The 144,179-nt window shown below is 37.0% G+C and overlaps 3 protein-coding genes and 1 pseudogene across 8 annotated transcripts; 3 read left to right on the top strand and 1 right to left on the bottom strand.

Moving 5' to 3' along the window:
- The first annotated feature begins 8,502 nt into the window (after nt 1–8,502).
- On the top strand, nt 8,503–9,089 carry LOC120587419 (60S ribosomal protein L19-like; annotated as a pseudogene).
- A 38,845-nt stretch (nt 9,090–47,934) lies between these two features.
- Nucleotides 47,935–65,747, bottom strand: FASTKD2 (FAST kinase domains 2). 3 transcript variants are annotated; one of them, XM_039844554.1, is made up of 12 exons: nt 65,573–65,747; nt 64,068–64,899; nt 57,110–57,213; nt 56,089–56,197; nt 55,680–55,803; nt 55,259–55,398; nt 53,946–54,118; nt 52,918–53,081; nt 51,745–51,957; nt 51,234–51,321; nt 49,458–49,572; nt 47,935–48,446 (listed from the first exon to the last, which is right to left on the bottom strand). In XM_039844554.1, exons 2-12 carry the CDS (start codon nt 64,785–64,787, stop codon nt 48,327–48,329), a joined length of 2,070 nt encoding a protein of 689 aa, XP_039700488.1. In that variant the 5' UTR covers nt 64,788–64,899; nt 65,573–65,747; the 3' UTR covers nt 47,935–48,326. The 3 variants fall into 3 exon arrangements, with proteins under 3 accessions (XP_039700488.1, XP_039700490.1, XP_039700489.1); XM_039844556.1 differs by having other exon boundaries at nt 64,068–64,854; nt 65,573–65,705; XM_039844555.1 differs by having other exon boundaries at nt 64,068–64,885; nt 65,573–65,694.
- A 33-nt stretch (nt 65,748–65,780) lies between these two features.
- Nucleotides 65,781–90,872, top strand: MDH1B (malate dehydrogenase 1B). Of its 4 annotated transcripts, none has more exons than XM_039844559.1 (13): nt 65,781–65,968; nt 69,741–69,853; nt 71,068–71,202; nt 71,403–71,545; nt 73,537–74,033; nt 77,575–77,716; nt 79,070–79,233; nt 80,668–80,807; nt 81,102–81,153; nt 86,136–86,216; nt 88,402–88,467; nt 89,756–89,821; nt 90,568–90,872. In XM_039844559.1, exons 1-13 carry the CDS (start codon nt 65,797–65,799, stop codon nt 90,594–90,596), a joined length of 1,800 nt encoding a protein of 599 aa, XP_039700493.1. In that variant the 5' UTR covers nt 65,781–65,796; the 3' UTR covers nt 90,597–90,872. The 4 variants fall into 4 exon arrangements, with proteins under 4 accessions (XP_039700493.1, XP_039700491.1, XP_039700494.1 ...); XM_039844557.1 differs by having other exon boundaries at nt 88,390–88,467; XM_039844560.1 differs by lacking the exon at nt 89,756–89,821 and having other exon boundaries at nt 88,390–88,467.
- Nucleotides 90,873–95,192: 4,320 nt separating this feature from the next.
- Nucleotides 95,193–142,257, top strand: DYTN (dystrotelin). Its single transcript, XM_039844149.1, has 12 exons — nt 95,193–95,211; nt 100,768–100,842; nt 104,019–104,220; nt 105,106–105,191; nt 106,000–106,100; nt 110,237–110,308; nt 110,582–110,745; nt 115,830–115,941; nt 117,425–117,573; nt 134,930–135,089; nt 136,552–137,062; nt 142,157–142,257. Exons 1-12 carry the CDS (start codon nt 95,193–95,195, stop codon nt 142,255–142,257), a joined length of 1,752 nt encoding a protein of 583 aa, XP_039700083.1.
- Nucleotides 142,258–144,179: the final 1,922 nt, after the last annotated feature.

The following is a 144,179-nucleotide window of genomic DNA, read 5'->3' as shown; positions in this document are numbered from 1 at the left end:
TTTATTATTTAGTGGTGTTGTGTAAACGTTTGAGGTAGGAATCTGTGGGCTACAAGGCTAGATTAGCCCTTCTACTGAGAGTGAAGACAGAAATCAACCTGGCCTGCAACATCAACAGCCAGCACATGGCACCAACCTTTTTGGCCCTTCCATAAACCAACAGCACACAGGTCCTGCACTGTGGACCCTGACTCACAGGCAATGCAGTTATCTGAGTCCTCTCTCCTTCAGAGGTAACAATGGCGACGTGAATTACCTGAAAAGCTTGTATTCAATGGGTAGATTCAGAATTTCAAGGAGGAGGCACAATCATGGGTTGGCCTTGGAGGCACAGGCATGGGTTTGCAAGCTGCCTGTTGGTTCCTTGACAATGAACTTCTCTGAACCTCTGTTTCTTCCCTTGTAAAACGTTGAGAGGATTTTCTGAAATTACGTGCTCTACTTAAAAAACAGACACTGGTAATATATAGGATGCTCGAAATACAGACATGAAAGCTGCCATGGTCGTTTTGTGTTCAGATTTCTCACAGGTGTACCAGGTCACAGTCCTGCAGCCTAGTCCTCATTTTTCCTGTGTCTTGTGTGATACTAGCTTAACTGTTTCATTGTCTTCATTTTTTAAATTATTGTGGTAAAATATATATCTCATTAAATCGACCATTTTAACCACTTTTGAGTGCACAATTTGGAGGCATTAAGTGCACTCACATTGCTATACAACCATCACCACCATCCCTATCTAGAACTTTTTCATCTTCCCAAACTCAAATTCTGTGCCCATTAAACATTAACTTTCCACCACCACCTCTTCTTGCCCCCCGCCCTCCCCTGCTGCCCCCAGCTCCTGGCAGCCACCATCGTACCTTCTGTCTCCATGAATGTGACCCCTCTAAGTACCACACATAAGTGGAGGTACACAACATTAGTCCTTTCGCGTCTGGCTTATTTCACTTAGTATAATGTCTTCGAGGTTCATTCACATTGTGTCACGTCTCAGAATTTCACTCTTTCTTAAGGCCGAATAATACTTGTTTGCATGTATATATCACATTATGTTTATTTATTCATCTGCTGATGGACATTTGGGTTATTCCCACCTTTTGCCTATTGGAAATAATGTTGTTATAAACATCAGTATGTAAATACCTATTCGACCCTTCCTCATTTTTAAAAACAGTGTCTTAAAAATATTAATTATGTATTTTTAAAATACCTTCTCATCCCTCTGAGTAACAATATAAGAACTGATGAAGTAATTTCTTTTTAAACTATGACCATGGTGGGAGTATGAAAAAAGTTATTTTATTTTGGTCCTATCAGAAGGCAATCACTCTTATAACCAGCATACGTTTTGACAATATAGGTTGACTATATTTAAAAATAAATGTAAAAAAAATGGGGAAATATGCTATTGTTGAAATTTTAAAAAGTATTACATTTTTCCTATAAGTAAACAAGGCATTTAAAAATAAAGATTGGCTAACAATGATTCATGGGCTAAAATCCAGGCCACTGCCTGGTTTTTTATGGCCTGCAAACTAAGAATGGGTTTCATTATTGAAAAATTATAAGAAGAATACTACTTCATAACATATGAAAATTATATAAAATTCACATATTCATGTTTACAAAGTTTTATTGGGACACAGCCACATCCATTCATTTATGTATTGTCTATGGCTGCTTTTAAGCTGCAATGGCAGAGTTGCGTAGCTGCAATAGAGACTATGTGGCTCTCAGATCCTAAATATTTATGACCTCGTCCTTTATAGAAAACAACTTGCCAACCTCTGTTGTAAATCATTATTCTAGTCTTACTTCCTCATTTACAGTTAGAAAACCAAGCCCCAGGTCATGTCACACCAAAGACTTCAAACATGGAGTGGCTAAAATCTAGTTTTTAACTCCACATCCTGAGTTCCTAAACCACGTCCCAATGTATCCCTGTGTTTCAGCATACTGGCTTACCTTACAGATGTAGATCATGGGCTAAAACCATCAGAGCATCGCGTTAATAATGCAAGAAAGTGTGCTTCTGTTCTTCATTTTCTCTGCTGAATGCTAGGAGCAAAGAGATGAATGTTTAGTTGTTAACTTTGTGAGAGTTGCTTCAGTTCATATTTTTGTATGTTGACCTCTGCCTTTAATTTGTAAGCACTTTTCATATGATGAAATACTTCTCAATTGCTTTCAGAATGAAACTTAAATGACTTAATATGTCATAATGCTCTTCTTGACCTTGCTTCAACCTGCCTCCCCAGTCTTATTTCCCCATCCCGCCATGCTTTGTCCTCCATGCTCACAGCAATTCCATAAACTCTCAGTACCCACTGAGAATATATCTCCCTTCTGAGTCTTCGTTCATGCTGTCTCTTTACCAGGGACACATTAATCTCATCCATCATCCAGGAAGTTCTTTTTCATCCTCCAAGATCTAGTCCAAATGCCTCTTCTTATCAGTGGCCTCTCCAATTCTTGCCACAGACCAAAGTAATAACTCTTTTTTTCACTGTAGATTGTGGTCGAAACCATTTGAGGAATGTTGCATTTAAACATCTGAATTTATTATGAGAATATACAAGAAGTTATTTCTATAGTTCTGCAGACAATATGACATCAAAAGAGAAAGTCCATAGACATTTCTCAACATTTAATTCACAAAGACATGAATCAATGCTGTTTGCTCATCAAAATTCACAGAAGCTTGCACTATCTCCATGTGTTCTTATAGCTGTGGTTGTTATGATATATAGATGTTATAACTATAATTTCTGAATCATGGTGCTTTACACTAATATGTACGAATAATTATGTTTTGAAGATGAAATTTTTTCTAGTGTTTATTCTGAAAGGTCCTTCTGAAAACTAGAATAATGAACCTCATTTGATTGGTTCTCACCCAACAAATAAAGTCTTGGCTGACTTGAATTCTATGTTTGAATTTTCTTCACTCTTGTTGGACTGATAAGACCTCAGTGTCCACACTTATCAACTCAGTTCAGAAAACGCTTTCTGAAGATGAGATGGCATAAAAGTGAGACTACAGGGAATTTGTGTGAATTATGGATTTAGATCTTGATGTTTCATAATAAATTAGGTTACTCGAGTGACTTGAAAAATAACGTAAGTAGCATGTTCAATAAGACATTTGGGTCATTTCTAGCACCATTCATTGCCGCCCTGTTATTTTCCTTTTTCTTCCCTAGTGTGCATTAACAGCAGTGACAATACGAGCTCCACTGGGCTAAACTTTTTCTATTTTAGCGCTCCTGAAAATTTCTCTACAGATAATTGTAGAGGTGAAAAAGAAACCGACCTTCTGTTGGAAAACCTGGGTGCAAGCCTTTACTCCTATCGCTGCCTGTTACTTATCAGTAAATAATAATATAGATTCCTACCTCCCAGTTTCTTTTTCGAGAATTAAATTATATAACTTTTTTTTTCAAAGTTGGGCACACCAACTAAGAGTATGATACTTATTCAGAGGGTAATTCATCCCAAACACATCCTGCCAAATGTTCACCAGGTGCCAGCGAAGTGCCTTACTGCGTTGTGTCTGGTGAAGAGAATGAGACCGTATGTACTCTCGAGGGGCCCACATCCGGCTCTCAGAGAGGCAATGAAGAAATAAATACATAAGTACAAACTGTGCTGGGTGTCACAAAGGAATGGACAAACTGCCCTGAGACAGAGAAAACATCTCTGAGGAGGTGATATGTAAGGTTTAGTACCCACAGGCTAAGGAAGAATCAGCCATGGGAAGGGGGAAGAATCCAAGTGGATGATTAAAAAGTAGTCAAAGGCATATTCTAGTGAGACTAGAAGACACTGACAGATGAGGTGTTTAATCCCCTCATCTATGCCACACAGAGAGGAAGGGTTTACACAACACACTGGCCCTTTCTAGGTGGGCCCTGGGGGGATGGGGAGCGCTGGAAGTCCTGAAACTTCACAGAGCATGCCACTATGCATGGCATTATTAGGAATTGTGTGTGAAGAAGGTTCTTATGCCTTTTCTGTAGTATAAATACTGCTCTTCCTGAGGCAACCCCAAGTTATGCCTCTGTTTGAGACTGCAGCACAAGACTTTGTATATTCAGTCATTCAACAAACATTTATTGTGGATCACACAATCTGTGTGCCTGACACTGTGCTGGGCATTGGAGAATCATAAATATGGAGTTCCTGTCTTCTGAGAGCTCAGAGCCAAGCCCAGAATAGACAGAAGAGTCCAGAGAAACATATCACAGCATGAAGGAGGAAGTGAGCACAAGATATGATAGAGGCCCAGAGCAGGGGATTCACTCATGCTAGAGGAAAAGCAGTTGGAGGGAGGCTTCCCAGAGCAGCTGTGTTTGGTAATAATAGTCTAAGGCATGAGATGGTGCAGCCATTTGAGATATTGTAAGTTGTTCCGTACAGTTGTATCAGAACTTTTGCATTTCCAGAGACAGAGGAGAAGAAAAATAGACCTGTAGAGATGGGTCTCATGTGTACTCCTAAGGATTTGGGGATCGTGTTCTAAAGGTTATGAACTGCTAATAAATGGTTCTAAATAGAGAAGTGATGCATCTCTGGCATCTATGAGAAAATGTTATTGTATTTTACACTTAATTTTTAGAATTTTTATACACATATATAAGTATACAAATTATAAATGTACAGCACACTCAATTCATAGAAATTATATTTTAGGAGGGGATTTTGTTATTTTACAGTAATTAACAGTCGTTTTGACTGCTATCTCAGATTTTGGTACCTGTAGGTGTTTACTTCTTTCTCTGAAGGTAAATCTAAATCTAACCCTAATTTTAGAGGTCCTGTCAGTTTCTTTTATTATGATATTATTACATTTGAGGGATGTAAAGGAAAATCAGTAAACAAGACATCCTCGAGAGCAGTGTGGTTGTCAGGCTTTGTTCTGGCTAAGGGCTTGGGTAATGGGAGTGGGAGGGAGAGATATTACCCTGTGTAATGGGAGCAGAGGCCAGTAGGGAAGGTATTTTCAAGACATACATAGAAATGACACCATCAAGGCAGAGACTCCAGGAAGAGCCGTAAAAGCAGATTTGCTCAAGCTGCCTGAAATGGATTACTCTTGAGGACGCAGCACTCCTGTAGAAACCAGGTCCTTTTTGCTTCCATCCATTTCACTTCCCAGAGGCAAAAGTTAATTGACTCTCCACCATTGGAGATCAGCATCTTTTTGCCTTGGCTTCTGCCTCTTCTGCCACAGCCAAGCAACCCCTTCTGCTCTGGGCATTTTCTCTCAGCCTTTTATGCTTACCAATCAGTTCTGCTCATTTCTAACTGCCTCATAACTCTGCTCTCATGACGTTTCTCTGTGTAAGCCCCTAGTCCTGCTACCATCTGCTGCTGCTGCTGCTGCTACTACTACTACAAAAAATGGAGTCTATTTGGAGTGATTTGCTCACTATCATTGACCTTGCTGGGCAAAGCCCTGTGCTGGGCCACTTCGCAAACTGTTGGCCATCCTGTATCCTGGTGTGTCTCCTGGTCCAGGACAGGTGAGGCAGAATATGAAATTCTTCCACGTGAGAAATTACTTGGGCTCTTCCCTAAGCAGAGACTGTGAGCTTGAGATTTCCCTCCAAACTAGGAATTGAGGCAGACACTATATTGACCTGGTTGCTACAATGGCAACAGCCCACCTTAAAGTAGTTCTATGGCAGCTGTTAAAAAAAAAAAAAAAAAAAACATTAGGAGGACAGTATTGAGTCGATGTTTGCTTCAGAGGAGGGGTAGAATGAGTCCTATTACTGCATTTTTGCTTCCTTACAAGGCTCTCTTATATTGATTTAAAACCATGTGAATCAGATCAGGTTTCTCTCTTGCCTAAAGCCTTCCCAAACTTTCCCACAGCATTCAGAATACAACCTACCTTCCTCCCCACGGCAATCAGGCACTGCCTAGTCGAATCCCTGCCTCCTCTTCAGCCTCAACCTGGAATTCTTTTCCGCTCACTTACCAAGCTTCAGCCATGCCAGCCTTTCTTCTGTTATTCAAAAGTTATACTCTTTCTTCAGCTCAGAGTATTTGCACGTGCTATTCCCTCTACCGGAAACTCTCTTCCTTCAGGTCTCATGGGATTAGACGACTTTTTATTCTTTAGGTCCCAGCTTAAATGTCATCTCCCTAAAGAGATCTTCCCTGGCCAACTGAATCAGAAACTCAGGGGATAGGCATAGCACTCACTGATCTTTGAGAACCACTGTCTAAGAGAGCATTGGAAAGAATTATGGTACAAGCCAGAGAGATTCTGAGTTTCAAAGGACTTTTGCACCACTACAAATTTATTCAGATAAATAAATATCCCACGTATATACTTATGCATTGTTTATGTGATAAACGCTATAAAGAAAATAAGATGCCATGAATCTCAAGGTGGGCAACAATCTTTTCCTCTATTTATTAAACAGGGCAGTGGCGGTGGCAGAATGTAATCGAGATAAGATAGAGAAGGTGTCCTGTGTTCCTGAACCTGCCTTGAATTGAGATGTGAATCAGGGATGTCTGAGGATCTGGGGGATGGGGGAAGGGAAGACCAGAAAAAGGACTTGGAGTGGAAAAGACCTTGATGTGTTTAAGAAACAGAAAGGAGACCAGTGTGTCTGACGCAGAGAGCCAGAGGTGGGGGAGAAAGATGAATGTGGAGAACGAGGCACAAGCCAGTCTATACATGGCAATGGTGAACAGTTTGGGCAGTGCCCAGGGTATTTTAAGGAGTCAGGGGAAATGAAGGAATTCTCAGTTTTAAAAGACCACTCTGGATGCTTTGTGGAGAATGGATCATGAGGGTACAGGTGTAACTAATATTAATAACATACTTATGAGGCTTGCAGTGTACTTGGCACTGCTTTAAACCCTTTATAAGCAATTACTTTGGTGAGTAATCTTATTATGTGCATGAGGTAAATACTATCACTCACTCCACTTTTTGAACGGAGACACAGAGAGGTCAATAACTTTTCTGAGATCGGACAGTTGGTAAATGACAGTGCTAGAACTCAAACCCAGACAGCATGAATTGAAAGTCTGGGCTCAAAACCACCATGTCAAAATAGGCATATTATTCCTGCCTTCTCTCCTGACAAAGGATGGCTTTGAGCTTAAAATAGTATGCTCTAGTAAAGTGTTTTGAATATTAAAAAGGTACTAGGTGCATTTAACAATGCCATTATATTGTATAAATATAACTCATTAAACAACGTATAATGAATTGGCTCCTAATCTTCTGTATATTGCGGTTAAAAGCAGCACTAATATTTGCAGCAAGAAAAACAATTAGCACATTCATTAAGCAGAGTCCTGCTTACACTTTACTCATTAACTTTAATCATCTATGAAATGCTTGAACTAAACTAACCTGTCAGCCCAGAGTCATTAGTGCTTGTCTACAAAAGATGATGCTTTAATTTTTAGGTTATGTTTTAATTTTACAGACGAGGAAAGAACCCAGCTTAGTCACTATTTTCCCTTAATAGTACTTGTGATCAAGATAGTGAATATTATGTAAACTAAAAAATCATTATCTTTTACAATAGCATCATCCACTGGATCCTAATTTATAGTTGCATTTATTCCCCTTCACTTTCTCAACTATGATAGCTCCTCTTTGGCTTTTAAGTAACAATACACATTTTTAAAACAGAATATGTTGATACCTTTAAATGGTATAATTCTTTTGTCTAAGTCAACACAGAGAACTCCATGTGTGACACTGGAAAATTTAGAAAAGTCGTTCTCAATTGTTTGAGGTATGATGGACACCTTGAGAACCTGAATATACTCTGGGCCTCCTCCCAAGAAAAATGTACATATACATAGTTTCTAGAGGTTCACAAAACTCCTATAGTGTACCCTTGAGTCACCAGGGTAAGAATCCCAGGGAAAGAACTTGTGCTTTAATCTAAGTAGACTACTTAGAAGCAACTAAAGTTTATCCTTAGTTGATATTAAAAGTGCCCCCCCTCCTTTTTTTTTTCTTTCCAAGAAGAGCACCGACTAATAAGTGTATAAGAGAGACTAGAAGCAGAAAACTCAATACTGGGAAAATTTTAATATGGAGTTGATATTAGTTAGTTTTAGGATATCATGGTTTCTTTTTTTAGATGATGTAGTAGCATTCGTTATTCAGAAGATTGTGTTTATTTGGGTGGGGGGGATGTTTGCTAAAGTAAGGATAAAGCTCATGATAACTGGAATTTACATTGAAAAGATTCAACAAGATAGACAAATGAGAGAAAGATATAGATAGATGATAGATAGATAAATGATGGATAGACAGATAGAAAATAATGAAGATAGATAGATAGATAGATAGATAGATAGATAGATAGATAGATAGATAAATTTTGGACTGAATTGTGTCCTTCCCTAAAATTCATTTGTTGAAACCCTAATCACCAATGTGGCTGTATTTAGAGATGGCTTTTAAAAAAGTAATTAAAGGCATTTACCTCTATGGTGGCAGTGGTAAGCATGCTCAGACTTTGGAAAAGGCTTGCCTCCAGTGTTTCTTTTTGCTCGATGGCAAAAAGAAAGTCCGACTGGATCCCAATGAGACCAATGAAATCGTCAAGGCCAACTCTCGGCAGCAGTTTCAGAAGCTGATCAAAGATGGGCTGATCATCTGGAGGCCTGTGACTGTCCACTCCCGAGCTCGATGCCAGAAAGGCACCTTGGCCCACAGGAAGGGCAGGTCCGTGGGCATATGTAAGAGAAAGGGCACTGCCAGTGCTTGGATGCCTGAGAAGGTAACCTGAATGAGGAGGGTGAGAATCCTTCACTGACTGCTCAGAAGATACAGTGAATCTAAGATTGGCTGCCACATGTATCACAGCCTGTTCATGAAAGTGAAGTGTCATGTGTTCAAAAACAAGCGGATTCTCATGGAACACATCCACAAGTTGAAGGCAGACAAGACTCACAGGAAATTTCTGGCTAACCAGGTTGAGGCTCTCAGGTCTAAGACCAAGGAAGCACACAAGTGCCATGAAGAGCAGCTCCAGGACAAGGAGAAGGAAGCCATCCAGACTCTGTCCAAGGAAGAAGAGATTAAAAAATAAAGCACGACCTCCCTTACCTGTACATAGTGGCCTTGGCGATTATAGATCAATCATTCAATAAAATAGCCTTCGTCTGCCTAAAAAAAAAAGCAATTAAGGTTAAATAATGTCATAATAACGGGGCCCTAATCAAATAGGACTGGTGGCCTTATAAGAAGAGAAAGAGACAAGAGGGGCATGCGTGCATGGAGAAAAGACCATGTGAGGACACAACGAGATGGCAGTAGTCTGCAAGCCAAGAAAAGAGGCCTCAGGAGAAACCAAATCTGATAACACTTTGATCTTGGACTTCCAGGCTCCAGAACTGTGTGAAAGTAAATTTCTGTTGTTTAAGTCACCCACTGACTGTATGATATTTTGTTATAGCAGTCCTAGCAGACTAAGATAGATTGTCAGATTGATAAGTGATAGATTAGATGATAGATAGATAGATAGATAGATAGATAGATAGATAGATAGATGATACATACATACATAAGTACATACATACATACATACATACATAGACAGATGATAAATAGAGTAGATAGATTAAATATGGAAAATATTAACAATTATAGAAGCTAGGTGAGTATATGGTTTCTATGTTACTGTTCTTTCAAAATTTATGACAGTTTGAAATTTCATAATAAAAATTTTAGGGGAAACATCCTTGCTTTTGAGCATTTAGGGTATTGGAAAAGAAAGCATTAATGTCTAGAGGGGAAAGTTTAGAGGAGAAAGCAGGGTTTACATAGATATTCTAAAATAAAAGCTAATATTAGAAGATAGAAAAGAAATATCAGAATTGTAATAGAAATAAGATTAGGGAAGAGAGTAATAAAAAAGAAATGTCTCAAGTTAGGCTCACAAATTGTCCCAAACCATCTTAATTTCAAGTAAACTGAAATTTCTTGCAGATTTTATTGAATCCTTTCTGGGTATACCTATAACTATCAACCTTGATCATTAGAGTATTAATTTCCTGCAGAGTCTATTAAAAAATATTGATTTGATTTATGGTTTACCAGAATTTGAGAATATTACCAGTAAATATGACAGGTAGAATTGATGTGAAACAAGGCCTTCCCACTACAAACAGAATTATTGGGTAAAGGAATTTTAATGCTTTGCTAGAACATTTAAGAAAAACTGGATAAATGAAGAAATGTACTACATTTCTGGGTGGGAAAACTATTGTCAAGATATAAATTCTCTCCAAATCTATATGTAGATTCAATGTACTTCCAATCAAAATCTCATCCAGATTTTTTACAAATTTTAAAAACTCGATTCTAAAATTTATCGAGGACTAAGTTTGTCAATAATAGAAAGAAAAAAACTCCAGAAACTCATAAAGAAGAAGGTTGGATGACTTGTCCTAGCAGATACTAAGCTCTGGTTATAAAAATAGCAGGATATTGATGTGAGATAAACAAATTTTAAAAAATACAGAACAGAGAGTCCAGAAACTGACTCACACATATATGGAAAATTGATATATCGTAAAAGGGACTTTACACATTAGTGAAGAAAGAATGGGTTTTTGAGTAACTGGTGCTTGGACAACAGCTATGTATATTGAAAATATGAATTTAGTTCTGTCACAATATAACAAAAAAAACTATTTAAGTTAAAGTTTCAAATAAAACTTTTCTTTATAGAGTTAGGAAAGAATTTATTTCAATATGACCAAATAAACAAACCATAAAGGAAAATATTAATATTTTTGACTACACAAAAGTGAAAAACTTTTGAACATTAAAGGGCATTATTTAACACATGAAAATAATTCACTCATTGGTAGAAAATATTTGTAATTCATACAGTAAACAGAATATTAGCTTGCAGAATCTTTAGAATTCCCCTAAGTAAAAAAGACAAACAAACTAATGGGCAAATGCATGAACAAGCATTTTGCTGAAGAGGAAATACAAAGAGTCAATAAACATTGTCTCCTTATTATAAATAAAGGAAATACGGATTGAAATCACAAAAAGAGATGTCATTTACACTCACCAGATTAACAGAAATTGTAAGTCATATGTTGGCAAGAATATGGAGTATCAGCAACACTTACACACAGTTGACAGAAATGTACATTGGCTCATCCATATTTTTAATAAAGTAAACAAGCACATATACCCTGCAGTCAGGCAGTTAAATTTCAGGTATATACCATAAAGAAAAGCTTTCATGTGTGCACCAAAAGACACATGCAAAAACGTATGTAACAATGTTGTTCATAACACCAGGAAACTGGAAATAACATAAAGGATTATCGTGACACTGAATGAATATCTGTCTCTATATATGTAGGTAGATAAATAGGTAGGTAGATCATTGATGAGAGAGAGAAAGAGATTGATTGAAGGTAGATAGACCCCTTAATATCTTAGTTCGTATTTCCTGTTAAGCATATTAATATATGTAACTACTGTATAACACCGTTATTAGCATCATAAAATTTAACAAGAATACAGTATTTTATTTAATCTTTAATTCATACTTTTATCTAATCTTCCATCTATAGTTAACTTTTCCTATTTTTTCAATAATATATCTTTTTCTTCTACTACAATATCCAATCCAGGATCATGCATTACATTTAGTTATCATATTGCTTTGATCTCTTTTAATCTTTAAAAATTTCTGAAATTTTTCTTTTTGACTTCCATGACATTGGCATTTAAAAAAATACTGATCAGTTATTTAACAGAATATTTTCAGATTTTTTAAAATTAAATCTGATTTTGAATCATAGTTGCAATGATTTTTCTTTATCTGGGTTATAGAATTCATCCACGTCTCCTAGTCATTTTTTAAAATGTAGATCTTCGATTAATTTGGAGTTTATTCTGGTGTGTAGTGTGAGCAGTGAATCTAATTTTATCTTTTTCCAAGTGGCCATCCAGTTGTCTCAACACCATTTGGTTAAAAATAATAATAATAATAATAATAACAACAACAACAACAACAACAACAACAACAACAACAATAATCTTTGCCCCAATAATTTGAAATACCACCTTTGTCATATACTAGATTTCTTCATGTAGGTGGTTTATTTATGAACTTCCTATTCTGTTTTATTGTTCCGTCTGTCATTCATGCACCAGTATCATACTTTTTTAATCATAGAGGCTTTAGAGTGTGCTTTGATGTCTGGGAGAGTTGTTTTCTCTCATACTTCTCCCTTTTCAGTGTTTTTTCTAACTATTCTTGTGTGTTTATTTTTCCCTATTAAGTTTAGAATTGACTTGTCCAGTTGCAAAAAGGAGCTTGTTGGTATTGATGTTTTATTAGGATTGCATTAAATTTATAAATTAACTTAGGGAGAAGTAACATCTTGATTATGTTGCGATGTCCTAAGCAAAATGAATGATGTCTTTCCAACTGCTCTCAAGTCTACTTTTGTTTTTTGAACACTTTTGATCTATGAAAATGGCATTTTAATACAGTTAAACCTAATAAATGTAGTAGATTTATCATGCCTTTGGATAAGAGACTCAGTATAATGAAGATGCCATTTCTTCCTGACTTAAAGCATATATTTAATAAAATTCTAATTGTAGTCTCAGCAGCAATTTCATTACCCTTGATAATAATTTCCATACTCATTTGGAAAGGTAAAAAGTCAAAGCAGATAAGAAAGAGAAGGGGGATGGAGACTTGTCCTATTAAAAACCAAGACATCCCATAAGGCTAAAATAATTAAGGCAGTGTGGTATTGGTGCTTGGATGGACAAATGGACCCGAGGAACAAAATAGAGAGCCCAAAATCAGAACCATGGTGTATTAATCAGGATAAGCTACAGTAGCAAATTAGCCCTAAAATCTCAGAGGCTTAGCACTTAGTTTACTTCTTGCTCATATAGAGACTGCTGTCAGTATGACGACCATGAAGTAATTTAACAACCCAGGCAGCTCTATCTTGTGGCTTTGCCATCTTAGCAAACATTCTTCAGGGAAGTGGAAAATGGGATAAGGATTTTTCACTCTCATCCCAGGATTGACATGCGTGGCTTCTGCTCACAGGTCATTGTCCACTACTAGTTAAGTAGCCCTGCTGAGCTGGAGAAGAGCTGGGAGGTAGAGCCTTGGTGTGTCCAGGAAGAACTGGATAACCGATATTGGTGAGCATTGTCATGTCTACCTTACACAGGAACTTGACATATGAAAGATTTGACATCACGGATGCGCAAGAAAAAAATGGAATATGCAAAAAATGGCAATGAATAAATTGGTTTTTATATAGGAAAAAAATATTAAATCAGATCTCTATCTCACACTGTGCCCAAGCATTCCAAATGAATTAAAGATTTAAATATGAAAAACAAAGCTCTAGTGTTTTTAATAGAAATTAGAAGTTACTGTCTTTACTAAATGTAATAAAAAAGGATTTTTTTACAAGACAAAAAGTACCAAATATAAAGGAAAGGATTGATAAATTTGACTAGGAGCAAAATAACACAAACGATGTTTAAAAATAAACCACAGACTTGAAAAAGATATTTGCACTATACAACAACAGATTATATTAAGAAATTTAACTCCCTTAAATAAATAAGAAAAATAAAATAAAAAAAAACACAAAAAATATGAATTAAAAAAATAAAAAAACCACAAAAAATAAAAAAACAAAAAATATGAATTATATGAATGGGCAGTTCTACTTCTGGGTATAAAAATATTTATTATTGAGGAAGGAGGGGAATGGGCTTGGAAAAGTCCTTCCCAACTCTATCTGGAGTGTTTTGTTTTTCCTATCACTTCCCCAAAAAGAATCTGAAGCAAGCATGGCAAATATAAAATTTAATAAATATTAAAGTATTTATTAATTCTCGGTGGTTGGTAACTTTGTTATATTGCTTTCTATTTTTCTGTATGTTAGATACATTTCTTAACATTAAGGGAAAATTTAAAAAAGCATAAAACACTTAAAAGACCTAATTCATTTAAATGTATTTTATTTGATCAAATCAGAGATCCCTAATTAGTCAGGATAAATGCACAGACACTGTATCCGTAGGTATTCACAAACGCTATATTCATCTATCAGAGACCCAACTAAATTGGGAGTAGGAAGCCTGAGTTCATCTCCCTCTTAGTCCAGGCCTTAGTTTTCCCACTGGTTTGCTTTTAAGGATACTGCAAGTGTTACAGTGTCTGTAAGAACAGATCCCACCTAGGCATGGAAATCTTCAGAGCTGCATTTATGTTTGCATGTCACAGGGATACAATTTAGTTCACAGAAGCAATAATTTAAATAAGAGCACCCAATGGCAATCTCACAAATAGCCCTATTTTATGGTAACTATTATGCATGTGTCACATTACTGCTGATAAGATGCTTTGAATTTCTGAGGGAAAAAAAGTGATTATAAAATATTATTTGATGTAGTTTTCTTTCTATTTTTAGACATCAGTGGCATTTTAATAGCTGCCATAATTTTGGCTATACTGTAAAGTCATCCATATATCATTTATGAGGCTCCTAGACATCTGTTTCTTACATTAGGTAATTAGTTTAGACCAAGTTATGGTGAATGACATATAGTCAGTTGACCATCTGCCTCTATAATATGCTTACTTTCAGGACATGGCTCTTGTTCTGTGTCATGCTATCAGTATTCACTGCAGAGGTATGTAACCCAAAGTTCCATTTCTCCTCTCTGATCATTTGTATCTTAACTTTTTCCAATAAGATTTACAGACCAGACCCACAACTAACACAAGGGAGATTTAGTTTTAGATTTAGTGGATGCAATCAAATCCCTTAAAGATAGACTGGTCAAGGGGTTATAAATGGATGTTTTTATATGTGATGTGGTTTTCCTAAATCAACAAATCTTCTTATATGTTATACATCATCATAACAATGACAACTGAGAGCACGGCTCTAAAACAACTCTGAAGTGTCAAGGTCTGGCATTTCTTTGGGGGAAGAACAAGAGCTCTCAGGATAGTGCCCTGACAACAGCTTCAAAATCATCTTGAATTTCCTATTACGTTCATAGCTGCCTCACATGTGCTGGTATGACAGCCTTTCTGGCTCCTTGTCCTATAAGCCTTGTTAAAGTGCATTTTCATGTTATTCACAAGGGGTTAATTTATTGAAAAAGACCAAAACGGAAAGGGGGAAGGGGGACATGAGGGAGGGAGGGAGGAGGAAAGAGCCTTTTTATTTTCCAGAAGATTTGAGCTAGACTGCTGTGAATGTGCACGTGTGTGTGTGTGTGTGTGTGTGTGTGTGTGTGTGTGTGCGCGCGCGCGTGTTTTAATCTGAGACTTGGTTTCCATCATAACATTAAAAAGTCACTTCATAATGGCATTATTCCTATTTTCAATTGCCATATTGCTGTTCCTACCTTACCAAGAATTATGAGTGAATAATTCATCCTAATTTCCACTTGTCTGTTTTCTAATTTTTTTTCACAATGAGCACATATTAATTCTATAAGTAGAAGAAAGAGCCACTTTAATTAAAAATGTTTTAAGGTTTGCCAAAATATTGTGATTTCATCAAGTAATTTTATTTATTCCTTATCTGGTTCTACCACTCACAGATGTGAAATGTGATAGTAACTGGGAATTACTTTATATCTATTGCTTTGCAGCAAATTTGAGGTAACCATATCATAATAGCTACAAATTCATTATTTTGTCCCTGTTGTTAATAGGATATTAAAACACTCAACTGGCCAATGTTAATAAGTAGCAAAGCACATGTAAACAGCATTTGCTCTACTCATATTTTAATAGATTTCCTTTGCTGTAAAGTCTCTTGACACCATAATATGATATATATGCAAATCGCACTGAAATAGTTAAATAACAATATGATGTAAGTAGATCGATAATTAGATCCCCACAAATCTAATATACTATGAGACTCAGCTAAAATAAAGACTGGTACAGTAAAATGTGATTTTATCTACTAGATTAGACCAGCCTGAATAGAAAAATATACAGATTTTAAATGTCAGTAACCATAAAATCACACGCATTCTTAAGTGTGTCACTTTTTTTTCTTCAAGTCCTTATTCAAATTTTACCTTTCCCCTGAGGTTTTTTCTGTTGTTTCTAGAATGTTCTCTCCTTTCCTGGAGTTTTCCATAATTTGCGTATTTTATTATAACACTCACCACTGCCTCACACTCTGTTATCCCCTTACTGAGGCACACAATTATGCACATTTTAACATTTTGGAAATTGAAATGTATTCCGTAATTTATATGTACATTTATTTAATGTGGTGCTGTTTTCCTTTCTTCTTTCCCTTTTGCACCTCCCCCCACCCCAGTCAGTTCTCTCTAAATCAGTGGAAAGATTTTCAATTGATCAAGCCTGGGAATAACCTTGCAATCCAACTATCTGGAGGACAGGTAACACATCTGTTTACTCTTGTATTCTCTAAGAATATAGACTATAGTGCTTATAGGGTAGAGACCTGGGGGGAACTGAAATGAAAAACCTCCATCTTTTTTAGCCTGAGAGAAGAGAAGTATTTTAAAGAGCTGATTGCCATCAGGAGAAATTTTGGGATTTATATAATTGGAGTGTCATCCAACGATTTCTCCTTCATCTCTCTAAATTTACATTAGTGTTCTAAATTTCAATCTCATGTGATATTGTATTTGTCTATATAGCAGCAAACAAATCAGACTTCACATACTTTATGTAAGTGACTTAAAGTTCAAAGCCCTAACTTGCTTTTTGTTCTTTAATGGACACTATATTGGGCCATCCAATGGCCTCTGCCCTCTCAAGACTGAAAGATGCATTTCCCCAGCTGCTGGGAGTGTTGGTGGCTGACAGCCACAACTGCGTCCTGTTGCAGAGACTATTCTTCATTAAAGAGGACTGCCTAATCTAACCTCACATCCAGTGACTCATCAGAGATATAAAATCCCAGTCCCTTGCCCCAATTTGAGATGACAGTGCAGAATCACCCTAACTCCAGAGCAAACTATGGGGTCGACTGGGGTCTTGGTCATGAATGCGACACAGCCCAATTCCTTCCTGTGCCCACTCCTGATTCCTTCTCCTTCTCTCAAGAGTCTATCTGGAGATTACTACCTCCCAGGGAACCTGACCTGTGCCAGTATGTTAGGAATGGTTAGGAAAACGATATAAATTTAAGAGTTAGTAGTAAAAGCCCTTATTATTGATGATAGGTGGAGCATGGATAGATCCTAGAACATGGGAAAACTTTCATGATAGTGAAATGAAATGTTTAGCAGATCTGATGTAAGAGGTATATGAGAAATACAAAGGAAATAGTAATAATAAAGGTAATCATCACCAATTAAAGATTAAGTGTGAAATCCTATGCCTGCCTTGCAGCATATCAAGTGACTCTCATCTCTTGTCACTGGAGGGCAGACAAAGTCAAGAACCAAGCCCAAGACTCATAAGAACAAGAGAAGCATTAATCACAATAATTGAAATCCCTGGCAGGTGTGATATGCCAAGTTCAAGGCCCCAGTTAGGAAGAAATGGGACCCTGAGACATGAGATGGGTTATCTGGGTTGACTTGCTGGACAAGCTTGAGTCTGCAGATTTCTCTGAACCCAATCCTCCCTGTTAAAGGCTAATGTCCAGCCTTGATGGAAGACAAGGCAGAGCAACTCTGCCCTTGAAGAACAACATGAACTCTACTCAGGATCTGCCCTGACCTCCCCTTCTGGCCACTCAAATAACTAGATTTAAGTAACAACAAAATTTGGCCTGGGACATGCTAGGCATACTAAGGAAAGAAAGGGATCATAGATCAAAGGAGCTATAGGATCTAGACAACATGTACTAGCAGGAGCTAGGAGAGTACATATAGGACTGAAGTTTAAGAATTAAGGGGGGTGGTGGAACGTAAAGGCAGATAAAGAATAATTTATGAAAGTAATGTAGAACTTAACGGTTGGCAAGGACTCAGACAGTGATGACATGTTACTAGGAGAATTCTTAGGAACTGAGAGAAAGCAATGGCCCACACTAAGTAATATAGAAATATTGCGCCATATGGTTGAAGGAAAGATCAAAAGCGTCAGAAAAGTAGGCAATAATGAGTATACCAGATAAAGTTGTAAAACCCACCAGATGACTTTGACCCACAAAAGACCCAGAAAGCATACCACTTAACCAAAACAATAAAGGATGCACTGGGGCAAGAGGAGGCAGCAGCATTGCTGGGAACCTAAGTGGTGGCCAATTTCTGTAGATCAAGTCTGACAGTAGGAAATGTTATTACAGAATTGAGCCCCCTTGTAGCAATGGGGATCATTGGATCTCAAAATAATAAAGTGGGGGGCAGCAGTGGCACTCAGTCATCTAAAGCAAAGTGGGTGCAGTTATTGCCATGAGCAGCAAGGACAGAGTAGCAGCCAAGGGGCTGACCCTTAGAAAGTTATAGAGCTGCTTAAAAAAATAAAGGACCCCTGAGATGACAGACGGAAGTAGGAGCTATAGTTTATCTATTCAACTTCCCCTTATATGTGCCCTCTGGGGAAAGAAGACCACCAGAATCTCAAATGAGCTACTCCCAGAACATACATGAAGCAAGTAGATATGAATGGCTTAAGAGGTGGACTATAGTAGCTGCTGTGTTGGGCCATCCAGATCCTTCTTTTCAGCACTGAAATACTCATTCCCTCAGCTGCTATGAGGGTTGGCAACTAACAGCTCATAACTGAGTCCCTCATTAAAGACTGTCCTCTCCTGAGAGAGCCACCTTACCCAACATCACCTACCTTCTGGGAGTAGCATTCAATGACTGGTCGATGAGGAAATATAAAGGCTATCTCTTACTCTAATTTAGATAAACATACAAAGTTATTTAAATTCAAAGCTCTTTGCAATCATCCAGGGCCTTTGTTTGTGACTGTTTCACAGACCAACTTTTCTCTCTGCTGTATCCTTCCTCCTTCACTTACTGCAGGTGCTGATTCCAACACTCCCCAATAAATTCTCTCTATCCCAAAGTCTGTTTCATGGGGAAACTTATATGCAACACTCCCCTCTCACCACATCTGACATCAGCAGTTTCTAAGTATATGTCTTTGGACTTGCTAGAGCAGAAACACCTAGGGAAAGTGTGGTGTGTGTGTGTGTGTGTGTGTGTGTGTGTGTGTGTGTGTGTGTGTGTATTTCATTTTCCATCCCATTCTACAAAACCACAATCTTCACGAATGGGCCCCAGGAATGTAGGAACTGCTACTATATCAAAAAAAAAAAAAAAAAAAGCTCAAATCAGCCTATGATGTATAATTTTCTCTATCTTCTTGTTCCAGTTTATTACAGAACGGAGAAGCAAAAATGGTCAAAAGTTTGATACCAGTTAAGTAAAACATAGAAAGTTAATGTACAAAGTTCTCAGGAATGACTAGTATATATATTTTTTTACTATTAGACACTGTAACTATTGCAGCCCATCTCATTTCTTCCTTTACTCAAAAAACTCAGAACAGAGTTTGTAGCCAACCTCTGGCTTTCCAGAGAACTGTACTGTTTGTGCTTCCAAACATTAACTTCATCCCTGGCTGTCTCTCATTTTTGCAACCCAATTTCCCCTTCACCCCAATTTCCTCATCTATTTCTTGTTGTATTTTCTCTTTCACACACTATTCTAGGCACATCAAATCTATTTTGTGTGTGTGTGTGACTGTGGAGAAGTGGAGAATCAATTAAGAAGGAGAAAGAGGATAGAAAAAGGAAAGAGAAAAAGAAAAAGGATCATTTTAGTGCTAGTATAGGTGCTAGTGGATATGTAGGACTTGAATAACTCAGGCTATAGATTATCCTAAGCTGCTTTTATCAAACCTTGTTTTAGAATGAAAACTCACCACTGAGCATTTTCTCTTAACATTGGACAGTTACACTTGCAATATGTATATACTAAGGTGAAAAGTGAGAAGAATGGGAGGATGAATTTGGCCATGGTTGGTCTGGGTCCCATTACCCTAACCGAAAGTTCAAGTTTCAGTGTTTGTCCTCGGGCGTTGTCAAGTTCCCCTACCTGGCACCGGTCCTTCTGACCCAGAGCACTGACAGCACCTGCACACAAAGCAGAAGTTGCAGGGGGCAGGGAGGAGGGGTATGCTTAGAAATCATTCTTACCTTGTCCATAGAGCACTGTTTATAATAATTGTAGATCTCTAAATTCCCATCTGATTCTGTTCTTTTTCTACCTAGTAGCCCCTGTCTGTTTTATATTAAGATTCTGTATCATGGGAGGGAAAGTGAAAAGCTTTCTCTGGAATAAATCTGGAATGAAAACCTTATAATGGGTTGGTTTTTTTTTTTTGGCTAGAGAAATGTCCTAAGTGAAAGTGCCAAAAAGTCTGACATTATGTCCCTGATTATAAGCTTATTCTCTCCTGTATTTGGTAATTACTTGGAAGAATAAAGCTACAGTTTCCAAATGTATCAGAATTTTAGAAATATGGCTTGCACATATTTGAACTTTATTTTTTCTTCTCTAGAAGGTCAATGATCATGATTAATAGCAATTCCACTTGTAGGACTTCTGGACCACTTGACCCCCTAAGGAAAAATAAGAAAATAAAAATCAAACTAAAATGCATTTATCTTCATTTCAAGAATATGTGTTATTCACCTCTATTTATTTAATGGTGCTTTCTATCAGTTTTTGACTGGGGTTGCCTAATATTCTTCTGCCTCTTAGAGGGCTTACGATGGCCCTGCAGCATTCCAGAGCTTGCCCTGGACTAAGCTTGTCATCCAGCCTGGCTTCCCACTCTCAGGCTCCTTCATGTCCTTTAGAGATATCTGCCTTATAGGAAGAAGCAAGGACAGGCCCCTAGGTCCATATCGAAGTGTGGGGTAAACATCAAGAGTTCTTGCCTAAACCCACAACAGTGCTTGACTTTATATAACTGTTACCATAGTCTGGTGTTGAACTCCATAAAAGCTGAACCCAGAGGGGTATTAGGGAATGAAATAAGCTCCTCCTTAAGTACAAGTGACTTTGAGAAAATCGACCAGTATTTACCTGGTTTATCTAGAGAAAGAAGTATAGCCCCCACATTTGTACGGCATTTTATTATTTATCATGAACTTCTATAATATTCATAGAGTCTAATGATAAAACCATTAAAGAGGCAGAACTAGTGTTATCACCTTCCTTATACAACCACCTTACCTTATTTCACTCTCAGACACTTGGACTTTTGGTCCCTAATCTACAGGTTTATATTCAGGATATACAAAAGAATTAGCTTGTTCATTGGTCAGCTTAGTAGAGCTGCAAAAATATCACCATCACATCCTTTTGGACAGGATAACCAGTTCTAGGCTTCAGGTCATCTTAAAAATAAGGGTTTGCCATTATAGAGTTGCTTAGCATCCATCTAGTCCTAATACTCATTTTGATCTATAAAAAATCTTAACCAGAGTACAGACTTAGAGCAGTGAGAAGCACATGAACACAACACACATAAGACATAGAGAATTCTCCCATAAACACAGAAGAGAGATATAAACTGGGCAGGTTATAACCTGAAAAAGAAAATAAAAAAATAAGCACCAAGGCAAAGAGAGACAGCATGTAGTCTAGGCTGTTAGTGATGCTACACAGATCATCTGGTTTGGATGATCTGTCCATAAAATTTGTAATAGGATGAATTAAATCAGGTATATTAGGATATGTAGGGAAGGCATGACTGAATCCAACTGGGGGATGGCTAAAGAAGATTATGCATTTCAAGACTGAACAGACATCAATACAGGAGAAGATCTTTTACTGATAATATGATCTGGCTTCTGTGACAATGGTGGAAAATTTCATTTTTCCACTTACCTTCCTGGCCTCTCTTTTTAGCCTCCTTTGCTGGCTCTCCCTCCTCTAATACAATCTCTAAGTACAGTTAGTTGTACCCCAGGGCTCAATCTCCTCTCTGTCCCCCAATTCAACCAACCCAAGTCTTCTTCCTCCTTCAGTATCCCAATCTCAGTAAATGGCACCACCTTTTGGGTTGCTTAAACCCAAAATCTACACATCATTCATGATTCCTTTTCCCTCAAACTTGACAACCACTTCACTCTGCAAATCTTGCCAGTCTCTGCCCATCAAGTTGGCCTGAGGCCTTCTACTTTTCTGCATCTCCATGGCTATCATAATCCAAATTACCATCATCTTTTTTGTGAAATACTATAACAGTAGTTGCAGTTCTTCCGGTTTCCAGATATAGTATCCCGTGTAGGTACTTGACCATAGCTTGACCATAGGTCAATCAGATTCCTTCTCCCAGAAATTTAAATATTAACCAGGAGGACATATAGAAGTCACCCTCCATTATATCCTTATTTTAGGAAGCTAGTTAGAGATGAGCCACAGGAATGTTAACACCATGAAGAGCCAATCCAAGAGTTCCTGGTCTAGAGATTCTAGAGCTTTCTTGGGTATTTTTCCTCCAAGGCCTCATCGTTTAGCTTTTCCTTTAATTTGGTGAGCCACTCAGTGTATTTCTCTAGGGCAGGGCACAGTAAAGTTTCCCTTGAGGGTCCCTGAAGAATCTACAAATGAGCTCCAGTTGGATGCCTGCCATGACAAATGACATAAAATCTTGATTAGAACAGCATCGGTCCTGATGTTAGTGGACAAGGACTTTATTTTATACACTATTGTATTCTTAATGCCTAGTACAGTGCCTCGCTAATACTATAATAAACAAAACATTTGTTAAGTGAATGAATGAATGAACGAACGTTATTCAGGCAAAAGAGGAGAGAAGAAAGATCCAGACAGTAAAAGTATTATGTGGAGATGAGAGTGAACATGGCACGTGAAAGAAACTAAAAAGAGGTCAGTGCGTACGTGGCCTACGGAGTCAGAGAGGAAATGGCTGAAGATAAGGTAGGAGTGATCAGATCGCAAATGATTACAAGTCTGGTAAAAGCGAGAACTTCATGGAGAAGGGAAAGGGGACATCTTTTTAAGAATTTAAGAAGGGGAGAAAAGGATAAAATTTGCCTTCAGAAAAGACACTCTGGCCACAACATGTTTTGGTTGGAGAGGTGGTAGACTAGAAATATGAGACAGATTTGGACTCTGTTGAAGTAATAGGCAAGAGATCTTGATAAGAGAGAAGGGCTGTGGAGACACAAAGTTGGAGAAGATAGAGTCCCTCCCCAAGGACCCTAGAGTCTATTGGAGAGAAAGATAGATAACCATACTATAAAGTGGATATGATTGTTAGTCCTGTGGTAGAAAGGTGAAGAGCATCCCAAATGGCCCCAAATGGTTCTTCTGGGCTCTCAAATAGCAAATCATCATGTTTCCTAAATGTCCAAAAACTAAGCCCTCTCAGTTCACCAGCCTATTAAGTAACATCATGATAACTCTATAGAAAAATACCACTTTAATATTGTAAAAGAAAAAAAAAAAACAAAATTCTCTGAGGTTCATTTGACTTAATAGAAACAGCATTTCTACTTTGAAATACAAACGTACTCAATATATTTTCTTTAAGTGTTAAATAAACAAAGTACCCCCATTCAATTTCAAGTGTTGTATTTTACTTCTTGGTAGCAAATCTTAATTGCCATGTACCAGGTACAGGGATGTGGAAAAACGTAAGAAAATTCTCGACATATTCTCAGGCTTCCCTTGATAAACATGATAGACAATATAATTACCACCATATTGAGTTTCCCACATTGAGATTGAAGTGTATTCATGTATGAATAAGTAAAATGTATGAAATAATAAAATTGTATCAGTTTAAACACGACTATTGAAATATCTGGTTTCCAATGGTTATCTCTCTTTCTCTCCAATAGACTCTGAACTCCTCGGGAAGGGACTCTATCTTCTCCAACTTTGTATCTCCAGAGCCCAGAGCACACTTCTCTCTCAGCAATAAGCAGTCACTATCTGGGTATCATCAATAAGATACAGGGACCCCTCCTCAAACAGCCCATAAAATGAAACTCATTGCAGAGAAGGAGAACAGTCAGTAAAGCAGGTCAAAAGGACTGTGTGGCAGAAATTAGCATATGCCCTCCACTATCACTATTTTACCCATCTACTCATTACTACGAGAAAACTCTGAGTTTCAGCTAGGCATTCAGCCATTCAAGTAGAGACTTTATTTTCCAGATTCTTTGAAAGTTATATGTGGTTATGTGATGATATTCTGGCCAATGGGATGAGCAACTTCTGGGAAGTTGCTTAAAGAGAATCTGGTTGCTCTCAATTCCCTCTTTCCCTTTTCCGTTGTGCTGGAAAGAGGATGTGATGCTTATGACCTGGCTTTGACAATGCAGCTGAGGACAACAGTCCAAAGGAAGGAAAACTTATAAATGAGAAGAAACCCGAAACCACAGATAGCTGATAGAGCAGAACCATCTACCTACCCTAGACTTCTCCTCATCTTCACCTCTGGATTATTATGTGAAAGAAAAGTAAACTGCTAGCTTATTTAAGCCATTGCACATTTGGGTCACTTTGTTACAGCAGCTTAGTCTGACCCTTACTAATACAGACTGGTTCTAGACAACTATCTCCAAAAAGAAGAGATTTCCTGTTAGTGTCGACTCACAGCCAGTGGAAGATAACCACATATCCTATTGGAATCCGGTGACCACTATGACTTCTAGAGCACCTGAGACAAGAATGGTAATTGACTGTGACATACTTATCTATAGCATACTGGTCTTGAGAGTTGGTTACCTTCAATGCTAAGAAACAGTTAATTTTCTTTTCATCAAGGTGTTTAAGGATGAAAAAGAACCAGGCAGTCAAGGTAAAGGTGTACTTCACTCCTTCCTGCCACTTTCCAGCAGCTCACAAATATAGACAGCAATCTAGCAGTGAAGGATTTTATAAGCAAAAATTACACAAAACAATCAGAAAAAAAATGGTCCTTTGTGTACACTGAATGGTCAGCAATATGCTATTATTTGTTTTAAGAGCTATTAGCACTGTGCTCCCACACATGCCATAGTTTATTTTTCCCAGTGGCATCCTCTACATTCTTTTCTATTACTCACTGAATGTTATTCTAAATACATATTGAAATATACTTTTTTTTCTGAAATAAATCTTCTATTGCTAAACTGGTACACCAAGACATTTTCATTCATCTTAAGAGGTAGAGTTCATTGCTGATTATAAACTCGATAAACAAATATCTCTTTATTGCCTCATTGATAATTACACAATATCTCTACTCTATTTTCTACTGAGTTGATGGAAACTATTTCAACAGAGTAGACATTTATCATTGCAAGAGAAACTCCCATTTAGACATTAACTACCTTAGCTTTATTAGAAACTCATTTTCCACAGATGTCCAGGCATGATTTGCTCCTTTTTTTTATCAGGAAATAAATAATATCAGGTAATAGCTTCCTGTGGCAGAGGTTACATCTTTATTATACCCAGAGAAATGGATATCAACCAGTCAGAGAATAGCCAGATGGCTTATTCTTCTTATCAATAAAATTTAATTTTCACTAAGCCAATTCTGATCAAGCTTATTTTTAAATAGGAAGCAGACATTTAAGATTCTTATAAGAAGCAGCAAATATGCCATCCATGAGAGTTTCACATTTTCACTAACACAGATCCCAAACCAGAAACTTAAGCATCTTCCTTGGCACTAAGCCAAACATTTATCAAGGCCTTTTGGTTCTAAGCCATATTATTTCATGAATTTGTCTACTCTCCATATGTCTAGTACCATACCCTTAATTTTGGCCCTATCATCTCGTACCTGGTTCACTGAAACAACCAGGTCACGTGCACCTAATCGTTCCTCCTCCTTGCCATCACAATGGCCTTTCAAAGATGGAAGCTCATTGCTTTTAGGGTAGAATGAAATGCCTCAATGTGGTTTTAAATGTCTGCCTGATCTGTCCCCCGCCCTGACCTGGTTTCCTGCCTCATTTGCTACCTCCCTGTACTCCCTAACCCTTACCTCTGACACTATGTTCCATTTATATACTAACTACTTGTAATTCCCTCAGGGAGACCAAGCTGCAAAATATCTCTCGGTCTGTAAAAACCCAACCTTCATTCCAAACAAGAAAAAGGGAAACATAAGGGGGAAAGGGGAACTCGTCTTAATTCCTTACCTGTTGTCTTCAGCTTATGTCACATTGGCCAGCCCTGTATGCAAGAAGCATTGTGAAATGAAGTCTTTCAGTTGAGCACATTGGTGCCTCAAAGAACATCTTATTTAGAAAGAAGGGAAAAGTGAATAGTGGGTAGGCAACTAGCAGTTTACCCCACATTCAGAGTAGTTTTATAATCCATTCTTTAAGGAAATAATTACTCTACTTTATAAATTCAAATTTCATGTAATCCAAAAATCAATTAATTGTTTAGCAAGAAAAGTCATAGCAGGGACTTTTAAAATAACACGCTTCAAATATGAAGGAGGTATTAAAAAATTCAAGTCAATATAATGTCTCAGGAACACATCTCTTGTGTACAGAGAAGAATACCTTTACGTAGAGATCTCACTTATTCACTCATATATTATCCATATGAACTATTAATAAGTAACATTAAATATATTACCTTATTTGCACCTCACTTAATAAAGCAATATTATTATTTCCACTTTGTATATTAAAACACTGAGGCATGTAATAGTTAAGTGACTTATGCAAAATCACATTGCTGGTGACAGCACCAGCATTTGCACCCAGATCTGTCTGATGCTCTCACTACTCTGTGATACAACTTCTCTACAAGCCTTTCCTCTTCACTTGGACTAATGATTCTGCCACTCCAAGAATAGAATTTCCACCATGTTGAGTTTGCTACATTAAGGTTGGAGTGTACTTCAACTGAAATGTATGAAATATTCACATTGTATAAGTTTAAACATGACGCCCAATAACTGAGCCCATGCCGACTTATCCTTAATGAAAAAATACTGGGCATTTTATGTGTTTAAGTGCATGATGAGTAATTTAATTAGCTTACTCAGGGTCTTAAAAGCTAGAAGGATCTGTATAGATCATCTAGAATCACTTTATTCATTTTTGAGGTGAGAAAACCAAACTGGCTAAGTGAATTGGCATGAGCCACACAACCAGTGAGTTATCTTGCCCAGGAGTGATGGTGGGCCTCTAGGCCTTCATTATTTCTAGGTTCTCTTCTGCAGCATCTCTCAGCTTTCTTTTTCCCAAATCTTACAGCCTATGGTCCACGTCCTCTGCCATACCCTGATACACTTTATTGTATAGAACTCTTTTCTTAGGTAGATATAAATCAGAGGTTTTCAAAGTCCAGCTTAAATTCTATGGCATCCTTAGGGAACTCCATAATTTTCCTAATGAGAATTATTCCTTCTGATTCATATTCATTCTGTATACTGGTATCCCATTCTAGATTATAAACCCTTTATTTATTTTTATAGGCTCCAAGCATCTATTTTATTGTTTGTCTATACTAGGTGTTCAACATGTATTTATTGAATGAATGAATAATCTAATAGTATCTTAGCATTTTTTTAATTGAGTGTTTTCATCAAAAGTGTGTCTCTCTAGATTTGAAAATAAACAAAACTGTGCATATCCCTCTGTGTTAGTACTTTTCACATTGGACTGGGTTTTTTGTTACTGTCATTTTGTTTTGTTTCTCTTTTTGTCTATTTACCCATTAAGAGTGTCCTCTACTATAATGCAAGCCCTGAGCAAATAGGTTTATTTGCATTTACTTCTTTCCCTTCCCCAAAGCCCAGCATCATCTCTGATGCAGAGCCAGTACTCAGGCACCCAATGAATGGGAGATAAGTAAATGAATCTCTTCCTCCATTTCACAGACACTTTTGCTTTTTTAATCTAAGTCTTTCAGAAGCATGAACCCGCCAGAAGCAAATAACTCAAACAGTTATTGTATTCTCCCAAAGAAATCATTATAGAATATGTAAGAACATCAAGTGAGCAGATATGCAACATGTCTTAGGAAAAATGGAAGTGTGGTTGTTAAGGAGAAAAGATAGGAGGACGAGAGTCTTTAAAGCTATTTTCCCACAATAATTCTGATTCCCAACCAATCACAGTACTTCAATAGCATACAAAAATAAGCAATTCTTGCTCATGCCTCTAGGATGGTTGATTAGGCAGCTCTGCTGATCTTGGCTTGACTTGGCTGAATGGTTCTTCTGGTCTCAGTTGGACAATCTCACATTATAAGGAGCTTTCATATAGAATGTTCTTGGCTAGAATGACTGGGCTAATTTATTTCTGTCCCAAGTGTCTCTAATCACTCAACAGATTAGTGTAGACATTCTTATGATGATGAAAAGGGTAAGAATGAGAACAAGCCTGATTGCATAAGTGTTTTCAAGCCTTTGCTTATGTCACACTTACCAACAACTCACTGGCCACAGCATGTTTCATGGCTGAGACAAGACTCAAAATGGAAGAGCATTATAAAGTTATGTAGCAAAGAGGGAGAGGTAGGAATGATTGTTATGGTCACCCTGGTTAAGAAACTTGCCTATACTGAGAGCAAATGACAGTGTTAGGACTAGAGGATGGGTCAGTCTGACACCAGAGGCAACAATTTCACCACACTACAATCCTCATTGTCTTTACAAGTTCAAGCATAACAATGCCTGACACAAGTCCACTCCTCTAGTATCTGCCAATTTAAGTCCAAAAAACTGAGAATGTAGAGATTCTCCAGTGTAACAAGACCAGAAAATGTGACTTTAGCAAATTAGCCATATTTCAAAAAGACTGGAGAAAATGGAATTGCCCAAGAACTGGAAAGGGGGAAGGATAGATGATTTCCAAAGTAAAGTCTCCGAAATTAATTCTTTGGGTAGAAATTAAAGCATTATTTTATGTACTTAAATACCAACTTACTTACTGAACTGCTATTGCATTTATTGCATATGCACACTGAAGAGACCAAGATGCTGTCTCTCCTCTCAGGTAAAAGAGAGGACAATGTTACACTTAGAATATCTATTCTCTTTCCTATTTATCTCACTACCAGTAAATAGCAACATTTATCTCCTTTAATGTAACAGCAAGGATAGTTTGTGTTTCCAGAGAGGATCAATTTTGGTAAAATGTAAATTAAGAAAATCATAAATTTTTTCTTTCAAAGTCCCTTCCCCCAGTGGAAGGGATTCTATACGTTAATGGCACGGAAATGTAAAGGACCTAAGGAGGAAAATTGTAGGGGACATATAAATAAGTACATTTTTGGTATTTACTCACAAGTACATTTCTTGAGAAAAGAGACAATCGCCCCCATTCTTTAGATCATACTGACTGTTCTTTGCTAATGCATAAGACTAAGAATTCAGTCACTCTTTCCTATGTAAATCAAATTGGAAAAAAATTAACTCAAAGGGGCCCTTATTTGCTCTCATAAAAGAATTGCCAGTGAATTCTTTTGAGAAAATATATTGACTAAGTCGAAGGAGGAGGAAATACCTAGTCCATGAAAATGAGAGTAGTAGAAGTCAGTCCAAATTATAAGAAAAGAGACCAAAAAAGAGTCAGAGAAGCAAAAAAGCAGTTCGATTAAACATATATAAATGTTAACAGAAAGAAGACATCAAAATAAGGCCTTCTTATAGAATCATTAGAAAAAAGTGGTGGTGACATTAAGAAATTGCTCCCCCAAGCTACAGTCTACTGAGTGAAGCTGAGCACCTCTAACTCATAGGGGATAAATCCATTTTAGACAGTGAGAACAGATGTTTTCAGTTGCTTGATTGCTCTGGAGAGAATTGTGGGAGCAATAACGCAACCCCCTCTCCCAGGAGATGAAGAGAGAGAAAAGAAAGAGAAAAAGGAATTTCACTGACTCATACATGGAAAGAGGAATTGGGTGGCTGCTCAGCCATCTGCCTGACATTGCCAAACCCACGCCTAAACCATCCCAAGCACACGAGATATCCTGAGATGTAGCTCCCATGACCCGCTTGGTCACGGTGTTCTGGGTGGAAGATTGTTAGAATTATTATTATTTTTTTACTAATCAACATTCTTGTGCATAAGATTATTCTCTTTCATTCTGCTCACAGTGCATATATGGAGCAGGTGAGCCCCTCACAACCTTGCTTTCTTATAAGGGTGACAGTCACTGGCTTTACTTTAGAGTGTGGAGATACCATCTCCTGGAAGAACATTACCAAGAACTTCCCCTATCATCTCCAGACACACTGATCCGGATCCTTGAAGCCTTGTCTTTGGAGAGGCAGTTCCTAGCCCTTAGGAATTAGTGCATTTTGAAAAGACAGTTTTTAAAAATCAATGCTATTGAAATAAAGTTTCTCATGATTAAAAACATAAAAGCAAGACCCTTGGGAAATGAAACTCATTCCCAGTGGCGGTTCTCCAGATATAAGTTCCAGCTATAAGGACCCACCCAAAACCATTAGTGATTGTCAGAAACAGATAGGCAACAGAGAACTCCAGGCAGTCCAACATTTGATTCGTATGCTCTGGATTTCAACTGTTTGCTCTGTTCTATCAACTCCTATTGGGGCCCTCTTTCAGATGGGTTAAGTACTACTATTCCTAACACTGCAAATGTAATAATGATAGAAAATTATGTAGTTATCATTTATTTGTGCTTTGTGTATGGTAGGTAGAATAATGACCCTACCTCCAAAGATATCCTAATCCTCAGAAACCACAAATAGGTTATGTTAACATGGCAAGGAAGAATAAGGTTGCAGGTAGAATTAAGCTTGCTAATCAACTGACCTTAAAATAGGGAGATTCTCCTGGATTATCTGAGTGGGTACAATGTAATCACGAAGATCCTTAAAAGCAGAAGGAGGAGGCAGAAATGGCAGCCTCAGCATGATGGGATATGAAAAAGACTCAACCAGCCATTGCAGGCTTTGAAGATGGAGGGAACGGGACCAGGAGTCAGAGAATCCAGGCAGCCACTGGAAGCTAGAAAAGGCAATAAAACAAAATAAAATAAATAAGAAAAACAGTTTCTCTTCTAGAGACCCCGGAAAGGAAGACAGCACTGATGACACTTTGATTTTAACCTAAGACCCATTTTGGACTTCTAACCTCCGGCGCTGTGAAATAATAAATATGTGTTGTTTTAAGCACTTAGTTTGTGGTGATTTGTTACAGCAAAAATAGGCAACTAATATACTGTGTCAAACTTTGGGCAAAATTCTTCATGTTGCGTTATCTCTAATTCTTACAAACACTGCAAGAAAGGCATGATCATCCCATTTATACTGACGAAGAAACTGAGGCTCCATATGTTAAGTGACTTGCCTAAGGCCTCAAATCGAGGAGGTGAACTGCAATCCAGATGTTTGACTCCAAAGCCCATATCTCTTCTCTATTCAAGACAAATCCAAGTGAAATCAAACCCTAAACAACTTCAGCTCCATGTCCAGCTATGCACCGCTCCAACTCAGCTATTAGATCAGTTCCACAGCACACGCACACGCACGTTCACACACACACACACCTGCGTGGGCTGTATCATTGCACACACACACACACACACATACACACACACAGAGGCAATTACCATTTAAAAATAACTCCCTATCCAAATGGCCAAATTAAAGTATTATTTTGGTCTAATTGGTCCTCATTTATTCACTACATAGAATTCTTCTGACGAAAAGGATAGAGGGGGCAAGGGGGTAACTTGTGAATGCAGCCTGAAAGCTTGGCTGAAAGCACTTGGAATCAATAAGCAAGCCAACTCTTTGGTCTGGGAAATTTACTACAGTGGGGTTTGAAATGCTTTTTTTGTTTTCACTTTCATAATTAATTACTGTGGATAATGCTTTTTGTTATTTTTATAATTAATTACCAAGCATTGTGAGGAGCCAGTAACTCTTCATACATTGATTAAACATACGGAGATAAGAAATCAGAACCATAACTAGAGTGTACGTTCATGGATTACTAAAATACATAAGAATTACACACTAATTCAACTACAATAAAAAAAAAATTACACTTGAAGAGCTTATTATATACTATTCCTTCCCCTTTTGAGAAACATTTGAGCAGAAGCCTAGCATGGTTACCATGGCAACTATAATGCAAAATTGTCAGTAACTTTATGAATTGCAAATTCCTCTAAGGGTGTTGGGGATTTTTTTTCTGCTTCCATTTTTAACCATCTCATATGCATTATTCCAGCAATATGTTCAACAAGCTTTTTGGGAACTCATGCATCATTTTGAAACAAGCTATGTTTTAAACCCTCAAATTCCATTATTTTAACAAGAGCAAGCTAAGCAGGGAACACCAATTTACTGAATTTTAAATCGTTCATTTTTTTTTAACTGAGTTCTTAACACATTTACCACCTGTACCTTTTCTGAAGAGCCAGTTAGTCAAATAAATCAAATCACTATCTTCTTCATCATTTTCTGAATCTCTCTGAGAATGGAGAAAGGGGATAGCCCTGGTTTAAAAACAAAACAAAACAAAAACCCTCAATCCCACAATGTTTTTTTTCTCCAAGTAACTTTAGCTGCATTTGCATCAAGCCTTTAGTCAAATAAAGGACCAGTTTTCAGTGTTTTCCTTTCTCAAATTCATCTGCTCTCATAGATGCTTCTCTCATGCTCTTATTAGAGCATGACAGTGGGCCAGAAAGGTTCTTGAGTAACCAGTTTTCCCAACATGGATTGTATGCCTTGGGAGGCTAGAAACTTGCAAAGGTAGCCAAAACTATTATGCTACAATGTGTCTTTTCATCGCAAATACTTGTAATGAGAGGAGGGGTTACCTATATAATCATAACTGGTTCAGGTGTTAGCATGGCCATTTCCTAGCCAGGTGACCTTGGATAAGTCACTTATGCTCTATGAGCTTCAACTTTCTCATCTATAAGTCAAGGGTTTTCACTTTTGCCCAGTCCAGTTCACAACACTATTGCAAGGATCACATGAGACAATGTATTGGAAAGCTACTATGTCCCGTTAAACTATGACTATCAATTCTTCTGAATTTTTATTTCAGATAACCAATAGTAAGAATCTCCAAAATACAAATATTCTTTATTTTCAGATTTTGGTATCAAGAAGATAAGTACTGATTCATGGTTTTGATGTCTGAGAGTTTAGGAGATAAATTGAAATACAGGTAACAACAAAAATTTCAGAATTAAATCCAATTTTATAAAGGAAGACCCAAATCATTGATTCTGTTTAGTTTCCAATTGGGAGATCTATTTATTTGCAAAATTATAAATAGGAAATTACTGCATTCAAATCACATCTTTAAGACAAGTGTCCACTCATACGCTTCATGAGCTCTGGGAGCAACAGAATTTGGTGAAAACTAGAGAGTTTCCTTGTTTGTTCCTTTCTATGCTGTTTCATAGCAACTTCCCGAGGTCAGAGGAATGTTAGATGTTTTCCTGTCCTTAGACAGTAGCCTTCAAGAAGGATGTAAGCATGGCATGAATGCCAATAGACATAAATTGTCATCTACAAGATAATCAGAGAAATATAGTGGAGAAGCGTCAAAAGACTCAGACCTTGCTTGGCAAGGCAAGCTTCCTACTCCTACCTCTCTCAAAGTCTTTCTGTTCATTCATTCATTTCTTTGTTTATTCACTCAACAAACATTTACCGAGAGCCAACTCTACTCTGCTCTGGGAAATAAAGGGAAGAATTGGACGTTTTCACTTATGAAGAGCTCTCTAATTTACTGGGGGGAGATTATACACCCCTCTTTTCTAGCCATAACTGCATCTAAGGGCTATGAAACACAGAATTAGCAAAGACTGATCACAGATGAAGCAGCAACGAGTGAGCAGAGACATCTCAGAGAATGTAATGTTCGAGCTGCATTGATTAGGAGTTTTCCAGGTGGAGAAGAGGTGGCAGGGATTCTACAGAATAGAAAGCATGTGGAAGGACTCAGAAAAATGAAATTGAAATGTCAGTGATGGCCTCTGAATGGCCAGAGAACAGCATGCCAAGGGTAGGGACTAATGACCAAGGAATTTCAAAAAGTGAACTCAGGGTTTAACTTATCAGCATGCAGTAAGTGCATAAGCAATGAAGTGACCTGACTATTTTCAATAAGGAAGAGGATCTGGGTTTTAGGCCAGCCACTTAGGAGCAGCAGAGTTGACAAAACAAGTACAAGTAGTCGTCAAGGTCACTGACATGTCCAACAAGAAAACGTGCTTTCAACAAAGCAGACCTAATACCCAATGGCCTCAAGGGCATGAGAAGCCTAGGAGAGTTGCAGGAAGGAAGTCAGGATCCACTTGACTCCACTACTTCCTGAAGAGTGAGGAAAAGTTTGGAAGATTGTCAGCATTACCTCAGAAGGTGAGCACACAGATTACACAGTATTTCTACCTTCCCAAGCTTGGCAATAACACAGAAATGTGGTCGCTCCCCAACACTCCGAGTAACTTACACCAGATGCTGATGCCCTTCGACTCTTCCACAGCTACAGTTCCCAAAATTATTTCTTTCCAGAGGTCAGGCATATGGAGCTCATTAAATTCCATACGCCAACAACTTAACTGTGTAAAACTTTATGTTTGCAATGCAATTTAATGTTGAATTTGATTTATGAAGCACTGCATATTTTTAGTCCTGGGATAACAGCTTGCTCTTCTATGAGCTTAAAATGTGGTCTGGGACAACAACAAGGACCTTCGACCAGAAGCCGGAATTAGAAACGTGGGCTTATGCTAATCATGTGTAAAGAAGAGAGAGCCTCAAGTCTTAAAGAAGTTCTGTCTGACCACTTTGTTATACAGATGAGGAAATCAAGACCCAGAGGAGTTAAATGAAGTAGAGGCTGGAACCTTGGTCTCTTGATTCCTTTCTTCTTCTCTTTCCCCTGCCTCCATACAGTTTAAAATATAAGAAAAGGAAAAGAAAGAAAAAAGAGTAAGGGGCCTTTCTTATTCATGACAAAATTCATTCAAAAGTGAAAAAAAAAAAAAGACCCATGTATTATGTATTGTCACCCTTATATGAGAGAAAACTTGATGACATTTGTTTGAAAATTACTTGCTTTCTATTTAATTAGTAGAAAGTTATGTAATTTCTCACATATGGCTCCGGAATAAAATCTGAAAGATTAAATAACTTGCTCAAAGTCATGTGGTTAGTAAGTCTAAGTCTGATTTTTTATCTGTAAAATGGGCATAATAATATATATCTTAAAGTTGGAGACACATATTTAATTAACTGTTGAGAAAAGTAGTTAAAAGACAGAGGTTATTATTATATTTTATATGTTATATGTTTGGGTTTGGGCTTAAAATAGTTTCCCTGGGAGACTCACCACATATTTATTCCCATGATATGCTGTCATTGTTCAAAATATTTGGTACATTTTTCTTTTGAAACTGCCTTCAGAGCTAATTTTTACATCTTAGATGAAAATTATCCCTTTATGCCTACAGTTTGGTCAAAAATGATGTAACTCAGTTTACCAACTTCACCAAAGTGAGAAGCACTTTTAACCATTTGTGAAAACCAAAAACGAAAGATAAAGTTTGGCATAACTGAGGATATTCAAGACAAATTTGTTTCCTCGAGTGGAGAGGACACGTTTTCTACTTGCTGGACCAGGCCCAGAAACCTTGGGAAAGTCAAAAGCCAGAGAACCAAATCCTGTCCCAGAGCTGAGAGGATGGGAAACGGGGGTGTTGATGACTCAAGGTCAGCCCTTAGGAAGCTAGAATTTTCTGAAACTTTTGAGAGAGAAGTACTGCCTCTCAGAAACAATACATGTGGCTTTTCAGAAGCAGGAAAGATCATTGCAGTTTCAGTAATGATTAATTATTTTTCTGTGTGAGGGATACAAGGGAAAGAAGGCTTATGAGAGCCCTAGACACTCGTGACCTTGAATGAAAAGCAACCTGTGGAAAATGTGAGCACCTGGGCCACTCCTACCCCATCTTTATTCAGGGTTAACTTATCCTCTCCCCCTTCCCTTTGCCCTAAAGACAAATAGACAGACAGACAGACTGACTGACTGATTGACAGACACGCGTGCGCGTGTCCATACATGCACATGCACACGCACACACACACACATACACACAAAATTACAGAATAGACTTCCTGCCTCTGAAATTTTCAGTCTAGGGTTAGCATATTGCCTGCAATTTGCACCTCAAACATTTTCATTCTTCATGTTGTTATCATTACAACCCTATCATTACACTGCTGGTTAATCATGAATAAAACAATAAACAAAGAAAATGCAGATGAATACATCTTATTTGAGCCCCTCACCATGTAACATTACATGCTATTATAAGCAGTATTAGAGGATGTTTTATTGTAAGAGGTAATTTTTTCTAATTGTAATGTTTACTCCTTAAGATTCCAACCTCATCTTGACGGCCTAACAAAGTCACCTAGAGGGAGGTTGCAGCTCTTGCCTGCAATTTATGGAAAAAGTGTCCTTTCTCCTTGGTGATGACCCTAAACTAAAAATGAGAAACCAAGCAGGAGAGGGAGGGGGCTGCTTCTTTTAACCAGAAGTGAAAAAAAAAAACCACACATAGGATATGGATTCTGGAGTGAGCCTCACTGCTGGATGAAGGAGCAAGGAAAGAAAATCCAGGGATTCCTCTGAAATCTATGTCGTGCATTTGGAAGGCTTTTAATGAGGTAAAACCAGCCTACTGTACGGGTTCAGTAGTTGGGCTGGAAGCAGCTTGATTTTCCTCCACCCCTGCCCACCACACCTCACCCAGTGAAGACCTCTCAGGCATATCCTGGAGCATCTTCGGCCACATTCGAATAGTAGAATTGCCTCATTTCAGGTATTAAAAAGTCCATCTACTGATCTAGTCTCAAAATATTAATCTTCCACCCAGTTTAAGTTTTCCTTCTTTAGGCTCGGTAATGAGCAGTGGTCTTTTCTTTTGCTTTTGTTCTTCTTGTTCTTCCTGTCACTCTGCCTGCCCCACTTCCTGTGCTGCCTCTGGTCCTGCAGGGTCAAGATGGAGAGGAGGAACAAGGGGTAAAGGGACAAGGTCTATTAAATAGTGACCTTGTATTCTGTGAAGATGCCTTTTGTGTATTAGATACACAAACTCTGGCTCTTTCTCACATGAGGGACTTTTGGAGGTTCTCAAGAGATACTTGACTACCTGCCACCCCCCTTTCCACTGGCTGCAGCTCTCTGACACAACAGTGTCCCTGCCCTGGCCTCTGCAATGCACTCTGGGGCTGACTGAGAAGACCCCACACATCCTCTTTTTGCGGATTTGCTGCACCCTGGTAGGAAGTCCTCTGGGGGGTCCCTTTCAGGATGGCTCAAGCCTGTCACCTTCCTCAGCATCCATGTAACCCATGGGAAACATTCACCTATGACCTCCCCTGCCCCAGCAAAACCTGGAAGCCTATAAAGCCCTCTCACTCTGCCCTCTGCTTTTGCTCTGGCACCAGAAGCAGCTCCCTGCAGCCTCCTGCCTTTAGACTTTTCCCAGCAAGAGTTAGGATCCTCTCTCCAGGCCTCTCATTTTCAAAGGACTCGCATGAAGCTCTCAAAAGACTCCTGAATTGAGGTTCCTGAGTGTCGCTCCATGAATTGTGGCTCTACCTCACTGAGTGAACAATGATTCTAAGCCACCAGACACCTCCACCCTTCTCTACACACTGGGCCTCCTGTACGGCAGGTGGCTCTAGCTAGGATTACAGACCATGTTTCTCTTGAGACTATATTAGCCTTTGTCTTAACAACAAATGTTAAACATAACAACCTTCTCTGTCATCATTTTAGGCAATTTATGGAGATAAATTTATGATTTCATATCTATAGCACACGAAGTGTGGATTTTTAAAATTAATTCTCACATATAAAAGTGTATGTTCATAAACACTATTTCCATGATGTTCAAGTCAAAAAGGGTCCGTACCTATACATAATAAAATTCACCTCTGATGAATTAAAATTAATCCTGAAAAACTTGTATACCACATGTAATATATGATACCTAATGCATTCATAAATTCTTATGAAACGGATGAATAAGTGGATGGATGGACAGGTAGATGGATAAAATTTGTTTTTAAAGCACCAAGTCTAGGAAGGCAGCCTGGAATTATAGATGGATTTGGTTTCTTGTTTTTCGGTATAATAGTTATAATCTTGGGAAATGTCATTTAACCTCTTAGTGTCTCAGTTGCTTCATCTGTAAATAGATACAATAATTACAAAGACCTGCTGTGAGCATATGAAGTCATCTTGGGAGAGTTAATGATACACAGAGGAGCAAGGAGTTAATGGGACAGAGGCAGAGGTTCTGCAGCTCTGCCGCTGCCTTGAACAATTTTCATGTTTCTGTGATTCATTTTTACCACCTGCAAATGGACAATGAAAGGCTTCTCTCCAGCTTTCCTTAGAAGGCAGTGCATATAGGACATATAGGAGGCCCTTTGATTTCAGGGCCCAGCAAATATAACTAACTGTGCAACCAGGGACCAGTCATGAAAGTATCTGTGTTACAGTTCTGTCAACTGTTTAAAATGATTATGATGCTACCTCATCGGGTGGTTGTGCGAATCAAATGTCAAAATAGGACAGTGCCTAGTACATAGAGAACAGCACTCAGACTATGTGCATTTATTAGAGTCAACAGTGTCCTGTGAGTTTCCAGAGAAAAATATCATGGGGTTACCTCTCCCTTTATTGCCTAGTTTCGGTCATTTCTGAATAAGCTTAGTTGCTATGGTTACCTTCCAACGACACCACGTTCGAAAATGTGTTGAGAGATGGGGATTGATGGCAGAAGGCTTTAGTGGAGGACACAAAGCAACTTTAGCAACTGAGACATTTTAATACATATGAACTCCTTCCCTTGGAAACCAAAGTCACATTTTGCCAAAATGGAAATGAACTCAGGACGTGGAGTTTCAGAAGTTCCGCATTTGGCCAACCTCCTTCTCTCATCATGAGGACCTCAAGGACAGGTATATCTGGCCCTGAACCAACTCCTGAGCATCTCAGTTTCCTCCCCCAGGATCTGGCAGTCTGAAGGATGTTGGTTGCCAGACAGAATTCATCAGATTCACTTCCCAGATGCTATCGCTTCTGATGCCGAAAGAAAAATAGGTTGCCCAGAAACTGAGGTTGGAAAGGACAAGAGTAGCTGAGAAATGCACAATGACAAGCAAAACAATAAAGAACGATTCTTGTTAAAATTCATTAGCATACATGTTTGAATACTCCAGGTGTCCTTATATCCCTCGGATCCCATACTTAGTTCTTGGAGGGCTAGTACTAACATCTCAGGCTAAACTGTCCCCCACAGCAGTGTTATAAATGGTATTCGATCTGTCAAAATCAGTCACGGCTCCAACAGCGAATGAATAAAAGTTGGCCTGACCCCGCTTCCTGTTTCCAGCTACAGCAAACATAAGACCCAACGGGGCTTCATGGGCAGGAGTATTGTACACTCAGTCCTACTCAAAAGACTCTTTCTTCCTGGTCACTTTTTCCCAGACATCCCAAGGAGCTGTCCTGCTCTTATTTGAAATTCAAACCAGAAGGAAGTCACCTCTAAAAATATCAAGGGTCCCACTTGCATTTTCACAATGATGCAGCGCCACCTAGGGGACATTTGCATTCGTTTCTTGCTATTTCCACTATAAAATTCCTTTTAAAATTTCCACTATAAAATTCCTTTTAAAATGTTGAGTACCCCCCACACCCCACTACATGACAAGGCGTATATATTTATTTCTAATATACACAATAGTCCTTAAAATTGGGTATTAGCATCCCCATTTTATAGCTGAAGAAACCAAGGCTCTGAGACATTAGGAGACATCCCCAACATCCCAGACCAAGGCTGTCTTACACTTTCTCCACTATAAAATGCTCTCTCTTTATCCTATCATGAGTTGTGCCTACTTGCAGTGAGGCTGCTCATTTTAATGACTCTAAATCATAACAGTCAAATAAATATCGTCTTTTAAAGAGTCACTTTGAAGTCTGTACTGTCATACCAAGGACTAATCCTCCTAAAATTTCTGAGTGTCTGTTGTGGGAACTGCCTGCAGATCTGTGAGCTGCACAACACAATCTCTTTACCTTAGATGCATGTCACATGTTTAATAAAAACATGGTGGAGATATCATGATGTAAAGCAGTGTAATTTTTTCAGGCTCCTCCTTTGTAGATATCTGGGATGGAGCCCAGGACTTTGTGTTTTCATCAAGTACACAAGTGATTTTAATCAGTAGGAATGTTTTAGAAATATTGGTGGGATGATACATGCATGAGCTTTGGGGTCAGGGGACTATTTTTTTTCCTAATTGTGTACCTCTAGGAAAGTCATTTAATGCTTCTGAGTATCAGTTTCCTTATCTACAAAATGAAGACTAATATTTATTAACAGCCACCAAACAGAGTTGTGGTAAGGGATGATGAGATTATGCATATGAAATCCTGGTACCGTGCCTGGCATATAGTAGGCATTTAATAAATGGTCATTACTATTGTTACTTAATCATCCACACAGTTTGTCAGATTTGCCCTAGGTGACTTTTTGCTGTTTCCAAAAATTAAATCCACAGTGAAAAGATTTGAGATAAATTAAGTACTATAGTAACATGTACCTAATTTTAAAATAAGCAACTAAAAATTCTTAGGAGATGAGATGATAGATGATAGATGATAGATAGATGATGATAGATAGACAGACAGACAGACAGACAGACAGATAGATAGATAGATAGATAGATAGGGATAAATGATAGATATGACAGATAGAGATATATAATCTTTAGGAAAAAATGTTCTAGAGATGAGAAACCAATATTTAAAACAGTTTGACACTCACGGGAATAACAGTTTCTGGAGAGAAAAGCACAACACATTGATACAAAGGTGAAGCAGCCTAAGTGTCTGTGGACGAATGAATGAATGAAAAAAAATTTGGTATATACATACAATAGGATATTATTCAGGAAATTATGACACAAGACACAGGTTCAACATGGATGAACCTAGAGGACATTATGCCAAGCAAAATAAGCCATCACGCAAAAGGACAAATACTGTATGACTCCACTTATACGAGGTACCTAGAGTAATCAAATTCATAGAGACAGAAAGTAAATAGTGGTTGCCTGGGGTCGGAGGGAGAGGGGGTGGGGAGTTATTGTTCCATGGGTACGGTTTCAGTTTTACAAGATGAATAGCGTTCTGTAAATGAATGGTAGTGGTAGCTGTGCAACAGTGTGAATGTACTTAATGCCACTGAACTGTACACTTGAAAATAGCTAAGAGAGATGGTAAATTTTATGTGTAATTTGCCACAATTAAAAAAATTTTAAATAAAAAACTCACACTGATATAAAAACCACAGTTAAATGTGGGTTTGAGAAATGTCTTGCTTGGTTCATATTTCTTGGACAAAGAAAGAGTGCCATGTGAGATACTGTGGCTTAGAAATGCATGTCATATATATATCCTTTTCAAAAATGAGCAAGTAAACACAAGCACTTCTACATCCACATTCTCGAAAATGTGACCAGCACTGGCTTGGTTGCCTCTGTTTTTCTTTAAAGCAAGATCACCCAAGATTACCCAAGATCACTCAAGAAATAATTATTGGGCAAAATAGGCTGAGATTGGGAAACCTGTTCTGATTTAATTCCTCTGGCCTGGGGGAGTGCTTTTAGAAAAATGGTTATGGAGAATGGAGCACCCTTGGGAAAACACTGAGGGAGTGATGCCACTCTCAAAACTGTGAGCTGTGCAGAGTTCTGCACTGGGGCAGCTGGGTAGAGAGTGGGCACATCAAAGGCACAGACTGTGGATTGGACTGTGTGGGACCCCCGTATCAACTGCAGCCTGCAGCAGGAGCAACAGCTATGCATGCAACTTTATTTGAACCTCAAGCTGGTGAGGAGGACATTGCTCCTCTTTGGATTGCCCCTCAATTCTCTTTAACTGATTTTCTTCAAGACTAGTATTTAATAAGATTGATGAAATATTTTCTGATGAGTGTAAGCAACATTGAAGCACCTCAAAGATTCCGAAACATGATAGCATTGACATTTGTCAAATTTAACTTAAAAGTTATGACAAGATGGAAGTCTTTATATTAAATATATAAATATAAAATATAAATTTAAACATTAAAAATATGTATTTATATATTTTATAAATTCCATGTCTTTCTCCATTCATTGCATGTTTTAAACCAAAGAATAGATTTCCTGAGATATTGCACAAAAGTTTGATGCTCTTCTTTCCCTCTTCAGGATGACATGGGTCCTCATAAAAAGGAGGTTGGGTGAAATGGAACTGGCAAAGTTGCAGAGTTGAAAAATGGGCATGTAAGGATGTAAGCAAGCATGACATGAGTGCAAGGAGAACAAGTCAAAATAAAGGTTGGTGGGCTGGTTTCATTCTTCACCTGCCGGGGAAGCTTTATTGCTGCCTGGAGAAACATTCCAAGGGTGATGCACTTGTAAAACCAGCTGGCGGTGTACATGGATATTCCTCATGTAACATGATGTATGTCTCTAATCTCGCATGTAATTCTTTAGAGAAAAATTCAGAAGGTTTTAAAGAAAGGCATTCTATTTTTGGCTCTACAACATACATATAACCTTTAATAATCAGTATTCGGATAACAGAAACCACTCTAGTTTAAACATGGTGTGCTTGGATGTTAATTCCTGGACATTCACAGACGCCTCCAAACACCAAGGCAGAACTGGCTGTCCAAAAGAGCAGCTATCACAGTGAGATACCATTTCATACCTGTTAGAATGGCTGTTATCAACAGGAAAGTAATAACAAGTGTTGGAGAGGATGTGGAGAAAAAGGAAGACTCATACACTGCTGGTGGGACTGCAATTGGTACAGCCACTATGGAAAACAGTATGGAGGTTCCTCAAAAAGCTAAGAATTGATCTACCATATGATCCAGCAATCCCTCCACTGGGTATTTACCTCAAAGGTTTGAAAACATATATCCAAAAAGATATATGCACACCGATGTTCATGGCTGCATTATTCATGGTGGCCAGGATGTGGAAGCAACCAAAGTGTCCTACAATAGATGATTGGATAAAGAAGCTGTGGTACATATATACAATGGAATATTACTCAGCCATAAGAAGAGATGAAATATTGCCACTTGTGACGACATGGATGGATCTTGAGATAATCATGCTAAAAGAAATAAGCCAGACAGAAAAAGTTGAAAACCACATGATATCACTTATGTGTGGGATATAAACCTAAAAGCAACAAATGAACAGGACAAATAAACAGAAACTCATGGACATGGACAGTAGACTAGTGGTTAGCAGAGGAGAGGGTGGAGGGGGAAAGTAGATGGGGTAAAAGGGGTCGAATATGTGACGACAGAAAGAAATCTAACTGGGCAGTCAACGTACAATGAAATATATAAAATTGTACGCCTGAAACTTACTGGATTTGGTTAACCAATGTCACCATAATAAATAAAATTTAAAAAAAATAAATTAGGTGTAGAAAAGTTATTAAGTGGGCAGACTGAATTTAATTTCCTCCAAGTTAAAACATGAAATGGAAAAAAAAAAAAAAGAGCAGTTCTCTCTGTTTATAACCTAGAAGCTGGGCAATCATGAAGAAGCTGCCTAATTGCAGATTCCAGAGCCACATTACCTTAGCTATAATCACCACCAGCAAAACTCATGCCCCATATTCTGTCGTACCACACCCTGGGACCTCTGTTATTGCTATTCCAGAAAAATCAAATGATCTATGACTGTTGGCAGAAATAGCAGAAATATGGTCTCCATTTCATCTGGCCTTCTTAATCTCAAGCACACACATTGGCTTGAAGGAAGCTAGGTCACATCTGGAATTCAAGGTGTAAGGGGGGTTGGGAAATGTATAGACCAGTTTTCTGGGCCCACCAGTGAGCCACAGCACAACCACATGCCATGAGCAGGTTACAAGTGTGTCAAAGAAATCGATCTCCTCAGCCTTCTGGGTAGCTACAAAACCCTGGACAGCCAAAGCCTTCTTGGCCAGTAACCTCCTCACCTAGAGTCCCCTAGAAAGTAACCCAGAGTGGGGTCTGATGGTTTACCCTTCAGCTCCTACTGATCAAGAATATGGGAGGTATCTGGTCTTTGCTGCTCTGCTGTGATGCATCGTGTGAAGCCAGGAATGTGTCTATAGTCACCTGGACAGCTACTTAAGAAGCCTGCTGCTGAGTGAGCCACTGACTTTTGTGAACAAAGGACACTCTAGCTGCTGGATAATTTCATCGTAAGGTGCAGTCACTGGGGTTAAGGGAACACTAGCTCCTCAGAAGTGCAGCTCCAGGTAGTTGCCCCAAATCTCTGTCTTACGTTTCCTTACGTTTATTTGCTTAGAGTGGTCCAAACAAGTTTCAGGGTGACTGCTCTAATATATACATACACTCCATAAATTAGAACTTCATCATTTTTGGGAAATACTTGATATGAAAAAAATTCAATTGCATTTGAGATCTATGGTATTATAATAAAAATATCAATATCACATCTGTCAATGACAAAACAAGGAGATGTTAGGCTCTAAATATAATTTTCAATTTTTGAAGTTTTAAAAAGTTTAATTGTTTCATTGGCTACTTACATATACAAATTTCTTGTCATGGTGACTATTAAGAATTTAAAGAAGTCATCATTAAAATGTCTTGATTGAAAAATGCATATAGCCATTTCAAGCATAGCACTTGATATTTAATAGTTATGTCTACAAAGCAAGATCAAGCATTTCATTAAAGAATTTGATAGGCAGTGAACACACAATGCAATATATATGCACTTTACTGTTGAATTGTACACCTGAAACTTACTGGATTTCATTAACCAATGTCATCATAATAAAAATAAATTTAAAAAATAAAAATAAAGACTGTTCTGTTCATTACAGAAAAAAAAACCACAACAAACTCAGGCCTCCCAGAAACCCACAGCTGAGGACAGATCTCTCCGTACTCAGGTCTATGAATTTTACTCCCGAGTGGATGCCGCATAGCATCACAAATGCATTGACTGCATCGTCATGACAATATAAGCACACTGAGAGCCGAGGTTTGACCGGTTTTGTTCTTTGTCTTATGCCCAGCTCTTAATATGGCGTCTAAACATTATTGCTGCTCAATAAATAAGCTCAAAAAATTGGAAAAAAAATGTATTTGGAAATTTTACACAAAATTAATATTTAAAGTCTTCCCTGATTTTAGTTTTTATTATAGCATGTAAAGGAAATATAACATTTTGTTCTACTAAGCTCCAAATAAACACTTAAAAATACTCTCTAGCTTTAGTGCTACGAAAACACTGTCATTTTCTATAGGCACCATGGCATATAAAAAGCAGGACTTGGAATGGAGTAGAATGAGCCAATGTGCAATATATTCCACAGAATCACATATAAAGCTTTCACAGTAAACCTAAGAAAATTATTTACTTGCTACATTAACATTAACCAGAGGATAATGCTCTTGATCACTTTCTCTTTTAAAATTTAGTTATCAGAATTTACCACAGGCACCACCTTATTGTTCAATCTCATAAAAAACCTAGAAGAAATAATTTTCAGGTCATATATGGTCTGTCTCCCTTTGTATGTTGCCAGATCCTGTTCATCCTCTGCACAGCTGGCTTTGAAAACCCAACCCAAGGCCCCCTTTCTCCTCTGACCTCCTCTTGCATTCTTTGGGACTTGTCATATGTCAAGCTACCTTCTGACACAATAATGGCATCTTGTAAGCAACTTGAGAGGATCTCTGTCTTTTTTATAACTCTTGCAGTTCCGAATGTATATTAAGCTCTTAGTGGTTATCCCTAATTGCTAAAACGCTGTTTGGAGGATCAAACATTAGAAATTAGTTAGGATCAACTAATGTTTTTTTGTTTGTTTGTTTGTTGCCAATTTTAAGTGTGATATATGTTCATTCTTGAAAATATGAAAAATTAAGTGTAAATTAAAATCACTCAGAATTCTATTATTCAGAAATACCACTCTACATTTTTATCCACCTTTAAACTGCACTTTTTACAAACAAAATTTGAATCCTGGTATTTGCTTTTCCATTTGATATAATTGTAGAGTTTTCCCCATGTCATTAAGTAAATTATGGCACATCCAGATCACATTAAAACTATGTCTTAGAACAGAGCTTCTCAAATTTTAACGAGCATACAAATCACCTGGGATATTGTTAAAATACAGGTTCTGGTTCAGTAGGTCTGAGATAGGTACCAAGATTCTGCATTTCTAATGTCCGCTCATAGGATGCTTATACTATGAGTCTGAGCAGCAAGGGCTTAGAAGGTACATATATTCCATTAATGATGAACATTTATATAGTTTCCAGTGTTTGGCTTTTACGCGGTGAAATATCATCAATGGAGTGATAAGACCCTTTACACATAATGTAGGAATAATGCAAATATTTACCAAGTTATAGTTTACAGGCACAAAGATGATTAAAAATCTAGTTACTGGTCAATGTCAATAAATATCAATATTTTCGAGGCTTTGGATGCATGCAGCCAAGAATATTCCATAGTGAGAAGCAGATCAGTGGTTTCCAGGGAACAAAGGGAAAGGCAAAGAGAGAGGAAACTTTTAGTAATGGTAGATTTGTTCATTATCTTGATTGTGGTGACATTTTCATGGATTTTTTATATATATGTATACATACTTATACATATATAATCTGTTAAAACTTAGCAAACTGTATACTTTAAATATATGCAGTTTGTCGATTATACTTCAATAAAGCCATTTTTTAAAATATGAGGGGGTAGGTGGGTGGACAGAGCCACAAAGTACATTCCAGAAGGGTCGTATTTACATTCCACCAGCAACATATGTGAGTGCCTGCCTCATTACACCTTTGTCAGCACTGTAATTCTTAAAGAAAAAACTACTAATTTGAAAGACAAAAACATCTCATGTTTGAACGTGCATGTCTTTACTAGCAGACTGAAATTTTTCATGTTGATCAGCTCCTTGCTTACTTATTTTTTTGTAATGTTTCTTATCAAATTATAGGATCTCTTTACTTAGATATTTGTCATAAATATATCACCAATTTTTTCCCTTTATGTTTACCTGTGTATATCTGATGTAATTATAATGTAAATTAACATTTTAAAGAAAAAAAAATAATCTTAACACTGCTCTAAACATATATAAACAAAAAAAGCTCAAAGTCAGAAGACAGAATTAGATATTTAAAAAAAAAAACAATAAAAAAATGAAGTCTTTTACAACCAATCACCTAATTTATTTCACAAGGTGGCTGACATTAGCACAAGACTACAGAAGCAAGCCATATATATAAATGTAAACTTACATCTTTCATAGTCACTCTTTCAGCTGGTTAATACAGTAAAATAAATTAGTGTCATCTCTTTTAAAATTGAAGTAGTAGTACTAAGAAATAGTTTGTGATTTGAGAGCAGTCAGAATCTGGATTTGTAACTCTCACTTTTTGTTAATTATTCTCTCATTGTATAACAAATGGGCCTATGAAATCAAACTAGGGTTGTGTTTTTTGGTTTTTTTTTTTTGAGATTCGATTAAATAAATACCAGAAAAGGAGAATATTTGCATATTCTCCTGGAGTGAGATCTTTATTTATATTAATAATCCTGAGAAGTCATATGTTATTAAACTGTTTCCTTCATTCTGAACCTTGAGTCTCACAAGAATTTCTTAGATCACAAGACAATGAAGAATGCTAATACTAGCAATACTAGTAAAACAGGAATGCCTTTTTATCTGCCATGACAATTGGTACAAATTCAGGAAAACTGCTTCCCCAAAAGGTAGTTACAAGTATTCACAAATTTGTCCAATCCTTTGAATATGAGTCATAATTAGCCACTAGAAGAAACAGATACACACTTAAGATTTGGAGATGAATCTTAGTTTAATAACAGAATATTTTCAACTCTTGCTCTGAAGTTTATAAGGAATAAATCATTTGGCCACACATATAAAACTGGGTGATGTCCAATCTGGAACCAGCATCCAAATTTCTTGAGACACAAGCTAAAGAGCAATAGAGGATGAAATGATGTGGGAACCAAGTGATGTGCCTGAGACTCCAGGAAAATCCAATTCTTTGAGCTTTAACTTCCTCATACATAAATGAGGGAGGTGGATTAAATTACTGCTAAACTTCCTTTTAGCACTAACCTTTTCAAAAAGTCAGCTGAACTCTATTGACAACTGAATTGTAGTCTTTATTAAATTATTTTTACAAATTTATGTCTCCTAATATGAAAAAGTTGCTTTTTACTTTAACATGTGCTTTGAAAATTAACATCAGAAGCAGGAGGGTCTTCACTTGAATAGATTTCAGACTTCAAATATGCGACTGCATCCTTCATCTCTAGCTTTTCCATCTTCCAATTATTGACCTTACCAAAGAAAAAGGAAAATGACCAGGTTGCAAGAACACGTGACACATAAAATAAAAGCTAGTTTTGAGATCCAAGCATATTAAAGTAACATCAAGCTGACTACTTTTTAAAGGCAAATGTTATCTTATAATTACTCATATGTTAAAGGCTTAGTAAGATTATGTGCTAGGGTTGAAGAAAGCTCTTAACACTGAAAATTGTAAAAACTTTAAAGGTCCTCTAAAGGGTACAAAAATTCTTTCCTTTCTTGGGATAATCTTCCCAAGAACATATATAATAGCCAATATGAAAAAAAGAAGTCTTAACCAGTAAGTCTTAAACATTAAGAGAAATGGGCCATCTTCACCTCAGTATCCATGTATAATCCATTTTTGGATACTAACATACCATAATGAAGATGCAAATGTTTACATTTCACATTATGCTCAGGACCAAATAAGTGGCATTTAGATAGATCCCAACATTAACATAAATAAAAATTTATTCATAAAGTTTTTGCTCCACACAGAGACATCTGGAGAGGCTGTTCAAGAAAAGCTGTGATGCTCAGAATCAAAATGAAGCATAAGAGAGAAGAGGAAGAACCATCCTCTTACAAAACCATCTAGCTCTTTCTGGTGACAAACATCCTATGACAGCCTCTCACTGCCCATGAAAACAAAGCTTTAATTAACATCTTTTCTTCACTTGTTCATGATAACCTGGAAATTGAATATGGTTTCATGTGTCTTAAATACGAAAATATATTACTTATATTTTTTCTCTTAACAAAAAGGATTAAAGCTGACCAAATGTAGCATTTATAAAACCCTAGGAAATGATAGTAATCAGCTGAGCAGAAGTCAATCATGTACTGGAAATGTCCTTTTTTAAAGAAAATAACTAAAACACTTATTCCAATATTGCTGACAAGTCCTCTAGGGTCCTAGTAACCAACTTTAACTATAACATTCTTGGCAGAATGGACATCAGTAACTGAAGAGTATTTCATTTGCACATTTTTCTTACCAAGATCACATGAAAACCCATTACTTTCAAATGCCGCATTTTCATAGCAAGGAATCCTCTGGGGTGATTTGAATCCAAACAGTAATTAGATCTAGGAACACACAGTATGGCTATTCTGAAAGCAAAAATACACAATATCAGACTAGTTAATGAGATAACTATTTACTATCTTGCTGTCTTCCTGCTCTTTGGAGAGTGCAAAGTTTAGCTCTCCACTAACCTCAGTCCTCACCACTCCCTACTGTACCACTCATTCTCCTCCTGCTTCTTGGCCTCTGTAGTTATTCTGATATGTGAAGGCTGCTTCAGTAACCAAAAGCTTATAATAATGCTTTACACAGTCATCTCTAAACCATCTTTAAGGATGGCTACATTCTCAATGAAGAAAAATATTAGATATGAAAGGTTTTAAGGTTTTCCTATGCAATTCTAATCTTTGATCTAAATGTAATTATTTATGCTACTAGTAGTATTGATGTAGCTAGCACTAAACGGTTAATGCTCTTCTTGTACATAATGTCTCCGAGCATTTAAATCCCAGAATTGGGAGACCAAATGCAAAGAAGAAAATACTAAAAGAAAGGCAAAACTGTTCAAAAGATAAAATCTATATGTGTAACAAATATGTGAAATCTGTAATTTGTTTTTTTTCATTGTTCTTGGCCTTTGGAAAGATTAAGTTCAGTGGGGGGAAAAAAAGACATTTGCATCCTTATTGTCTTTGTTATACACTGGCTGTTACTTGAGATAACGTTAGAGGAATTTTATATTTTTAAAGGAATGCTCAAATTCCTTACTTCTCAGTAATTTAGGTTGAGAACCACTATGTTATATTATTATGCCAGAATAGTGGAGTAACTGAAAAAGAAAAATGATCTTCAATGAGGTCAAAGAGAAAGCCTTTTTTGAGGGGAGCTGGGCAACATGTATAGGGAAGACAGCAGTTGAAAAAGATGGCCAAGGAACAAGCTGGATGGATTAAGAAAGGGGAAAAAGTTATAGTTCTACGTGACTAGAGAGGAATGGGCAGGTAAGAGTTTGAATCCCAAAAGATTTTTTTCAGTACCACTCTCCAACGTTATTTATGAGCATGTCCTATAAAGCAACAGGGAAGATAAGTTCCTGGGGGTCAGGATCCATGTCTGACTCATCCTTGTGTGCCCCACAGGCAGAGAAGAGCCTTTCCGGAAAGGCTGACTGGACACGGAGTGTGTGCAACACAGTCTCATGCATCTACTTAAAAGGCAGGACATCCTCTAGGGTGTAGCAGCACATATCTCCCAGAGACACCCTATTTGTAGTGTGTGGGCCAAGGAAACGACTTATGATTAACTTCAATACTGTTTGATCAAGATACAATGCAGTTTATCTGAAAAGCTAAAGTTTCCCTACCTTTACAGTGGTCTTGGTGGTAGAGCAAAGTATGTATTGGGTATTTGATTTCGGTAGAAGCCTTAATTCGTTATGGTCACTGTTACATTATCTTGTCATTGGACTGATAGTTTCAATTATGGTTTTTTCTTAAACTGTTTACTGTAAAACATAACTTTTAAAAACTGCCTATTTCATTAAATGGCCCAACTGCCATCTGCTATCTTCAACCACGGTGCCCACACTTACAACTAAGGAGTAGATTATTGGATGAGAAGTCTCTTGGTGCATTACAAGCTCCATACAAATATAAGGTCTTAATATTGTTACTGCTATTTAATAGGAAATCTCTGAGAATTAAGATTTAAATTAAGAAAGCTCAGCGAATAAATATATGTAAGCAACCTTTGAATATCTGAAGCAGAAGTTACCACATCCACATCAGAAAGTGGAAGCACTTGACTCCTATTAGTATCCATTTTGAATTCAAAATCTGGAAGAAAAGAATTGATATTAATTTTTCAAACATCGCACCAAGTGATTTTCTCTTTCAAAACATATACCACTACCACCAGTAATGACTCTGGCAGCAGCTAAAATATACTGAGCTTACCATATGCCAGATAACTGGTCTGAATTTTACATGTACAATCTCATTTACTCATCACACAAACTCTATGAAATGGGAACGGCTACTATTGCCATTTCTCACGCAAGGAAAGGGAAGCTGCTAAGTGCCTAAAGTCACAGCGTGCGTCAGCAGCATAGTGAGAACCCACACCCAAGGAGCCCAGCTCCAGAGCCAGTTCTGCATGGCACTGAAATGCCATAGTAAACTCCTAACCTTTCGTCAGAAAAAAATAAATAAATAAAATAAATAAAATAGAATTGAGGAAAATCATATCGAGTTCCATACCAATATGATAATTATGTGGCAACTGTACATTTTCTGAGAAGTACCCTTCTCCCAGAAGGCTACGGAGTGCCTCAGCAACCTTTGCATTTGGATGTAATGGTGTGGATGGTGGCAGTGGCAGTGGTAGGTCTATGGCCTTGCGATAGGGAACATCATCAAGCTTTAGACAGGTTGTCAAAATATGAAGCTTGTGAATGTTCCTCTCCATGTCGCCTAATAAAAAAGAAAATAGGAAGTTAAGAAAAAATATTAATGCCATATTTAAGAAATTGTATTAATCTACTTATATTTCTGATTATTTGTTTATCAGGAGGAATCTCTCTGTCTCCTTAGTTCCACAGTATCTAGATCAATACCCTGTACTTGGTAATGTTTTAAGTTCTAAAATATCTTTCAACGTCATTTAGTCTAAACTCTTTATTTGAAGAGATGAGGAAACGCCCAGGAATGTTAAGATGCCTCATGATTAACTAAAGGCAAGACTGGGACTGGAATCCAGGCCTCCTGGGTTTCAAGCTGTTTCCCCCACATCAGATTGCTTGAAAAATCAGCACATGGTGTGCCTTCTTTTTAATTCAACTTTGGAATTTCGTAATGTTGTTTTAAAAAGAATTTAAACTATTCTTACATCATCAAATTTTGTACACTTAGCTTGATACTGCTTTTCCTGGTTTGATATTAAAGACCAAAAGTCAACAATTAATTTGGTTTCTAGAGTAAATAAGTTCACTACTTTGGTAACTATTTGGTTTCCTGATCTAACAGGCTGTGCGCTCCTTACAGGCCACGAGTGACAAAGTATTTATAGTTGCAAAAGATGACTTACCTTGGCTTCAGATATCACAAGTAAGGATCAAGAAGTACAAACACCTCTGATCAAGGCATAAAGAATGACGTGAGCATTTAGCCTTTGTACAGGAGCATAAAGTGTAAATAAAACGAACAATGATGGTGTGTTTCTCGTTCCTGCCTTCTCTATTTAGGACCTGTCATTAAAGGAGGCTCCCCAGGTTTGCTCGTTCGAAGCACTGACCTTTGACTTCACCATTATCAGTCCTTTCCTCAGTAGCATTCTGCATGTTCTAACACTAATCCAATTAAGACCCCATTCAGAAACGTGAGGTAGCCAGTGGTACTGCCCTATTTCAGTCACCATTATGCACTGATACCTACCTGATATCAGTAGCTCATTGATGATGTCCTTTTGAAGAAGCTGATTGATAGGGGCCAGAGGAAAATGATTCATCAAGCAAAATGAACACACAGCATTCAATAGGTTTTCAGAAGAGATGTGGTGAAGATAACCAGTCAAAGCACTGGCCATCACCTCTAGGAACCTTCAGGGCGACAAAGAAAAATCAGTTTTCAAATATAAAGAAAAGGTCATGGTAGAGCTGGTGAGGTGCCACAGAACCAATGGCTTTAAGAAGTCCAAAGAAGGAGATAAGAAAATCTTATCTCTTGTTGTAAGAAGCTGACATAGGTTAACTCATTTAATCTCCATAACAACCCAATGTGATTAGAAATAACTTTTACTTCTTATCCCCATTTTAACAGGTGGAGAGATTGAGGCCAGAGATAAGTAACTTGCTAAAGTAGCAAATGAATGGCAGAGCTGGGATTCAAACCTAAACTAAGCAAGATGTCTCCAAAATCTGTGTTTTTAATCACTCTTCTAACAAATTATATTTTATATGTGTTTCTGATTTTTAATGAACCCTAACAGATCTAGAGGAAGGAAAGATGTTGTGGATAGAAAGCAGAGGTATGATAGAAAGAGGCTGGCATGTTTGAAGAATTTCTGCGTTTAGTAATAGAAGTGCATGGTTGTGGTTGAAAATGAAAAGAATAGAAAGCAGTAGTTTGGGACCAAAACAAACAACAAACTCAGAAACTGAGGGAATAAGCTGAGAGAGTTTGAAATGAACACTCCTATGCTGAATTAACAAATCAGAAAAAACAAAAAACAAAAAACAAAAAAAACAAGCAAGACAATGAACAGCAAAAATAAAAGAAAATTCTGCAAAACTTAAGAAATACTGCTTAATTTCTAATTATATCTATAAAAATACTATGTTTTATTTATTTATGATGGTGATAGATGTGTTCACGTAATAATTTGTTGGCCTTATGACGATTTGTAATCCTTTCCATAGTATGTTATGTGGCAATAAAAAAGTAAAAAAAGAACAAGTACATACTCTTGGGGCTGGCACTCGTGGAGGTGATTGAGAGAAGAATACACATGAAGAATAGAAACAGTGCTTTTCATGTTTAGGAAGCCAGGTTCATCTACTACTTTCTTCATAAACAAGTCCATCAAACCACTATGTCGAAAGCCAAGGTTTTCAAATAAAATGAGGAGAAAAAGAACCTTAAAAAAAGAGTGAATTAAAAACTTTTTAATAGTTATAGTATTCTAGTAGTAATCTTTTTAGATCTCAAAAAATTTAAACAGCAATAGAACTGTCCTGATTAAGAGACTATTCCCTAAAAAAGGAAAAATTATCTTTCCCTCACAAATTCTGTTTCCGTAATTTTTGAATCAGTTATTAAGTTAATAAGCAATCTCTTTTTATAAGCAGAGAACCAGGGTATAACATTTTCCATGTTTCCATTTCATTTAAAAATAAAGCCTTTTCTATAGGCTTTTCATACAACATATCTGAAAACTACTTTAAATATGCCTTATCTGAAGTTTTTAAAAATTACCAACTCAATTTTGAACTGTTCTTCCTTCCAAACCTAGATACTTTCTAGATTCTAACATATAAGAGATAACTCAAAATTTCTATGGTCAATATGAATTGCTGTAAATGAGAACAGAGATGAAAAAATATGATTAAATTAAAATTTCCAGTTCACTTCTCATTTCCGTCTTGGTCTTTCTCATGATTAGTATTTCTCTTTCCAAAATCAATTTCCATGGCAAACTCAATATTCATCTCACTCTCCAAAGTACAGTGAACCTAGTGATCTAACAGTTACTACTGCTTAAGTGCAAAAAGAAGTTTTTACCAGGTGCTTCACTCAGGTTTATATAACTAATGCAGTCCCTGAACTTAAAGACTCGTACTCTGAAGAAAACAAGCAAATTTTCCATAAATAGAAAATAGACATGATCATTAAGTGATGACATTTTATTCTTCAAAAAGCATAAGTCTGTCACATCACCCATATTTATTACACTAAATCTAACCAAAAAAACTAGAAAGACAGAAATAATCCTAATCTAAAGCATCATACAACCTTTTGAAAAACAAATAGAAGAGCAAACATTGGACAATATAATTTTTATCTCAGATAGAAAAATGGTCAAAAGATTGAATAGATATAAATAGGTAATTTCAAAAGAGAAATGATAAGGACCTAATTTTTCGAAAGTCAATTTAGCATTAGAATATTTTGATATCTTAAATGCTATAAAGCTGATAGAGAAATACTTAGAACGCTAAATGAATTAATATGCTCTTAAAAGTTTCTGAGGCTTATTCGAAACTATTAACAGACTTACTTGTTTCAACTTCCAGATGTCAAAAGTAGTAGCCACATAATCTGCTATTCCCTTAAAAAGATCTAAATTACGGTATTGGAGATCTTTGCAAGACTGCAGTATGTTGATCAATATTTTAAAAGGACACCCATGAATATTACCTTTAAGAATGAATGAAAAAAACAAACATTACCAGATGGTTTTGAATGTAAGATCCAAGATATTTTATACTCAATACTTTTGTTTCTTAAAAAAAAAAAGCACTGTATTTTGTAAAAAGAAAGAAAGAAAGAAAAGAAAAAAACTACAAAAATAAAATTTAGATCTAACCAAACCATCAGATATTTTTGATATGGTAATAGCCAAGTCCTTAAAACAAACCAAATATAGTGTGGACCAGTAGGTCAGATCCTAAAAATCATGAAAGAAAAATTATCCTTACCTATGATCACCTTACTGCATTCATTAAGAAGTGTAACAGAACGATGATTCATGGTGGCTAGAGCCCCAAACATGCGCTGGCTATTCAAAAGAGAAAATCTGTCTAATTCCCTCAAGGCTTTCATCTGAAGAAACATGAGATTGAATTTATCATTTGTGGCAAAATAAATTAAATCTATAAATAAAAAGGATAAAGTATGACCAAAGTGACTCCAACAGATATATAGATTAAATATACATATTTTTATATATATAGATAAACATAAGTCTACTTTTATTTTACTTTAGCAAAGTTAAACCCAAAAGCACAACAATGTCCTCCTAAAAAACTGACTTTAGGAAGTGATAGCAGGTCATAAGAAATAATTTTTCAAATCTCACCCATTAGAAGATACTCAGAAAGTGTTTACCTCCAGTTTCTTTTTAAGAGCAATAGGTGCATCTTTTCCAATACATTTCATCACAGTTTGCAAGGTGAAGACATGTTCTATTTTCCAAATTTGTTGATCAACTATTATCCTGTCATCAAACACAATAAATATCACAATCCTAGAATTTTAAAACCAGAAGAGAAATCTTAAAAGTCATTTGGTCCAGCTCCTACTTCTAGGCAAGAAATATGAAGCCCATAGAAATGATCTACCCTCCCAAGACAGGTTAAGTAGTTAGTGAAAGATCCTGGACCAGCTTAGCACTATTTCCTCTCACATTATTCTGCTACCTTTATGAATGAACAAATCACATCAGACTATAGTAAGACATCCCAATGCATAGTTAATGAAAAAAGGATTTAATATTATCCACACTGATGTATGACATTATATCAGTTGCATCAATTTTATAAATCAGAATAATCAAACTCCTTTTCAAGCCAGGCCACTGTCATGTGACGGCTACATAGTGCCCAAATAACCATTATGAAATGAAAGCCTTTCAATTCTCTCCAGCCCACATTAGTACTATATTTTAAATTCGGATTTCGATGTTACCTGTAGCTTTTCTTTTTTTATGGTGGACTCTAAACTAGAGTATTATTCCCACCTTTACCTGACCCGGAGTTAGAATTTTTTTTTCAATTATTTTTTTTAGGTGAAGCAATCCTTGGTTGACCTCACAGATTGCAAAGACCTTGTCAGTTTACAATCCCTTATTTTTTATTTTTTACGCCTAGTACCTGGTCTCCCATCCAAGTACTAACCAGGCCCGACCCTGCTTAGCTTCCGAGATCAGATGGGATCGGGCTTGTTCAGGGTGGCGTGGCTGTAGACCAGAGTTAGACTTTTAAGTTCATTAAGGTTTTAAAGACTATAACTAACATCAAAGTCTCCCCCAACCCAAAAAAAAAGCAGTTCGGCTTTCATCTTGATTTTTGATTTAAGATATTAGAGAAACAGAGATTGCCACATGAAGAACGCATAAGAGAGTTCTCACCGCAATCCTGCTCGAAGAACATCCACATTCTTGCATGGCTCCATTGCCTCTAAAACAGTTGACAAAACTGAAAGACATTTCTCATCACACTCATTGATACGTTCCTATTGAAACATAATTACAAAAATACTATCGATCATGAAACCACTGAACTGATGCTTCCAATTAATGGATTAAGTCTCAACTCAATAATTTATTCAGAGTCAGTACTCAATAAACAGCATCTTTAAGAAATAAACTGTTGTACGTAGTGAATTTTCCAAATAACCAACACACACGCTTTTATGCATCAATTTTTTTTTACATTCACCATTACCACTGAAAATCTATTTGATATTGATTATATTCCTCTGCTTCTAAAATAACTTTTATCAAACATTTTTACCACTTCTTAGGACTCAAGGTCATTGTGAAGACAACAAGTGCAGTAATATAAAAGCTACTGGGGTAGAGAGGGCAATTTGCCCACCCATAAAGAAACTTCAATAACTGTGTCCTTATAATTTCCCTATGTTCTTTCTTGGATATCAAACTGCAGCTCCTGCTGTAAATCTTCTGATCCACATCTGCTGTTACCTTTTACCACCATTATCTGGGTCTCAAGGGGAGCCCCAGGCTGAAAGATCCTTCTTTCAGGTCCTTTGGGTTAGGGTACTAATTTAGTTCCCAGAAATGAAAGTGGAGATAATTTGGAAAACGAATAGTAAAAACACAGCTTACCTAGTGCTATATAATCTAATCACAACTAGTCTACACACCTCACAAAAGTATTTGTGTTCACATCTGAGGAAACTTAGGCTGAAAGAGGTACAATCTTTTGCTAAAATTACATGACTAACAAGGCACAAAGTCTCAAGTCAGAACCAGATAAGAAATGGATAAGGCTCCCTAACTATTACTAACAGAACTATAAGGAGAAACTGACCAAAACACTAACATAGCAGGAGACCTAAATATCCACTGTCAATAAGGAAATAACATCTTTAAATGACACAATGGACTATTGGACATAATCTACACTTACAGAGCCTTTCATCCCAAAAGAGCTGATTATCCATTCTTCTTTAGTGCACATGAAATATTCTCCAGGACTGACCACATGCTGGGACACAAAACAAGCCTTAACAAATATAAGAGAACTGAAGTCATATTAACCATATTCTCTGATCATAATGCTTTGAAGCTTGTGATCAACTGTAACCAGAAAGCAGGAAGAGCCACAAATACATGGAGATTAAACAATATGCTACTGAAGAATGACTGGGTCACAGAAGAAATAAAAAGATCAAGAGTTACAAGAAAAGAATGAGTGTGAAAATACAACATACCAAAATTTTTGGGACACAGCAAAAGTGGTAAGAAGAGGAGAGTTCATATCATTACAGGCCTATCTCAAAAAACAAGAACAAGCCCAAATAAACAACATAACATTACATCTTAAAAAAACTAGAAAAAGAAGTGAAGCCCAAAATCAGCAGAAGAAAAGAAATAATCAAAATTAGAGCAGAATTAAATGAAACTGAGAACGAAAAGACAACAGAAAAAAATAAATGCAACAAAGAGCTGGTTCAAGATGATTAATAAAATTGACAAACCCCTGGCTAGGCTCACTAAAGAAAAAAGAGAAAGGACACAAACAAAATCAGGAATGAAAGAAAAATTATGACAGATACCGCAGAAATACAAAGGATCATACAAGAATACTATGAAAAATTACATAACACCAAATTTAATAACCTAGAAGAAATGGACAAGTTTTTAGAAATATACAACCTTCCTAGACTGAATCATGAAGAACTGGAAAATCTAAATAGACCGATCAGCAGTATGAAAATTGAAACAATCATCAAAAACCTACCAAAAAATAAAAGTCCAGGAACAGATGTCTTCACCAGTGAATTCTACCTAACATTCAAAGAAGATTTAATACCTATTCTTCTCAAACTCTTCCAAAAAATTGAAGAAGAGGCAAGACTACCTCTTTCTTTTTATGAGGCCAACATCATCTCGATACCAAAACCTGGTAAAGATAACACAAAAAGAAAACAACGGACCAATATCTCTCATGAACACAGATGCAAAAATCCTAAATAAGATATTAGCGAATCAAATACAACAACACACTAAAAAAATTATACACCATGATCAAGTGGCTTTCATCCTAGGGGCGCAGGGATGATTTAACAAACACAAATCAATTAATGTGATACACCGCATAAACAAAATAAAGAATAAGAATCATATGATTATATCAATAGATGCAGAAAAAGCCTTTGACAATATACAGCATCATTTATGATTAAAACACTTAATAAGTATAGAAGAAAAGTACCTCAACAGAATAAAGGCCATATATGACAAACCTTTGGCTAACATTATAGTTAATGGTGAAAAGCTAAAAACCTTTTTCTAAGATCAGGAACAAGACAAGGCTGCCCACTATCACCACTATTATTCAGTATAATATTGGAAGTCCTAGCACATGTAATCAAGCAAGATAAAGAAGTAAAAGGTATCCAAATAGGAAATGAAGAAGTCAAACTGTCACTATTTGCGGATGACATGATTCTCTATATAGAAATCCTTAAAGACTCTACTAACACGCTACCGGAAGTAATAAACAAATACAGTAAAGTTTCAGGAATCAAAATCAATGTTCAAAAATTCACAGCATTCTTATACTTTAATAATGAATTGTAAGAAAAAGAAATGGAAAAAAAAATCCCTTTTGCAATTGCAACAACAAGAATAAAATACCTAGGAATAAACCTAATGAAACATGTGAAGGACCAACACAATAAAAACTATGAGACATTGTTTAAAAAAATTTTGAAGAAGACACAAAGAAATGGAAAGATATTCTGCGTTCTTAGACTGGAAGAATCAACAGTTAAAATGATCATATTACCCAAAGCATCATACAGATTTAAATCAATCCCCATCAAAATTCCATTGGCATTTTTTAAAGAAATAGAACAAAAAATCATCAGATTTGTATCGAAGCACAAAAGATCCCAAATAGCCCAAGCCATCCTGAGAAAAAAAAACAAGGCTGGAGGCATCACTCTGTCCAACTTCAAATTATACTACAAAACTACAATAATCAAAACAGCATGGTATTGGCAGAAAAACAGTGGAATAGAACTGAGAGTCCGGAAGTAAACCCCTGTTTACATGGGCAAATAATTTTCGACAAAAAAGGCAACAACATACAATGGGGAAAGGAAAGCTTCTTCAATAAATGGTGCTGAGAAAACTGGAAAGCCACCTGCAGAAGCATGAAAATAGACTGTTGTCTATCACCACACACCAAAATTAACTCCAAATGGATTAAGGACCTAAATATAAGACTTGAAACAATAAACTGCATAGAAGAAAACACAGATACTAAACTCATGGACCTTGGACTTAAGGAGCATTTTATGAATTTTACCTCAAAGGCAAGGGAAGTAAAAACAAACATAAATGAATGGGACTTGTAATATAAAACTAAAAAGCTTCTGTACAGCAAAAGAAACCATCAATAAGGCAAAGAGGCAACCATCTGAATGGGAGAATATATTTGCAAACAATGCCTCCGATAAGGCCAAATATCCAAAATATACAAAGAACTCATACAACTCAATAACAACAACAACAAAACCAACCAATTAAAAAACAGGCAGAAGACCTAAACAGACCTCATTGAACAAATGTCCAACAGACATGAAAAGATGCTCAGCTTTACTAGCTATTAGGGAAAGGCAAATCAAAACCGCAATGAGATACCATCTCACACCTGTTATAATGGCTATCATCAACAGGATTAGTAATTACAAGTGCTGGAAAGGATGTAGAGAAAAAGGAACCCACCTACACTGCTAGTGGGAGAAAATTGGTACAGCCACTATGGAGGTTCCTCAAAAAACTAGGAATTGAACTACCACATGATACATCAATCCCACTTCTGGGTATTTACCCAAAAAACCTGAAAACATTTATCCAAAATTATATGCACCCCAGTGTTCATAGCAGCATTATTAACAGTGGCCAGGACATGGAAGCAATCGAAGTGTCCTACAATAGATGATTGTATAAAGATGTGGTACATATACGCAATGGACTACTACTCAGATAAGAGATGAAATAACTGCCATTTGCAACAATACAGATGGATCTTGAGATAAGCATGCTAAGCGAAATTAAGATAGAAAACAGTTGAAAACCACATGGTATCACTCATACGTATGAGGGATATAGATCTAAATGCAATAAACATGACAAACAGAGACTCATGGACAGTGGACTAGTGGTTACCAGAGGGAAGGTAGGAGGGAGGTGATAAATAGGGGGAGAAGGGGGTCAAATATGTGGTGACAGAAAGAAATCTAACTATGGGTGATAAACACACAATGCAATATATGTACAACATACTGTTGAATCGTACACTTGAAACTTACTGGATTGTGTTGATCAATGTCGCCCCAATAATTTTTAATAATATGTAAAAAAAATTAAGAAAATATTAAAAAATGAAATAAAATAGATATTTTAACACTTTCAATTAGGTTATAGCCGAGTTATATGGGCCTGGGAGCCATTTTGTCTCTTTTACGTAATATTGTACAGTAGTCCCCCTTATCTATGGTTTTGCTTCCTGAGATTTTAGTCACCCATAGTCAACCAAGGTCTGAAAATATTAAATGGAAAATTCCAGAAATAAACAATTCATAAGTTAAATTGCAAAAAAAAAAGAAAGAAAGAAAAGAAAAGAAAGAAAAAAGAAATGGATAAGGCTGGAATGAAAACAAAAGACATCTCATTTCCATGGGAGTGTTTTCATAACAATTTACAACATGCCATCAATATCTACTGTTAGGAAAGGCCATTTGGCTATGTTTGTAGGGCAAATTCACTGATGACATACTGTCCTTTCATCTCTAGCTAAAAAGTATTTACAACATTCCAAAAGGTCAGTAAGACACAATCATACATACAGATATTCTGATTCCAAATATCCACTGCTAACCAATACAGATATGAATGCTGATATGAATACCTGTCCAAAATCTAATAAGAGCATTACTGACCAGGTAAAATGACTTACTATAATCAGTTTAAAATAACTGTATAGGAAACACAGTCTACCAAATAAACATGGATATTCTGTGGTTTAAACACACACATACACACAGACACACAACGCACGTTCTTGGTTGAGGACATATGGAAATCACAGTAATGTAAAAAGTTAAAAATTCTCATATACCTATAAACCCAATTCTTGAATTCCATAGTAGGATAGGATTTCCGTCAGATAATCCCCAGGAAATTCCTATCTTTTAAAAAATTACTTAATTATGATCATTGAGTTTAGAAGTCTGGTGTCCACTTTTAAAAGGCAAATGATTACTTTAATAAGCTATCCTTCCCTAATCACATCTGCTGTAGTTTCAGTGACATCAAACAGAATACTGACTCTCTTGTCTGAAACTAAAAGTGGCTCTTCCACCCAATTTCAACTTTCTTCCAAACCATTTTCCATTCATACGGTGAGTGGAAAATTGAGCACATTGACCCTTTGCTTAAAATATTTAAGTGGATCCTCATTGCCTATAGGATAGATCCAAACTCATTAGCTAGGCTTAAAAGGCTCTTTATGATTCATCCTTTTTTTCCAGCCTAATATCTTTCCACTACCTCTTCCTCCTTGACTACCACATACACAATTTCCTCCCCACTCCCTCAAACACACAACCCCAACATTTGGTACTTCAGCCATACAGAACTACTTGCAGCTCCTCAAACTTGCCAAACTTTTGTTTGGGATGAACATACAAGTCTTCTCTGATTGAACCACTCCCTTTGCTATCAGCCTCTCACAAACTGCTGTTTATTCCTTGGATTCGGCTTAGACACCATCTCCTACTGGGCTTGAATCCTAGTTCATGGAGTAGATGTTTGTTTATTCACTCAGCGAATATTTATCAAGTACCCACAAACAGTAACATTAATAGATATGTGACCCTGGGAAAGTTATTTAACCTCTCTAAGCCTAAATTTCCTAATCATTAGTAAGATGAGAGCAACAATGCTTATATCAAAAGGCTATACTGGAATTACATGAGGTAATTCGGTTTTCAAATCTATCTCTGCCTCAAACACTACTCCTGTATCCTTCTCCCCATCTCTTCTACCATGATGAGGTCTTCTCCTGACTAGGCTGAAAGTCCATTATATACACTCATAAGACTCTAAATTTTTGTTTCATTGCACTGAAAGTTCTATGTAGCCATTGTTTTGTTCACAATTACATTCCCCTCTGCTGAGTACAATGCCTATAAAAGAGCAAATGTATGACTCATTAAATGCATGTTGGTTGTTTTGTAATCACCTACAAAACAGCTATCTTCCCCCTAGATTATAAGGGCAGGAATCATGTCTTCTAAATCTTTTTATTCCTAGTGACAAGTGCAGTAACTGATACATAGTTGACACTCAAATGTTTACTGCATGAATGAATCCATTAGCTGTGTGACTTTTAGCCAACTTGCTTAACATCACTGTCTGTTTCTTCATCTGCAAACCTGAGGTAACATCTTTTTAGGGCTGTTGAAGGATTAAATATGATTATACAAGTAAAAGGTATAGGTACTCAATAAAAATTAGTTCCTATCTCTTGTCTCCTTCAACTACTCAACTTTTATTGTATATTTTATATCTCTCCTCATTTTAGCTTGTTACTCACTATCATTCAACTCTAGAGAAAAAAAAATGGAACAAGATTTCATAAATTTCTATAGCAAAAGGCAAGAAAGACCTAGTTATGGTCTCTAAATCATATATATGCAGAAATAAATATAAAGGAAACTACCATTCCACTAATAGTCTCTTTCAAGGAGGCTAAATCTGTTTCCCTTCATTCTTTCAAGATAGGCAAACCAAGTAAAAGGATGTATAAGTCTCCCTTTGATTTTACCTGGACCACCCTCAGTAAAGTCTGTACCAGAAGAGTGTTCTGAGGAATTCCAAGCTTCACCACAGCATGAAGACTGAACAGCAGGTGGTCACAGTGCACGACCTTGGCTTCTCTCATCATTTGTTCACACAGCTGTGTAAACGCAGGGTGGTTAAACATCAGTTGTTTTTCAAAGCGCCTCTGGTCAACAGACATCCTTTTGGCAATTGTCCACATCGCTGAGAAATAGTTACTACTAGGAAATGTAGGTGCTTTTGAAAATGTATCTAACACATCACTCAGGGAATTACACTCCTGAGACAGTTTTCGGTAGTTGACAGGGGTTGATTTTGTTTCCTTGGTGAGAACATAGTCATTGGAAGCTTCATGATGAAAGTTTTTCTTCAATCCATTATCAGAGACATGAGACTGTTTTGAGTCAAAGGATAGTCTTCTAGGACAAAGTAGTGTGTAAACTGGAAGGACTGTTTGAGTGCTTATGCCTTTTGTTTGAAAGTGATTACCTCCTGATTTAGAAATCAAGGCATCCTGAAAGCGGTATCTTATATATGATTGCATTCTATTATCGAAGTTATTTAAAAGGTTTCTTGGGTTCCAGTTCGAATAAACACTTTTTGGTCTGCAAAATCCCACAGGATACAGCCTCACAGTTCTGCTTGTTAGTACTAAAGAACTGCATTGTCTGAGGTTCCACAAAAAGGAACCTGCTCTGTTATTCATTTTGCTATCCACCGAAACACTTTCAAATGGCTTTAGAGTTGTCGATATGACACAAACGTCGCTTCAACTAGTGAAAGAGAACACATGCTGTTGTTTTCCTGTAGGAGAAGGGCTTATTAAAGAAATAAAAATTAAAACAAAAACTTTTATTTAAAGAAATAAAATGCATTTAATAGGGACTAAAGTGGGAACCTATAGAGACATTAAAGATTTACATTAAAACGGTAAAACTTTTTCCAGTATGGGCTTCCTTCACTTCTACCACAATGTGTTTTAAAGGAGCCAGGTTACTTTGGAAAGAGTCGTTGTATAAACGAGAGTTTAAAAAAAAGAAAAAGAAAAAGAAGTGTATTTCTGGTAGAAACGTGTTCCCACAAAGATCACTTTGCAGAACGGATTTTATGTTACCATTACTTCAGAGATGTCTTCAATGAAACTTAAAGGTTTAACATTGATGGATACTTTTTAACATAAGGGTTTAGCAACAGTCGAACCCCGACTATTGAGAATGGGGACATGAACGAGTAGAATGGCTCAGGAGAGAAAGCAGCAAACTAAACTGACATTCGCATGTGGCCTGCGTCTGGGTGGAATAGACAACCAGCCAGTCACACCAGGTTTCAGAACCAACGTCAGGAGCTGTTCTCTCCGGAGCTGGGCCACCCAGTATTAATCCTCCTCCCTAAACTTAATGCCCAGGCATCTCCTAAGACCTTTCTCCAAAAGGCAGTAAGTTTAAAATGCAGTACCACCAACCATTCCACCTATACTTGTCCTCCACTCACCTTAGGTCAGAACCCCGTGGTTATATATAGGAGCAGCCATGACAGCGTCCCCGCGAGCTGCTCGTATCGCGAGATTTGACGGATCCTTCATAGGTCAAAAACTGTGTGTTCGCGGTGGTTGTAGAAAGGTTCGCTTAAAAGAAAAAAAAGCCTACCAAAGAGAATGACTTATTTTCTTAAGTGCAGGGATAGAAACTGGGGAGACCCCAGAGCTTTTAAAGGCAATGTACGATCCCGTACCCCAACTTAAACTTTCCTGCTGGGCGCCAGACCCCCGCGCTCAGTTAGAGTGCGCCTGCGCCAAGCCTTTGGCGACGTGGTTGCCAGGAAACCGGGGACTCGCTGCTCCTGGCGTGGGGGAATACAGCTTCACTATGACCAAATTCGTGCTTGCGGGTGAGTGATCCCGGCGATCGCCCGCAGTTCGCTGAAAACACCGATAACCGCTCGCCTCCTATGGCCGCTTGACAGTGATCTTAACTGGCTTCAGTTCTAGCAACACTAGCCTCCATATGGACCACCTCAGGCTTTCTTGTGCATGCCTCAAAGATATTTATTGGGCAGTGACCCTGTGCGAATTACCGCCGGACACTGGAGATACAGTGTGAGGAAAAACACATTCCGACCTGCGAGGAACTTCCAGTCTCGTAGGATACAGAAGCATGTAAACAAGTAATTTTGTTGGTGTGCACAAGGGAGGTGTTGCAGGAGCAGAGTTGTGAAAGTTTGTGATAGGGAGGCTATTCTAGATAAAGACGCAGAGACTACAAGTTTTACGGCCTAAGGGACAGTCTGAATATGTAGGACGTGACTGGACTTGGGGCTAGAACGGGAGCTGGAGCCAGATCCTTGCTCCTCAAGTGCACCATGCAAAGGTTTGAACTGTATCTTGAAAGCAATAAGGAGTCATTGAAAATTTTAAAGCAGGAGAGTATTTTTAGTGGGTTTACATTTTAGGAAGCTCACCTGTCAACAATGGAGGGGAAGGATTGGAAGTGACAACTTGCGTCCAGAAAAGTACTGGAGACTTTTACTGCAACTTGCTAGTGTACCTGCCTCCCTCCCTTCTCAGCAAGTTTCTTTAAAAAGTAGAATGCTCTTCTATCTCCAGGTCTTCCTTCACTCAGTCCAGCTTCTACCTCTGGCTCTGGGAAATGGCCCTCACCAAAGTCACAGCTGACTTTGACAGAAGCTGTCCAGTCCTTGTCTTATTTGACCTCTGATGCGTCAACATAATTGACATCTCCCATCTGCCTGGAAATCTATTTTCTTTGCTGCTTTATTCATTCAGAATATTTTTGAGCACTGACTATGCTGGGAAGACAGTAGTAAAAAAACTTACAATCTACACTGCATATGTGGCAGTGTCAGGGAGGGTTCTACAGGAGCAGTGGCAGTGGCAGACGACTTCATTTAGTTAGGCAAGGGCTTTCCAGAGGGAGTGTTTTTAAAGCAGAGACCTGAAAGATGAGAAAGAGTTACCTAGAAGAGAGGAGATAAAAAGGAGGAGAGTAATTTAGGCTTGGGTAGTAGGGAGTGGGGTTGGAATGAGGAGAGCTAGCTTGATGACGATTGATAGTATACAGTAAGTTTAGAAGGATTGGAGCGAAGAGTACAAGGAAGAGAGTATCATAGGCTGAAGCCAGAGTTAAATAATATTCTTTTGAGCCATGTTTAGTATTTTAGACTTTATTCAAAGTACATGGAAGATGTTTAGAAGGGGTGAACCTAACAAAATTTGCATTTTATCTGAGCATTATCTCTGCCATGTGGGAAGAGAAAGACTGGATTCTAAGAGCCCAGTCCAGGAAGGAGATAATGGCCTGGCTTAGGCTGGTAGGCAATGGAAATGGAAAGAAGTGAGTGGATTGAAGAGACGTTATGGAGGCAAAATCAAAAGAACTAGATGTGTAATTGGGTGGAGGGAGGCAAATAAGGGAGAAGAAAGAGTTAAAATTATTCCCAAGCAGTGGTTTGGATAACTAGGTAGATGAGGAGTCATTGGGGGAAAAAAGCAGAAGAGTAGGCTTAATACTCTGGATACTCATAATACTCTTAGATGACTGGGTAGATGGACATGAAGAAAGTAATAGAAGAAGCAGATTTAGTGGGGGAGTGGTGGCAAAATCTGTTATAGACATGCTGAGGGCCTGTAGGACATTCCAAAGGAGATGAAAAAAATACAAAGGGTATAGATCAAATAAGGATATAGGTTTGAACTGGAAGTACAAATTGCACTTGAAAACAAGAGCATAGAAGAGATTGGCCAGGAAGAATATTGTAAGGTATGATGATAAAGAGCCTTGCAGAATGCTTACTTTTTACTAATAGATTGATAAAGGAATAAGAATCTACAAAATATAGTAAATAGTAGCCAGAGAAGTAGACAGAAAACCTGAAGAATGCCCACAGCATAGTAAATGTTTCAAAAAGGTAAAAAAGAGGGACAGATGCTGTCAAGGATCAACAGGGAAAGGATCAAAAAGTATCCATTGGATTTAGTGACATGGAGGTCCTTGGTGACCTTCTAGAAGATAATGGGGAAAGCCAGATTGCAGTGGGTGAGAAATAAATGGAAGTGAAGGACTGGTAATGACAAGTATAGAAAATTCTCAAGGTCTAGTTAAAAAGAATAGAAGTCTTAATAGAACAGTTCAGTAAGGCAATAGCTACAGGAGGAGATTGGCTTTTTTAGGACAGGAAAAACAAATATAACAAGTATATTTAAATATGGTAGAACAGGGTCATTAGCAACCGAGATAAGATGTTAGAAGGTATAACCAACTGAGCAGAATTAGTGGCAATTCTGAAGGCAGAATAGAGTATTCAGAGCAGAAGTGGTAAGATTAGACCTGGACAGGAAGTAGGGTCCCTCTTCCATTGAATAAGAGAAAGAGGAAAGGATACATGCAAATGCAGACAGACTTGTAGGTGTGATAGCAGGAGGTTGGGGGATTTCCCACCTGGCGCCTTTTTGTATGAACTAGTTTAATTTTTGTGAAGTAGAGAGCAGTGTTGTCTCTTGTCTTCTGGTGCTGTGTAAAAATGGAGAGAAGTGGACAAGTTTGGAACAGTAATTGTGGAGAACAGAAGAGAGTGCTGCTTAGGGAAACTGATCTCCAGGCAAAGTTCAGGGCCAGTTGAAGTGACCATGAATTTATAATTGCTTCTCTCTGCTTGATTCTGCCATGTTTTTCCAGGGGGGCCTAGCAGTTGGAATCCAGGCACATAAAAGGCAGGTAATTGGGTTCATCAAAAGTAAAGAGCTTTTATCAGGCTGATTTTCTAAGAGCACTGTGGGGCAAGATAATTTAAGATATGAGTCAGAGAATGTTTTGGATTCATGAACTATGGATTCATGAACTAGACAAGGGGGAGATTGAGAGGAGGTGATGACTTAGAAGTCTCCATGAGGTTGAAGAACTGATAACTGTGGGTAACTGGGGAAGAATACTATCAAGAGGGTTATGCACTTGACCCCTGCCTATCAGATACCTAAGCTAATGCACTTTAGTGGTTTTAATTTCCTGTGCATTGATGGATGCAAAATCTGCATCCTAATGCTTACATGGGGTTTATGCTTTAGACTTATACATGCAGCTACTTGCTGGTCATATCCACATAATATACTACGGATACCTCCAATTGTACTTGTCTATAATTAAATTTCTCTGCCATGATTTTTCTCTAGTAAGGTCAGGATCATCTACTCAAGCCAGAAAGTAGAAGTTATTCCAGACTCTTCTCTCTCCCTGTTTCCCTTTCTCCCAATGCTTCCTGCCACACACATTAAATCCACATGTGATTTTACCACCACTTGTCACTTCATACCTTGCCTTTTCGTGGCTACTAATGAATAGTTCAATAGTTCATTTTTTTAGTTCACACTTAATTCATAGCATGGAAGCCTCTAATATAGTACTGAAGGAGAGTGAATATTCAATAGTCTTTTTTCCTTTCTACATTCGATTACTTAAAATTCTGACCTCCTGTAAAATTTGTTTTATTTTTAGCAACATAATAAGAAGCAGAAGTTTATGTGGTGACAGTTTATACTATAGCTCTGTGTTATGAAATATAACTATATGATTAATTCTATAATTACATGGCAAATACATGATAATTTCTGTATGATCAAAGAAAACATTGCTAATTCAAACTCTTTTAGGTAGAGCAGATTGCCCATTTTATGCTAAAGCAGAACTTCTGGCAGACTATTTACAAAAGAATCTTCCTGATTTTCGGGTACATAAAATTACGCAGCATCCTCATGTTTGGGAGGTAAGAAGCCTTTATAATTTGTTAAACTTACACATGCACAAAAATGTGTTCTAATTTGAGTAATATTAATGTATGAGATAGGCTTCCAGTAATGAATACTCACGTACTACTGATATTTTCCTACTAATAAAATAAATCCCACCTTATCAGTCTCAAAACATTTTTTTCCCCTAATGCCTAGCAGAACAAATGAGGCTTTAACCAATAAGTATAATAAATTTGACTGTTTTTCTTTTCTCAAGGATCCAAGTAACTTATATTGCACTTTTTAACTTTTTGTTCTCCTTCATATTGATTTCTAATGACATGAGGCACTTTTTTTATCTGAAATACCCTTTTTAGGGACTGAGTTTCTCCAGAAACAGACAAAGCAAGGATTTGGCTGAAGGAGACTCCTTGACTGGGGGTTGCTCTTGGGAATAACATCCTGGAAAGGAATGAGGGCAGTGGGATTGAGCAATGGGAGAGGTCGAACTACCGTACAGCTGCAACGGAGGGCTCATCCTATCACACAAGGAAGTCTGAAGCTGGCCTCTGAGAAATGTCTCAGATGCAGGCAAGGAAGCTGGGCTTTTATAAACCCCCAGCTAAGAGTCGCTGGATGCTGGCTGCACCAGACTGGGATTTAACCTTAGGCGAGGGAATTTCTTTGGCTGAGAGCAATTCCTGGAGAGAGACTGGGCACTGAGCCATCAGCAGCCAATACACCTGGTGGCTGAGGGGTTGAGTGCCTTGGTTGTGAAGGGCCCTTAAGGATACAGGTGTAGGTTACCACACCTAATAAGTCACCTAGACCAACAAGGGGTGAGGGGAATCTTTAATGAATAGTAGAGAAGAAAAATGACGAGTGTCAGTTATGACCCTGAAACGACATGCAATGGAGACTAGAGGTAATTTACTAACTTACCTCTGGTAAAGTTTCCCTAGGGAGAGATGCTGTCCCTAAATGGTGTGAACTTATTACACAGGGCATGTGGATCTAAAAAGCACAACTGGTGAACTGTCGCAGGTCCTGTCATGTGCAGTCCAGAGTCCCCCTTCACCTCTCATACTTACTTTTTTTCCCCTGAGAACATTTTACAGTTTAAGATAGTTAAATTTTATGTATATGCAATGGTAGTAGAAAACAAGCTAGTATTCTAGTGTTTGAATTCTAAAGTACTGAATTGAGTTCTGAGACAAAGTGTGACTTCACTTGTAATATCTTTCAATAGGAATGGCTGGAAGATTTATGTAAAAAGAATAAATGGAATCATAAAAATTCCCCTATCATCTGGAGAGAACTATTGGATCGTGGAGGAAAGGGTTTGCTTTTGGGAGGATATAATGAGTTCCTGGAGCATGCCCAGGTACATAAATTAAGTTGATGTATCTGTTTAAAACATTATTGTTCTCTCACATTTTATTTTTCAGATGTCTTGCTTGCTAAGGTATTCTCTCAGCATTTTTTTTTTATTCCATTCTGGCTTTAAAGGAGAACTTTCCATTATAGCCATTGTCAGCTAATTATCTTTTCTCTGGCATTGACTTTTTCTTTCCCAATGTTTAGCTTTACTATGGTGTCACCTCTAGCATGACGACTGAGATGATGAAGGTAATTGCTCAAGAAAACCTGATGACACACATAGAAGACGAGCAGGAGAAAGAAGCCCTGAAACAGCTTATCGAGCCCTTGAACGTCTGGATCACCAGGTGGGGTAGTCAAACCCTAGGATTCATTAGACTGGCTTTTTACGTTTAGAAAGGAGGATAAAGTGCAATTAACTCCACAATGGAAGAATATCTGAATGTCAAGTCTGAGATTTGTATGTATAGATATACATATGGCTATACATATGTATCCCCCAATATAGCCCGGGTATGAACTTTAGATCCTTTATAGCAAAGGTATGATATACTTTGATATCTCTGTAGCCAGCTCTCATTCCCTCATTCTGTGTCTCATGCTGTTTTCCTGCTCTCATTCTTGTTCTTCTCTTTCTGTTCGCCTCGCTGTCTTTCCTTCCCTCTCTCTTGCTTACTTTCCCCTTTCTCCCCCCTCCCGTCTTACCGACTATTGCTCTCTCCTTCTTTCCCACCTGCTAGAGGTGTCTTCACTCTTCCTTAAAAACTCATTCTCAGGATCCCGGCCCTTCCTCACTGTCGTTCCTTCTTCCTTTCTCTCTTCAGTTTTGCTCCTCATTGCTCTCAGTCTCAGGCACTTGTAGTCTTTATTGTCACTTTTACTCTCTCTGTCTCTCTGATTGTCTCTCTTGCCGTCCATCTCGCTCTATCTCTCACTCCCCCTTTCCATTCCTCACCCCTCAGTCTGTCTCTCACATGGCCTTTCTCTCTACACATGCATATATCCTAATAGAGATGTTCATTTTAAAAATTGATGTTATGAAATACTTTAAATACGGAAAATAACTGAGAATGGTGTAGTGAACTTATGTGAACCAAACATCCAGATTTCATAAATATAACATCTGCTATAGGTATTTTTTAAAAGACTAAAATGGTACAGATACTGTTGAAACCCCCGTTGTACCCCTTCCCAAACCCACCGTGAAAACCAAAAATGCTCAGATGCATTTCCAAACTCTCTTCAGGTGTCATTACAACTCTCAGTTGATAGCAAACTATATATAGGGTACCCAAATACTTACTGAATTATGGGTACTGATACTGATACCTAGACTATGTTGATCTTAGGCTCCAGATTTGGAAAAGATAAGTCCTTTCCAAAAAATGTCACTGCTACTCTCTAAGCAAGTTGCTGTGGAGTCTGAGGCTCATCCTCCTTGAACTCCCTAAGTTCTTCATGTATATCTCTCTTTGTCATTATCTCCCTGCTTTGTACTTTATGTGCTTATCTCACCCCCATTACAAGATTCAAGGTCATGAAGGCAGACTTCTGTGAATACCTTGAAGTACACAGCACATTGCCTTTCACAGAGATGTCCACTGACATATGCAATTGTGTTTATGTTTCTTCACATTATTCTCTCTCAAAGTACAAGAGGAATTAGTTGATTTGCTCAAACAGAACCATGTGCAAATATTGTTTTAATGTTTGAGAATTTAAAATACATGTCATCGTTTTGTAGATAAGGGTATAAAATAGAAAAGAGCTGTGGTTAAATGAAACTTGTTATTTCTTTATCTTTTTAAGAGAAAATGTAAACATGGAATTAGAGTAGTATGACACAGTTCTTTGAAATTTTACTTTCTGCATATTCTATTTTATCTGAAAAACCTCTTAAGCCTAAAGTACATTTCTCATTTTGGGATTGTTTTCAGATGGTCAGAGCAAAGGGTTAGTATTGAGAATTTTTCATTCTACTTTTGATTTTTAGCCTTAAAAATTAAATGTTCTCAGGGAAAAAAAAGTAAATATGAGAGGTGATGAACCTGTTAATTAACTTGATGGGGGACATCCTTTCACAATATATACACATGTCAACTACTATGCTTTCAATATCTCACACTTTTATTTGTCAGTTATACCTCAATAAAGCTCAATTTTAAAAAAGAAGCAACAGCAAGTGCAGAAAATTAAAAAATGTCTATGCAGCTGTGTGTGCCTATTTAAAATATTAAGTCACCCTATTAATGCACATGCAGAAATATCTAATAAGAATAAAAGCTTAAAAGGGGTGAAAGATTTAACCATTCATAATCCTGCTCTGCATTGTCATCAGTGCATCCTCTCGTCCCTGCTACAACCTAATTCCCATCTTGACCAGTGGAGAAGTGTTTGGAATGCACACGGAAATTAGCATCACTCTATTTGACGATGAGAAGACAGAAGAAAATCTCCAGATCCTGGTGACAGAGATGTGGGACCTGGTGTCGCCCTTACTGCAGAGCGTCTCCATCTGCACGAGAGTGGAGGAAGCCTTCCTCCAGGCCCACGTGATCATCATCCTGGACGACCACACTGACAAGGAGGTGTACACGTTGGAAGACTGCATCCGGAGCAGAGTCCCTCTGTGCAGGCTCTATGGATACCTGATTGAGAAAAATGCTCATGATTCTGTCAGAGTTATCGTAGGAGGAAAAACTTTTGTCAATCTTAAGACAGTGTTGCTTATGAGATACGCCCCAAATATCACACACAATATTATCGCTGTGGCGCTGGGAGTGGAAGGCGAAGCCAAAGCTGCACTGGCCAGAAAACTGAAAACAACCTCTTCATGTGAGTGAACTCCCGTTTCTGTGTTTTTGTTTTTAGACAATATGATTTCAAAGCAGCTAGGAAGAGCACTGTACCTTCTAGGACCCTCCCGGATATCTGAAATAGGAAGTATGAAGCAGATACGAAGAACTTCTTATTGTGTGTTTTAACTCCCATGCAAACATTTTTTTAAACTGGTTTTCTATGACTGTCTGACTATCATTATAAAAATTAACAAGCAAATATTTAATATAAGATTTATAATAATATTCCATTTTCCCATAATGACAGTCAACTAAGGTAATCAGTGTTTTTTAAAAAATAATTAGTGCTGTGTAAAAGTGGCTATACCTCACTTCCTAACTGTGTGACTTCAGGCAATCTGTTAATCTGGCTGTGCCTCAGTTTCCTCATCTGTAGAATGAGGATGTTAATAGCACCTACCTCCTAGACTTGATGTGAGGATTCAATGAGATAATATTTTAAAGTGCTTAGAACAGCACCTGATATATTGCAAACATTTGTAAAGATATTAAATTATGATACCTGTTACGAAGGCTGATCAGTTTGTTCTTATTAATCTTTGAACTGGTCGATGTCAGAATCATATGAGGATGAGACTGGATCAGAAAATGGAATGTTCTATTTAAAAGTGGGATGCTGTATTTATCTGTCATACTTGACAAATTTTAGCTATTTGTTGCCTTTAGATGGAGCAGGCACAACAGAGTCCTGCAAAGAGGTACAAGGCATTCTCTCAAGCAATTGGGAAGACAATGAAATGTGAGCCTAGAATGCTCTAATCGGGGCTATAAAGGACTTTGGTGAGCCCCTAACACAGTATAGCAAGAGCCCCATTATCTATTTCTTTACAATGAAGCCTTAGAACCATAACTTCTGGTATTCTTGCATACAAATCTGTAGCGTCTTACCTCCCGGGTCAGGGCATATCTCTCAGTCAAATTGATACTAAAATTATTCAGCAGGAAAGGAAAACATTTTCTAATCATTTCATCTCTTGTCAGCCTTCTCTATATATGTGTAGACACTGATTTATCACAAAAGATCTATGGTACACTGATGAAAGTGTCAAAAAGAGGCAATGCTACACAATTTAAAATCAGGTTTTGGGGATGGCCCGCCTTTCAACCAGAAAGCTGCTCTCCTATGGGTCTGCAGGTGCCATAAATTCTAAGCCCGGCAGTACTCAAAGACAATAAGCATATAAGAAGCAGAAAAAAAGAAAAACACAGAAAAGTTGGCAAAAGAAAAGGGAGACATAAGAAGGACAATAGTCGAAATAGAATTGTCGGTGGAGTAGCAAAGAGAAATGCAGCAACAGCAGAGAGAGAGTTGAACGAAATAAATAATGTGAAGTAGAAAAACCATCAAGGAAAATTATTCGGGGAGAATTTCAGATGCCAAGAAGATATCCCGAGTTTAGTTCACACATAACAGTGTTTCAGACCATGTGCTTTGGCTTAATTGGGACTCTCTGTAGCGAGTGACAGAATGGCCACTCAAAGTGATTAAAGTCAGATAGAGAACTCTTTCACATAACTGGAAAGTACAGGAGGTAGTCCTTATTTCAGGCATAGCTAGATGCTGAGGCTCAAATGATGATGTCAGGCCTGGCTCGTGCTCTCTCCAGGCCTATCGCTCTGCTCTGCTTTTCTCAGCGTTGGTTTGATTCACAGGCAGATTCTCTAAGAAGTAGCAAAAAGGCCACTGGCATCCCCAGGCTTGTTGTTCATAGCTTTGTACTCCAGTAGAAAGGGCGTTTTCTCTTGATTCTTTGAAGTAGCAGGATAATAGCTCCCAGGCCAGACCTGGACCACATGCCCATCATTGAATCAGTTGTGTCCAGGAATCTGGGTCTCCTGCCTATTGTTAGACCCGAGAGGTGAGGACCGCCCCAGCCGAACCATATGGACAGAACTTGGGGAATGATAGTTATTTAAAGAAAAAGCAGAATGCCATTAAAGAAGAAAAGCAGGAAAAGATGGTGAGAGGAATAAGCAGCAGATGTCCACTACGATTTTCTCTAGCGTAATTTAGGGCATTAGAGTATAAAGAGCCTTAAAGCCGATTTAAAAAAAAAAAAAAATGATACCCAGTGAAATTAAAAAGCTTCTTTAGATTTTAGAACGAAAGCCTACTATATGTTTACTTGGGGATCCCATGTGCGATCCCATGAGCTCCAAACCAGGCAACCACCTTCCCTTCCTTCCTACAACATGAAGCTAACAGAAGGGCCCATGGGCATATCACTAGCTCTCTTGGGAGTTGGACATTTGAAGGAGTACTTCCTATTCCTACTTCATGAGTCATTTTGATGAGAGACAGAGTCGCAGAAGATAGTAGACACCAGTGAATGACAACCCGAGATCTATTTCCTACCATCTTCTCTCCCTGGCCCATCTCTTATTATAAAAGTGCAAAGAGATACTCATTTTTTTTTTAGCTTCTCTTGCAGCTGGGGGTGGCTGAGTGAGGTAGTCTACTTGAAGTCCCTTGGAAAATATATTTCATTCCCTGAAAAGGCAAAAGAGAATGCCTCTGTCCCATTCTTCCCCTACTCCCTGCTTTTGAATACAACTGTGTGAGTGTGATACTTGGAGCTGCTGCAGCCATTTTAGAACCATGAGGGCAAAGTCCAGAGAATAATGTCTACAAACTGCTGAACAAGCACCAGTGTCACTGCCTACACTGCCTTTTTGTTAGCTGAGAAAAGTACATTCCTTCTACTTAAGACAGGTCAGTAGGATATTCTGTTACTTTAAGCCAACAGCAATCTTACTTCATAGAGGAGAACAGGAAAGATTTTAATCTTCACCATAGGAAGTGCTGTGGCCTTGTAAGAAAATAAAGTCTCGAAGCAAATAAGATAATAAATAAATAAATAAATGGAATTGCTTATTTTCACGTTAGCTGCAATATTCCTAGAAAATTTACAATTATAGAAATTAAATGCCAATTCCTATCTCTCTCTCTAACACCATCCTCTTATTTTTCTTCAAAGTATGTATCATTTTTTATAGTAGTTGTTTTCTCATCCACTCCCCTCCACCCTCAGAATATTGCAAGGATTTGGGCTGGTTATCTTTCTCTGAAGCCTACTTTCTAAAAGCACCTCATACGTAGAAGCTAATTCAATAACTACGTGTTGATTAAGATGTTCTTCACGGTCCTCTTATTACAACACCTTCATTCTGCAGAAAACAAAACCCACCCAGGGATTCAAGTGATTTGCCCAAATTTCAGTGTAGAATCAAGGACTTTTTCTTTTTTGTCAGAATCAGAGCAGATAAAAAGTTCTCTTAAGGCAGGCAGAGTAATAAAGTGAGGACCGATGCTAGTAGGATGATTTTCAGTTGCAGTTTCTTCAAGAAGCATCTCAGTATTCCCTGATTTCAATTACATGCCCACACCTTCATAGCATATTATTGGGGATTGCCGCACCCTGATGATTATAGAAAAGGGACCAATTCTAAAATAAGCTGTAGGAAATTATTTATATTAACATTAAAAATTATGTTAATTATGTTTTTTTTCTTCATAGGCATCAAAGATGTGATAATTTGGGGTAATATTAGTGGAAATAGCTACGTCGATCTGAGAAAGGCCAAAATTTACAATTATGAGAGTGCTATTTGGGGACCTCCTCATTTTTCACGCCCTGTTTTAAGCTTGATTTTTGATAGGTACTGTATATTTTTTAAACTAAGTATACTAACAATGTTGAATAAATGTTTAATAGCTATTATCATCTTTTAAATCATCTCAGAAATCTTTGTACAAAAATAACTTGGTATTGTTCACACTCATCTTCGTTTATGCTCTCTAAGAAACATAGAAGTAGTCAATCTCTACCCCCCTCAGCTTATTTGGTTTTGAAATTATAAATTTCTTTATTTCAGATATTCTTAAAGCAGCTCACGTATTCCATTAAAGTTATCTCTAAAGCAAGCATTTATAAAGTGAATCTTATTTAGTGTAAGGACAAGTGTATGTAAAGTGAATCTTTTTTAATGTAAAGAGATATGTATCCAGGTTGAAATTGGTTGTCACATTTTAAGAACAAGAAATTAAGATGATGAGCAGGTCCAGGCCATGCTGGGTGTTCTCTCCCAGGAGAGGCAGAGTTGAGAAGTGGCAAGGGGTACAACAGTCCCTAGAATCAAGCCACCTGGGTTGGAATTCTCAGGTAGCCACTTAATAGCCATGTGACTTTGGAGAAATTCCTTAACCTCTCTGTGACTCAGGGTTTTCATCTGCAAAGTGGAAATGATACTATAGTATGGCCTTATCTGGTTATTGGGAAGATTAAATGGATTAATACCATAGATAAACACTTAAAACTGTGCCCGCCACTGTCAACACTACCGTATAAAATAGGGCAGAGGAGAGAAAGGGGGAGGAGCGCCTTTGAAGCATTTTACAAAACTCTGTAGCTCTTTCCTTTCCACTGCGCCTCCCTTTCCTTCCCTTCCTCAGGCCTTAGGAACTTTGCCCATCCCTAGAAATAGCGTGTCTCCAAGTTGGCCAGCATGGTTCCTTTATGTTTGCTGCCTGGGTGGAGGCAGTGTCATATGGAGCTGTATCTTGGTAGCTTAGCAGGGGCAGCATTTAGCTTTTTGACTATTACTTGACTTTAAACTTCAAACTATAAAGACATAATTATTTCTCTAGTTTTTAATGTGAATAACTCAATGTTTTATGATAATATTTTACTTAAAATGAAGGATACCACTGGTTCCGAGATAGCATCTACATAGAATAAATTCTTTGTAATGGAAGTAATTGTTCTCACATCCTTTGACCACTTTTCTGTGTTCCATGTTTATATTACCACATTTTTAGTTTGAAACTTTGGTATTCCTTTCTGTTTTATTTCATTACTTTTCAATCCACTTTTTATGGATGAAAGAAGGACATAGGAAGTCATATTTCTATTTTGTGGAGATGATTTCTTGTACTTAGATCTGCTGACCCGGGGAACAATCTTTTTCATTTTCATGCCTCCCTCCATTGTAAAATTGTTTCTCCTCTTATAGCGAGTGGGTAAACAAAGAATTTGTGGCAACTCTTGAAGAGCTGACTGCCACAGGAAAACAATTTGGAGCCATCTTAGCTGCACACAGTATAGCCACTACGTTGAAATACTGGTACCATGGCTCACCACCTGGAGAGATTGTGTCCTTAGGAGTATTGAGTGAAGGTAAAACCTGGGTCTTTCCTATCTTGTAATATTGAAGAACCTCCATGTATGACCCATGCTCCTGCTTCTGAGTCCCCACCTATCTATCTCTTACATGGTCTCTAAGATGTCTGTGTTTTCATAATTTCATGACTGTGCTCCTTATATTCCTTATGTTATTAGTGAGACGACCTTCCTCCCCATTCTTCCTATGACTATAGTGCAGCTCAGGGAAATCTCTCCAAATCCCCCAAGTCAAATTAATCTCTGTCTCTCCTCTATATTCACATAGCATTGTGATCCTCCATCAGAAAGCATATTACAACCTGCCTTTATTGATGGTATGATTTGTCGTGTATGTTCCCTCCACTGGAATGTGTAAGCCTTGAGTGCAGGGCTTTGCCTGGGTCTTCTTGCTGCTCCTTCATGGGTAGACACTTGGTGAATCTTGTTCAGTTGAAGTTAAGATGTGTGAACTCAAATCAGTATATTACCTTTTTAGTGAATAGGCATTTTAAACCTTATCTTTATTTGTAGAAAATGTTATTAATCTCTATAGGAATTCATCAATAAACAATGCAATATTGGGGATGAGGAGCAAGTGATCTTTGTACCGTATAGTTAAACTGTACCATAAAGGTAAGCCTTCATGTGCTGTCCACCCATAAAGCTGGCTCTTTACAGAGAAAACAAATAGAAAGTGAACAGAGAAACTGGGACACCTTTTGAGGAAAAGATTTTTAGATCCTAGTTTCCTGACTATCTGCAATTTTTTGCCCTAGTGGCAACATTTTTGATGAACAAAATGGCAAGCATAATTTTCTTATTCGATTAAGGCACAAAAAGTGGTGGGGGTGGGACCAATTTTATCTGAATGTTGCTCAGTTAGTAATAAGTATTGTCCATCTTTTCTATTCGGAGCATATGTAAACTGGGAGCTGGGAGCTATGAAGATATCACCATTTTTCCTGCTCCCTCTTTCCCTTCCTAGTCCTCAGACCTTAGCTCTGTGACCGCCATAGTAGGCTAGCAGAGTGGAAGGCCAGGTGGGACAAAGGCCTTGGGCTCATGGACTACCTACCTAGGGGAACAAGGAAAAGCCAAGAAAAGCAGACAGAAGGAACTCAGAAAAGATGGAAGAAAAAGACTGCATCAGCCCTCCAGGCAGAGGCAGGGAGTCTGAACCCAGAACTCCCTGGGTTCAGATGTAGGGATGTAGAAGAACAATGGTTCTTCCTTCTTAGAGAAACACAGAAGGGGGGATTGTCAGAACTTGGACAGATACTCAATCAGTACTTCTAGAGTAAGTGTTTCAGCCCTTCCTGGGGAGGAATTCCCAGAAATTTAGTTCCACCATTATTCAAAATCATGTGCTCTGTTCTTTTCTATAATGCTTAATAACTATGACTTACTTTTCTGAGTGCTTTTGTTTTACTTTGTGTTTGTTCACTGCAGGTCAGTTTGGTATTCCTGAAGGGATTGTCTTTTCTATGCCTGTGAAATTTGAGAATGGAACTTGGGTGGTTCTTACAGATCTCAAAGATATTGAAATAAGTGAGCAAATAATGACCAGAATGACGAGTGATCTAATTCAGGTAACATCAGAATAGATACAGGGCAACTGGCTTTAATAATGGCCTTAAACTGAACCCCCCAGGTCAAGGCATACATTGGTTTTTCTTTGGGTTCAATTTGAATCTTAGTCCAAAAACAAGAAGGAGCCAACACAAGTTTTGAGGAAATTAGCAGATGAACACTACTTATTTATGATATGTTAAAAATATTTGTTGGTTATTTTAACATCAGGAATCAAAGTGCTTTTCTATTAAATAATGATTAAGTTAGTAATTGTGATCATTTAATTCTCTGATTATAAAATTTTTCAACAGGAGAAACTTGTTGCACTGGGAGATTTGATATATTTTCAACCATATCAATCAGGTAATCTTTTAGATGTGCTGTTTTATTGAGCTGCTATTAAAATATTTGTTAAAACTGAATCACTATTTCATATATATAACTACAATCCATATTTTATTACCTTTAAACTAAATTTTTGACAAAATAAACTGCCAAGTTCACTGTGTCCTTTGAAATAAAACATCTCATCAGAATGACATCAAAATCACATCTTAAAAACACTATGATTTTATAAATTTTGTGTATATCATACATATCAGTTTCTTAAGGCTGCCACAACAAATTAGGAAAAAATTGAATGACTTAAAAAAAACAACAGAAATTTATTTTCTTATGGTCCTGGAGACTAGAAAACCTAAATCAAAGTGTGAACACACACTGCAATATACAGATGATGTATTATCGAATTGTACACTTGAAACCTATATAATTTTATTAACCCCAATAATTTAATTTAAAAAAATTAATTAAATTATTGGGGTTAATAAAATTATATAGGTTTCAAGCCTCCCTGTGAAGGCTCCAGGAGAGAAACTTTCTTTGCCTCTTTTAACATCTAGTGGCAATGCTTGGCATTCCTGATTTGTAGCTGCATCACTCTAATCTCTGCCTCTGCCTTCACATGTCTGACTTCCCTGTGTGTATGTCTATGTTTCCAAACCTCTCCCTCCTTGTAATGATACCAGTCATTGCATTTAGGGTCCACCCTAATGCAATACGACCCATCTTAACTCGATTATATCTGCTAAAACTCTATTTCCGAATAAGATCACAAGTACCAGGGACTAGTACTTCAACATATCTTTTGGGGAACAAAGTTCAACCCCTTAATACTATGTTTGTTTAGATAGTTTTTAAAAATATAATAAATTTCAATGTTTGTTTTCTTATTGACATTTTCTGTAGTCATAAACTCACAAAGAGTGCTGTCATCTTTCCTTCTTTTGCCTTAAAAAAAGTCTCATCTTAAATATGGAAATAGTAACATAGAAATAAATTTATTTTTGCAAAGAGCTTTTTTTAGTCAAGTGCCTTTTGAGAGCCCAGCATTCTTCCCTTTCACTAATATTTATGGAGTACCAACTGTGAGCCAGGGCTAAGAGCTAGAAATATGGGGTGAATAAGAGACCTATTCTTGCTCTTTTGGAACACACAGTCCATCAAGGGATCATAAATTATACAAGTGACTGCAGTCGTGTTGAATCTTAGGGATGATGGACTAAGGATGCTAAACTGTGAGAGCTTATGCCTGAGGATATAAGCAAAGAACTTGAGGCAGGAAAGCATCTATCAGCTTGTTTGAAAAATTGCAAAAAAAAAAAGCTCGTTTGGCTAAAGCCTAAAGAGATAAAGCTGAGAGACAAAACCATAAAGAAGAGATGAGAGTTACGGAAGGCTTCTGGATGGAGAGTGACCCGATCAGGTTTGCAATTAGTTTGGAAAACAGATTGGAACAAGGCTAGACTGTTTGCAGAAAATCTGGGATTAAGGGGGTGGCCCAGTGACACGAGGAAGAGATGATTGCAGACAAGGCTAGAGGCAGTAGAATTTTGAGAGATATTTAGGAGGTGGAATTATCAAGACTTGATGACAGATTGGCTCTGGGGTTTAACAGAGAACTCAGGCTTCCAGTTGAGCAATGGGATGGATTTACTGATAGGGGAAAAATGGTAATAGAACATTATTTGAGAAAGTGATAGAGAATATGTGTGTTGATAGAGAATATGTGTAAAGGGAGGGCACAGAGCCAGAGAAGAATGAGTTTAGTTTCTTACATTTTGATTGTGAAATACCTTTGGAATATCTAAAATTGAAATATCAGATAAAGAATGACATACTTTCTGGGGCTCAGAAAGATCTGGATTGCAGTTTTCAAAGTGGTAGTAGTTGCCTCATAAATAGATATGAAGCCATGAGCACAACGGAGTGTCTAGAAAGTGTGTGAAGAGAAGCCTGGAGGAACTTCTCCTTTAATGGTTAGGTAGACCAGGCACAGCTGACAGAAGACTGTGAGAAAGGGGTTGTCAGAGAGACAGGACAAAACCCTGAAATCTGATGACATGGAAGACATAAAGAAAAAGAGTGTTTCAGGAATGAGGGCTGGCCTACACTGTCAGGTGCTGCCAAGGAAACAAATAAAAGGAGGCCTGAAAAGTACCCAAAGGATGTATGAGATAAAAGTCATTTGTGACTTTGATGAGAGCAATATTGTGGAATAAAGAGGGCAGAAATGAGACCAGAGTGGGAAGGGAGGACTCTAGCCTTAGTAACCACGGTCTCACCGTGGAGCTGGTGTACTTAGTGCTGTGGGCTAGAGGAATGTGCTGGGTGCCGTGCGAACACTGAGAATCCCCCGTTAGGATTTCAATGGGGGATTTCTGGAGGAGGTGACATCTAAACCCAGTCACAAGAGGAAAGAAAGCATTAGCTAAGCTAAATGACAGGGCTGTTCCATTCAGAGGGAGCAACATATACAAAGACACAGAAGAAAGAACTTTTTGAGAAGTGCCAATTCCTTTGATCTGGAAAATGAAGTTCAAGGTGAGAAATGTCAGGAGGCAGAGAGGTTACTTACCTTGTTAAAATCAATGCAGGCTTTAAGGCAAGGGAGGAACAGGAGGAAATTCTGATTTTAGAATGATCACTCTTCATATGGGAAGAATGAATTGGAGGGAAGAGACCAAAAGTAATAAGACCAGTTCTTTTGCAGGTAGAGAAATGATGAAGATCTTAACCAAGAAGCAGCCATAGGGATGTAGAGAAGGGGCTAAATTTGAAAGCAATAAAATTGTCCAAACTGGACTGATCTGAGATAGAGGGTAAGAGAGAGCTCCAGGGAGTCAAGAATGCCTCAACATTTTTGGCATCTGGACATATGGTGGTGTCATTGCCTAAGACAGAGCTTCCCAAGTAGTCAGCCACAGAGGTATTGGCTGTGTAGGGCAATTGATCTCTTTGACTCCAGGGGCTGAGTCTGGAGCAGCTTCAATCCCCAGGCTAGTTGCCTCTATTGTTTTTGTCATTTGCTGTGTGTACTTATGAAAATGATTAGGTGGCTGTGGTTAAGGTAAGGAATGTAGGAGAAGGAGCAGATTTTCAAGAAGCATTAAGTGAAAATATCTGGTGGGTGATGGATACATGTTTCTGGAGGCCACGTGAGTGATCTGGGCTGGAGATGAGTCATCAGCAACTGGTAGTTATCAGAAAAAGCTGATAAGCGTGGTGACTCTGAGGAAGGACCTGAAAGCTGGGGGAAAAAGACATCTTCACTGCATGGTCTCTCAGCCTTTTGAATATTGTTCCATATGCATGGTTCACACCTACAAAAATATAAAAAAGATAAACTAGATAGTTACCTATGGATTGATGGATATTAATGTTTGACTACCATTGGAGAGGGAGAGGGTGAAGATAGAGGAGAATGAGGAGAAAGATTCTCATGATAACAGTAGAAAACAAGATCCAGAGCACAGGATCAGCTTCAAACAGGAAGCATCCCTGCCGCTGAGGCCCAGGACAAGAGAAGAGGTGATGAGTGTGAATACAGGGAAGCATGTAGGATGGAGAGACTCAGAACAAAATAGGCAGCTAGGCTAGGTCCCAAGACTAGGAGAAAGTCTAGGGTCATAAAGAAAGAGGCGAAGGTTTGAAATAACTGTTAAAAGAAAAAGAAAAGAGGGACAATGGAAAAACACAAAATTTTTTTCAGAGCTGAAGGCTCAGTGGAAGTTAGAAACCGTGACTCCAATGTACTTTTATGTGATTCCCTGCAAAGGTGTTTGGTTGCCTGGAAACAGGAGTGAAAACCTAGATGCATGATTCGTAGTAAGCCCTGAAATATTAGAGTGTACTGCCGCCCCTGCAATTAGAATAAATGCAATTAGAATACAAATAACACTACATTGTATTCTAAAAAAAAAGTTCTGAGTGTTCCCATTATGACTTTATTTGGAATATTAAATAATCTCCCAAAAAGTTTTATTTTCTCATATTTTTTTCTCGTATTCCTCTTGTTTTACTGGCACCCTAAATGGGTGCTAAGGTGAGCTGGTCATTGGCATTGAATATGGAAATGGAAAATGAGTACAATTTTGTAATATTACTTAGTATTTGGGAAGGAAGGAAGGTGAGGCAAAGAAATTGAGGATAATTGCAAGAAAGCTGATGATGTGATAGACTGACTAAAGGGGTCTAGATTGGATAAAGAAGGACGTAATAAAAAGAAATTAAAAAGTTCCAGGCAGGGGCAATATTGAAAATATTTAACAACCAGTATGGTACAGATTCCAACTAATTAAAATGGTTTCTGGTAAGAAGAACCTGGCAGGGGACAGGATTGCCCTTGGTCCAGACCAGATAAATTTCAGTGAGGCCAAAGTGCTGGAAGTGGAAAGAAGGGCGTAGGGACCACAAGGAAAAGAGATTATGGGCAAAGTGTGGGCTTTGAGAATTCAGACTTGATTCTGGCTGGCAGTCAAGCCGCCAAGAGTGGGCCAAACCAGACAAAGCCCAGAGGCAGAGCAGAGGCGAAGGGCAAAGGCATAGAAGTCTTATGAGCAGTTGATTTTAATGCAAACTCTTATTCTCAGAATTTAGAGGCCCTCTGTGTGGCTTCCTGCATTTGGCCAACTAGAGCTGCAAATTCCTTTCATGATAATGGGCTATAAAGCAGTCATTGTACATTTGACTCTACTGACTGTTAGTCCTAAATTTCCCATAACATTTTCATTACAGAAGGTTTTCTGAAAGAAAATGACCTTATTTCATGCTGTGTTTTTATTAATAAAGGTCAAGGCATGTATAGAATTGATTGATCTTGACTCTGTCACCATTGGACCTTGCCCAAAACCCTGTTTCAGAGATCTAGGATCAGAGCATTGAAAATAATCAGAATCTGCAGAGTTTGGACATCTCTGCTTATGAACATATCAATGAGATGATTCATGTGTGAGGATTGTTTAATCTTTTCAATTAAGTTTAATACTTAATTTTCTGACTTTTAGAAACCCTCTCAACCAAAAGAAATAAAAAGACCACCTTATCCACCACAAATGACAACCAGGAAGTTCAAAGTATCTCAGATGGTAGGTATATGAATTGAAAAAAAGAAATATCCTTTTTATCCAAGGCTTAACACTAAATTTCAAAGAATTTTCACTAAAATACAAAGGAATTTGATAACTTATTAGCCATAAAATGGGAATTGAATCCTTCATCAGCATCATCCTATACTAAAAAACAAGATAATATTTAAAATCTATTAAAATCTTTGAAGGAAATTACCAGATATTCATTGAACGCCTTCTGTGTGCTGGTCACTGGGGGATACAATAAGGGAGTTATAACCACAAAGACACATCTGGGGGGAAGGACCCATGAGAATATGAAAAGGGAAATGCCAAGATATGCAATGAATTAAAAAGTTCAATAAAACAGGACAAGATAGGTCAAAAGGAAAGTACTTAAATAATAAGTAATCTAGAAACTTAGAAGGAAAGATCCTTATACTGTAGGAAGAAAATTTAATAATATCTTGAAATCTAGTTGTGACCTGAGATGGCTAAAGATAATCAAGTGGGCATTTATGTAGAAACTGTGCTAGTACAGTCACATAAGATGAAAAAATTTTAGAGATCTACTATACAATAATGTGCATATAGTTAACAATACTATACTGTACACTTCAAAATTTGTTAAGCAGATTTCATGTTATATATTTATACAACAATAAAAAAAGAAATCAGTCTTAGGTGCTAGGGTTATAAACATAAATCAAACACTGTTCTTGCCTTCAACGTGCTCACCATCTAGCATGGGACATAGGAAAGCGAATTAAAAACTATTCTATTGAGAGGTAAGTATTATGATAGAGAGAGGCCCAGGGAATAATGGGACCACAAGGGGGTCTCTCAATATAGACTGGGAATGTTAGGAAAAACTTTCACAAAGACATGAAATAGGAACTGAGTCTAGAAGGATGAGTAGGAATTACTCATGTAATTTAGTGAAAAGGAGGTGTGCAAGTGGAGGGTTGGGTGGGAAAGAGACTGTGAAAGGTATCTTACCAGAAGGAAAAACATAAGCAAAGGTAAGCAAAGGAGGCATTTCAGGTAATCAAGGCATGACCAGAAGTATGAACCTGAGGCAGTATAAAATTATATTCAGAAGACAGTAAGTTGGATAGCTAGGCAAGAACAGAGGATCTAAAAAGGATAAGTAAAGCTAGAAAAAGTAGGTAGGGGGCATCTGTCATTTGGCCGAATGGTTGGTTGGGAGCTCAGCAATATGGCTGGTGGGTGGCGGGACAAAGCACAAAATAGATGGGGTCATGTGGACTAATCTGCTTTATCACTGGGCCTCTAGAGGATGATCAAACAACCCAAATCACTGTCCAGAAGAGTGTGGTAAACTCAATCCCAGCCAGAATAGACATATATCTAAGACGCTCAGTTACATGGACAGTATCTCTGAGGGATCTGAGTGAAAGCACTATTATGCCAGTTGGCCCAACTGGTGTTATACTCAAACTGGTGCAATACTTAAGAAAAGGACCAACGTCCGTAAGGCTCTTGTGAGAGATCTGAGAACACAGTAAGATCTATCAGGAAGAAGATGACTGACATCTTTCAAGGATGGAGAAAGGAAGCCAAGTTGTAGAGTTTATATTCCTGAGTCTTTGCATTGGAACAATTTAAGTTGTTAACTAAAATTTAGGTGTTTAGACCCTTTACTAAGTTATAGTCTTATAAAGACTAAAGAAGTTTAGTGGTGATAAAGTGGAGAAAATTGAATTAATTTCAGGTCGTTTTGGGGGCTTTTTGTTGAATGAGCATTAGAATAAAATATAACATTATATTTTCTATATCGTGGATTAGGTGGGTTGTGAAAAAATTTAGTGGGTCATGAAATGAATTTAATAACTAGCATTTTTCTTAGAACTAGGTTGAAATTGATAATAAAAGGGTAAATAGGGAGACCAGAATTTTTTTTCCAATGAACTAGAATAGGAAAGATAAGTAGGAGGTGAAGGAAAGATTTTAAAAAAAAAGGTAAGAATAGTTTGGAAAAGGGCCAATATTGTTTCATGTAACTTTTTGTTTCATTATATGCACATAAGTGCATGTACTGGACTATAATGTAAAATGTATTTTTTACTGTGGGTCATGGTCAAGAAAGTTTGAAAACACTGACTTAGATCATCTCACAGGTTGTTAGTTATATTCTAAGTTATATTCTAAACCCAACATCTTTTATCAGTTTTGGTTTCAGAACATAAAGATAGCATACATTCTTCTGTACTCCAAGAGGAAGAAAAAGATCTAGTTATGTCAGATGGTAAGTCAGTTGAGTTGTAAACAATCTCTGTAGTGCTGAGTCGTGACTCACGCTGTCCGGTCTCAGAACGATGCTGTGGTCAGAACATAGTCCAGCAATTGAAGTAATTTTGAAATAACTCTGTTTCTTCTTTTATGCTTCATAAACACTTTGGGGGCGGGGAATAAAAATGTCAACAAAATATTTTTAAATACGGAAACTGCTTCCATGTCGTATTTAATCTCAAACTCTCCCCAAATACTCTAACCTCAGCTTTAGCCTCTTGTGTTTCATCCTTCTCACCTTTCCCTTTATTTTCTATTCTTCATTACAAAATCCAGAATAGCTGACTTGGGAAGTCAGGATCCTCCTCAGAAGGTGGATGAGAAGAAGAGACCAAATTAGAATTCTCTTTAACAGAAAAAATCTGAGAACTAACACTCTCTCTCTCTCTCTCTCTAGCTATAGATGGATACAGATATATAGATATATATATAAATATATATGTATAAATATATTTACATGATATATATGTAAATATATTTACACAATGCTTGTTAATATTTATGTACTTAATATTATGTAGAAGCTTCTCTATTTGCTAAGTCTGCCTATATAAATAATATATCTAAAAGAGAATAATCTAGACTTTTCCATTTTTACTACTTCTTTACCTGAAACTCTCTGTATGGGAGGGAGCTGGAAAGCACTGAGAAGTTGCCCAGTGATTTACGTTGTAGGGACCAAAACTTCATAGAGATGTTGGTAGAAATATGCTGCACTGGGCTGTTTGGCTGGATATCTACTTGCTCCGATTGCCCGCAAGGGCATGGATAAACCACTGTCATGGGTTGAAACTCTATATAAAAGCGACTTGGCATCTTGCAACTTCAAAAAGAGCAAGGCATTCAGAGGAACTTGGAGTGGAAAGAACAAGATAGGAGAAAATGAGAATAACTGCAAAAATTAATGTGCTTTCTTTAAAATTTTTATATATTTATTTTTTAATGGTGACATTGGTTAATGAAATCCAATAAGTTTCAGCTGTACACTTTAATAACAGTAAGGCATATAATATTTACACTGTGCGTTCACCTCCCATAGTTAGATTTCTTTCTGTCACCACATATTTGACCCCCTTTATCCCGTCTACCTCCCCCTTTTCTCTCACCCTCTACCCTCTAACCACTAGTCTATAGTCCATGCCCATGAGTCTCTGTTTGTCCTAACCTAAAAGCAACAAACGAACAGGACAATCGATGCTCTTTAAATACTAAAAACTCTGTTCTTAATTCTCTATTTACTGCAGTGGATTTTGCAGATCTGATTTCTGAAACCAACCCTGAACAGCTACTCAGTCAGGAACCCATAAATGGTAGGTGGTAGATGAAACATTAACTAGTCTTTTCTTATTCTATAAATGGAACTGGACAGAAGAGACCATGTTCCTGTGATACCATGCTTTTCAACCCCCCCTCCCCCATCCCCAGGGATCAGCTTTGCTTGCTGACTCTTCTAGAATTCACCTCCTACTTTCATAAACAAGACTAGAACAGTGACAACCAAATCCTCCCCTCAGAATGAGTAAGAAAGGAAATGGACATAGATACATCTGAGAGTCCAGATTTTCAGTGTATATAACTGAGCTGTTGTGATACTTTATGAAAACAAGGCTGATGTAGATTTCTTTGTAGTTAACCATTCAGGACATTCATTCATGCCTGCACACTTTTATTTAAATGTCCAATAAAATGAACAAATCCATTACACCTTCCATTTTCAAAATGAGGAATAGCTATTGGAATTGGTGCATAGAGGGAAGGCAGGACCAAGAGAAGAAATGGAACTAACAACATAGATGCAAACAAAATTCAAAATGAGAAGCAAAGGATCCAAGAGAGACTACTCATAGAAATAGATTACGGTCTAATGATGGTCATATGGTTCTATTTCCCTCATAGGATCCCCCTCACACGCACAGTCTCTCAGCAATTGAATCAGATTGAATACAGGAATCCAGTAAATAGAAGGAAGGGGGAGCAAGAGAAAAACTGACTTAAAAAAATATTACTATTGTATTTTTAAAATTGTTACATCTTGTCATTTTTCTTCTTTTTACAGAACCCGAAGGCAAAACTATGGAACAGTAGCAGATCAAATTAGACCAACTATAAAATTATTTGGTATTCATAAATATAGAAAGACCTATGAATGTCTGTACTTAGAGAAGAATCATTTGAAAGATTTACTTCAGTCTCAGATAATATTATGCTACGCAAATAACAGTAACAGGACACACACACAAAAGTCAAGAATTCAGTTATTTTGTGCATCTACTCATATGTTTGCTTATTATTGTATTTTCTCAGAAATGGTTTGGTATCAATAAATGTTTCTGAACTACAATAAAACAGAGTTGTCAGATACTGAGTCCTCACTTGTACATCCTTCACAGAGAACCTTCTTTCTCCTGCAGGCCATACCTAAGCCATGGGCCTACGTGGCCACGTTTGCTCAGATTCCTTATCACCTTGGCCTCAACTGATTGGTCCAGGAGAGACACATCTTACTCACAAAGAAACAATCGTATTTTCTCTTGCTTTCTAAAAAAATTTGAACTGAGAAAAATGGATGAGTAAGTTGGTGTCTGAGTGATAGTAACGGTAGTAAACTAGAGAAGGCCACAAACTCCTGCCTTCATAAGACCTAGGTGTCAGAGACTTTCCTTGGATTTGCATGACATAATTATTTTTATAGTAAATCACACTTTTACTTTAGCTTGGATTGAATAATTTTCTGTTTCTCGATACCAGATGTGACCTGAATTTTGAAAGAAAAGCATATATTTTTACCATATAATTGCACGGTTTAAGTAAAAATTAAGTCTTTTATTAAAATAGTGGTTCAACCAATATGTGCTCATATATTTTCAAATAGGATCCTTTACAAATGCCAGTTAAGATCTTTTGAAAGCCCAGGAGTCGTGCGTGTTAAAAACTGCCGATATCTGTGCTTTGTAGTTTTAAATAACTCAATGTATAGCCTACTTTCTGAAAATTTAGTGAAATTTCAGATGCTCCTATATTGCTTCTACACCATCACGATTCAAAACCAAGACTGATTTTTGCTTGTTCCCAATGTCAGCACCTCATTTGACGTCATTGTGAAGAAGTCATAATGTCTGTCTGTATTACGGACTTGGGTTGAGCTTTTGTGCCCTGATTCTACTATTTCCCCTGCCTCTCCTTGGGCCTCCACCAAAGGAGTGTTACCACAAAGGACAGTGACGGAGTGGGAAGACTCTACCCACAGCTGGGCATGTGATGGGTGCCCCTCAGTAGGCAGGGCTTCTTCCTGGTAAAGTTGAAGTAGACTGGAAGATGTGACTTAGACCAAAAAACCCAAGCAGAGCTTCCTGTTCCATTTTCCTCAAATCAGGTATGCCAATCAGTTATGAGCTGGAGCCAGGTGAAAAAGCTGGAACAGAGAATACAACCATGAACACACATCCCCTTTCAAGGCAGTATCCTGCCCCTTAATGATGTTTTTCCCAGTAGGTGTCACGTCCTGACCAGTCAGATAATCAGTTGCTTCTCCAATAGGTGGACATCTAGGAAGGAGCTAGAGAGACGTGGGCTGTTTCTCCTCTTTAGGGGCACTGTCAGAAAATTGAGCCCTATCCCCAACAGACTGTACTTTCCAGCATGAATATGAACTATTGGGTGTATGAACCACTACAGGATGACCAAGATGCTCTAGGAGAGACTCCCATAGGTGAATCGAGCAAATTGATTTTAATCACTATACCCACTTAATATAAGATATGGAATTGCACCAGGAGGAAAGTACAGTAGTCCCCCCTTATCCAAGGTTTCATTTTCCATGATCTCAGTTACCCATGGTCAACTGCAGTCTGAAAATATTAGATGGAAAATTCTGGAAATAAACAATTGATAAATTTTAAATTGCATGCCATTCCGAGTAACGTGATGAAACCTACAACCATCCTACTCCATCTCTCCAGGGACACGAATCATTCCTTTGTCCAGCGTCTTCATGCCGTATGCCCATTAGTCATTTAGTAACCAACTCGGTTATCAGTTCAGCTGCTGCAGTATCACAGTACAGTGTTCAAATCACCTTTATTTTACTTAACGATGGCCCAAAACTCAAGAATAGTGATACTGGCGATTCGGATATGCCAAAGAGAAGCCATAAAGTACTTCCCATGTGTGAAAAGGTTAGTATAGTACGATAAGATATTTTGAGAGAGAGAGGAAGAGAGAAGAGAGACTACATTCACTATGCTGTAATTACAGCATATTGTTATAATAGTTCTATTTTATTATTATTATTATTATTATTATTATTATTATTATTATTATTATTACTATTATGATTCTTGATCCACATAATGCCAGAGATTTGCTCAAATTTTAGCATGGCAGCATTCAGGAAAACATTCCAACCTCCCCCTATTACCAATACTTCAAATATATCTTGATGCAGATATAATGGAATATAAAAATTCTAAATATGATTCCAACTTTGAGTCTGCAGCACTCACGTATAGACTTTGTGTGAGATAAACTTAGTCTCTTCCTACACAGTCTTATCTGCTCCCAGAAAATCAATAGGTTTATATAGAGAAAGGCAAATATTTTCCCCCCTTTCACTTGACTATATTTTTGCCCCATTACTAATCAATTTTCATTTTTTTAAATGTCCCAAGTTTCAGTTTTTAAGAAACCAATACTGTGATACCGATACTTTTCAAAAGGAAAGGAAATAAGTTGGCTATCTTTAGATATTATAATCACTTTCCAACAGATTTTTATTATGGGACAATCTGGAGTAGATTAGTGACCACTTATAATTGTCTTAGGTGACTCAGTTGGGACCACAGACTTGTGGCCCTTCTGGTTCTCTAGATACTGCTCATGGAGTAATATGCCCGTGTTTTGGGTTCTAACCCTTTTGAAAGACATGTTAAAATCGACTCTCTCCCTCTTCGGCAGCTACAGACATTAGCTGTAAAGTCCTAATACATTTGGTTCATGCGATCTAGTTTGTTTTTTAAACACTATTAGAATTAGAAGACGTTTGTTTGTAATCTGAGCTTCTTAAAAAACACATTTTCAGATTAAATTTACAATTTAAGAGGAAATGTCCTTTGTAACAGATTATTTTTATCCTTTTGAAGACTCGCATGACATCTGATGCCTTTTTAAAACGTGCAACCGTGCCTCTGTTATTTGTAAAAGAATTAATCAAATAAATTAGAATATCTTATCTGGGATGGTTAGGAAGGTGGCTGTTACCTGGCAGGCGGAGCCCTTCTTACTGTTTCCTAATCTCTATGGCAACCCCTGATCTCTACAGCACCCAGAAGATGTCTTACTCGCCTCTCCTCTACATGAAATTAATACAGAAACAGCCCTTAGAAATAGAGATGTTGGAGTGGCCTTAAATTATTCAAGATCTTTATTACTAATGAATGCACTTCTGCGAGCCCTTAAAAAAACAGTGTAGATTCAATGTCACTGTTTTGCATGCAATTACTGAGCAGTCGGGATAAGACAGCCCCTGTCCTTAAGAATACCACATTTAGAAATCTGTTATTTCTCAGCTTTTCCCTCTTCCAAAACTGCTGTGTAATTTATACAGAATGTTTGACTAAAACACTTCTCCAAGGAAACCAAGAAAGGTAAGGACCTGGTGGGGAAATGGAGAGAGTGTATCTCCAGCTGCACCATGGTTGGGACAGGACTGGACCCTCCTGCAAACTTACCACAACTTTTCAAAACAAATCTTACTTAAATACAATTGAAACCTTTCTTGTTTTTACCAGTCTGGAATTATCACTATTGCTATCATATTTTTAAAGAACGAATGTAATCAGTGTTTGCTTCAGTTTCTCTCTTTGTAAAATGTTACTTGTTTGTCTTGTAGTTTACACCTTGATTCATTCATTAGAAGGGGGTGGAGGGGAGTACTATTTAAATTTAACATGACAATGCAACTTTTTAAAACAATTTTCAACTGCTCATTATAAAAAAGTCTTTTTCTTCGAACCGTATTAGCTTTTCTTATAGCATAACTCATTTTTTTGTTGTTGAAAGCCAATATATATATATATGTATGTATTGAGTTTGAACAATAGTTGGAACATGAAACAATAGATAGCTAATTTATTACTCTTTTTAAAATAGAATATTGAATGAATTCTGTATATATACACACACGTGTGTGTGATGAGGTATTTAAATTAATAGTATTTGTCTGAAATTTAATATGTAGAATTGTCTAGCATAGTGGTATTAGAAATTTAAGCATTAAGAGCTTAAAATTTTGTCCTTCAAAATTTAAGTAAATTTACATTTTCTCAATATGAGAATTCAGTTCACTCCTAAAATTATAATGCCTCAAAAGTTCTAAGTATTCACAATATTAGTTTCAGGAGCTGTCTGTTCTCAGTTACCGATACAGCTCTAAATCTCCAGAAGTATAAACAGTATAAGACCAGTATAAGAAAACTCTACCCCTATGTTTCTTGTTTTTATCCTCCCAAGAGACTTCAGAGTCTTTCTAAACACTTCAGATTCTTGTTCCACTGATGAAATGACTTTGTTTCATTGTCTTTTTGCTTCAAGATCCTCACGCTTTCACTGCAAAACCTTCACTTAAAATATTATTTCCAGTTACGAGGATCCCCTTGCCATCTGTCATTCCAAGAAATTCTTGAAATGGACCCAGATAAACAAGGTGAGTATTGTTGTCAAATTTCTGAGCACAGTTTGTAAACAAAAAAATTAGGCACAGATGTTGTATTTTTAGACTTCTGAGTTGTAGTAGAGTAGATATTTGGCAAACTTCTGGCTGAAAAAATAAACTATTGGGCAATTACAAAGTTGTTCTTATCTAAACAGAAATTCATAACGTATTTAAGAGTATTTGGTCTATTATCTACAAAGCACCAAAAATAATTTAACAATAGACTTGGTCTCAATGTAATTACATTTTAATTACAAAAAGTGGCTTATCTTATTTTTAAATTATCATAACAGTTTACTGTTAAAATGGCATCACTCTATCATGCTAAGCAAAATAAGTCAGACAAAGGGTTGACAATTATGTGATTTCACTCATATGTGGGATATAAAACTGAAAGCAACAAATGAACAAGACGAACAAAAACTCATAGATACAGACAACAGTTTAGTGGTTACCAGAGGGAAGAAGTGGGGAGATAAATAAAGGAGTCAAACACATGGTGACAGAAGGAGATTTGACTTCGGGTGGTGAACATACAATTCAATATACAGATGGTGTATTATAGAATTGCACACTTGAATCCTATAAATTTTATTAACCAATGTCATCCCAAATAAATTTACTATAAATAAATAAATAAGTAAATACAAATAAATAAATAAATAAAATGGTGCGTTGCCTCCCAAAAATAATATCACTGTAGATATTTTCATATTATGGGTAGTTTACTAGACTATGTGGGCCCAAAGTTGGAAGAATGGTCTCACAGCTGTCGCCATATGAATATTTGATAAATGGATATAAGGAAACAAACTCCCCTTTCTTCTAACATCTCTAAATGCCAACATAGGTCCAGGACCTGCCTGTGACATTTTTATTATTGGATCTAGTTGCAGCCTTATTCCCCTAGCTAAAATCTAGATTGTTAACTTTACATGTTTCCTATAAAATTCTATAATCGCTCAAGTTATTTATCTAAAACAACTTCATGAGTAATTCAAATTATCTTTGGGTATCCCAAATTTAGACCCTCGTTTTAAGAAGCTTAACACAGAGCAGTAGATAATCCATTCAAAGCCCAATTTTTTTCTCCCTGAAGGAAGAATCACCTGGAGGTTTATTTTAAAACGCTGGGCTTCACCTCCACAGTTCATGATTAAGTAAGTCTGGGCTGGGGTCTGAGAATGTGCATTTCTCATAAGTTCCTAGTCGATGGTGATGCTGCTTGCTTGGGACCTCTCTTTGAGGACCAATGGCCTGAAATATCTATTTCTGGATCATTAAACCAGATGATGGACAGTTGAAAGAGGTTTTATTACATTCTTAATATCTGTAGGAAATGAATGACACATATTGATTTGGCTAAAAAATAAAGAATTGTTTAAAGCAAAACATTTCCCAGTCAAAATGCTTCCATGAACAAGATCATACGTAGCTTGCATTATTATTTCTTTAAGCATCTAAAACTACTCTATTTATAGCTTTGGGCCTGATATATCCAGCAATTCCTTCCTTTCTTGAGTTTTCACTACCAGCAGGGGGAAAAAAAAGAAGAAGAAGCCTTGAGGAAACAAGGCTAGTGGTGAGTCACCTGGGACACACATTCATTTTCCACGTCGTACTGTATCACAGCTTGCTGTGATATGCTGCATAACTTCGTCAGATGACACTGCAAAACATAATTTGACAGGAGTGTGATGGGCCAGATGGTAGAATAGCTACAGAACCGCTCTTCCACCAAGAGCAGCATCTGGGAACCTGCGGAGTCCCTAGTTCGCTGATTCTCTGTATTCATCTGATGCATCTGAGAGGAACCAGGACACAAGGCTGGGCCAATTTCCAAAAGGAAAAAAATGTTGGGCGTTACACTTTTGTAAATTATTTCCAGACTGTTATCCCTACTCCTAATTTGTTTTACTTCTCCAGACATAGGGCAGAGATGTTACTGGCTTCTCCCATTTTCGAACATTGGACTCTTTTGTGAAAACTAAGCATTTTTAAAATATAAGGAAATAGTAAATAACAAAAGATTTAAAGCGACTTGTAGTTACTTTGAGGCGGTTACACCTGTTCAAAACAAAACAAAACAAAACAACAACAAAAAAAAACAAAAGAGGGTGAGAGTTCTTAAACAAGATGGCTTGTTTTGGTGACATTTTTAGGCATAGCCCACATTCACCTGAGGTAAGTATTTCAACTTAGGATCATATATTGATCAAATCAATATATGTTCAGGGAGGGGCCTTTGGTGTGTTCTAACTCCTCTGATAGGGTTCGGTCTGATAGAATTCAGTTCAGTGCCATGATGAGTCTGATAGGGTTCAGTGCCAAGATCAACTCAGCGGTTTAGCACAGTGCCAGGCACTCAATATCCATACGTGTAACAGATAGGACTTTACTCCGCAACACTCGAGGGCGACAAACATCCTTTTGCAAACCAAAATAAAGTCACTGTAGCTTGGTATGAAATTTAGACTGAATGAAGTTTAAGAGCAAGCCATCCCTTTGAGACAGACAGAAACCTCTAAGGTTTTTATCCTGAACATTGGTCTGAAATGCCATTGTGGCCAGCACTTGCTATGTTTTTTCTCTTTGGCTTTTGAGTCCACTTGAACACATGGGACTCTATGTCAAGATTAGACACAGAGATCCTTGCCATGCCTAGTGTCTGGTCTCCCTGGTTCCACCATGCAAACATTCCCTCCATTTAGTGAACTAGTATAAAGGCAGACCTGGAAATGATCTCCAAACCCCAACTCCAGACAGGCTTCTCCTAGCTTCCTGTCTAGGCATCAGCTCTCTCCCTCACCAGAAAAAAAGAGAGAGCCATAGCTAGAACAACATGACATCATGACTGGTTTTCAAAAGCGAAGGAGAATCCAGAAATGTGTGTATGAGTCCGGGAGGAGCCAGGAGAAACAATGAGGTTGAGGATTCAGGACGTGGGAATCCAGGTGGTATCTCATGCACTAAAGCCTCTCTCAGAGGGAACTTATTCTCTTAGCCACCAGCACTCTTTCACCCTTTTGCTGGTGAACCAGAGCACCTAATTTGCTTCAGAAGAACAACTTCGCCCTGACTTTAGTCTGTGAAATTCTGGTAGTGTTGATTCCAACGCTCCCGTTTCCATGAGTGGCATTAATATTTTGATGGGCTTTTCACACTAAGGCTGGAGTGGTGTTGGCTTCAGGGTCACCCCTCAAACACAAAGAATCTGTCAAATCTCTCAAAGGAGCAAAAAGAGTGTAGATGTTGGAAAACAAAAGAATAGACATGGAAACACTGCCTTTTTATTTTTTAAATTCTCCCACTGCTGCAAGAACAAGAAAGAAATAAATGTTGCCATAAATTATCCTGCTACGTATGTTTAAATCAATGAAATCCAACTGAGCAGTCCCTTACTTGTTTTGCTGAAGGTCTGTTTAGCAAAGGCTAAAGAGCTGGCTGTGTTAATAGTCTCAAACACTGTTCAAACATACATACCACTTTCTCCCAATTTCCTGAGTTTTATGGTAAGCGGCTGACATTAAATTGGAAACTAGTTTTATTTTCCTCAAGGCATCTCTCCTTCAGCATAATAAATACAAGTAAGTCCTGAGCTCAAAGCTTGCCTGCATGTAAAACCTTGCCTCCAAGTTAGCATTAAGCATACAGACTCTATTTAATTGAAATTTGTTATTACAGGACATATCGGAGAAGCAAAGTTGCATGGCAATTCTTTCCAGTTTGTGGCTGGTTTCCTCTCTCATTTGCTACTGTAACAATTCCGAATTTTCACGTACCTCAACATTCCAGAATGTTCCACTCCGCCATCTCCTCACCACTCTGAGTGAACGTGACCAGAACTTCATGAGGAAAACAGAAGGCCTCTGACATGCACTCTTCTGCACACCACCATCCTACCTTTTTGTTCTCCCTCTCAGGGAATGAGGCACAGGCTTCATGCCAAAGCTAATTCCTTCACCTGTGTACCCTCCCCCAGCCATTGTCTTCACTTTAGGGATTGTATTAGTCAGCAATATTTCAGTTGCTTTTGACAGAAAAACCAACTCAAAGAGGCTTTATTATTTTATATAATTAATTACCCAAGGCAAGACTAGCTTGCCCTGGGCCCAGAAAATGTCCCCAGGATGTGATTTCTCTCCATCTCCGAGTTCATCTCTGCTTTCCTGTGTGTGTGTCAGTTTCATTCTCAAGTGACACACCCTGACAAGAGAATAACTGCTCCTTCAATCCAGGATTCCAACTTCAAGTCCAATAGAAAAAAAAAAAATTAGTTTTCTTCCCTGATAACTTGAACAAAGAGTCTTTGATTCGAGTTTCATTGGTGTATTCTTTGCCAGAATTTGGTGATGTACCCATGTCTGGGGAGGGCGATGAGCCCCTCACTGACTGGCCAGGCCAGGGCCACATGTCCCTCATGGAAATAGGAGAGTTGGAATCCACACATTAAAATTTTATGGACTAAGTTCAAGGGTAGGTGATTCACTAAAAGAAAGGTGAATAGATGCTGGTAGCTAAGGGAATAGGTTCCCCCTAAATGGGACTTCGTTATACCAAGTATCACCTGGATTCCCACGTCCTGAATCCTCAACCTCATCATTTCTCCTGGCTCCTCCCCTCCGATCCTTGCCTACATTCCAGAATTTCTCTTTCAAAAAACAATTTCGATTTTACATGTTGTTCCAGCTATGGTTCTCCTGCCTTCCCTTCAGATGAAGAATCTTGAAAAAGCAGCCTCTTTCATGTTTTTTCTTCACCTAACATTTATCAGTCAGTCCTGTGCAGTTTGATTTTTAACCCCGTGATGACCACACTGAAACAGCTCTTACGAAGCTCTCAATAATCAAGTTAATCATAACAAGCAGAGGCTACTTTTTAGTCCATAGTTGATTACCTTGTGGCTTCCAGGTACTGAAGTATTGGCTTATCTCTACCATCTGAAACTCACCTTCCTTGGCCTTTATGCCATTGGTATCTCCTGGTTTCTTTGGCTTTCCCTTCTCATTCTTTCGCTTAGGTGTCTCTTCCTCCTCTGTTACTGAAATGATTATGTGAATGCCACTAGAAATTAAGCTCTTCATGGTGGGGATTTTTATCTGTTTTGCTAACTGCTATATTTCAAGGGCCTGGAATCATGCCAGGGCCACAGAGTAAGAGCTCAATAAATATTTGTTGAATGAATGGATAGATTTTTGAGTCATTTTTTTATATAAATACATGTATGTACATATGACTAGAATATATTAACAAAGTTGAGTTTATATAAAAAGTGGACAGATTTGTGGAGGAGTACTCCTCACTCTTTGGTGGATTCCTTAATTCGCTGGGCTCAGAGGGTGAGTCTAAGATCACTTGTAGCCTCAGATACTGTAAACAATTATAATTTGTTCCCAGGTAGGAAAGAGAACCCTAGACCTTAATTTCTTTGCCTACAAAATAAAGTGGGGCTACGTGATCTCTAGGATTTCCTTCCAGAATGGGAGATTTATCTAACGAGATGGTTCTTGTTATATTGATCCATGTTATTTCATGTTTTCTTTACAGATGCTCTTAATAGTATTGAGAATTCCATTTATAGAACAGCCTTCAAATTACAATCATTGCAAACCATGTGTCAACGTAAGTACAGCTCTCTGAAACACTTGAAATAATCTGATCCTGATGTGTGATGTGAAATTCACAAAGAAAACAAAAATTCATGTGAGTGACTGCCAGACTACAGTCTTGCTGTATGTACATACATATAAATACATGTATGTACATATGACTAGAATATATTAACAAAGTTGAGTTTATATAAAAAGTGGACAGATTTGTGGAGGAGTACTCCTCACTCTTTGGTGGATTCCTTAATTCGCTGGGCTCAGAGGGTGAGTCTAAGATCACTTGTAGCCTCAGATACTGTAAACAATTATAATTTGTTCCCAGGTAGGAAAGAGAACCCTAGACCTTAATTTCTTTGCCTACAAAATAAAGTGGGGCTACGTGATCTCTAGGATTTCCTTCCAGAATGGGAGATTTATCTAACGAGATGGTTCTTGTTATATTGATCCATGTTATTTCATGTTTTCTTTACAGATGCTCTTAATAGTATTGAGAATTCCATTTATAGAACAGCCTTCAAATTACAATCATTGCAAACCATGTGTCAACGTAAGTACAGCTCTCTGAAACACTTGAAATAATCTGATCCTGATGTGTGATGTGAAATTCACAAAGAAAACAAAAATTCATGTGAGTGACTGCCAGACTACAGTCTTGCTCTGTGGATTTCCTCCATTTGTAACAGAGAAGGTGGAGGGAGGAGGGGACACCATGTGTGTTCAACCCAAAGATAGCTTCACTGGCTGAGATAGAAAATGATTTTTGGATGAGGAATTTCTTTTTCTCTATTTAGTTTCTGCAAAAATTTTTGGCTTCCTCTTCAGAGTACCAATATTAAGGCAAAATAAAATTACAAAATAAGTTAGTTTAGAATCTGTGCTTGTAGATTTAAGTATGGACATTTTAAATTCCTTCTACCACATAAGATTTGCATTTTTCAACTTGTACTTCTTATGTCTCTCTGAACATGCAAAGGTAAGTTCAGATGAATAAGCTTTGGGCCATAAAATTTAATACTATCTCAAAAATTCCCTAGGAACAGTTCTTTTGCATTAAATTTATATCTGATTAAATATTATATTTTTCTTTTCCTATATTGTTATCTAGGCAAAATAAAGTAAAATATAGTAAACACATTTATCCCATAAAAATTCCCCAAAATAAAATAAATTGGGTTCTGGCTATGAAAAACATTCAGCACATCTAAAGTTATTGATTTCTAATAAGTTCTATATTGCATTTAAAAAATCACTTCATGTGAAATGAGTTATGGCATTTATCACAACAAACCTAAAAGAAGCTGTGTTATATATATGACATTTCTCCTAAAGATTGAATATTTTATATTTTGCTTTCTGCCACAAGTTACATAGACAAGTGATTTTCAAATTGTGCTTCATGAAGTGTGCATGCTTGTGAAGCAGGGCATGAAAGGATTAGCAAGGTGGGAAAGGAAGTATAGGCAAGCCAGAAAAAACAAAAAGACCATCTCCTCAAACAGAACAACTCTACATTTCTCTATTTTCTACACTGCATTTCTGTATAAGGGTCCTTGGCTTAAAAAAAAAAAAAAAAAGGTTTTTTTTTAATCACTGATGTAAACAAATAAACTGACTTATAACTATTATTTATTATTCCAGGGAAGGGTCAACAAAAGGCAGAATATGCTCACTAAAAATCTACCCTCAATTATGCTCTTTTACCTGGAGAATTTCTCCCATTAAAGAAAGTTAGCATCGAATGTTTATATAAGCCTTTGTCATTGATGTCTGGGTAGGTACAAAAAAACGTAACCCGAGGATGTACTTCTTGTACTTTTTATTATCCCCGATATCATACACAGTAAATATAAATAATATTCATGAGAAATATTAACAAGACACAAAATTAGTAGTTAAAAGTTCTAGAAAAGATGTCCAAACAAAAATTTGGAAACAAAAATGTCTCTAACAGAGATAAAACATACCATGAGCTTCAGGCAGCAGGATCTGGGGAGCATCACTGCAAATCTTCTGGTGAGATTAGTGGACACCACTATTCTCTGTTTTGTTGTGATTCAGAAGTTTCAGCAGAAGACACAACTGCCCTGTGTGCAGCATGCCAGGGCGAGGTGATAGGTTTTGCGACTGAGCAACAATAAAAGATTTTGCAGCCTCTACCACCTACAGCTAGGTTTTTATTAAAGCCACATTTTGAAAATTACTTCTCACTTCCTTAAACTCTCTCCTTAAAAGCAGTATCAGAGAACAAATAAAAAATTGTATTATGCTTGCTAGATTTCCTATCCGTGTGGTTGATTTATGAAGTAGAGAAAAGCACAGGATTTTATCACTTCACAGGCTGACGCATTTTAAATGCCAGCAGCTCTTGGTGCCACTGACATCCCCATCTCTCAGATGACACAAATGGGTGTTTATTCATTTTGTCTGTCACTCTCTGTCTGCAGGAAGCCATAGGGTTAGTTCTATTTCATTCTTCCTTTATATTCATTGCTTTGTAAAAATTTTAAGAGGTGGTAAAAGAATACAAGAAAGAAATAAACCATTATTTTTTGTAAGCAGTTTGGGTTTTATTTAGTGCCTTCTCCAGATAATACTACTAATGGAACCAAGATCCAAAAAAGAAATATTATTGAGGCGAGGGTGGGACGTAAAGTCTAATACCAAATTCAGCAACTTCTCCTTTATAAAGATCACTTGGTGTTTTTTAACTAAGGCAATTGCATTTTGACACACGATATTCCTTCTGAAGTTAGGGTGCAGACAGGAAAAACTATATTTGAACATGAAAGGTCAATTTTCTCAATCCCCTTTAAGAACATAAACATGTTTTCACCAACTATTTACCACAAGGCTATTTTTCAAGTTTCTCTCACTTTTCCTCCTTTTAACTAATTTTATAAAGCAACATCATAAAGGTTACACTGGCAATAATTTTACAACTATGCTTTACTAACAGGTGTACTTTTCCAAAATCAAATTGACTGTCAAAATAGTAATGTCTCCATTATACACAAGAGATATGTGTCAAAATGGTGGTCGTATCTAACTTCTTTTAAAAGAAATAGCTGCCATTAAACAAACAGTCTTCATTAAACAGTCTTCATTAAACACTAGATGACATTTGCTTTGTTTGAAGCCTTTTGTTCCCATCAAGAAAATAAGACTCAATTCTTCGTTTGCTTTCTACAGTGGATTTAATTGACAGTTCTCTGGTTCAGCATGTCCTATTGCGTCAACGTTTCTGGGAAGCAAGAGAGAGCCCCGTCTCCGTGCAGCAGCTTTTCCAGGCCCTCCAGGAGCTGTTTCAGAGAGTCGGGGTGGCAAAACCAGGACAGGTGCATCCCAGAACTCCGGAACTCATTCTGAGCCTTCTCACCACCATGTATGACAGGTGAGGGTGTGGAGGTTAGGCTGCGACCTCAAGAGTGGTGGTTAGCTGGCACTGGTCATTGACTATTTGGTGTTGTCTAATGTTTGCCTGAGGCTTGATGTATAAAAAGACTTATACGTCACCTCCCACAGTCCCACCTCCAAATTCCATCACATTGGGGGTTAGGATTTCAACATATGAATTTCGGGGGAACATAAAAATTTAGAGTAAAAAAGAAATATCACCCCAAAATCTGCTGCACAGAGACAAGTACAGTTTAACCATCTGGCAAATTCCCTATAATGTTTCCTTTTCTAGTTTATTATTTATTTTTTTAATTGCACAAGTAATATATAAACATGTTCTCAAAGCCATTTTTTCATGATTTCGGCTTCCTTAAAGATTAAGCTTTTGACTGCATTTCTAATATCAGTGCCTGCCTCTAACAGGCCTCCTGCCTGTGATACTTGCTCTACAGGTTTGGAACCTGCACAGCCAAATAGGATCCGAGTGAGAGACTGTAAACTAGTGAAGTCCTTTTCGGTGTAAACGTTTGCTCCTTTCGATTGTCTTTGGTACCTGTCTCTGTTGTTTGGTTTCCAAGCATGTGGGTCCTGAAGGAGTGAGACTACCTGCTCCACGAAGACAGGGTAGCCCCCTGTCTCCCCAGTGCATAGTACAGTGCTTAGCACAGAGAAGGTGCCCAATAAATATTTGTTGAACACATGAATGAATGAATGAATGAGTGATAAAATATTTTAATTTAATTCTTAGTCCTGTCCAATTCTAGATACAGGAAAACATCTAGATACAAGTAAAGCTTGAACTGTTACACCATGTCAAAAATGTTCGTTAAGAAAATCTCTGCTTTTCCTATTCTCGTCTCTGTGTTTTATTGCCATGCAGCACAGGAACTGGTTTTCTCAAGCTTGTACCTGCAGCCGCTGCCTTGATTGCCCTGTCAGGAGACAGCCCTCTTACAAAATACAGAGGTAAGATACACAGGAGTGTTGAGTGTGTGAGGCATTGCGCTCTCCAAATCTCCAACACATCACCATCTTCACTCGCTCCTGTATCCCAGACACCCAGGCTCTTGTTTGGCACAACTTGGAATTTTCAAGATGTCAATCTATGCTTTCTAATTATTCATTACCTGGTTATCCTTGATATTTATTCATGTAGGGATTATTCAGACACTGGTGATTATTATTCCTTTAAAGACTGGGACTCTCCTCACACTGCTGTTTACCAACCTCATGGTCTTCATCATCGTTGTGCTGGATTATCGAGGGGTTGAAATGTGCAAAGGCTTTCAGTAGTTATCAAATTATCTAGTTTGGGAAGTTTTCAAAATAGAAAGCAACGAATCAAGAAATATAATGTTCCTCAAAAAGAACACACTAATCAAAAACAGACTCACAAATATAAAGGACAATCTGGTGACAGCCAGAGAGGAGCGGGGTTGGGGGGCTGAGAGAAAGCAGTGAAGGGTTAAAGAAGTACCAATTAGTAGTCGATAGATGGTCACGAGGGTGGGGAGCATGGCATAGGGAATGCAGTCAACATTAATGTAATTGCTAGGTGGAGAGCCAGAGTCAGGGGGGTCGTTTTATAAACCATATAAATGTTTAACCAATGTACTCTATACTTGAAACTAATAATAAAATAAAAGAAATATAACATTCTTTTTTTTCTCTTTCATACCCACAAATAAACTGTTTAGAATTCAAAGCACATACTCTTCAAAGACACATTGCAAGAAATTAAATTTAAGATTTCTTTTCCTCCTTATGCGTCTAGCTCTTTTTCAGCTCTATGCAAAAAATAACAGAGGAGGTTATGATTCTGGAGCACGCATGACTCGAAGGGTTTTGAGAAACCTACTAACAGATCTGCAGCAGGTAAATCTCTAATACTTAAGAATTCTCAGTGCGTTCCAGTTATTAGTCACATCTGTTATTAAAGAATCTGATTTCTAGCTTACTACAATTCTCCAAGCACTCCCTCCCCTCTATAGCCACTGCTATAATCCGAGTACAGACCCGATCTGTTGCAATTATTTCCTAGCTGGCTTTCCCAACTCGAGCCTTCCCTCTCTCCCACACTATTTCCAGAATAAAACCAGTGACTTTTCCAAAATATACATGTTGCCCTCATGTCTAAAATTCTTCACTGGCCATTCACGTCTGTAGAATAAAGCCTGAACTCCTTAGCGTCATAAGCAAAGCTTTCATGATTGAACCAATCCTTCTCGTTTCAAAAAGAGGTAAAATTGTGATTCTCATACAAATATAAAATGAACATGCGTTCAAAATTTGATTTTATTTATGCATTAAAAGAGGGCACCAGTAAGACTAGTTGAAAGTGATAATCAAATAAACAGACAAACCGAGAGATTAGGAATATTAAAATGCCTTTGAAGGTGGCTTTTGGGGGAAGGGGAGAATTGTTCTTCAACCAGAACAGAATTTATTTGCATGTCTATAGATAAGAATTATTTGCATTTTGATCAGTTTTATACATGGTAACTTTAATATCTACAGTTGTAAAATAGCCTTGTCAAATACAATGATGTATATCTCCATAGATTCAGATAATCTCCATTGAAATGATATCTAGTGGTTTCTTTTGCTTATTCCACAGTGTTTAATTTTTCTTTACACTCCTTATACCCTTTTCACTTCTGCATATCAAAATCCTTACTTTGCCAACACGTGCCAAGTTTCCCATGTCTGACTTACGCAGTTCCATTTATCTGCAACACCTTTCACTTGACAAATACAGTTTATTGTTCAAGGTCATTCAAATATAGTCATCTCACTAAAAGCTTTTTTAACTCCCTGTGCATAATTTTGTTGTAGTACTTGTCAAATTTTGTTGCAAATTATAACCTAGATATATGCTTTCCCCACTGGGCTGATTCTCAAGGACAAGAATAATATCTCATTCATGTTTCTCTCTCCAATGGTTTGAAAACTGTGCGGCACTAAGGCCTTCAACAAATGTTTAATGAAAGCATAAATGAAATGCAATGCTGACTACTCAAATAGTTAAGATTTCCATGATTTCTTATGCTTTAAAAATGTACAAATTTAGTACTGTTACCCTCATTCTGAGGGTATCTCTATTCTTCTTCCAGCCTCTGTAAGATCTCCACACTCGGTTTTCTACACTATGAAGCCACAGTAATTTTCTGTCATTTTTCTCCTGAGTCTCAGCTGTAGGGGAGGGAAAAATAATTTCTGACTAGGACCCTAGCCAGAGATTATTTAGAAATTACTTCTAAATTAAACTGGCAAAAGACAGTTTAACAAGAGAAAAACAAACAAGTTTATTAACATGTATGGCGCATACACATGGGAGTTACCCAGTGATGAATGCTTTCATACCACCTTAACCTAAACAAAAGGAAAAAGGGGCTGGGCTTCTGAGTTGGGGAGGCAAATTAGGAGAAGGTGACCAGAGAAAGTGTGGTGAACAAAAGTTATTTAGTAAGGTGAGTTATTCAGATCTAAGTCTGTGTCTCCTCCATTGATAATTGTTCTTAAGAGTTCTCTTCTTAATGGTAGAGAGAGGAAAACACCTGGCAAATGAAAATTTCCTTTCCAAATATATATGTTCTTTACCCCCCCCCCAAAAAACTTGTGCCCTATTTTTAGAGCTCTTCCTGCATCTCCTGGTTCTCAATGGCTTTTAGCTTAATAATTCATATGTCAAAGAGACATATTTTGGGGTGGCACATTCTGGTACCCTTCAGGATCAGAGATTCTGAACTGGATATAGCCATAATGGGGGTAAGGAATACGTAAGGAAGGAGATGATCAGAACTCTAGGACAGGGGGTATGGTTTGGAAAAACCTATCCCAAATTACCTCTGTTTTGCTTTGATCTTAGTATTAATATTTTATGTTCCTATTGATCATAATAATTAATGTTTAATTTATTCTGGAAGTTACGAACAATATTTAAAGTGTTTCTATTTCTTAAAGGAGCAATGATGTTGTATATAAATTTATAAGGTTAAAACATCGGGAGTAGTTATTTCAGAGCTGTTCCGGTGGTGGTCGTAGCACATGGGTCCCGATGCCCATTTTCTGCTAACTCTCAGGCACGTCTCAAGGAGCTACCGTAGCAAAGGCACTGACGGCACTACCCCGACAATCCCCACATCTCAGGACTCGAGCTGGTGGGGAGCCAGGGAAAGCGGGAGACCTGTCGGTCCACATACACAAACAGACTTCTAAGACCGGCCTATGAGGGTGAATGTGGTGAAAGAAGATGGACTGAGGACCATTTTCCTTCTCCTGTCCAAATCCTTGTGCTTGCTTCCTGACTACTGCAGCTGAATTCCGGTGAGCACACCATCCAACGGGCCCCCCAAATCTGCCCTTGTTCCAGGCTCAGCTGAGGTCAATGAGCTGCTGAAATGGCAGCTCCCGCGGAGCTGTCTCCCCCAATGCATTAGTATGCGCAGGAGAATGCTGTTAGGAAGGTGGAGATTTGCATAGCAAATTATCATCCCATTGACTTCCATTAAGAACTCAGAGAGAGAGTCCCATATAAAATTCCAGGTCCCACTTGGCGATGCAAACCCCTCCCTCGAGAATCCTAATTATCATTTCAAGTGGTGTTCTGCCTGTGCCAGCGTGTCATCTAGCCCTGTTTAATTCTTCCACAGAACACCTGCAAGAAATTAGTCAAATGAGCAATTAATCTACAAAATTTTTGTTCACATGCTTAGAGCCAAAAATGTAGGTTAAAACCCACTACGGCAGTGAATTTTCTTTTGACTAGTGTCAGAATCACAGAGCTGGCAGGTCAATCTCAACCGATACACTTCCCTTATTTCACAAATTAGGTTAAACCCCTTTCCTAGGGCTCAAGGACAATGTCTAAATAAGTGATCCAGTTAGTTCACTAGCATTCACAGACCAATGTATGGATAATGAGTTATTTTTTCAGACAAAGGCAAAATAACATAGGGAATGGTTACTTGTGTTTGGCTGGTGATGGGGTTATTATCAATTTAAAGTACAAGCCATCTTGTCACTATAAAGCAAATGTTTGTTGACTTCTGCCTGGCTAATTGTCAGCAAAGTGGTTCTAAGTGCCACTTTCCTGATTAGAAGAATGTTTATTCGAGTTGATGGACTCAGCAGGGGGTCTTTGAAATTACTTCTGAGTTTGCAGGCAATGCCTGCTGACAAGCTGTGCTGTAGAAGATGTCAGACTGAAATTAGGACCCCACAACCAAATGGGCATAAATGGAGGTGACAGGTAAACATAAATGTGCATATAGATAATGTCAGAGCCAAGTCCCTGGCCATCTTGGCAGGCATGAGGAATCCTATGTCCCTTAGCTAAACTCCTTATGGTAACTGTGATTGAAAGATGGAAACTGTTGAGTGAGATTGAGCCATTGGAATAGATGTAAATTTGGAGTGTGGCAGAGCTTTGTAAAAACCCCCCAACAGAGAAGGGAGTCTTGAAATGAGATCTCAATTCTGTAGCTAACTCGCTTTCATTCATAACCTTGACCAAAATGTTAAGTCTCAATCACCTTTAAACAAGGATAAAGATTACTGCCCTATCTCAGAAACTGGCGTTAGTGAAAATGCGATGATGTGAAAGTGTTTGGAAAGGCTGTTCTTAAAACTACTCTAAATTTTAATACAGTATCATTATTATCTGTAATTCATAGGTAAACAAGGGCCGACAAAGGTTAAATTAATTTGACTGGGATCATAAGAAACAACAGAAGCTGTCGCTCATTGCCTCAGCTGCCAAACTTTCTTCCTCCTCTCCTCCCTCCTCCTGACTCCACTTCCTCCTGCTTATTCATCTATTGTCTCTATTCATACTTTGCACAAAACCCACACTTTTCTCGTTTGCTTAGATTAAGACAGTTCATCCAGTCTCAGACACCAATTCTTGCGACTCCATGATTGTAAGCACCACCACTCAGGAGTGCTGATGTCGGCGTCCACATGTTTTTCCATTTTCCAACAGCTGATGTGGGATTTCTTGCCTCTTGCAGATCCCAACTGTCGTGGGTGAGAGTCGTGCTCTGTGCTCTGTGGAAAGAGCTACACGTAGCTGTTTCCAAGGGGTGAGTGCCATGCAAATGACCCTGGGAGCCGGCGGGGAGGGCGGGATGGTAGACACAGTTGCTGGCTGATTTAAATTACAGACCTGTACTCCACACGACACCCCAGGTAACTTAATTGAGGAGGTCAACTTGCCTCTGACTTTTCGTGTCATGAACTTTTTCAGCAGAGCTGACAGAAACAGAACCCGAAAAGAAGAGGAAAATACATTTTCATCAATATTAGAGACCAACATCATTTCTAGAAACACATCAAAGTACACCTTTGTTTTTCAGGTGTTGAGCTCAGCAATCAAAGAAGAGAAATTCCTATCTTGGTTACAGTCTGAGCCTCCCATCCTCCTGTGGCTCCCAACCTGCTACCGATTGTCAGCCACTGAAATGGTCACTCACCCTGTTCGGTGTAGAATCTGCAGGAACTTCCCAATCACGGGACTGAGGTACAGTCACTCACCACTATGACACGGACAGTCATTCTCCAAATGGCTCTAGATTGTAATTGTATCTCTCCAGATTCTTTTTTCGGTCCTTCTCACACATCTGGAGCTCAGTTGAGGTTTTTTGGGGGATCAGTAATTTCCTACATCAAGGATCCTGGTTGATAATAATTATTTTATTTTCTATGGTTAATGAAATATTAAATTCTTCAATTGACATCCACTCTAACCAGTAGATATTTTTATTCATGGAAGAGGAAAGAATTTTGTCTTTTGTTACTAAAAAAAAAAAGAAAAAAGAAAAAAGAAAAAGAAAAACAACCCTTTAAAATTCTTTAGGGCCACCCATAATAATAATAATAATAATAATAATAATAATAATAATAATAGTTTGCAGTTATTAAGTGTTACATTACTGTTGTGTGGTTCACATGGATCATTTAATTTACAACTTGTTACAGCTCTCTATAAAAAGTGGTACTATTATCCTTAATTTTCAGGGAAGCTAAATAACTTGCTTAGATTCACATGGTTAACAAGTGGCAGAGGCTGACCGTCTAAATCTAGAGTCCCTGCTTTGCAATCATGATGCTATACTGCCTCCCTGTGCAGAAAACTGAGAACATTTCTTAGACCTAAAGGAATGAGCAGGTTTGGTGGGAGCAGCTCATGCCAGATCTCTCTGCCTAGAGGAAAGGGCATATTTGAAAGCTAGGTTTGGAAGTAGGAGATTCAGACCTTTCCACAGCTTTGAGGATGACAGCCAAAATCCCATCTTAGGGAAAGGATATCGTTAGTCTCCCATAAATAAAACAATAAGAAAGTGAAATTAGAGTTATTGTTAAAGAGTTGGGGAGGAGAAAAGAAAACCAACAAGTCTAGGCCAAGCATGGGACACACCATATCAAGGTGAGTGCACACAGGTGTTGAGGCTGGAGATGTGAGAGGTAGCTATAGGAGGAGAAAGATAATTCTCCTTCTACCCTTCTAAGTTCTTCTGGCTGGACTAATAATCAATTTAACATGAGATAGACTAACAGAAGAAAATGGCCGAATTTATTATTTACATACAGATAAGGATTCTATAAGAATATGAAACCTAATGACACACTGGGCAGTTGAGGCTTATCTACCATTCTGGATCAAGGCAGCTGTCTGAGATTTCAAAGGGAAAGTGTAGGCAATTCACAGGTAGATGAGAAGGAGCAAATGTGTGGTCACCCAGAAGCAATAGAACACAGAGGGGACTCTAACCAACACACTTGTTTGGACCCTCCCTGTCTGCCATACTTAATTCATATGTGCTAAGGTGACTATGCTAGAGTTCCTTTTCTGAAGCAGGTTTTCCTATCTGAATTCCTTTAGGCAGGTAAGGGGGAGATAAACAACAACAATTGCTTCTTGAGCTTTAAGTGTTTTCAGCTCAAAATAATCTGCATGCCAGGGGGGTTCTGGACCCCTCCACAGCTAAAACAAGTCAAAGGCAGGGATGGCCAGAAGGGGCAGGAGGAGTGAGGACTCAGGGCCTGGTTCCTGCTCCCCCAGTTCCTCCTCTCTCCCCATCTTCTTAAATCTTAACTAGTCTCAGACCTTAAACATGCTCCCCACAGATGTAAAATAGATCTGCTGACCCCACTAAAAACCTGGAAGTCAGGTTTTACTTTGCCGAGAAAATAAATTTGGTTTGCAAATAATTCTGAGGACACAGTGACACTTCATTCATGAAAGACTCTTTCCGAATAAGTAAACTTTAAACAACAAAACATAACTGGATGGGACTGTTGAAAACCAAGTAAGCCAAACCAAAGAAATCTCCACACTACAATGAAAAATAAACTTTTAATTTTGGACAGTGAAGGAACATGAATGTTATTCACCATGTTATATGCATATTATAATCATTTAACCAATAAACAAATATTAATTAAGTAGTGACTATGTGTCCAACACTGGGCCAGGTACAGAAGTCACTTTGCAATTATATAAAACATAACTTTTACATTGAAATGTTTTTTCAAAGTCATTATGTATAATGTAAAGCAGATATTATTATTCTTATTTTATAAAGGAGTTTCAAAGAGTTTGAATGACTTGCTCAGGTCAGTCATAAAAATAGCAGAAGACGAAGGCGAGCAGTGCCATACTTGAAGTTTTAGATTATGTCCCTATATATTGAGAAGGAGGTTAAGATTCCTCACAGAAATGCCTCCACATGAACCATCTAGACATCAAGACCATATGTATTTTCATATATGAGGTATCTGGGTGATTTGGGTGAGGTCTTTAACCTCTTTGGGCCTCGATTTATTTGTAAGAGAAATAAGAAGGAGTGGGTCTAATGATGCATTAGGTCTCTTTTAGCTGTAACTTTCTGAATCTATTAGAAATTGCTCAAATGTATTACAGTAACCTTGAACCTGTTGTTTTTGGCTCTAGTAAACTCCAGCAATAGCCTTAAGGCTTTTAGTTTTAGTGAGATTAATAAAGCCATTTTAGAGCAAACGTGTTTGCAGACCTGGCGGTAGCAGGAATAAAATAAGGCTTGACCTTCTAAAGTAAGAGAAAGCACAGAAACCAGAGATTGCTCCTAAGCCAACTATTAAATTTTAGCAGGATGTGTCACATTTACGTTCTATAATAGCTGTTTAGGGTTGAGATAATAAGATTGGGGGGAAAATTTGGTTCTCTGTTGCTAAAGGCATCAACAACAGACCAATCTTATTACCCACACTGCACCCTTTCTCATATACCTGCAAGTAGTTCAGAGCCTAGAGGAACTAATGCAAGGTTAGGTCAACGTATTGTCCTAGGTGCGTCCACTGCAACCATGTGGTGACGCTGGATAAAGCAGCCAGTACAGGTGGCTGATCGAATAATCCTTAATACTCTATTATATTACACATTTCACATAAAAAGTGAATGTCTTCTCAATTACGCATGTTGAATAATTTTCCAAGCTTTGTAAAAACTTTGCAAAGCAGAGTTTACCAGTCTCATTTTCCTGGTGAAGAAACAAAGTCATTCGTTGAACTTTATTCAACTAATGTTTATTGAAAACCTACCATGGACCAGATATCCTCCAAAACAGTGAGCTTAAGTTTCTACTTCAAGGGCACTCATACTGGTGGTATGTGAATTCAAACTCGAGCCTCCTGCCTCGGTGGTTAAAATGTCTGGCTCTTCATTCAGATGGTATCCCTGGGACAAGAGCCTACCTCTGCTACTTACCAAATAGTTGTGTAACTCTGTGCAAGGTGCTTTAACTCTCTCTGATTCAGGTCCTTCATTTGTAAAATGAGAATAATGATAGTAGCTTACCTTAAAGACATTCCACGTAGGTTAAATCTGTCAACACACATACACTGCCTGCTACATAGTAAGTGATTAAAAATGTTAGCTGCTATTATAGCCATGCAACACTATTTATTAATATCATACCATGAGAGGAGGTATTGTGGTAAAGCAGTGAACAAGGACAGTGAGGGCTGGTCTCATGACACTTACATTCTCCTACTCTGCCGTCAAACTCTGGTCAGGCTCTCAAGACCTTTCGCCATCCACCTTGGGGAGTTCCAAGTTTTTGCCCCTCTACTCCTCAGAGTTATCAGCAGGTCTGGTTGATCGATTTGCCCTACAGCCTGATTCTTCAGTGCAGCCCACATACTTTATCTCTCCTTTTCTTTTCGTCCGAGATTTCCTTCACTTTAATCTCCATACCAGCATTCTATGCATAGCGTGAGCCTCACATCTTCCATGAAAACTTTTCAGACCATACCAGCCCACAGAGATCTCTTGTCCTCTGTCCCTCATAAAACTTATTTTCTATGCCTCTCATTTGGCACATAATTACATATTCCCTAACTTTGCTAGTTAGTACCTCAAGTTTCCACGTCTTCTCTTTGCACCAAGATATGAAATTTGAAGAGCAATAGGATCTTGTTATATTTCTTTTCTTTCCTTTCTTTTTTTTTTTTTTTTTTTTTTTTTAAACTTTTAAGACAGGGTTTGAAAACTTCCATGCTTACGGGGGCAAGGCAAGCAGTACATAAGTGAGAGAAGCGGGCTGGCTGGGACTGTGGCTAGTTAGCTGAAAAGTACATCTGAAAGCAGTAGCTGTTACTTTGCCCTCCCCGACTGTTGTCTCTGATGAGACAGAGCTTTATGCCACCTACGCTGAAGTTGGAGAAAAAAATTAAAATATCAGAATAAAAGTATAGATCGCCAATCTTTTACAGACAAACAATATGATCCCACTCCAATATCCTTAAAACTTATGAATTCATGACTATGGTCTCACCAGCCTTCCTCTGATATCACAGTATTCCCTGAATGTTATGAGACACCCCTCCTCACCGGAATGTCTCAAGATCCTTACTTCTCCTTCTGGCCACAGGAGATTTAAGGTTATAATTGTTCATAAAAGAAAGCCTGCAATATCGGTGCGTTAAGACACTTGCGTGTGTCACTCCCTCCCTGACGCTTTGGCTGGAGAGGAACTCCCCTTTATTCACGTTTTTTCTATCCTACAGATAGACTTCTAGAAAATGACAAGTTTATTTTAAATTCTTTATTTACGGCTTTATTTTCCTTAACATTATGCAGAAACGCAGGTCCAATGTCATCATATCTTGCAAATTTTTTAGAGAGCTCAGAGTTCAAACTTTATTAAAATCTCTCAGTTCTTTTTTTAAGTTGGCAGCTAAATTCAAAATATTTGAATGTGTTGTACAGCTACACACAATGTGGCTGCACACTTAAAGGTCTGTCTTAAAAATTGTAGTACACAAATATCGTGCTTGGTATTTTTTTGGGGGGGTGATGAATAAGACTTCTATACTATAGTTTGTTGGATAAAACTATATTAATACAATGCCATATTATCAAAATACTATCAAAAGAAGATTTCTTTGATTAAATAAGCACATCAGAGTCATTTACCATCCTTAAAGTTCAGAAAAACTTTATACTCACTTTATAGTTCAGACATCTCCTGTTTGTTTCAAGGTGCTCATTCTCCACCTGAATGTTACTTTCTCTGCATCGCCCACTCGTAGTGATATCAGCCTCACTTCCATTTTTATTGGCAGATATCGCTGTCTGAAGTGTCTCAACTTTGACATCTGCCAGGTGTGTTTCTTATCTGGTCTTCACAGCAAATCTCACCAGAAGTCTCATACTGTGATTGAGCACTGCATCCAGGTAACATTTAGTCCAACGTACCGAACTATCGAATCATATCAGCATAAGCTACAGTAGTTTAAACACTTTCCCTCCAATAAAAGTACAGATTCCACTCCTTCTATACATTATAATATTTAACACGAAGAAAGTGGCAAAGTCAACTTTAAATATCTCTCAATATAATATGTTGCCTTTACAGTGTAGATTTTAATAAAACATTTTGGAGACAAGAAAAGTCCAGAGTCCGGTCTGAAGCCATCGATCCCATACTGTGTACTAGAGAATATCTGAGATATGGGAGGTGTGAAGCTTTGGAATCAGACACAGGCTAAAAAGAAAAGGCTCTGGCTTCATAAAAATGAAGCAATAAGTCTTTTGGTTGCTAGTCCATTTGGGGAGAAGTTTTCTGTTTTTTAATATGTCTTTTCCAGAATCCTAAACTTCAAGTACTTTTTCTCTAGAGAAAATGGTAAAGATTACTATTTCAGTGTTGACTGGAAGAGTGTAAAACTAAGACTTCAAAGCTGCCTTTCAAATGTTTTTTTTCTTAAGAAAAATTTAAATACTCAGCAGGAGAATTTAGATCTTTCTAAAAAGAAAGAGAAATGAGATAGTAAATTTTAAACATAGAGTATTTACAGTTTTCTAGAAAGAACACTTTCTTCTCATCACAAAGTCTCTATATAATAATCAGTTTCTCCGTACAGATGACATCACCCTCCAGTGCCACAATAGATGTTGATTAACTAGCTGTGCCAAGGACAGTTTTTCCTTGTTTTTCCCTTTAATATGAATGGTCCACAATAGGCAAGATCCAGAATTACTGGATCTTGCCCAGTAATTCTCAGCAGGCATTGTTTTACTAAACTTTATTAACCCTGATCCTCAGGTTCACTGGCCCGTGAGCTTCCAGTTTCCAGTCAAAAAGCCTGGGGAGAAAAAGGGCTTATTGGTCTTAGACTGACACCATGTGGTCACTTTGTTATTACACGTTAGATTTCATGTGCTGAAAATCTTTTAATAAAACATCTCATTCCTTCTTTGTTCCTTTGGCAGAGGTTCTTAATATGGAGTTCATGGGTGAATTTCAGATGGTATGTGAACCCACTGAAGTTACACAGAGTTAAATGTATGAGCATTTTTCTGAAAATAAGTCCATACGGGTCACCTGATTCTCTAAGGAATCTGCAACTCAAGTGTTAGCAACCATGGACTTAGCCCTCCTTCATCTCCCCTTCTAGTTTTAAAATCCTACATTACTGGGTTGCTCTAAGGAAGAATAGTTATTATGGAACTTGATGAATCTTTAATTTAAAAACTACGCTATGTGTACATGTGGACAGAGAAAATGTGAAGAAATTCAGGTAGTAAGGAAGTAAAGTGATTTTTCTGAGAACGTAACCATAAACGAAATCATTTTAGAAACATTCGTGGTGGCCAGTCCACCCAAATAAGGAAAGAAAACCTATTGAAACTGATCTGACAATGGCCATTCCAGCAGATGTCAGCGAAGGAGAATACAAAACTCCTCCTCAGGACCCTCAGAAACAACCTGCTCCAAGGGCGCTATGGGAGGAAAGAAGCTGCGAGAAGACAGTGGCTGCTGAAACAGGTGAATCCAAAGGACATGGCTGACCATGCACGGGCCAGGTGAGTATCGTTGAGTGACAGTCCTGTGGAGTAATGGCCCAGGGCCTGGGTAAGAAGCATAGGCAGCAGCTTTCATAATGCCAATGATCCTAAGGAAGGCAGGAGGAGGGGAAAGCGGGAGGGATTAAGATGCTTTTCCCCTGCAGAAATTACCTTTAATTTTAAAGTGAAACAGGAGGCGAAATGCCTTCAAGGGGTTCATTCAACCTTTAGAATTATTTCAACTAAAGGCATCGGACAGACACAGAAGATTTTTAATATTAGAGTATTTGAATAACTTTGTTTTACATTTGTACTTTTTATTGATTTCCTTTCAAAGCCTAATTCAGAATTAATACTTCATTAAAAAAAAAAAAGGAAAGGCACTCAGTATCTCATCATTCACAGATTAATGCTAGTCCCATTTTAGTATTCCAAAACAGAAATTATGCTATAGATACAATTTTTCATTCTTCTTTTCACCTGTATTAAATGGAGAGCATTTCTCATGCCATTCATTTCCAAAATGTCATTTTTAATGTCCTCACTCTTATCTTTATAAGGAAGTGCCATAATTCACAAATGATCCCTTAACATATTTATTATTTTCAAATTTTCCCCCCTAAATTTTGTTGTGAACATGCCTAAATATGTATCTTCCTATGTTTGTAACATTTTATAAAGATAAATTTACTCAAGTAAAATCTTGGGTCATAAGTTGTAAATTTTGTTAATAATTCAGAATACTAAATTGTGCTCCAGAGGGTCATCCCAAGTGTACCCTACCATCACAGAGATGTGAGGCCACCCATCACATATCTGATCACTAACTCAAAGGTGACTTTCAAAAGTCATCTTAATTTTTGAAATAACCATTTCTTCATAATTTAAAACTGCAGAAAGTAAAGGAAAGAGATACTGTTCCCTTGGGTTTATAATCATCAAACATTTGGGGAGGAAAAAATACCAGAATTATTCCTTTATTCCCATTTTTATCTACTGGGAGTAAAAGAAGAGATCAGTTTACATTGGTTTATTTATTAATTTCTTTTGTAATTCTCTAATTTTTTCTCAGATATACACCAGCATAGTTCCATCTCAATCCCAGATTCTATTTTGTGGTCATTTTGTCACTTTATAATTTGATCTGATTTAAATATATTTTTATGGCTCTTCAAAGGAAAAAGCACATATTAACTTTGCAATTAGATTCCATTCATTATGCCTATGTCAATTTTACCTATCAGGTTGTTATCAATATATCCTGAAAGTTAGAGATTTTGGATATCATCTGGATGTATTTCTTTCATATAGCACAAAGAATTTGAATTTAAATATAAAAGTAAAAATATCATGTTCTACCTCATTTATCTTCTTCAAGCCATTTCTTTCATCTTTCTCTAACACAGTAACAATAAAATATGTCGATTAGTCATCCAGGTTTATTGAATATTTGAGGTCTTGTTTAAATTCCTACATTCTCATAGTTAGAACATGAACACATAGTCTTATTCACATTTCTCTTCACTTAAGTATTAAGCGAAGCCAGATACCCTTCGCTAATACTTAAACCTTTACTTTAAAGAATTGGTACCCCTAGACCACTCCTCTGAATGGCTTGACTCTTTGCCTCCTAAATGACTGCAGAAGGTCTTTGCTCAAATGTCATCTCATCTTTAAGGCCTTTCCTGACCATCCATTTTACATTGCAGCCACTCTCTCCACTCCGGCACTTTCAGTCCTCCTCCCTTGCTTTATTTTTCATTAAAGCACTTCATCAGCCTCTGACATTATATATTTGTTACTTTTATTATTATGTTTTTTTTTTGTTTTGGGGTGTTTTTGCTATAATGTAAGCTCCATGGTGGTGGGAGGAGAGGAACCTTATATATTGCTTTCAGCTGTATTTCTGGAATCTATGACAATGTCTGAATGTGATAAATGCTCAATAGATGTTTGTTGAATGACTGACTAACTGAATAATAAAATTGATGGATGCATGATGAAGGGATGGATAGATAAGGCGGATCAAGAGCTCTTTTAGAAGGAAGCATGAAAGAGAGTCAGAGGAGTAATTACATGGTCTTGGGAGAAGATGGTGACGTTTGAGCCTGAGATAGAGAGACACGGAAACCTTGTCCTCAGCCAATTGTGCATGTGACTCAGTTTTTTTACCTGATAATAGGGATAACCTGTTCTTTCTGCTTCCAGAGCAGTATTTGGGGAGATAAGAGGAGGAAAGTGAATTGCAAGCTCTATGTAAAGCTCGAGGTTCTTTAAATGTCAAAGTGATATACTCTGTCCACCTTAGTACAATAGAGTTGGTCCCCTAAGTAAAATTCTTAAAGAAAAAATTTCTAGTTTAGCCTAGATAGTTATAAGTTCAGAATTTCTGATTAGTTGCTGATGAAGGAAAACTGAATATGGAATATTGCTATTTTACAATGGGACGACAGGCAAAAACACATCTTTGATATCAATTGTCACATTAGTACTGGCCATCTTCTAAGAGATTAATGATTTTGCCAAGTGATAATATTAAATTCATTCATTGATTCAGCAAATATTCTTCATGGTAATAAGCCTCCCTCCTTTTGATGTGAATTCACTTACTTTACTTACAATGGTTTACACTGAGAATATTTTCACTTACAAAAACATAATTGAATGCTAGGTGCCAAATAACACCACTGTTATTAAATATTTTGGGAAGTTCTTGCAAACATAATAAAAAAGAAAATTAAAACAGTGGAAAAGAACAGGCAAAATTACTTTCATTTGCAGCTAATATGATTGGGAATCCCCAAGAATGTAACTCTACTAGATACTACTAGAATTAATAGGCTTTGAGTGGTAGAAAATAAAATACATATGCATAAAGTAATAGCTCTTCACTGTACAAGCAATAGTCAATTAGAAATTTTATTCAAATTCTATTTACAATGTCTATAAAATTTATTTAAAAGAGAAACTAGGAATAAAAAAGCTAAAGAAAAAAGGTACAAGATTCATATAAAGAAAACTGTAATGTTTCACTGACTACAGAAAATAAAACCTGAACAAAGGGAGAAACATACCAAAGCACTATCATAAGAATATAAATGCTCCAAAAATTAATATGGTTGATCCTCATTATTTATTCCATATTTATGAATTCACTTACTCACAAAATATATTTGTGACCTCAAAAAGCACTACTCACAAAGTGCTGTTTTGATCATTTGCAGACATGCACAGAGCAGCAAAAAAATTTGAGTTGCCTGATGCCCAGCTGAGAATGAATTAAGAGATGCTCTTCCTTATTTCAGCTCTCATACTGCAAACACATGTGCTTGTCACAGTCTATTTTGTGCCATGTTTTCTACATTTCTGTTTTTGTTTGTGATTTTATGATCACAAATGGCCCCAAACATAGTTCTGAAATGGTGTCCAGTGTTCCTAAGTGCAAGAAGGCTAGTCATAAATAGGGTGGTCTCAGTGAGAGGTGACATTTGAACAAAGCCCTGAAGGATCTGAAGGAGTGACTCATACTTGTATCTGAGAAAAGCACACTACAAGTTGAAGAGACTTTTACTGTACAGGGAGTGAAGAGATAGTCCAGGTGGCAGGAGTGAGCTTGGCAAGTCCAAAGAACAGCAAGGAGGCCAGTGTGGCTGAACGGAATGAAGGAAAAGATGTCGGGAATGTCCTAAAGGGGGCAAAAGTAAAAGTAAGGTTATGTAAACTGTTTTTCTAAATTTTCTTCTAATGCTTCTATTTTTATTTCAATTTAAATTTTCAATTCATTTGAAATTTATTTTAACAAATGTGTAGCTTTGCTTTCTTTCAAATGAAGAGCCAGTTACTCTTTTTCCCACTTAATTAAAATACCAACTTTGTCACATGGTAGTTTTCCTCATTTACTTGCACCAATTAATAGAATTTATATTCTCAGCCTCAGATCCATGGGTCAATTCTTATATCTATACTAAACTATATGGACATGGTGAAGTATAAAGTTGCTAGTGTCTGATATGGGGCAGACTAAAGAGATATAGTTTTGTGGAGGAAGACATGCTTAGATTGAGATGTCTCTTAGACAACCACATGGAGATGTTGAGTAGGCACTTGGCTATTCATGTCTGGAATGTGGGAAAAGGTCCACTGGAAATACACATTTGGAAGTTGTTGACATAGATGTCTTTTAAAGCTATGAGATTGTAAGAGACCACCAAAGAGAGAGAGTGTAGAGAAGAAAGGAGAATTGAGGAATAAGCCCTGTGATATTTCACATTACAAAGTTGGAAAGAAGAAGAAAAACCAGCAAGGGATACTGAGAAAGAGTGATGAATGAGGAGGGAGGAAAACAAGAAAATGAGGAATCCTGGAAGACAGGTAAAGAAGGTGTTCCAAGAAGGGCATGGTCTCCTGAGTCAAACACTGATGCTAGGTCAATAAGAATTGACCTTTGGATTTAGCAATGAGGAAATCATTCCTGATCTCAAAAAGAGCACTATAGGACAGTGATAGTAGAAAATAAAATCATTCTAGAGGCAGTTTAAAAGAGAATGAGAGATGAGGAATTGAAGATACTAAGTAATAATTTTTTCAGGCACTTTTACTGTACAGGGAGTGAAGAGATAGTCCAGGCGGTAGAGTGACTGAAGAGAATGTTTTGTTATGATGGAAAAAAATAATAGCGTGCTATTATACTTAAGAGAATAAATCTGTAGAGAGAAAACTTGACAATTTAGTGCAAGAAGGGAGAATTATTGGAGCAATGCCATTCGGCAGTCAGGAGGGGATCGAATCTACGTGCACATGTGGAAGGAAAGGCTTTGAAAGAGTGGTGTCTGTTCGACATAAAAATAAACACAAGATTTGGCCCTTAATCCATTTTTGGAACTCTATCTTACAGAAATAAAAGCGTCACTACATAGTAAATAGGGATAAACATTGTAGCATTGGAGGGCAGGGCAACAAATGAAAAACAACCTAAGGATCCACTGGCAGGAAAATGGTAGAACATATATGATACAGACATACAACAGAATATAATGAATCTACTTAAGAACAAATTTTAGCACCAATCTATTACACTAGAGGGCATTCATCATCATACATTAAGAGAAAGGGGCAAGTGGCAAAATAATGTGTATGGAATGATGCCATTTTTGTTTCAAAACAAATTCAGTGTGTATTTTGATGTTTGTAAATATTTGTATGAATACAGAAAATGGTGTTGAACAGCCCTAAGGTATCAAAATGATCTCAGATGGGATAGGAATAGAGTGTGTCATTCCGAAGATGTGTGACAAAGTTACGGGTTACTCTGTTTCTTTACCCTAAAGTGCCCACCCCTTAAACACATAATTAAATGTACTACAGAATAATTACTTCTTTCCCCGTACTCTCATTGCATTCTGTAAAAATAATCACATTATATAAAAAATGATTATATAATTGTCTGTTTATTAGATGTGAAGTCTCTGTGAGCAGGGAGTTCTCTGCTTTCTCTAAAAATCTTTTTTTATCTGCAATAACTCAAGATGGTAAGATACTTTAAATAGTTTTTGAATAAAAGTAGGAAACTAAATGGAATGGTATTAAATGGAACATGCCTGACTTTAAACTAGTTTGCTATATTCTTTGTCCTTTCAGGTATGACATAAACACACACCTATGCTTGGAATCCCTAGTATCTGACCTGGACAAGATGACCTGGGGAATTTTCTGCTGTCATTCCTGAATTTCTTTGCTTCTCATTTCTAGATTGTCAAGAAGGGAGGTGATGGAATTTTCATTTTTCTTATTGGCTAATTGGCTCTCCATCAACCAAGTAGTTGGAAAAGAGCACAGAAAAAAAGTCATGCTAATTTATTACTAGTTTTTGGAAAGTAAATTTAGTATCTGGTTTAACATTTTCTAAAAAGGCTCTCCTCAACATCATACCTGATCGTTAAAAATTATTACGACTTCTCAAAAAAAAAAAAATCCCTATTTTATAACAGGCTCTCCATTCAGTACAATAGCTCTAAAGTACCAATGTATGTGAATCCAATCGGACCAGTGGAAACAGCGGCTGCAGAGGCCTCCAAACAAATATCTCAAAAGATATCCCAGGCTCAACAAACTGATGACAGCAGCCCACATCACCAGGTGAGTCCCCTTAAAGGGAAAGGAACTGTTATTAAGGCATGACTAACTTGGACCATTTTGTCATGATGGCAGTGGGATTTGGTGAATCATTCTTCAGTTTAGAGAATATTTTCAAGATGTTAATATGATCAAGGAAAAATCTAGGAACATATTTTTTAAAATAACTTTTTATCTTCAGTCATAAAGTACTACATATTTATTATGGAAAACTTGGAAAAGTCAGAAAAAGAGCAATGAACAAAAAATTTTAAATTATAATGAGTGCATATATAACCACTGTTAATATTTTGATGTACTTCTTTTCCTGCTCACATTTTTTAATATAGTTTATATCGTACTCCAAAATTTATTGATTATCTAATTCTTTATCAGAGGAAGTTACACTGTGAGCATTTTCCATTGCCATTACAATTCTTCAAAAACATCTCACTGGTTGTATAATTTTTATTTAAATGAACTTAACATTATTTAACCCCTTCTCTGTTGGATATTTATTTCTAATTTCTGCTATAATTTAAAATTTCATTATTGAAATCCTTATATTTTGTTCTTTGTACATGGCTCACAACTATTTCATTAGAATATGTTTCTTAAAGTGGAATCACTAAATGGGAAATGGGAACATTTTAAAACTTTTTATACTTATTACAAAATTGCTATTTAGAATGGATATACCAAATTACAGTCACAGGAAATTCAAGTAACTATCTCATTTGATCCTTGCTAATATTTACTATTATCATATACTAAATTTTGTTAATTTTATGAGCATAATATCTTACATTTGCCTTAATTTCAATTTCTCTGATGTAGAGTGAAATGAAACTTCATTTTCCCCCACATAGTTTAGAAGGCAATTGTATTTTCTCTTCTGTCGCTGTTCTCTGCCCATTTTTACTGATGCATCAGTTTGATTTATTAATGTATTTGAACTTAAAATTTAACTATCAGAAACCTGTCTTTATAGTTATTTTCTTTGAGTCATAAATATAATGTGACTTGCTGTATAGGCATTTTCAATTCTTATAAAAACACTATCGATCTTTTCCTTTCTAAATATTTTCACATTTTTATGCTTGGAAATTTTTCTCAATTAAGAGATTAAATGACTCTTTAGCTGAATGTGTTTTAACATAGTTTGATTATTTTTGACATTTAACATTTAAATCTACCTTTTATTTTGATGCATGATAGGAAGTCAGGGAATTCCCCCTACTCCCACGTTTTACTTAAATAGCCAATTTTCTCTAACCTTAAATAAGTCTTTTCCTTTTTCTATTTCTGTGTAGTGGTTTCTTTAGTATATACTAAAATATTTGCCATTTTAGAATATCTTTTACTGCTATCTATTCAGCTTGATTGTTTTAAATTTTATTTTTACATATAAATATTATTTGAATTATTTTATCTTTATGATACCCATTAACATATTATAGAACAAGTTTTCCCTTTTTAATTTTTTTCTATTCAGACTGCATTTCCTTATGAGCTTTCACATCATTTAAAAAGTAACCCAATGTTGATAGTTCCTTTTTTTTTCTATTGAGGTATAATTGACATATTACATTATATTAGTTTCAGGTGTACAATGATTCAATATATGTAGATTGCAAAATACTCACCATAATAAGTTTAACTAACATCCATCACCACACAGTTAACAATTTTTTTCCTTTTGATGAGAACTTTTAGGATGTACTCTCTTAGTAACTTCCAAATATACAGTACGGTATTACTAACTATAGTCACCATGCTGTATATAACATCTCCAAAATACATATTTATTTTTTAACTGGAAGTTTGTTCCTTTTGACCCCCTTTATCCATTTACCCACTTTCTCCCAACCCTACAACCTCTGGCAACCAGCAATCTGTTCTCTGTATCTATGAGTTCCATGTTTTTGTTTTTTATTCCACATATAAATGAAATCATACAGTATTTGTCTTTTTCTGACTTATTTCACTTAACATAATGCCCTCAAGTTCCACCCAAATGGTAAGATTTCTTTCTGTTTTATGGCTGAATAATATTCCATTATGTGTGTATACAGATAATATATGTATATATGTTTATGTATACCACATTTTCTTTATCCATATATTCATCGATGAACACTTAGATTGCTTCCATGTCTTGGCTATTGTAATAATGCTGCAATCTAATTGAGGTGAATATATTTTTTTCAAGTTAGTGTTTTTGTTTCCTTCAGATAAGTACCCAGAAGTGGAATTGCTGGATCATGCAGTAGTTTGATTTTTAAATTTTATGAGGAACCTCCATACTCTGTTCCATAGTTGTTGCACTAGTTTACATTCCCACAGTGTGTGAGGCTTCCCTTTTCTCCACATCCTCACCAACACTTGTTATTTCTTGTCTTTTTGATGATAGCCATTCTGTCAGGTGTGAGGGGGACATCTCATTGTGGTTTTGATTTATTTTTCCCTGATGAAGTGATATTGAACACGTTTTCATACACCTGCTAGCCATGTGTTATGTCTTCTTGAGAAAAATGTTTATTCAGATCATCAATTCATTCTTTAATCAGGTTATTTAGGTTTTTTGCTATTGAGTTGTAAGATATGTATCTCTATATATAAATGATAGATAGATGATGGTAGATGATAGATAGATAGATAGATAGATAGATAGATAGATAGATAGATAGATAGATAGATTTTTCTTTTTTCTCAATGCCTTCTCAATTCTTTGTATTAGTTCAAACTGCTATCTTTGTTCTAGATGCCCCCAAGCATCCAGAGTATGCTGGGACTTGTCAGAGTTCCAAGACAAGCTTACTTCCTATCATTCTACATGTTTTTTACTGAGGGTACCCTGTGTATCTTATGTTTGTTATTGTTGCTATTGTGAATAAAGACCTTTCCCATTGTATTTTTTTTATTATTATCAATGGTAGCATATTAAAAAGTTATGGATTTATAAATAGTTATCTTGTAAAGAGAAGCTTTCTGAACTCTTAATAATTTAAAATATTGGTTTAGTTTGAATCTCTAGCTTCTAGATAGACAATTAAGCAGTCTAGGAAAAAAATATATTTTTGTCTCTTTACAATATTTGAACCTCTCATTTCTGTTTCATGTCTTTATTCCTGAAAGACTCCAGATCTTTCAAAACAATACTGAATAATGCAAGAGATAATGGGGCAGCTCATTTTATCTTAAATTAGATTTAATGGGGGACATTTCTCTAGTATTTCTCCATTAAATATTATGCTATTTGTTATTGCTTTGAGATTCTCTTTAATGTGGAGGAAGTCATTTTCTTTTCCTATTTATTTTACAAATTTTTTTTTTAGTATGCAATCAGTAATGATTTTGAATTTATTCATCTTAAATCCCTTTTATGCATCAATTGAAAATTATCTCATCTTATCCCTTATGGGAAGTATTTCATTAATAGAGTCTCTGATAGTAAACATTCCTGGCATTGCTGTAAATAAAAGCTATACTCGTTTGTAGTACATTAAGTACACTTTCAATTTAATTTGCTTTTTTTAAAAAAATTTAGAACTGCAACATATGAGTTAAAATAGTTGTGCCTTCCCCATCAATACTATCATTGTCAGTTTTGAGCATCTAAGTTTTGATGGTTACAGTCATTTTTCACCTTTTCTTGTCTTTGAAACAATTTATCTAACTTAAGAACTTTATTTTTAACAACTGCTAGAATTCAAGAGTAAAACCCTAGGACACTGGAACCTTTATAAAATTTAAATAAAAATTTCTATTTCTTCAAGCTTAATAGTCTCTTAATGCTTTCTTCAGTTAACTTTGATAATTCAATTTTCTTGAGAAAATTACCTACTTTATCAATATCTTCAAATTAATTAAACTTAGCATTTTATTCATTTATCAAATATTCAAATTTATACTTAATGCAACTTAAATCTGCTCAACTTTTATTCCAAAAGAATTAATTCACATTTATATCAGAAGGATTAAACCAAATATCTATTAAGAAAATCTATAACATTTTCAAAATGCATAACTACCTGTCAATGTTTGGCCTATTTACTATATAATTAGTTGCATAGTTTTTCCTGAAGAGTAGGGTAGATTGGTTCACTCTGATGTTTGTAAGGGTAAAAGTACATCAAAAGATTTTTATCCAGCTAAGAATTATGAATTAATGGCAATAGCAGTAGACACGATTAATTATAGTATAATTTGTATTGCTCGTTTGCGGCATGCTTTAGAAACTCAATAGTGACATCCTTAAGGAGACACAAGTTATTCTCATTTACATGTAGCTGAGCAATATGAATTTTCTCTCACCTGTGGGCAATTCTAACTCCAACAACACATGCCATCTCTGATATGCAACCAATGAACTATATTATTCACTGCCTTAGTCGACAAAGTTTAGCTTTGAGGGGACTGTTCCTAAGTGTACATCCAAAAGGGAAGTTGCATTTAACTTATTTTTTATTAGTTTCAAGTATACAGTACATTGGTTAGACACTTACATAGTTTATGAAACAATCCCCCTGATTACTCTACCACCCACCTAGCTCTATACATAGTACTGACTACATTCCCTATGCCATACTCCCCATTTCCATGAACATCTTTCAACTACTAATTTGGATCTCTTTAACCATTCACCCCTTTCCCCCAGCCCCCAACACCCCTCCCCTCTAGCAGTCACCATATTGTCCTCTGTATTTGTGAGTCTGTTTTCATTTAGTTTGTTCTTTTTGTTCCTTAGATTCCACACGTAAATGAAATCATATGGTACTTGCCTTTCTTTGTCTGACTTATTTCAGTCAGCATAATAACATCTAGGTCCATCCATGTCTTTGCAAATGGTAGGATTTCATTTTTTTAATGGCTAAGTAATATTCCATTGTATATATGAACCATAACTTCTTTATCCAATCATCTGTTGATGGACCTTTAGCTTGCTTCCATATCTTGGCTATTGTGAATAGCGCTGTCGTGAACATAGTAGTGCATAGATCTTTACGAATTATTGTTTTGGTTTCCTTTGGACAAATACCCAGAAATGCAAATGCTGGTTCAAAAGGTAGTTCCATTTTTAATTTTTTGAAGAACCTCCAGGCTGTTTTCCATAGCAGCTGTATCAATTTGCAATCCCACCAACAATGTACGAGGGTTCCCTTTTCTCTGCATCCTCACCGACACTTGTTGTTTTTCGACTTATTGATGATAGCCATTCTCACAGGTGTGAGGTAATATCTCATTGTGGTTTTAATCTGCATTTCTCTGGTGATTAGTGATCTTGAGCATTTTTTCATATGTCTATTGGCCATCTGTATTTCCTTTTTGGAGAAATATTCATTCAGGTCTTCTGCCCATTTTGTATTCAATTTTGATATTTTTAAATTATTCCAGTGTACATAAATATAAAGTCTCTACCCAAAACTTCTGAATGTAACTTACAGGGGAAAACTTTCTTCTGTCTACAGGGTCTTAACTTGGCTACTTGTATATATACATTTGATGTTATTAAAAAGCAGGCAGAAAGGGGGAATATTAGTTTATCCATGCATAAAGAAAATGTTCAAGAAATTTAGAAGAAAGAGATGAGAAAGGAAAGTGAAAAAAATAAGATGAGGGAAGAAAATTTTTAAAAATCCTAATGAAATTTTTTCATCAGAAGGATTTGAAATGCTTTTATTTTTTAAGTGTACCTCCGTAAAAACTTTATCATGTTTTCAACCAGTTATTTGTCCTCTCATGTGTAACTTTGCTTGTAGACTTTCCCTCAATTATTGTAATCAGTACAGTCTGATCCTAAGGAAGATCTTTAAAATAGGATCATCTGCAATGTTTTTCAATCATCAAAGAGAAATGATAGTGTGAGTGAAGAGTAAGTCTTGAGACCACCCAATAATGAGCAGCCTGTGCAGCTGCCTCTGTGTGTTGTTTTCAGGTCTGTGTGTGCTTTCATCATCAGCACATGTAAATGGAGCCACTCATGCACACCCCTCGTCATGTAAGAATCTCCTCTTATTGGAGCACTCTGCAGAGAGCTAGAATTACATGTGTGTAGACAAATGAAAAAGCTGCTCTATTTCCTGCTTCAAATAAAAGAGGCAGAAAAGCCATTTTCACAACACAGAATGGTTTTTTTTTCCCTTTAACATATATTTATTCTGAGGACAGAAATTTAAGAGAGGTTTTGCTGTTTTGGTTTTTCCCTCATTTCATTTTCCTTATACTCCCTCTCATCTCTTTTATTTTTAAAGTTGCTATAATCTATTCTTTGTATGTAGTACATTTTTTTCTTTGATTTTTTAAAAAACATCTTTAATTATGCAAATAAGACCTAGATCTATTTGCCTTATAAAAAGATAAAATATTACACATGGAGGTAAAGTTCTTTTCAGCCGTAATTCCCAGCCCAGGTCCAGTCCCTAGTTCCCCAGAGGTAATCTATTTGGAGCAGACCTTTGCAAGCCATATTCTATGTACATACATCTTTAAATATGAGGGCAAATGGCTAATATCTATTAAATTTAAAACCTCAGAGCCTCGTACATATATGTGCAAGGAGGAATGTACAGCTTGGTTCACTGTTCACTGCAATGTTGCCTATAATTTTGAAAAAATTGGAAACAGCTTAATGTCCTTCAGTTGTGAATGACTAAATAAACCATGGTATCTATTCTATGAATGTACCATGATAAGTCCATATATGTGCTAACTTGATATGCTTCTCAATTTCAGAATATGTGCCATGTGATAACATTGATATTAGTAATATAGAGTTCACTGATTCAAGGGCTATGCTAGGCATGTGAAAGCTGTTTGACTATTTGAATGAAGAGGCAGACAGGCACAGGTCACTCAGAAAGCCCATAAAGCGTGTGCACCAGCCAGAGACTGTAACTTCAAGTCTGTAGCTTAGTTTCTTCTTCCTGTTCTTTCCTCTTCCTCCTTCAAGCTCTTCTTGTGGATGAAGTTTCCCAAGATAGCCAGCCCCTATTCAGATCATTTTCAGTGAAGGGAGAAAGCCATGGAATGTAGCCATAGCTGCTTATAAATGCAGAATAATGAAATCTAATCTCCCATCGAGATATATGGGAACTAGAGACTGGTATATGGTGCTCCAGGAGCCTGGGCCAGGCTGGTTCAGGTCAAGACTTACACTTGGTTTGCAGTTCAGGGAACAGAGTGTGATGTGAGGGACAAATGGGAAAATCCTAAATGAGACCTGAGCTGACCATTATTAATTCAAAGAGACTTGGTGAATCCAAAGAGAAGTGATGACTCTAAGGAATCAATGAAAAGACAAGAAACTTCAAGTAGAGGTTGAGAGGTAGAAGTGAAAGATTTCCTGGGCCAAAAGAAGCAAAGTGACCCAGCTGCTTTTGTAGATGCCTTTAGGGAAGGAGATGTTCTGGGCAGCAAGCTAACTTGGGCAAAAGACTATTATTGCTTCTTTTTAAAACCTGAAACTCTTTGTTGTGTTTAAATATCTTTTAAAAAACTATTATGTAAAAACGAGATTATATGACTATACTTTGAGCATATGAAAACATCTACATCATTGTATGTAAACATAAGCCCCCAAACTAGTCATTTTTAGAAATAGATTGTATTTTTTTTTTAAAAAAATCATTATCATGGTCTTATGATGACTTTTTAGAAATGTGGGTTAAATTCAAACCTAAACCCAAAAACTTCTTTATATCTTGCTTTTCTAGACCATAGTCAGCATTAGGAATGAACTGTGGCGGACTTGTGAATCCATTAATGCTCTCCATCGAGAAAGAAGGTAGGAACCATGTGTGTGTACAGATACTGACAGCAGAGACAAATAGATATCATTTCCCTTTGCTTTTATAGAAAAATTCTCTACAAAGATTTTACCACGCTTTTTTTTTTTTTTAAATTTGGGAGATATTTCTTAAACAGAGAAACCTTACAATTTGAATATGAAGGTTAAAGGAGGATATTTTGGCTCTATTTGAGTAGTTAAGCATAACAAAAATTACCTGGCTAATTATATTAAGTTTTGAGTTTCGATTGCTTGATTTTATTCCTTGAAAGCTGGTTAAGCATATTCAGTGAAGTATTGATTCTCTGTGCATCTTGTATGCACGTTTTGCCTGCTTCTAAAGAAATCAGTATATTTTCTCCTACAGCATTTAACTTTCTACCAGGTTTATTAGATTTGTTGGAAATTGTCTACCAACTTCTTACTGTGTCTCAAGGGATTAATTATTCCTTGAGGTCCTGTCTCCTATTGTCATTCTGTTAGAAGAATTCCTGGCTCCTCAGTAAGAAGTTCTCCCTGAGGGAAGACCTTTGTTTTTAGGCACAATGTTTGGTGTTTCATAGCTGCTCAATAAATTTCATATATATGTATACACACACACACATACACAAACGTATGATGAGATGTGCTTCATAATATAAGTGTATGAAAGATTAGGAATATTTTTTACTGTGATAACTCATGAAAAGAAGCTTAATAATACTTTTAAAGTAGTTTAGTAATTTCAATGTTAAAAGCAATTTTAATCTTTTTCATGACGTAAGAAAATGAAGTTAGATAAAATAAGGAAAGTAGTATAGCAATAAACAGGCAATTTTAAAACCTAAAATGTAGAAATAAAAAGGAAATTTTAAAATTTTATTCTTTAAAATGATTCTGAAAATAATTATCTCAAGCAAATTATTTTAAACAAAGTTATTCCCTTTTATATAATTCATTCCCACTATGTACATCAACCCAATACCTATAAGGTATTTATCAACACAATGTATACCAAAGTGTAAGGCTGATTAATGAATAAAATCTATGTGAAGGATTTACTCTTGTTCTTATCTGCATAATTGTTTTTATCAATAATTTAGATAAAATAGTAGAAGACGTGCTTTTCAAATGTGTGTGAAATGCTATCAAAAGGCATAGCTAATAAGCAGAATGACAGCCTCGGATCACTAATATGTGATAGTCTGGAACATGGGGGCAATTAATAAAGACTAAATTTTAAGAGATTAAATGCAAGTCCTACAATTATCATCCCAGGTTTAGAACAAATAGTATGGAAAAGCCCTGAGATATATAGTTAACTGTAAGTTCAATGACAGCCAACATCATGTCACTGATTTTTGAAAAGCAACTCAGTCTCAGACTACGTTAAAAGAAAGAGTATCATATCATTCACTCATTAGTTACTGGTTTATTACTCTGTACTCTGCTCTGTGATTGATTAACCTGCCTTGAGAGGGTTTGTATTGAAGGCCCAGTACATGGGTGGCTCAAGTTCCTTAACTCCAGAAAACAGAATTACATATAAAGACTTCTTCTTTTTTTTTTTTTTTTAAGTTTAGAAAAGCAGATTTCAGATCATTTGAAAGGAATTATTTCTCAAATAAACTGAACTATTTGTTAACAGTGGTTATTAACCTGGAAAGTATTGGGCTTCCAGTTGCTGGAAATATTGACTTCAGGTAAATTATGTTCACCAGAAACTCTTCATGAGAATTTTTCCATGAAAAAAAAAAAAAAAAAAGTAAGAAAGGAACTGTACCTCTGGGAGGGATTTGCCTACTTTCACCTGGATTGTGGAATCGTGGGGGTACCTATCTTCTAGCTGTCCAAGCATGGTAGATGGAGGAAAGAGACGAGGGTGGGAGGTGGACAAGATAGGAAAAAGAGAAACTGCTATCACTAGTGGTCATAACAATGCAAGACTTGAAGTACAGAAATTACTGTCCAGAGAGGCCTTTTGAGAATGTTTCTTTGCTGTCTGTTATATCAACTCCCTGGGCTGACTGACGCCTTTCTGAAAACCCAGCACAAAGATATGGTTGAAACTTCAGTTATGACCAAGAATTTTAGAGTTAGACTTGTATGTCCTGAGTGTGACTGTCTGGAAGTTTGAGAGCTGTTTTTTAGAGATGCCTGCCTTGGATGGGAGCCCAAACTAAATTTCAAGATATCTCCAAGATCTATAGCAATTAGGTATTTCAAAGGCTCTAACACTGAGAAATGTTGTTGCATATCCCACCAGAAGCCCATTTCTACAAATTCCATGAATACGCCAACAGCATTAATCAAAGAATAAGATGGTACTTTAGTAAGCTAATTTTAATTGTACACATACTCTGTAACAGGGACTATTTTAGGCCTGGGTCTGGGAATATGCTAACAAGTAAAATAGAAAAAAAAAAAAGTTGCCAGAATAAAGAGCTAATAAACAATTATTAAGTAAGAGAACAAGTAATATATCAGTAAAATAAGTAAAACAGATAGTATGTCATATAATGTGACTGTACAGAAGTTTAAAGACCAGAGACTAAGTCAAAATCTAAGATCTCTTCACCCTCTGTAGCACTTAGACATGGTAAAAGACATGGAGACAAAGTTAGGAAGGGGATGGGAGATGTTGGAGGTGAAGTTGAGGGTCCTGGTTTGCAGTTTCAAGTAAGGCAGTCAGGGATGGCCTCACTAAAAATATCACAGTAAGCCAAGACTTGAAGGAGAGGGAGTGAGCCAACCGAGAATCCGAGGAAAGGGGGGCTCCAGGCAGAGGGGCCAAAGGAGCCGACTCTGAGGGGAGAACATGACCAGCGTATTTAAAGAGCTGCCAAGAGCTCTGTGTGGTTGAAAGGAAGCTAGAGAGGAAGTCAAAGAGGAAAAGAGGGTCTTGGCCATCTCATCAGGCCTTGTCTGACTCTGTAGGGACTTAAGTTTATTCTAAATAAGAATGAGAACCGTCGGAGGGTTTTGAGCACAGAAGTGGCATGATCTACCTTTAAAATTACCCTGACTACTTGGTTTTTTCTTAAGCCAACGAACAACGAGACTTAGGAAGAAAAGCCAAACAGACCCACAATTCACGAATTGCATTATTGTTTCTTTCCTGTGTTCATGGTCAGGTGTTAGGTGTTTAGCCATGACGTGTACATTGTCATTCTAAATGACAAAAGGATAATGAATAAAGTTGATATTCAAATTTAAGTATCTGGTGAAGGTGTGCTGTCGAAAGTAATCCAAAACATGCTGGATGAGTTTTCTAAAACATCTCTAAAGTGGAATCATGTATATAATAGACAGGAAGGGCAGCTGTACATGGTATATAGTTTAAAACAGGATTGATCGCTGTTAGATAATAGTCAAGGTACAGGCTTCTCAGACATCTTCTCCCACGGAGAGGACCTGGCTTACAACTTGCTAGGGCTCTAATTAGTGTGCTGGCTTCTTGCCCTTACAACCCACTGAGACCTGTCCTCTTTCCAGGCTCTTTAAAAAACAATTAAACCGATACAGAGACAAGTTGCAAGCCATATACACCTCCCAGGAAGAAAAACTTTGCAGATTTGAAACAAAGATTCACGAACTCAGAGCTAACCAGGATAATCTCTGGACCAAGCTACAGCAGGTGGGACAAGATCTACAGGTATGAAATGTGGGAGCCTCCAGCCATCCAGACCATCTTGAAGTCTGACCACAAATCCTCTGGCCAAGAGAATTTCACACCTCACTTTGATCAGCCTCTTTCCTTTTCCTTTTCTCTCTATACCCCAACCGACTCCCACTTTCATCCTCCAGACTATATCCTCTCCCTTTGTGAAATTAGTGCCATTGGTAGAGAACAGTATCCCATATCATTTAGCAACAAGGTACCATTTAGAAACAATAGGCCTGGGGCAAAGTAGTTGGTTCCTTTCAGCACTGATTCTTAAACCTTTTGATCTCAGCATCCCTTTTACATTCTTAAAAAATTTGGGAGATTTCAAGGAGTCTTTGTGGGTTATAGCTATCGCTATTTACCATAATCAAAATTAAGACTAAGAAGTGATTTAAAAATAAATTTATTGACTAATTAAAAAATGAAAATAATAAATCTATTATATATGTAACATTTTTAAACAGTAACTACATGTTTTTTTAAACTTAGAAGAGTGGCATTATTTTTCATTTTTTACAAATCTCTTTAATACCTGGCTTAATAAAACATAGCCAACGTTCATAACTGCTTCAGCATTCGATCTGTTGCAAGATGATTTGGTTGAAGAATATGAGGAAATCTGGCCTCTCACAGATTTTGTAGTTGAAAAGAGAATATTTTAATAGCCATTTCAGATCATTGGAGATCTTCTTTGCTACTACACCAAAATGTGATAAAAGTTTTTCTTAAAAAATAGTTGCAATATTGAATCTGAACCCATATTTATTTTACACTCTGTTTTATTAAAATGCAATGTTCTATTGTGTTTTTTGAATGAATAACATACCATGTATGATTTTGAAACATCATACACTGGTTATTTGGAAGTTCCTTGAGCTATGCTGAACTTTCTAATGCTCACCCATCTGATTATACACGACCTGTTCCCCGCCCTGCCCCCAACACAGTCATTAATATCACAGCTAATCTCTTCAGAAAAGTCTTTAAGAATTGGAAAGCTATGAAGTTCATGGTAGTGGATGCAAGGTTTCCAAAATTCTAATTTTTGCTCAAAATGTCAACTGCTACAATTGGCAACACATATTGTTAACAGTTTTCCTTACTGTGACATTTGCATTTCATTCTTTTTCAAGAAAATGTTTGCCAAATACTCAAGTCTGAGTAACATTCAGAATATTTAGAACCTAAATATTTTCCAAATTCCTTGTGATTATTCCCTGTGATATTTTAATATCTGAGCCATCTTAATTTCTATAGACAATTTTAGGCCGACATTGAATTGACAGCATAAAATAAAATTAATAGTAAAGTATTAATCTCATAAATTAAAATTAAATTACTAAATTAAATCTAGTAAAAAAATTCCTATTACAATATTAAAATTTAATGCATTTATGAAAAAAGTAAGATAGATGTTAATATCTTCATAAATAAAGCTTTCTTTCTCCAGGTAATGTTGCAGCCACTCCATCTTTCATCTTCCTCTTGTCAAAATATGGTTTCCAAGGGTGACCACAGAAAGGTTGAAAGGTTTTGGAAGGGAGGAGATTCTTCCCAGATCAAGAATGTCACTGAGGATGGCTCTGAACAGAAACCTCTTCTTAACCCCACTGTGATCAACAGAAGTCACGGAAGTCACACAAAAGCAGAGCATGCTCTACCAAATTCAGAATCACCAGAGGCCATCTTACAGCCAAGCTCAACGCAAAGCACCAAGCCACAAAGCCAAGCACCAAAGACCTCAAAGGAAACCCTTCGCTCCCCATCTAGTTCCCAGGAAGGACTGCTGCAGGACACCTCCCAAATTATCCCTGCTGGTATATGCAGTCCTACTCAGGCATCCACTCAGGAAAGGCAAGAGACAGTTAACATCCAGGAAGAAAAGGATGAGCTGGAGGAAGAGGAGCTGCAAGAATTATTGTCGAAACTTATGGATGCCTTAACTCTAGAAATGTCGTCAGGTAAGATTTTCACAATAATGAGAGTGATGGCCAGGGATTAAAACATTTGATTTTATAACATTAGTCCGAAAGCTTTAATGTGAACATTAAAGGTGATAAACCATATGAGATTTTAGTATAGTACCTGGCACATATAAGAATTCAATAAATGCTTATTATTTTGTTATTGTAATTATTATTATCAATAGACCTAAAATATGTAACTGGGCAACCTGATGTTGCCATTTTAAAATGGGGGGAGGGGTAAGAGTAAGGCTTTCTTTTTCAAGACTACTTAAGTGTTCTATGTTATAAGTAGTATCACTTTCTTTGTAAATTATAACTCATTGCTAAATTCTGAAGGCTCTTTTTTCTAGTCCTTTTTTTTACTACAGTTATTTCTTCTGTTTTGGAATGACATTGTCTTATTTATAGAGTGTTTTGTTATCTTAATATAACAGTATCTATATCCTTTTCTTTTTAAGAAAGCCTAAGATCTTTCATGTTGGAGTAATCATCTCAAGACTTGTGATAAAACAGAAGATAACATTCTCACATGTTTCTTCATTAGAGGAGGCCTTCTCAAAATATTTCTGAATTGGTGTTTTACTTTGCTACACCTGCCATAACAAAGTACCACAGACTGGGTGGCTTAAATCAATGAACAAACAAAAAATTTCTCAGTCCTGCAGGCTAGAAGTCTGAGATCAAGGTATCTTCTGAGGCCTCTCTCTTTGTCTTGTAGATGCTGTCTTCTCTTTGTGTTTTTGCATCATTTTCCCTCTGCGCATGTTCTTATCCAAATTTTCTCTCTTTATAAAGACACCATTCATTTTGGATTAAGACCAACGCATATAACTTCATTTTAATTTAATTAACTCTTTAAAGAGCGTATCTCCAAATAGAGTCACATTCTGAGGTACTGGAGGTTAGGACTTCAATATATGAATTTGGGGAGGAAGACACAATTCAGCCCATAACAGTTGGTGAACTGTAAAATGGGTACATATGTCAATTATACATTGAACTTTGTAGAACCAAGTCAATGAGATAACTATCTGGAGAGTCTAAAAATCTCTACTGTGAAGGGAGTGGGAGTTATAATTCTTGTATTAGAGAAAGCCAGACCACAATGATGCCAGAAGCATGTTCAGACTGCCGGAGACAAATATAAGATGGGAACTCCTTGTGCCTGATTCTTAGGCTGACACAAAATTCCACCTACTATATTTCCCTCTAAACATCATTGGAGTCATGATAAGTATTCAAAGCAAAGTCAATATCCATTTGACCTTTTCAGAAAAATTTCACATAAAAATTTGGCTTTTATTCTCGAAATTAATTTAGTATTTGGTATCTTTATCTCATTTTTATTTTTGGTTTTTGTTTCTCCAACTGAGCTTATGAGCTGCTGATTTCTAAAATATTGTGTTAGTTCGGCCATTGCAAACATAGTTGGCTATTTTGCGCATTTCAGATTACTCATAGGCTAGATCTACTACACATATGTGGAAGAAAATATTCCAACATTGTGTGCACTTTGATACCTAAAGATAAAAGATTCATGCATATTTTAAATGACTTTATCAAAGTCTGTCATTATATCATTCAAGGAAAATCATGAAAAAAGATTTATTTCTAAATTCAGATGATGTATAAAGATGCAATTAGCATTATTCAATCTTGTAGAAAACATAAAATATATAGTCTCAAAAAATTTACCCTACTTTTATTTACAATTTAAATAGAATCACTGAGATGCTTCTACTGAAAGTAGGCATCATTAATTATATAAAAGTTCTTATGATATTAGCAGGAAGATGTACAATTTCCCTTTTTGTTATTAGATTATTGTATATTTGGGGATTATTTAGCAAATGCTAATTGATAAGATTTAAATTTATAGTCTTATTTATTTTATATTAGTCTTATTTCTTTGAGATTTTTAGACGTAAGATCTGTTAACTTTCATGGCTCTATTTGCATTTATTAAACACTGTTACTTCTCACTCAAATATTTCTTATTAAGCTTATATCCTTATTCAGTCTAGTATTGAATATGATCCTATATTTAAATTCTACTTAGTCATTGGCAATATGTATTATAAAAATATACTCCATAATTATGCATAATTTATGCATGCTTACCAGAATTACCCCAAATTTAATCAGAGACAGAAATTTGATAACCACACTGATGAAGATGTAGACAGGCAAAAAAATTAAATTAAGGCATTGGTTACCTTAGCTTTATTTCTATATTTGTCATGGAAGAATCAGAAAATAGCAGGAAGTTCTGATCATTTTACTCTTAGTTTCCTTTTTTTTTTTTTTTTTTGAGAATTGTTGGGAAAATGAGAAAGACCAACTGTCTGTAACACACTAAGATTTACTCAGACAGTGTCAACATATTCACCCAGTGTTGTGATTATCCTAGTAGCTGACTGCCCTTTTAGATTAGAGCTTTACTAAGGAGTCAACACATTTTGGAAATTAAAATGAACTTTATATTACTTAAGGCATAATAAGACCAAAACAGCAAGCCTGATAGTCAGTTTGGGGGCAGTTGTTGACATTAACTGAATAGTTAATTCAGTATTAAGATCTCAGATAATAGAATTTCAAGTGATTATGAGAACTGAATGGAAAAGAGAAAGAATATAGAAAGGGTTCTTAAACCTCTTTAACTTCCAAATGTAGGATTTAAAATCAGTAGCAGTTTGTTCAAACCTGCAGTAAAGGAATTAGATTTGAAAAAGTATCTACTACTACTTGCTTCTCTGGTGACACACAAAAAAGGACATAATATTCTGGTCTTACTTTCTTATTAAATTATTTTCTTTCCATTTTGCAGAAAGTTTCCTGTGTACATCTCTGAAATTCTTTTCCCAGCTTCTCTCCCATATCTTCTTGCCATGTATTTGCCACTGTAGGTTTCAAGGATGAGAAGGGAAGGTGAGGGAGTGGTGGGATGGAATTAGGGGGACTTGGTTAAGGGTACAGTTGTCAAAGGACTATTCCTGTTCTTTTCTTCCCCAGCTGGAACCATCATCTAAACTACAATTTTAAAAAAATTGGAAAATGAAGCTTAAACTTTAGCAAATTGTAAAAAAATTAAGAACAGTGCTTTAGCAACCCCAGAAAGAGAAGTGCAGCACTGTATCTTTATCTCACTCGTTTAGAAGTTAGTCTTCTCAAATGTTGCCTGGTAATCCTAGGGGTGTGAAATCTTAGTAAATCTCCATGAAGGCTGAAAAAAAAATGCCTCGTTTATTCATCATTTATTCACTCATTTGTTCATTTAACAAATAGTCATCAAGCACTTACTATGTGCAAGCACTGTGCTGGATGATGGGCATTTATTTTGAAAGGGACAGATATATGTTTTTGAAACACTTTGGCATTGTGTGAAAGGTGGCTTGGAGAAGGGCATGAGTGAGGAAAGAGACTGCGTAAGGGCCAGTTGTAATTTAAGCAAGAAGTGATGGTGGCTTGACCTGGTGGATGGTGATACATTTATTGCAAATGAGGAAAAGCTGAGGTGGAGGTGGGCAAATCAAGAGTTTTGTTCTGAGCACTTTAAGTGTCAATTGCTTGAGAGACATCAATATGGAGATATCAGAGCGGCAATCAACGTGCACCATCTGGAGCTCTAAGAAGAGGTCTTAGGACAGAGTAGATATTAAATACTGTTGGTTTGCTTAATTAATTATTGTTGTAATGAAGACATGGGCTCAGAAAAGTAATCATAGATTAGATAACCCAATACTTTTAAACCTCTATATCTGCAATTCTGAAAGCCTGCTCTTACATCCCTGATTCCTTCAGAGACTAGATAGATGTTTAATGACATTCAAGTGAATTATTTTCTCATTGTGATATCCTCTGGACTTTTGATTTCACAGATACTTTCATCTAATATCTCAGTAGGCCTCCACCTATGTGCTATATTAATTCAGTCCCCACATGTACTGAATTCCAAATATATGCCAAACAACATGGTAGGTGCTAGGTGCATATCTCTGGCTATTTTTAACATTTCAATGGACTGGAACTTAAAAAAAAAAAACAACCAAACAATGAGAAAAACTCCCATGTATGAAATGAATTATTGCTTCCCAATTTATCGATTGCTATATTTTAAATGTTTATCACTGTGGGCTGAGAAACAGAATATCCTAAAATAAGTTTGCCTCTGGACAATAAAGTACTATTTATTCAAGATCTTTGTCATTCTGGAGCAGTGATAGAGAATAGATAGAATTTTAAAAGGCATGAAAACTCTCCTCTGTGTTCAACAGAAAAATGCACAGATGGAGCTACAATATAAATCATGTAACTAAAGTGTATAAGTAACAAAATAAGCCTTTCCATGGCTTCACTGCCTGTGATTTTATTTTTTATTAATTACATACACAATATTATATGACATATTCATTGTAAACTTAAAACACCTAAGTGCAAAGATTTTAAAAATATGAATTTATTATGATACCCTTCACTCCTTGTCACCTGTTTTGCCAAGGTAACCACTGTTAACAGTTTAGTCAGTTTTTCTTCAAATTTTTTTCTTTTCTTATATGTATGTCTTTACTTCCTCAACATAAGTTAGATTATAATTACTTTTGCTTTTTTTGCTTGACAATATATCTTAGACTTTGAGCAATGTCATTTTTTAAATATGGCATAACATCCACAGTATAAGTATACCATGATTTATTTATTGGTATGTAATTAAGTTACCTCCATTTTTATTATGATAAAAATGCTTTGGTGAGTATTCTTATAACATATATCTATGCAGTCATATGTGAGTGTGTTTGTAGAATCAAATCCTAGAAATTGATTTCTTAGGGTAAAAATTATGCATATCAAACTTTTGGTTGATAACTGCCAAATTGTAGATCTTTCTATAGCGCAACTCCTATTACAATAGTTTATATGGGACCATTTGAACCATAGCTATAGAGCAGAAGTTCTCAAAATGTGGTCCTAGACCAGCAGCATCAGTATTACCTGAGATCCTAGTTCTACTCTGTCATAGAGCTTTACTGAGATCAGCTTGGGAACCTAAAGGTACTTTCTTTAAAGGACTCTTCTGTTCATTAATTTCAGACCCACAGTCTTCATACATGGATCTGTATCGTGGAGCTGAGCGAGTGTGCAAGGCCTTCTCTGCCCTTGTTGATCAAATCACCTTGCCTAACTTGAAGTGAAAAGGAGTCCAGTCTCAAAGGCCCCATGGGGTGATGATGAAATGTATTTTTTAAATCTGTACTAAAAGAATTACATCTTCTACCCTCTCTCTTGATAGTATGGAGTGAAGCATGAAGAGAAGTTTTATTTTTTAATCTCCCTACTCATGTGGCTTAGTTCTTCAGAGTGAAGCCTTAAGAATGAGGTGTGGTAGAGGAAAACGGAAAAAGAGGCCAAGGTAAATCCAGATGTGCCGAGTGAGCTATTCTTACTTTGAATACATTGGTAATAATATTCAAATATGGAATCTACATAAATTCATGCAACTACCTTCTTCAATATTATCTAAATTACCGAAATGATGACCTAATTTTCTATCTCGATTCTCCTTCTGGAGAATAGACTTACAAAAAACTAAACACACACACACACATGAGTACATGCAGAACTGGTGTAATCTAAATAAATCATGAGGATTCTACCAATTTTAACTTTCTAATTGTATTATTTGTATTATAGTTATGCAAGATGTTACCATTAAGGGAAACTGGATGAAGGGTATAGAGGATGTTTTTGTATTATTTCTCACAACTGTATGTGAATCGAAATTATCTCAAAATAAATTTGTTTTTAAAACATGAACATTTCTTGCTAAACCTCAAACCCAATGTGTTTGGCCAAAATATCTGTATGTTTCCTTTGTATGTTTGTATGATTATGGTAGAGATGCTTAACTTAATAATGTCCAAAGTAATAGTTAACACTTTTTTAACTGTTAGAGTACTTAGTTTCTAAGCACCTTACTAATTCATTTAATTCTCACAACAAATCTAGCAAGTTGATATCTCATTATATGAGAAAACTGAGGCACAAAGAGGGTCAGTAACTTGTCCAAAGTTGTTTGTTAGTACTTAATGAAACTGAAATTTGAACCCAGCTCCTGAGCCTGTACTTTCTCTACTGCTCTGTACTTTCTCTCAATAAATATCATTATGATTTTGTTGTTTTACCTATTATCTTGATGTGCAGTCTATGTTACATTTAGAGAGGCTTTGGATTTTTATTTTTATGATATATAATTTCTAGTACTGTTTCCAGAGTGAAATGATGTCCAATTGGATAGGATTAGGACTAGGTTATCCCCGTTCAATTTTATCCTAATATTTTTGAATTTGCTTTTCAGAATATTACGTTTTGTTGCTCAACATATTCACTCTCCTTACTTTATCCCAGTTTGTTCCTTACAAGTTTGAAGCATGCCCTAGAGCATCAGTCCGCAAGCCATGGCCCATGGGCAAAATCCTGCCCACTGCCTGTTTTGTACAGCTGTGAGCTAAGAGTTGTTATTACATTTTTAAAAATAATTGAAAAAAATCAAAGGAAGATTAATATTTTGGGACACTTGAAATGAATGGATTCAAATTTCAGAGTCCCTTAACAGTTTTATCGTAGCATAGCCATGCTCATTTATTTACGTATTGTCTATGGTCGCTTTCATTCTACAAAGGCGAAATTGATTCATTGTGACAGAGACTGATGGCCCACAAAGCATATAATGTTTGCTATCTGACCCTTATAGAAAAATTTGGTAGACCCTGTTGTGTAATACCAAAGTGAGGGAGTGGTAAGGATCAGGCACTGTAAGTATTATGAGTGGCAAATTTTCAATGATTCATAAGAAGTAATAAGTTTATGTGATGTTTTTAAGAATATGATGAAAGATGTTGGAAAAAGTAGCCATGAAAGCAAAAACATGAGCCCATGTAAAGATGGCAGCCAAGAGTGGCAGCTTTTAATGTATTCATTCTCCTATCCAAGTATTGCCGAGTCTGGGCCCTTCCCAATTCCTTCCCCAGTTTCGTTCCCCCTGTTGAAGGCTTTGGCTGATCTTCTGATGCAGCTGTGTCTTCTAAGGATCCTTTAGGTAAAATTTTCAGGTTAT

This window comes from Pteropus medius, unplaced genomic scaffold, assembly GCF_902729225.1.
Source record: "Pteropus medius unplaced genomic scaffold, Ma_sr-lr_union100, whole genome shotgun sequence".
NCBI lineage: Eukaryota > Metazoa > Chordata > Mammalia > Chiroptera > Pteropodidae > Pteropus > Pteropus medius.
Note: the sequence above shows the minus strand (reverse complement) of the source record. Positions and strands in the feature narration are given on the sequence as shown.

Excerpts from the sequence above, each read along its gene's own strand:
- FASTKD2 (XM_039844554.1), bottom strand. The coding sequence starts at position 64,787 with ATGAATAACAGAGCAGGTTCCTTTTTGTGGAACCTCAGACAATGCAGT. Across the intron at positions 55,399-55,679 it reads ATGCAGTAAGGTGATCATAG|GTAATATTCATGGGTGTCCT; the intron begins GTAAGGATAATT and ends TCATTCTTAAAG. Across the intron at positions 54,119-55,258 it reads ACATCTGGAAGTTGAAACAA|GTTCTTTTTCTCCTCATTTT; the intron begins GTAAGTCTGTTA and ends TCTTTTTTTAAG.
- MDH1B (XM_039844557.1), top strand. The coding sequence starts at position 65,797 with ATGTACGATCCCGTACCCCAACTTAAACTTTCCTGCTGGGCGCCAGAC. Across the intron at positions 71,203-71,402 it reads AGTTCCTGGAGCATGCCCAG|CTTTACTATGGTGTCACCTC; the intron begins GTACATAAATTA and ends CCCAATGTTTAG. Across the intron at positions 81,154-86,135 it reads TTTTCAACCATATCAATCAG|AAACCCTCTCAACCAAAAGA; the intron begins GTAATCTTTTAG and ends TCTGACTTTTAG.
- DYTN (XM_039844149.1), top strand. Across the intron at positions 135,090-136,551 it reads AGGTGGGACAAGATCTACAG|GTAATGTTGCAGCCACTCCA; the intron begins GTATGAAATGTG and ends TTCTTTCTCCAG. Across the intron at positions 137,063-142,156 it reads AACTCTAGAAATGTCGTCAG|ACCCACAGTCTTCATACATG; the intron begins GTAAGATTTTCA and ends CATTAATTTCAG.